At 39.1% G+C, this 144,179-nt stretch overlaps 1 protein-coding gene and 1 long non-coding RNA gene across 5 annotated transcripts; one reads left to right on the forward strand and one right to left on the reverse strand.

Annotated features, from left to right (window-relative positions):
* The first annotated feature begins 27,048 nt into the window (after window positions 1-27,048).
* Window positions 27,049-102,416, forward strand: LOC309692845 (BMP/retinoic acid-inducible neural-specific protein 3-like). 3 transcript variants are annotated; one of them, XM_082511675.1, is made up of 9 exons: window positions 27,049-27,147; window positions 53,876-54,244; window positions 74,487-74,677; window positions 77,148-77,338; window positions 83,200-83,305; window positions 83,482-83,718; window positions 88,185-88,407; window positions 99,221-99,563; window positions 101,138-102,416. In XM_082511675.1, the coding sequence occupies exons 2-9, from the start codon at window positions 54,024-54,026 to the stop codon at window positions 101,906-101,908; spliced, it is 2,283 nt and encodes a 760-aa protein (XP_082367801.1). In that variant the 5' UTR covers window positions 27,049-27,147; window positions 53,876-54,023; the 3' UTR covers window positions 101,909-102,416. The 3 variants fall into 3 exon arrangements, with proteins under 3 accessions (XP_082367801.1, XP_082367800.1, XP_082367802.1); XM_082511674.1 differs by lacking the exon at window positions 27,049-27,147 and adding an exon at window positions 38,594-39,391; XM_082511676.1 differs by lacking the exon at window positions 27,049-27,147 and adding an exon at window positions 38,594-38,905.
* Window positions 88,982-93,168, reverse strand: LOC309692861. Of its 2 annotated transcripts, XR_014272492.1 has the most exons (5): window positions 93,117-93,168; window positions 92,353-92,418; window positions 91,847-92,002; window positions 91,302-91,394; window positions 88,982-90,998 (listed from the first exon to the last, which is right to left on the reverse strand). It is a non-coding gene; the product is annotated as an uncharacterized lncRNA (long non-coding RNA). The 2 variants fall into 2 exon arrangements; XR_014272493.1 differs by lacking the exons at window positions 88,982-90,998; window positions 93,117-93,168 and adding an exon at window positions 92,961-93,110 and having other exon boundaries at window positions 91,009-91,394.
* Window positions 102,417-144,179: the final 41,763 nt, after the last annotated feature.

The following is a 144,179-nucleotide window of genomic DNA, read 5'->3' on the forward strand; positions in this document are numbered from 1 at the left end:
TATACTGCAGCCAGCGGCTACCACAGGACTACTGCTGGGTGATGAGGAGAAATGCGAGGACCTCTCCCGCTGTAGCGCTCCAGCCTCCTTTTATTGGGCGGGTCCTCCAGCTGGATCCAATCACGCCGGGGCAGTAAGTCCACGCACCAATCGGAACAGGGACCTGGCACAGCTAAATTAACATAGACAAAAACACAGCACTTGCACAAACAAACACACGGACATACAAGTTCGTAACAATATATATATATATATATATATATATATATATAGTTGAGCTCTAAGGTTGAGTAGGTGCTTCTTTCTTGGTCAACACTCTCTCAGTCAATGCCAATGCCAGTGTAAAATTTACCTCAGCGTAGGCTATTATACTAGTTTTCCAGCTGCTTGAGCCTTGGTGGTTCCTGGGTTTACCCTGAGTATCCTAACCAATTTCCTCTCATCTTAGGGTGACAGTTTAAGTCTTCTTCCAAACCTTGGCATTACGCTGACACATCTGTCACAGTGTTTACAGTTGCTTGAAATAAAGATCTTGGAATCTGCAGATCCTCCTTATTAAATCTTCACTGTGTTCCTTTGACTCTGAGTGCTAGTCAGTCTAATGAATGCTATCAAAGAAATCTTTTATATGCTGGCAAAGACAAACTACTAGTACCAGTAGTTTAGTCAAACACTAAGCTTATAGGCCTTTGGTTTGTCAAATTAAAAGACACCTTATTATATATTTGTACCAGTTGGAGGGGACCAAACCATAGTTGACCTTGCTCCTCCAAGGAATAAAGGATTTACCCTACTTGAACTATAAGACATAGGATTAACATGTTTATCTGATTAACTCACACCATCTGCTTGGAGATTTGAGCTACAAAAATTCTACACTTTGGCTTGTAATACACTGGGAGAAACTGATATGCTTACAGCAACAGATGAAAACATATGAAATTTGTTTTACTATTCTGTTACTTTTGCTACTGCATGTGTTTTATATATATTTAAAAAAAGTGATTTAATCTTTCAATCTGCAGTAAGCAGCAGTAGTGCTTCACCAAAATATGCAAACAGTTAACATCTGTCAATGTAGGGTATCTACCTACATTGACAGATGAATACTATTTGGTTAGGGTCATACCAAAGGTAAAACAGCACATACTTGACTTACATTTGTAAAATAACCATTACTACAAGTAAACGCTTGTGTGTGTTGGATGTTTGAAATATGGAACTTTATTACATTATTAGATGTTGTAGCCATGACTCAGAGCCCTCTTGCCCTATTGGAGCTTTTTGAAAGCTCATATTGCTTGAACATTTGCTTAACAAAGTAAAAGTGCATCGATGGCCACAAAAAAACTCCAGTGTCTAACTTAAAAACTATTTCATTTCTATCAAAGTATGATTTATGGGCATGGTTTTCACATTATCAAACAATGACAAGAAACAAACACGCACCAACACACAACACACTTCTCCCTGAGGATAATATTTTCACATCGATGATATTCTGACATCAGTAACCCCCAAACTAAAAGGCATTCATTTTTTTCTCTACCACACATGTTCACTGAAACAAAACTCAACTTTTTCACTCATGATGGTTTTAGCAGATTCTGACTTTGGTGAAAAACTCATAATGGTGTATTTATAACGATATATGCATGTTTTCACATTTACATGAAAAAAATCATTATTTTTTTGTAATGTTACATCTGTTCAGTTGAACCGTTCACTACCAACAACATTAGTAAGGGAACCAGACAAACTGAAAAAAAGTGTTCAGTGTCTCATTTGCAGGCTGGATTTCATCAATAGAGTGAAAGCTATGTCTATAGGGACTTCCTGTTCTTCTCTGCTAGTCAGAAAATCAGAAGAAATACATTTGATACAAAAATGTCTCAGAACCTAAGGGGCAAGTGGTAAATATGTAATTCCTGCCTCTGCACTGACACTGTAGGATAGAATACTGCTTTGAAAAACAAAGAGTGGCCTTTTTCCCCAGGCCTGCACATGCTGTGATATTAATAAATGTCCTTGATCATTTCCCACAGTGGGATCTTGTTAACCTATGCACCGCACTTAATCAATCTTTAGAAAAACAAACTATGCCACCATGTAAGTACTTTACCTTAAAATATACTGCAAGACTGTGCATTTTTTATCTTAACACACACGCACACATAGAATATAGTTGATAGAAGGATAATGTTAGATTTTCTTAATATACTATATATACATACAGTGTTGGGGAGTAACGGAATACATGTACCGCCGTTACGTATTTAAAATACAAAATATGAGTAACTGTATTCCGTTACAGTTACCATTTAAAAAGGTGGTATTCAGAATACAGTTACTTTGTTGAAATAAATGGATTACACTGCGGTACTTTCCCGTTTCATTTTGTCGCGGGTCAGGACTCGCTCTCTCTCTCTCTGCGACTGTGTGTTTCCTGGGTGAGAGAGCGCCTTTTCGTTGTTGTTGTTGTTGTTGTGCTAAGCTAACAGGCAGAATGCTACAAGCATAGCTCTAAAGAATGTAGCATCATGGCCAGTGTAGTCCGTATTGCAGGGAGAATGGACTGCCATACACGTTATGGGTCTGTGAGCGCGAGGAGGGAGAGAGAAAAAGGGGAGTGGAAAGGTACGAGTTGTCATCGAGCAAAAACGGGAGCTGGAAGCATGTAAATATAATAATAACCACTTCAGCCAAGAAGAGAGCCTGACGAGCCCAGTTGTAAGTAAGCTATTAAGACTCGACTGTACGCTGTGTTCGTGTTTTCCTCCGAAAACAATAAGTTCCGTTGGAGCAGCCTTTCAACGCCTCTCTCTGTCTCTCGCAAGAAAAGTTGACCCACACAACAAAGTAAAGCTAGTTTTCGGCTACGAGCCGACAGGGACCCCGCTGTATTAGCCAGAGGTCCCTTTACTACAGTTCGGAGACGCGGACCTTCAGTAATAGTAATAAATCACACAGCAATAGTACATTCACGTTGTTGTAAAAAGCATGATGATATATTAAGTAATCCAAAGTATTCAGAATGCGTTACTGTCATTGAGTAACGTAACGGAATACGTTACAGAATACATTTTGGGGCATGTATTCTGTATTCTGTAATGGAATACATTTTAAAAGTAACCTTCCCAACACTGTGTGTATATATATATATATATATATATATATATATATATATATATATATGTATGTATGTATGTATGTATGTATGTATGTATGTATGTATGTATGTGTGTGTGTGTGTGTGCGTAGCTAATACTAGCAGCTGTCTTCTCTAGATTAAACTCTACCTGGGTTTACTTGCTCAGGTGGGAGCTGAGAAGTTTTTATTTCTATTAAAAAATGAAAAAACTTTTGAGTAGGTTTACACTTTGTTTTTAGCTCATGCATTTTCTAGATGTCTATCAAGGAGATGTTCATCTAAGGGATGACAATGGGCACACTAATTAGTAAGGAAACCTTTGTCAACATTTAGAGTTGGTAAAATTAACAAAAAGTATTTTTTCAATTCATAAACTCATTACATTAATAAACATAAGTAATAACAAACTAAAACTATTTGTCAGCTACCAATAATTAGGCTTTTATTTATTGTTAACAATAGGTATATTTAATTATTGATGGATACACACATACACACACATACATTTGCTGTTAGAAACTATTTTTATGTACTGCACCACATGCATTGCCTACAACTTGATTACTGAGCTATTACAGCACTCATGACCTTAAGCAGATTAGATGGAATAAATGCATTTTTGTATAGAGAGCATTTCCATTTAACAGCACTCAGGTCTGCTTGTAAAAATGCAGCTTACTGTGGGTCATCGCACCCAGCTCCGTGGGAAGAAATCTAACCAAAGTGATGATTAAAAAAAAGAAAGAAAAGGAAAAGAAGAGGAGGAGGATTGGTTCCTTCTGACTGAACTCACAGTGATATATTCATCAATAGTGCTGAAACCATGCAAGCAAGGCCGCAGATAGTTTAGCTGTTCTATTCTTGGCAAGGCAGATAGTGCCCCTCTTGTTAAATTCATCTGTCAATGCTATTGGAGAAGAAGATAAGAAGTGGAGTGACCCCACATGGAATCAGTCAAACTCTTATCGATCACTCTTGCCTTCATTTCAGCTGGATGGTTAAAAATGATTAGAGTTCCGGAACTGAAGTTAATTCTCGGGGATTGGCTCTCTATAACAAGAATCTGACATAATCGTTGCAAATGATCTCGCACTCTCATGCTATCAAATCCAGCTCCCCTCACAGGCAGAAGTTTAATCAAGGACTATTTATCATTGTTTAAGATTTGCATTACCCCTGTCTGCTAAAGTCTGACACTGTGTGTCCAGGCAAGGATACTGCTATGACTTTTTTGTCCACCCACTGGAAGTAAAATGATTGATTAAAATGTGGTTTTAATGTCAAAGGCTCTGTCAGCAGCACGCTGCTAAGAAATGGGGGAAAAAGATTACTTTCTTGTGTAGAGTAAACTGCAAATGACTGTTGAAGATGACCCTCCACTGAATGAAAAAAATGTTAGTTGACAGTGTTACAGTGAAACATGGGTATCTGGAGCTGTTCAAATATTTTGCAGATCCCCTGACTAGAACTGAATGAAAGTCAATGAAAAACAAAAAAGCCCAATTATCTGTTCCAGTTCTGTTTCTTCCTCCAGTGTAGTACTCCACAGGTCTCGGCACTGGAGTTGTCATAGCTGCTCTTGGATGTTCACAAAAAAGGATGACTGCAATGATTCACCTCACTTAGTAGCAAAAACAAATGTGAGTCTCTTCAAATGTCATAGTGTGGAACTCAGCACTCACCACTACTGTCATGGTCCGCGGCCCGGTGTCCAAGGAGCTGATGGAATGCCCTCGCCCACGGGTGTGGCTGTCGACTCCACACCTGCATCCCATCCCAGGCAATCATCAGGTGAACTATTTAACCCAGCTCAGTGTTTTGAGCCCTCACCTGCCTGTCCTCCTGCCCGCCTGGAGTTCAGATCACCACCGGTCTTCATCTCCTCTGTTTTCCCTGGAGCTCTCCCGCGGACCCTCACCCCTCCCTCTGGTTCCTACGGCCCAGCCTTGATCGTAAGATTAACAACTCTACCCTGCTTATGCTGTTATTTCCCCGTTCCCCAGTAACTCTCTTCCTCTTTCTGTTGCAGCCTCCCTCAGTCCCGACTACGGTGTTCCTGAGTTTTTTATCTCCCGGCCCCTTGGTTTCCAGTTAATTGGCGTGTTTTCCTTTGACACTTCCGGGACACCCTTAGTTAAAAATATATTTTGCGCGCACATTGGCGTGTTGTCTTTGCTTCTGGGTCCAGCTTGTGTGCTGAACTACGGTTCGTGACAACTACAATTTGAATATATTCATGAAAAGCAAGGACCAATAACTTGCATCCATCCAAGCTCACAGCTGATGAGCAGTGTGTTTTGGTAATTGTGCTTCACTTCCATTTCTCTTTAGGATTAAAAAAAAAAAACATGTAGAAGTAAACATGAGACAAGTGGTTGCAGAGTGCAGAGTTGTGGGAACATAATGGAAAGAAGAGTTACATTCATTAGCAAGACAAACCTTTGAATATTTTGACTATTTTCATTCAAATCACATTCTACAAGTCATAGTTGTTTCACAACCACATCCATTGGAGCTCGCTGTTTCAGTGCCAAATACCACTGCAGTATTCTCCTGAATGATGTCCTGAATGGTGTCACCCATCAGGCAATTCCTCCACATCAGCACTGATATAGGAGGAGAAGAAGTCAAAACTGGAAGCGATGAAATTCCTGAGTTTTTTTCTCCAAAGCCTCATTTTTTTCAGCCTGTTGCAGCACCTCCCTCTTTATAATCTTTTATGCAGGTTGAAGGTGGACCAATGGGAAGCACTTAAATCTGTATTATAATGTCCCACCTACTGTCATGGAAGCCTGTTCACTTTGTAGATCTATCAGCTAATAGACCTCACAGGGGGGGGGGGGGTCCCATCTTACAAATTCTGGCATATTCTCTCCTATCACACAGGCACTCGCTCACTCTTGCTTTCTCACTGTCATCCCCTTAGGTCCACATTCATTTGTGATGCCACTTTCAGCAACACCACAGTAAAATTTTTCATGAATTTCTAAGATTCTAACTCATCTGTTGTTTCAGAGTAGCCACACCTCCTTGCCCTTATTACCACCACATAAATCAATATGCTGAAATTAACCCACTATATAGTGCACAACACTCACAGGAGACTTTATTAGGTACACATTGCTAGTTCCGGATTGGACCCCCTGTTGCCTTGAGAACTCCCCTAATTCTTCATGGCACAAATTTAACAAGGTGCTGGAAACATTCCTCTGAGATTCTGGTCTATATTGACATGATAGTATCACACAGTTGCTGCAGATTTCCATGATGTGATTCCCCCATTCCACCAAATCCCGAAGGTGCGCTAATGGATTGAGATAAGTGAGACTGAAAAGGTCATTTAAGTACAGTGAACTCATTGTCATTTTCAAAACACCACTTTCAGATGATTGGAGCTTTGTGACGTCCTGCTGGAAGCAGCCATTAGAAAATGGGCACACTGTGGTCATAAAGGGATGAAAATGGTCAGCGACAAAACTTAGGCAGTCTCTAACATTTAAATCATGTTTAGTTAGTAGTAAGGGGCCCAAAGTGTGCCAAGAACACACTACCACCAGCAGCCTGAACCTTTGATAGAAGCAAAATTCATGCCTTCATGTAATTTATGCTCAGTTTCAACTCTACCATCTGAATGTGGCAACAGAGATTGACACTCATCAGACCTAGGGATGGGTACCGGTTCTGACATAAACGGTAGTAACCAGACCGAAAAGCAGCGCACATTTCGGTGCTTCGTTTCTGTGCTTTTTTTTACTGAGACATCATACAATTTGGATTCCAGCCAATCATTTTACCTTTGCGAGCTTAGTAGGCGGGCCCAGGTACGTACGTTCTTTTAGAGCAGAGCGACAGATTAAAAATGCCCAAAGTGAAGCGGTCAAAAGTATGGCTGTACTTCACAGGAAAAGATGCAAACTCAGCAGCCTGCAACAAGTACTTGAAGGTGATACTGTGCAAAGGAGGTAACACCTCGAATCTGATGAAACACCTGGCGACGTACAGCATTTTGTTAAAAGCCGAGAAATGCGCCGTATTTGATTGCTTGCTGCAAGACCTCACACCGAGCACATCTACTGCGCGTGGGTTGCCTGTTATTTGACCCGGAGTTACATCCCCCAAAAACCCGAAGAGGAGAGTCCTGGCCCCTAGCCCTGCAAGTGTAGCAGAAATGATGACGGATGATGATGGCAGCAGCAGCCGTTCTTCTCTACGTGAGTAGCTTAATGTTGTTCGTGTGTAATTTACATTGAGTAGGCTAACCACGTTATTACATTAATGCATGTAAGGTGAACTAGCAAACACCGTCGTAATTACATGTGGCTGTCTTCTTGTTTGATGGCAGATGCTTCCTTCACTCTGGCCAAAAAGGCTAAAATGACCAAAGAAAAAGTGGAAAACAGCTAAACATGAGAGGTTTTTGGACAAAGTTTGTTTTTTCCATTGTTTAAGCACTGCTTCCAGCCAAGAGTGATGCCATAAATCCCCTATAGCTGCAGAAAAGGCTAACATTGTTTTCTTTTTACAAAAAAACAGCTGAACATGAGAGGTTTTTGGACAAAGTTTGTGTTCTCCATTGTTTAAGCACCGGTTCGAGCACCGTTTAAGCACCGGCACCGTTTCAAAAGTACAGGGTTGGTACTGGTGTCGGATAAAACCTAAACGATACCATCCCTAATCAGACCAGGCAATGTTTTTCCAATTTTCTATTGTCCAGTGTTGTTTCAGGTTCTTGGGTAACAGGAATGGCACGTAGTATGGTCTTCTGCTGTTGTAGCCCATCTGATTCATGATTAGAAGTCTTGTACAGAGATGCTCTTCTGCATACCTTGGTTGGAATGGACTGATTCTTATATTGCTCTTTTCTACTCTCCCGGAGTACTCAAAGCACTGTACACTACATGCCTCATTCACCCATTAACACCCACTCATACAAGCACTTCTAAACTCAAGTGCAAACTAACCAACAATTGCACACATTCACACTCCGATGAACGCATCAGAGTGTAACCCATAACCCCAAGATACAACTTAGGGTTAGTATATTGCCCACGGTGGCACGGTGGTTAGCACTGTTGCCGCACAGCAAGAAGGTCCTGAGTTCAATTCCACCATCAGGCCGGGGTCTTTCTGTGTGGAGTTTGCATGTTCTCCCCGTGTTTGCGTGGGTTCTCTCCGGGTACTCCGGCTTCCTCCCACCGTCCAAAGACATGCACTTAGTGGGGATAGGTTAATTGATTAATCCAAATTGTCACTAGGTGTGAATGTGCGAGTGAATGTGAGTGTGAATGGTTGTCTGTCCCTATGTGTTAGCCCTGCGACAGACTGGCGACCTGTCCAGGGTGTACCCCGCCTTTCGCCCTATGACAGCTGGGATAGGCTCCAGCGCCCCCTGCGACCCTGAAAAGGATAAGCGGAAGCGAATGGATAGATGGATGGATGGATATTGCCCAAAAATGTTTGGCATGTAGACTGGGGAAGCCAAGGATTGAACTACCAACATTCTAATCAGTAGCTGATCTGCTCCACCACCTGAGCCACAGGCACCCCAGTGAGTGGCTATTTGAGTTATCAGCTAGAAAAAACGCAGTCTATCCATTCTCCTTATACCTCTGACATCGACAAGGCCCAAGGATCATTCTCTGTTATTAATAATAAATAAAATGTATTATTATTATTATTATTATTATTATTATTATGTTAACCTTAGAGACTGTTGTGTCCGAACATCCCAGCAGTTTCTGAAATCCTTTTGGCACCAACAGCGGTGGTGCCAGTCACTTAAAATCACCTGTCTTTCAAACTTACACCCAGCATTTTGTCTTGACCATGTCTACATGTGTAAATTCATTTAGTTGCTGCATTGTAATTGGTTGATTAGATTTTTGTATTAATGAACAGTTGAACAGGTGTTGCCGTTTAATAGTGCTGTTCAAAACTATGCATTTCATCCAGTCTACAGTGTAATTAATTCAAAACTGTCAATAAAAAGCGGTCTACAGATATTTTACACTATATCCATCGATCAGAACCGTGTCTCTTCATTTGTCTGAGCAGCAGGTTTTTTAAAAATGCTATCAAACCTGACACCTAGTTGAGACTTTGCTTACTGATAAATACAGTGCACTGGCAACTAATTGAAGATTAGTACATGCAAGCACAACTGCTGCAGTTTTCATTGTGCTTTTATAGGGTGATATGGTACAATCAAAGTTTGTTGTAAGTTAATTAATAACTCTCTTTATTAATGTGGAGAGATATGGCTCAATGACTATGCTATTTTTGTCCAAGTACACAAAGTAGCTTAAATATGGTGCAGGTGTTTGGACATTAATTTAGCTTTATTATGTAGGAGTGATGCATCCCTGTAGTGTCTGAACTTTGCTAACAACTGTCTGCATTTTTTCTCTAGTTACTGCACTTTGTAGATGAGGGAATGAGTAAAGTAGTTGCCAGCTCAAAAAAGCCCTCATCTCCTTTATCTTCTACCTTATTCACCCGTATGTACTTCCATTATTCATTCCCTGAGTACCACCAGTCCAACATTGTTTCATCATCAGATTCTCTTTGTTATGTTTGAGCTTTCCAACCATTTGATTTTATCTGCTACCTTTGAATTTAACCTTGGCCTTTTTGCCTCCTGTGTCTGCTTTAGTTTAACCTACAGCTTTCCAGTGTGTGTATTTGTGTCTGCTTTCTGAGTAACCCCAAAAAGTTATCAATTGTGACTTTTTTTGTATCAGTACCTAATTGTGCCTTTACAGTGTGCAGAGACATATCTAATACAGGATGATCTGAAGAGCTTGGTTATCATAGGTGGAATGTATTGTGTGATGCACAATTTCTGTTCCTGAGTTATCATATGACTCATTTCTCCATGTAGTCAGCTACAAGGTCTGATTTCTAACCTGTACCTGAGGTATATGTCCAATATGAGCTATCTCAGAGGACAGCCAAGCCAGGCAATGGCTCTGGTTTCCAGTTCTGTCTTTCCCCAAATTAGCAATCCAGTGGGGTCACCTCTCAGCCTTTGCTGCCATCATCAGGCCCATACTCCAAAAGGATTCCTCTGTTGCCACTGAATGACCTTAAGCTATTGAAGGTCTTCTTCCTCATCCATTTGCTCCAGAGGGGCTCTGCCTTTGTCATCAGGTGTAGTGTTTCCAGTTAGCATGAGTAGTTTCACCTGTGTTTACCTAGTTTTTCATGTCCAGAAGTATGTTGTATTAAAAAAGACTGTCCCCTGCAGTGTTCTCGTATCCACTCAAGCCCTTGGGGTCTTTTTCTTCCTTGTTAGTCTCTTGTGTTAGATTCTGTATCTCCCCTGCAGTGCTTTTTGTTTATATACCCTACCTTTTTCCCTTTGGTAGATGGGTAGGCTGCAGGTCTCCGTGCCCCTGATAAAGATAAGCAGAAGAAAATTGATGGAAGGATAGTTGGATATTAGAAAGTAAAAAAACAAAATAAACCTGCTTGAATAATGCATGAATCATCTATAATGGATGGCTCTGAGAAAGTTAACACCTATGTTGTCAGTTTAAGTGATTTCACCACCCTCAACTGATTCCCAAAAAGTTTGAACATTAACTAAATCACAGGTTTGCTAAGGAAAAAGTCAAGTCTAAAATAAGGTCAAATTGACTGTGATTTTTTTTGTCAACTAATGTTACTTTTTCCATTTTTAGATTCTTTGTTAGTTTGTCATGGATGACCATGTAAGGTCTAATCTGATCATTTAAACGATTTTCATACCAAAATAGATTTCAAATCAATTACACTAAGCCAGTGATGTTTAAAATAAGTCTCTGTGTCAAGTCATGTGACTCAGGTAGCAGAGCGTTGAGGGGCCTTTTAAAGAAATTAAACACAAAAGCTTGGGGTTATTGAAAAGTAGAAACAACGGTGTTGATGATGTAACAGTACTTTACTATTCAATGTGTTTTTTGTCAGCTAGTTTCTAGCTTTCTCCCAGTTTTTTTCAATTTTGTGTAATTCTGACGTGTCAAGACGTATACCTTAAATAACACTGGTAAGGTGTTCCTCTTAACCAAATATAGCACAGCAATGAATGAGGGCACAGCTTCAGTACTTTATGGGATGATAAGGCAGGCAGCTGAGAAATAACTAAGAAAGGAAAGCACTGGGCTGGCTGTAGGAAAACACAATGGCAGAGGCAGGGGGTTCTATCTGGCACTTCTGTCCTGTTTTGCCCATCAGTTCAAAGGCTGCATCCTCTGGCAGTCCATATTTCAAAACCTAGTATATCAGACCAGGTTGACAGACCTGTCCTCTACTAAAGGCTTTAAAATGGGAGGAAATTGCTGTACCTTTTTGCAGCTCATTGTGCAATGGCCACTTGTTTAATGGTGCATTCAGAAGGTCCTTGTCAACATGAGGAAGTCAGGAAATAAGTTGCCAAGTAACATTTATCAGGTCTTTGCATCCAGGATTTTAATCATTTAGTAGTAAATACATCACCTGTACTGCAAAGTATCAAAGCAAATGTCACAAATAAATCACAGTTAATCCTCATCTATCTAACTCTCTCTCTCACACACACACACACACACAGACACAGATGCTCATAATTTAAACTTGTGATTTTGCACCAATCTTCTGCATGTTGTCAGGCTGTTACAGTACAATTTGCAAATACTTCGCCTTTTTAATGACCGTTGCTTTCACTAACATATTAAATGTACTTCCATCAAAATAACTCTATACCTGGGAGAAGTTTATGCAGGGGGGGGTGCTCAGTGTGAGGAAAAAAAAGAGAAAAAAATATACTTTCTCGTTATCCAATTCGATGTCCAGCTGGGCCACAAACCCACACTTTGCTCTTCTACTCAAAATAACAAAAGACAGCCTCTAAGCCTCCAGGCACCATTGGATGTGCTTTTTTTTTTTTTACATGTCCCAGTCCCTTTATCCTCACAGTATCTAAAAACCTAAAACTGCACTATGGAAAGATAAAGGTCGGGGACATTGGGTTTCAAATTCTTTGATGCTGCTATTAGAGTAGTTGTTCGAATACTTAATACTTAATGAATTTTCACATTTATTAAGTATGCTTAATAAATGTGAAAATTTAATGTTACACCAAACTGGGGAGAAAAAGAGATTTAAGCAAACTAAATTCTAGCCTGATCTTGTTCCAGAGGCATCACACACTTTAAATTTGGACAAAGCTGCTGGCATCACATACATGCACACAAGGTGTCCCATGGTCGATGTGCCATGACTCAGCAGCAACAGAGAAACAATTATTGGCGTCACCTTGGAACATAGTGCGGAGCTTTGCTTTTCAGTATGAAGGCTTAATGTTGCGATGTGGCATATTTTAATTGTAACTCTAATATTTTCATAAACTAAGTGCCTTTGGATTCCTTAACATAACTCCAATTAAAAGTAAAAGCAAGTAAAAATAAAGCAAAGCAGATTTCACCAACTTCCCAAACAAGACACAAATCCTGGTCTCCTGGCTGATAAACTCTTGATTTGCATAACAGCAGTGCTTGATGCCGTGGGATAAAGACATACTATCAGTTCTGGGTTTCTTTTTATTGTATTGTACACATAGTGAAGCACATGAAATGGTGACTTCTTTGAAATCCAGTGCTACTGATGGTTGTACCTTAATGGCATGTAATTGGTATCCCTACATTATTTCCAGTGGTTGTCATATTAAACAAATAAGGTGACAGGATGAGATGATTTGCTTTGACTCACCCAGGGCAAGAACAGCACAGTGTGAAGGGTGAACATAACATCACGAGTTGATATTCAGACAAAGTGATAGAGGCTGTACCCTAGCACCACCCCTGCGGGTCCTCTCAAGAGTCCCACTGACTTCTCTTGATAATAGTGTCAGCCGGTGATTGACATTTGCTAATTTCTCATTTTTGCTTTGCAAGTTTAAGGACAGATTAAAGCTTGAGGCTCTAAGCAGGAGTCCATGTTAATGACAGTCCCTACTGGGACAAAACCAGTTCATTTAGACCCCGTCTAAATCATGCCTCCTTGGCTCTGGTGAGTCTAATTGGGTAAGTAAATTTGACCGAAAATCATTGGAAAAAAGAATTTACTATGAGCATTAATGCTGAAACCCTCATGAGCTCTTTATGTCTACCATTTTTGCTACACAGGTAACAGTGAGTCGGTATATCATATTCTTTTATTACAGCTAAACGAAAAGAGAGCAACCATTTAAAATGAGCCATTGCCTCTGGTTATTTCACCAGTTTCAGTATTTGTAGCCATTTTCTCTAATTGTTGTAGTCAATTTAGGTACAGTACACCACTTAATTAGGATTAATTTGTTTTTGTTGCAAAAACCTTTTTCTGGCTTTAAATAACTGTCATTAAAGTTGTACCAAACCTGGCTAAACTCAGCTTTTAGCAAAGAAATAGATTCGATTCATTAGGACAAACATTCAAAAGAACTTCTTTATGAAAGAAAACTTTCCTTCAGGGGTGGGGTGCCCCCGGCCTCTCGGCCTGGGGCTCGGTCACTCAGGCACGGCTGGCTGCCGGCGGAGCTCACGGGCGCGTCACTGCAACTCCCCCTGGCTTCTGCTCCGCGGCTGCTGAGTGAGCCCTCATCTGGGACTCTCCTCAGCTCTTTCTGGGACAGTGGCACGGCTGCCCCTCTGTTGGTCTTCCTTGGTCTCTTGTGTTCTGGGGGCCTCTGGATGTCTGGAGTTTTGATCTCCTCCATACCTGCTTCACGCCCTGGAGGATGGGGCTGTGGCCCCCCCACACCCTCTAGCAGATCATTACATGAAGGAACCTTTTAAAAAAACAACCGCGTCCATGCTCACAGGTGTACACACGGGTGATCACACCCACAAACTACACCCTTTTTGGCTCCTACCTCAAAGCACACTGTGTTCTGTTGATCTTATGTGCTGCACAATAATGTTTAATATTTAGTATTTACTGTCATATTCCCATATATCATTGATGTTGTTTATTCTATTACTCTTGTTCTCTTCTGCTTGTTTTCTTTTTTCTTTCTCAGCAGGTGATCCAGGTGATCGATATATGCATTTTTTTTATTTTTCTTTTTTTTTCTGCTCATTCTGTTGGTTTTTGTCTTTTGCCCTTCTCCCCCGTCCCTCTTCTCAGCTGTTTCTCTTTCCCTCTTTCTTTCTCCCCTTCTTTCCCCCAGTCAAGTCTGTCCCGTATTCAGTAAGTGAAAATAAAAGAAACAATAAAAGGTGAATCAAATGGACCATTACGGCAAGGCTGGGATGGTCAATTTGGTAAAGTAAATCCGTTGGGCATCTTTCTTTGCCTTTAGACAACAATTCTGATGGCAAAAGAGCCAAACGGGACAGGCAAAAAGAAAGAAAAAAAATGAAAGAAAACTTTCATAATATATACTAAACTATATCCTACATGTAATGGATATATTATAAGCACTGATGTGGTTGTTTATTCTCAGTATTTTGAAGTCATATTGAAGCCTTTTATTGAGCTTCCATTCATACCATTGCACTCAACCTCTTTAAGTCGTTTGATTTCCCATTCTAGACTGTTTATACTGAGCAGAAGACATCAGTCATAAATGTTGACAGCTGTATTGTATGAAGTTGGTAGTTCACCTAGTGAGTGTGCTCTTTCCATAAACTTCACTGCTCACTAAAAAGCTGCCTTCGCTCTGCCTTCCTGTTGAAAAACCAATTTAGTCCAAGAAAGCCAATGTAAAACTGAAACTTGGCATGCAACTATACAACAGAAAAACTAGTTACTTACAGAATAAAATGGCTTTGATATTGTCAGGCTAATGAATTGTGGTTCAAATGTAAATACAAGTGCAGTCAAAAGAAGACTGTTACTCTAAACTGCAGGAATTTATGTTTGCAGACATGTCTCCATTCTGGAGAGCAATGGTAAGACCCAGTAAAGAACGGTGTATTAAATATTCTCATATTTGTGTTGTTCCTGGATTAAGATTGCATCTAACCAATCACGCTGTTATGATGTCATAGCTTTGCAGCTTGGAAAATTTTAAGGAAAGAGAACCTAAAACAGGAGGCAGATCATTTCAGGATGAGGGTTATATGTTAGGATGTGATGATTGTTACAGTTTATGGGATTAGAGCTACAGTGTTGGTGTATGGTGTGATGATGATTCATGTCACAAAACTATGACATCACTACAATGGGACTGTTCACTCGCACTGTTGAACTTGGATCAATATTAGTTTTGTTGACCCAGGAATAACACCATTGTGACGATATCAGATCACGTGTACAGAACGGAAAAAGCTGCTCCTTCGTCACTGCTGGCTCCCACGCCGTCACCTGCTGCTGCGCCGCCGCTAGCCATCTCCTAGTCCACGTTGGATTTGGCGAAAGTGGCCACCTTCCAGGCCACTGACTGGACTTCGTCGCCGGCGTGGTCGACTTCCGGACCTGCTCACTTGCCTCAGCCGCTGGCCATGCGGCCGCCCTCCTGGCCGGTTTCATTTTGAACAATCTCTGCCCAAAAAATCACTGACTTACAGATTAATTGTTAAAAAAATATTCCTTCTCTGCATCTGTCAGCTGTTCTATTTTCATTAGCCAGCCTTTATATGTCCTTCCAGTGAACTCATCAGTAGTCCTGCTTCAGATTACATCATGAGCCTTCCATTGTTCTTCACCCCTGCAGCATCATATGTTTATCAACTGATATTTCTGTGCACCAATGTCAAGACTACCTGCTCAAATTTTGAATTTATCTTTATTTAACCAAGATGTCCATTGAGGTTAGTAAATCTCTTTTACAAGGATGTCCTGACCAAGAAGCAGCAGTGCGCCAAGTGCAAAACAAGCATTTATATACAGATGCAACAATTTATAAAATTTTTCACAATTACCACAAAACATGAAACTGTAAAATATATAAAATTCATTTCAACATTTAAAAACAATTTCATATCCCCCATATTTAAATTTTACAGGTACAGTTGGTGACTAAAACCTCTCAGTTTTTGTTTGAAACTAGATAAAGGGATGAGAAATTCCAACATCAACCTGAGCTGCAGATCTTTCCAGGACCACAGGCTGAAAAAAGACAGACTTAACTTTCCTAACTCTGTGCTCACAAGGGGCACGTTAAACACTTTAGCACAGCCAACTACTGGCTCTGAGATTGCAGGTGTTCTGGAGGGCAATGAACTTGGTGTAGATATATGATGGTAATTTGCTTACAATAGCCTTGTATATAAAAATATACCAATGGTTCATCCTTTGATTCTTGAGTGCAGTAAATCCAGCAAGGGTATACAAAGTGCGATGATGAGTCAGGAAGTGTGAGGCTGTTATATACCTTAGGGCAGTTTGCTAAATGGGGTCTAATTTAGCTAAAGTAGTGGGACAGGCCCATCGGTAGACGGCATCACCATATTCCAACTGTCTGTAAAAGAAGTTTATTCGCAAAGGACTCCTCACATTTTTCCTCAACTTTTCCTTATGTGCACACCATGTCAAATCATTTAATTACTCTTTGAGCTGTCCTCTAATTTAAGTCTCTCCTGAATGAATTCAGCTCTCTTGAGCTCTGAGTGAAGTTGATGTGGCACTTGAATGAATATGGATGGCCCTTTGAAGGGAGTCAGGGAAGAAGTTCCCCTGACACATATAGTACGAAATGTCACACAAAACATAAAAAAAAAAAAAAACTATTTCCAGTATGAGCCAGCCAAATGAAGCAGAGCATAAGCTTACAGAAAACACACAAACCAGAAATCATATTTGAAAGGTGTTTAATTGAAATGGAGGGCAAAGCAGGCAGAGAGTGGGGTTAGCAGGTAAGTAAAGCTGGTGTGGAGGCGCAATGCCTGAGAACAGGTTGGCTTCGAGACCAATCTGTAGCACAGAGAAGAAACCCAGGTGTTTGTTCCAAGTACTTGGAACAAACACTGAGCGGCAAAACTAAACCTGAACTGGCCTGAGAATGTTCTCTACAACCTGAGCTGGTGGATCAATCTGGTGACATTTAATCATAAAAACTATATTGAAGCATGGTATACGATACAATTTCGCAGCTGCCAATAAGAACAGTAAAATTCACTCTATATTCACTGCTTCACTTTAGCCAAAGTAAATAGTTGTGATGGAATGTGTGCAAAAATGTTCACTTTGCAGGTCAAAATTCTGATTTATTTTCTTAGTTTCATGTTGATTTAATAAAACACTATTTCACTCTGTCACCTTTCCCATCTACTATTTCCATTTTTAGAGGTAACTGTTGCTTATACAACTGATTTTTACATGTATTTTTGGTCTGGTTGCCATTGCTGCAACAGCATACACCTACATCTAGACCAAACCCCAATGGAGAATACTTACCCTCAGTGGTGATGTTTACCACCAGTCAAAGCAGGCAACTGTTTGCAGCCCCAGGCCACTGGATGTCTCCGGGGACTGAAAAACATTCACCTGTGGCAGTGGCGATGTGCTGAGTTTGCAGACCAGCGTTCCCTGTGGTTCCCACCTGATTCTTGCAGGTGCATGCACGATCCTGATCAAAAACCAACAACAGTGCTGGACTTGAGCACACGGCTTTCAGAGACTGTTCATCAGGTGTAGATAGCTGACATCTTCATAAAACAAAGTTTCTCTCTTGTGCTCCAGTTTCCTCAAATTTTTTAAGGATGCACCACACACTTTGCTATGATGCCAATGTAAGCCAAGTTTCTGACTAATAGCATGCTGTGAATTGCTTTATTTTTCAAAAGAACTATTTCATGTTTTTCAAATGTTGTTTCTGTAGCTTTAACCCAATAACTGCCAACATTTGCAATAGCTGGCAAGTAATAAAATGCATAAAGATCTTTTTAAGTTGGGTAGTTGTTCAGTTTTCTGTGTAAACACAACAGTGGTTCATATCTATATTTAATTAGATTTGTGCTGAACATTTGATTGTGCTTTTTTTATGTATATCTGTTTTTATATTACTGTGCAGCACTTTGTGGTTTTTACCTGTGAAGAGTGCTATATAAATAAATTGAATTCTATTGAATTCATATCTTTAGTTGTGATGTGTAGCTTTGTGTTAAGTGGTTTTACAAACAAACAATAAAAGATTCCTTTGAAAATTGCCGGGTACAAGGACTGGACCGGAAAAGCAGCAAATGTCCAAAATGTCCAAAAGCCTGTAGAACTATTGCTCAGCTTTAAAAAAATGACAAAAAAAAAAGCCTGACTCCCTGGAAGCACAATATAAAAACATGAAGAATGACTCATGCTTTTACACAGTACTGTATATCAAACTTCATCTGAGGGATTGGTCTAATCAAAAACAACCAAAAACAAGCCCGTGGTCCCTTTCAGCATGAAGGCTTTGCGTAGGGGTTAAAACATGATGATGGTGATGATGATGATGATGATGTATCATCATGTTAAAAAAAGAAAAATCATTCATAACCACTCCACTGCAAACAACCCTCTGCTATGAATTCACAGAGAGCATTTCAAAACATGCCTAATGAATATTTTATGTAAGGAAAGCTTTGACATCAGAAAAGCAATCAGATAATGGCTACTTGTTAACTCATATCTGGCTGTAAGAAAGGAAAAGGCGACCAATCTGTTTTTGCATCCCAGTCCTTTTTTCCCCCTTTCTTTGAAGAATATTTAAATGCTGACTCTACACCCGAGCACCACCATTACTCCTTCCTTTCCTCAAACATACAGCCCATATGAGTGACATTTGTACAGGACTGCGAGCAAGGCATGGGTCAAAGACTACTTGCAAATCAATCTTGGTATTTTTAATCTTGGTGCAGTACATGATGGCAGAGATTTTCTGCACCAGCACAATTAAAACGGTGTCAGCAATGTCCACAGGGTGCCAGTCAAACAGAAACATAACAAATTAACTTTCAAAACATCCCTGTTACTGTCAAAAGACTAATTGCATTTATCTACATTAAACCCATATGTTGCACGACTTTAAAAAAAAACAAAAAAACAATGTATTTGAAATGTGGTTGACTGATACTGCGGAAAATCACGTTGGTATTATAAAATAGAAGTGAGTATTTTGTGGTGCAATTCAATATGATCTGAACCCCACTCCCTCCCCCAAAAAACACAAAAACAAACAAAAAAAAATTCTTGTATAATCAAGTATTGTTGCCCAGAATTGTGCTCTCATCAAAGTGGAAATACTCCAAGAACAATGTTCAAGCTATTACAGGACAAAAGCTCTCAGAAACTAGACTGATGCAATTCTTAGTGACACTGCAGGGTGACCCGTTCCTCCCAGGAGAGAAGAACTTGAAAGAAAAATCCACATGACATGAATATTTTTATAAAGATTGCATAATAAATGTTCACTACAAATGTATTTCAGCTCTATGTAGTAAGTTGGAGGGTCAATTCAAGGTCTGTATGTTATCAACAAAATTGTGGCTCAAAGCACAAATTTGCTAGACTAACAAATGGAAAATAAACTAAACAACTGGCAAATGTCACAGTGATTAAATCAAACGGGGTGTAACATTTATTTAGTTAAATTTGTCATAGGCTTTATAACTCAGATCATGAATTCAAAATAAACCTTTGAATATTTGAGCAGGTGGAATCACTGGCACTTTTCCCAGCTTTAGTGAGTCTGTAAATAATTTTCACAAACTTAAATCTGAAAATTCACACATCACTCAATTTGCAGTTATTAATTTTGGCATGTTTGAAAAACCTTGGTGTTTATAGCTCTTTATCTTCAAGGTAAGGAGAGCTGAACTGGTGAAGCAACAGATAAGACAGCCGCTAATTCATTCAGTGGCTAATTGTTCTGCTTACACAAAGAGCAGCATCACAGACACCTCTTAAATCAGGTTTGGACTTGCTGGTTGCCAGTTTGTTGCTGAAGATGGACTGAAGGGTTTTTAGTTTGTTTGGGTTTTTTTTATTGTTTTCTGTACATGTTAACTGTGTTTAGTAGGCAGTCTGGTAACCTGGGTTTCATTAGCCATACACAAAAAACTTTCGGATGCATGTATTAAAATTATTCTTGACACCAAAATAAATAAATAAACTGAAAAAAAACTATGTATACTAGAACTGTTTGCTTTTTTAAGGAATTATGCTTCTTAAAAAAAACAAAAAACACATGCATGGCTTAGTTTTCTGTTCTCTTTTGTTGTACCTTGGCTCAGCACAATAAGTTGATAAATCTGTTTCTTTGTGCCTTTTCTTTAGGAGAGTAACCTGCTTAGGTGCACATGGATGCCTGTAGATGTCAGTGATAAATTCATTCATTTTAAATGATCACCCCTGATTGTAGCTCACATGTTTTTCAGCAAGATTTCTGCTCCCATTGCAAACGTTCTGCAAATATAAAACTTTTTCATGTATTTCTGTGTAATTTGTGTATTTCTTCTTTTAAATCATCTTGTAGCTCACATGTTTTTTTTAGCAAAACATTCTGCAAATAGAACAGATATGCATGTATCTGTATTTCTCTTTTGGAATAATGGACTTCTTAATTATGTTACTGCACAGTTGAAATGTACTACTTTGACAGTTCAGAAAACACAAAAAGGACATGCAAGATTATTTTAAGATCAGCTAGCAGATCAATTCATGGTCTAGGGTTATCTATTGCCCAGTGGCAGTTGAGATCGACTCCAGCATCCCTGTGACTGTGAACTAGATAAATGAAAGAAAATGGATGGATGAAATGATAGCATTAAAGAAAATATATTCATTGATTTGTGGAACAGTTAGTTCAGAACAAGTTATGGAAAAAAACATTGTGAATGTAATTTGCCCTTTGATCTGCTTGCAGCTTTTCCTGAGTGTCCAGATTGACCAATGCCACTTCCATGTGCACTACTGTATAAATATATTCATGAATATGACCTCTGAAGTTACACAAGAGTTTTTGGATATGAGGTAATAATGGTGGAAATTTAACATACATTAATCTTGCACATTGGTTCTTAATAACACAACATAGTTGCTAATACCAACAACCCCCACACTTGAATAAAACTAAGTAGATAGATAGAGAGCTCATAGATTTCTGTCCCTTCCTGTGCTATCCTCTGTCAGCCTCTGGCCTGAACGATGGCTCTCAGTAACTTATGTGACGGTGGAGTTATCGCTGTGACTAATGGGCGCCCCAAAGGAATCAATAGCATGCATGCCTTGTGCTGAGGGAAAAATGCGTACATATTTCAGAGCCATTAAATGACCACAGTTACCATACAGAGGGCAATGTTTCTCAATTTGACCTGCCTTTTCATATCAGGAGGTAGGCTAGATATGAAAAATTAAAGAGTCAGATACAAATTGGAACGGTGTGTACTGCTGCTGCTCTCTGCTGAAAGCATCAGGGCGGAGCAGGGGGGCTGCTGGTCTGCTTCTCGGGTCAAAGGGGATTTGTTAACAGCATTTGCTAGATCTCTACCGTCCCTTTTTAAGTGATAGTGTTTACAGGCATGCCAGATGATTTACGACCTTGCCTCCTGCAATCACATATTGTCTCGATTCAAGAGATACCACATGTAAAGCAAAGTTAATTAAATGATTGGGTGACATGGTGTTTTATCACAGGGGGCCCCATCGTCACTACCTTAGTCGGCCATTTGACCTTTAATTATCTTCACTCAAAACTGGATTAGATAAAGCTTTGCACTCAATGGAAACATGGTGCTATCTATCCTTTCAATTACCCCTGTTCCTTGATGAAGAGGAGGGATTACTCATGTTATCTTAAATACAGTGATTATCTCCATGTTCTGTGTTTAACGGTTTTCTGTGTCCTTAAATATTTTGGGGTTTTTTGGGGCACTGGGTGTTGTATATCCATTAGTCCTTATCACCAAAGGATTTATCTCATGGACACCACGGATACCTGTTCAGAATATCATGGAAATCCATCATGTGCCATGCTCTTGCTCATGCTGTTTATATGGAAATGGGGACAAAAAATTGTTCGTTCCAAATTTTGTAGTGTGAAAATGAAAACTTGTGCGTGTCTCTGTGTCTTCATAAATGCATATGTAACATGTAACAAGTCTTTCCTGAACAAATTTCTTACCTAGTTGGATTTCCAGTTATCACAACCATCTCTTGTGTAGAAGCACAAGCTGCCTTTCAGATCTGACGGCATATGGAAGCCCACCAAGAGCCATGATACTGAAATTAATCACAACATTTTTTGGAAAGCAAAGGCTCTGTAAACAAAATTAACAAAGCAGATGAGCAGGCCAATAAGGGCATGTCCTGTTGACACTGGTGCAATATTGTCACTATGGACACGTAGAGAGCAGAAGATTTCCTCCTTGGCATAGTATGTCTTTCTGAGGCCCAAGCAGCTGGGGTTCTATTAATTAACTTGGCATTAGCAACATTTGGTTTTTTGTTCAGCATCGACTGCACAAGGGTGGTTTAGGACTGTTAAATTAGGGCTCGGGAACAGGGGAATGCTTGCACCAGATTCAGGGAAAATTACAGCCAGTCTAACCACGAGGGAAGAAGCCTCTTCTGGAACCGCTGTGTAATTTAACATGGCTGTCAATCACTCTTTCTAAAGCACCTCTAAATCCCCTGTCTGTAGTGGGGATAAAACAACAACGCCAGGGATTGGCAACAGCTCTGTTTCTCAGTAAATATTCTCTCAAACCCCCCAAAACAGATGTCTAACATTCAATGTCTAAATAAATGTTGATGGATGGAAATTTTCCTTGGAAGGAAGCCAAATAATTATTTGGCATCCCAATTATTTTCCGAGGCAGGTGGTTCTGTTACGAAACCGACTTAACAGCTCATGTCAGAAATACCTGCTTCTAGCAATGACCTTTCAGTGTTTTCAAGTCAATGATGATGCATTTTCTTTTGACATATATTATTTTTAATTCTATGAGTAATGTATTGATTTGAAAGCATGTTAATTTGGTTAATTTGATTAAACTTTTTGCCTAGCTGCTGATAAATATATGTCTCTTTCCATTGCAGGTGAGCTTACCGGTAGAAGAAAGCTATTTTCATGACTTTATCTGCACATTTATAGACACACATTGTTATTTGCTCTACTGCACTCTGGTTTTGTACTACTGAAAGCAGCCAATAGCTTACAAAAATTACTTACTTTTATTACTATAAAAAAAAACAAAAAACGACAAAGTGAAAGTGATTCTTCATGATGATTGATGGACTTACAGAGACGTTTAAGCTGAATCTACAGCAGCATTATGGAGGCCTATAGCATGTTTCAACCCAGTGTTTAGCAATTCAGCCCACAGCTTTTAATACGTTGGATCACTGTCACAACATAAATCTAAAAAGGCCCACTGTGTACAACCTTCTCAGCATCATACAGATGGTGCACATAATAGGTATACACATAATTTAGTAGCTACAGAAGCTATAGGATTTGGTCTAGGCTAAAACTGGAGTTAAATGAGACTTTTGGAAAGAATAGTAAATGTGTGGTAACGTCATCAGTTTCATATCTGTTTTCGTTCATGCCTGCTCTGTTCTGTTTTAGGATCTTAATTTCTTCTGGGAGAGTCGTGCGCTCCAAGAACAAAACAAACCTACTAAACATAAATTATGGAGATGCAATATTTACATATGGAAATGTAAATTTTGTTTGGTTTCGTTGTTTTGTAATGATCCTGAGTGACTTCAAGGTATTGTTTATAATTCCTGGATTCATAAATACAAAACTATTTGCAAGATCAACTGCTTTCTTTAAAGTTTGAAACTGCTACATCAAAGTCCCCCGAAACATTTTTTTTGTTTCATTGTGTTTGGATGTTGGTTGCTTTTTCATTTAATTTCAGCCCAGTCTGTGCACCTGATCATTTTCAGAGCAATGAGTATTGGAATCCAAATTTGAAATCTTTGCTTCAGATTTTTAGTATGTTAGGGGGGGATCTTATTAAAACTGATGCAATTATGAAAGCAGATGAGTCTGATTTTGAAGCACCCCAAAAAAAAAACCCCACAATGGCACACTATCAGTCATGGATTGGCCTCCTCAGAGCCCGGCCCTCGACATTATTGAAGCAGTCTGTGATCATCTTGATTAAAAAAATAGAAGAAAAATTGGCCAAAATCTAAATCTAAATAATTCAATTCAATTCTGTGTCAGTGCTGTGTCTGCGAATTCTTTAAAGTAAAGACATCTCAGTAGAGGAAGAGCTTTGGAATATCATTCAAGAAGCCTGAAGATTACTGAAAAAAATGACAAGAAAGCTGCCTAAGAGTGTTCAGGTTGTGTTGAAGAAAGCAGGTGATCGTACCAAATATTGATGTTTGACCTTATATAATAATACCTTGTATTTCCATGTATTTTTGTGCATGTTTAAGTAAGTTACTACAAGCAATTTTCCATTTCCAGGCAAAATATAATGAGGGGTGCTCTAGACTTTTGCACATTGCTATAGATGTTGTTTGCAGCATCATGGACATTCAGTCTGTGTGCTACTCTGGAGCCACAGGATGCTATACAGAGTTTTTTCCCCCACCATGCTTTCTGTGGTTTGGTTCTATTGAAATGAAAAACCTTAAAGTCTGATGTGAAATTTGTTTACAGTCAGAAATCAGAGCAAAAATGAAAGAAATTGGTGATGCAGAAAAACACCCTGAGCATGACTGCGATCGAGGAATATTGCACACAGCATTTTCTTTTATGATTTTTATTATTGGACAGCAAGGCGACAGAACGAGGGAAAAAATATGTGGTGAATGTTACGCCATGCATGATGTGATGTTGCTTTTAAATAAGGCGACAGGCTAATGGTTAGCCTGTCGCCTTATTGCATTATGAGAAGAACAGGAAAATCATTTGAAAAACACAAATGAGTGGCAGTTATTTAGATTGCAGATGCATTCATTTGTAAGTCTGATTTTTTTGTGTGTGTGCAGTATCAATGTGTAAATGATTGTCGAGTTGAAGTGATTGGCTTTTGCTCTCTGGCCAAAATGTTCTAATCCATTCTCCTAAGCTCCACTGTAATTGAAGTATTTAATTTGGGAAGATAGATAGGCCTATAAGGGTATTATGGTAATATAAAAAAATCGATTTCTCTGCATAAAGTTGGCAGTGCTGATTTTTGTAATATCGCCAGGGGGAAACGCCAGGTTATAGTTATTAATTTGTAATTTAATTTGTTTGTTTAATCAGGGGTCATAGACCACAGAAGAAAATTCATCAGTTCTACCCATGGTTTTGTGCACACTCTGTGATCGCAGAACCTCCTGTGAACACTTCTTTCTTTCTGCTTGCTGATTTTGGATACTTTTGTAGAATAACAATTGTTTTTCATTTAAAACACTGGAGTAGTTCAGCTCATATCAAGTGTCCATCCATCCATCTATCTATCCATCTATCTATCTATCTATCTATCCATCCATCCATCCATCCATCCATCCATCCCTTTGTCTATCCTTTAAACGGATAGACAAACATGCAGGAAAGCTTCCCCTTTGATTTTCCTGAAAACGTGCAAGCTGGAGATGGAGATTTTGAGATCTTTAATGACAGAGAGCTGGACAGACAGTACACCAGCCAGCTCAGCTCTGATGAATTAACTGTGGACAACCGAGTGCCAAACCCATCACTGCTCAGACAGTTTAAGTAGTGGTAGGTGTAAAATATGATTCAGAAGTCCCAAGAACTGGGGTGTCAATTTGTCCTCCAAACGCCCAACCAGCTCTCCCTACAGCCACCGAGCTTACAGATTTGTCTGAAACCAGCTGTAAATTTAATTTTAATGGTGCAACACCTTTCGCTGAGTCATGCACTTTCCCCTCCCCATCTCTCCTTTCCCCCACTCCTCTCTGCTTTTCCCAATGCTGTCACAAAACCGTCTTTCTCTCTGCCTTGTATTATCTCTGTCAGCAGAGAGCCCATGGATCTATCAGGGCAAGCTGGGAAATACAGATAGTGACAGGGGTAATGTGGACCAGGTCACTTCACATGCCTTAACTTGTCCCCTCTTTCAGTGCTCAATCTTCCGCAAACCACAGGTTGAGAATTTATCTGTATGACTTCCACTCAGCTTTGTGTCATTTGTTTACTCTTCTACCCAAAGCAAAAGGTGAGATTAGAAGAATGTACCATAAAAAAAAAGAGAACCACTTTATTTTCCAGCAGTCCTTTTTCTAACACCCAGAGCAGCCTTAAATCTCAAAGCAGAGCAGGGATAAGACGGTAGATTCATTCTGTCTGTCCAAATATACTGTACCTCAACAAGCCGGTTACAGTCAAAGGGAACCAAATATCTGCTCTCAGAAACTGATGAATCAAATACTTTTTTTCTTCTCATCTCTAAGACTGGCCCAAGGCATTCTGGTGGCATAACTAGACTCAATTCCCAACACCACATTAGGTATGTTATTACAGCGATGCAGGCCTAAGTATATGTCTTAAAAGAATGGAAACATTAAAAACTGAGATTTCTGGGAGTGTGAAAGTATTTCTGACACATTCACACATACCTCCTGACTATTTTAATGATTGCAATTTAACTATCTTTGTCTCTTATGCACCACTGTGGGTTTCAGTATCTTGCTGAAACACAAACAATAAACTGGATGGATGACCTAATCGACCTCCTCCATAGCCACCCACAAAGCTAAGCAGCTAATTGTAAAGAAGGACTCTGATATTTAGTGCAGGTTACGACCTATATATAATATCTGTAAACATATATCTGTATGTGAACATGAGTATCTGCAGATGTGAGAGCACAAGACTTTTGGCACTGGCAACTTTGAGATGCTGTGCACAAGGTAAATAATAACAAATTATAATGTTATGCAAATTCCTGCAGTTATCCAGCAGCAGCCCAAGTAACTGCTATCCCATGTTAGTCAGCGGTGTAACTATCGCTCAGTCTAGATCTTGTGTGAAAACTTACCTGCTTTTTCCTGTCTTCATAGTCGGCTCCTGGAGTGGGGTTCTCGCCTCAGTCGTCCCCATTCAGAGCAACATTCAGAAATGTGAACCCAGGAGTCAAATGGAAATCAGAGAACACATCCAACAGGTTTGGTATAACTTCTCAAATGGCATACAAGTTTCTTCTCTGTTACAGAAAGCCAGCGTCTTTTGGATCAATTGGCCTGAGTACACTTTTAGCAGTGGAGCTAGCTAACCTTGCTAAGCTGCTTGCACCAGCTGTTTCAAGCATACAACCATTGCAAAGTGCCCTTGCTAGCCCAGGCATGGAGCCATCAAATTCAGCCTTGATCCACATATCAGAGGCTCCTCCAGCAACCAGTGCAGAGACATGTTGTCTTTCTTTGTGTATTTGAAAATAGCACACGGCTTGACAACACCTTAATATAAAGGAGACGATGTTTTCAATTGCAAAGATCTAAAACAAGTTAAAAACAGAGAGAAATCCAAACTTTTCACCATTGCTCCTCCAGATACACCTTACAAAACTCAAACCTTTCCATGGTCTTCCATAGAAAGCAGTTGCATTGTTTGAAGGGCAGCTCAAAGGTCATTTATAGACAGAAGCCGAGTCAGCCTAGAACATCTGATCTCATCTGAGACTCTTGGCAGACCAATGAAGAAGTCCTCTTGCGATTCTTTACTTTCTTTGTACCCACTTTAAAACAATGAAGAATAAAAGCTTGCTCTCTTCCTTAACAAGGCTGGCTCTGTCAACTCCTGCCCTGTATCTGACAAGGGAGAGTAGATGATCTTTCTCTGCCCTTGTTTCTTCTCCAGGCCCCAAAAAATAAAGCGAGAGTGAACAAGAGCACCCTGTACTTTTGTGTCAGACTTTCTTCATTTTAAGGAGTTTAACATATCCTTGACTTCCTGTGGATTCACTCAATCGCTCAAGTTCCACAATATCAGACTCCAGATCTCCAACAGATCTGATGATGTTACGAGTAACAGTAAGCGTGTGCTGTTGACACAGGAGTTGACTGAACCTTCCTATGGTCACACCACTCACTCAAAGAAGAGAAGTCACTTTTTCTCTGTTTAAAACATGACCAATAAAACATAAAAGTCTCTCTAAAACATCTGTTAGCAGTCATAGTTGAATTAAAATGCCAGTAGGTACTTTTAGGTGAAATATTTGTAAAAGAAACATTGCATTCAACCAAAGAATGATCCGTAAAACCAGCAGGTAGGAACTTGATCTTGAATGTTTTAACAACATCAAAATGATGAGAAAAGAAAGAAATGCGATCAAGGTGAGCCAAAGAAATTCTACTGTCTTTATGTTGAGACCATGTGTACTGTCTGCAGCCTGCGAGCATCCTTCTCCATACATCCAGGCGCTCCAGAGCACACTGGCAAATTAAAAGAGGTTCTGCATGATGATCTAAAAGCTCACTCTCAGTATAGTTAAATTCTAAAAAAATAAATAAGCAGTAACACTGCAATCTTTCAGTTTTTCATTAGGAAACATGTCTGCTCTGCTCCACCATTAGGAGCATAGAGATTTAAAAAAACAAACAACAACAACAATAACAACAATCAAACAAAAAACATTAAAAAGCTCAAAAACAGCAGTGACTAATAAAGTTCTGTGTTGGGCCACTTTCTCCACTCTTACAGATACTGGGGCAAATGCCTTGGAAAATAAAATCCCCACTCCTACACTAAGTGTTGTACCATGTTTTAAAAAGACCTTCCCTGCCCACTCTCTATTTCAGTCCACTTCATTGTTCAAATCACTGTGGGTTTCCTATACAAACAGGACATCTGTTTAAGGTTTGCAGTTTTAAAGAACACTGCTCTCTTTTTCTGTTTCATAGCGCCATTTACATTCAAACTGCCCACTTTGAAAATATTTACAAAGCCTTAAATATTAAAAAAAAAAAAACAGAAACAGTCAATAAACTAAGAAACAAAAGCCTAACTAGAACGGTGTCCATCATTGTCAAATCTGTTTCTTTATTTTGGCCAAAGTTTCCTTAACCTGTAAACTTCCTGGCTTGTTAGACCAGACTGAACTTTAGACAACCTGTATATCCTGAAAAAATGACTCTGAGTTCATCCTCTTTATGTTTTTTGTTTCCTGTAATAACTTTTTAACAGCCACAGCAGGATACAACTTGTCTTTGGTTTCTGACCTCTGAGTACAAAACAAGTCACTCTGATCAGACAACATGCTCTCACTGTCACTGTCATCAGAAAGCCTGGTTCTTCTACCCAGCTGGCTGATTCTCTGTCTTCTAGTCTTAGCGCCAACTTCTGCACCAGCTTTATCCACATTTGTTTTCTTACTGTGCCGTTTTAATGGAGGTGCAGGATCCTCGTAGCATGGTCCACCTCACCAATCTGAACAACTCAAGCATCAATAATTTCATCATTTGGACTCACTTTTATCATATTTCCCTCTTCCTCACAGCCAAAGCACTTCATAACAGTGGACACTGCAAAAAAAATTTAATCATAATCTTCCAGTCTGACACGAAAGTGCAGCTTAAGCTCATCTGATTCATTGTGAAGAATCATAAACACCTGGTGTCTATAAGAGATGGAATGACTAAGTAAGGGTGATTTGCAACCAGACAAAACTTTCTTAATGGAAGACAAAACTTTCAACACAACACAAACGTCTTGAAAGCTCGCATCTCTGAAATTCATCGCTTATAAATGGGGGCACATTAGAAAGAGTGATCAAGTAGCAGGCTGTCCCAGCAGAACAACTGACACAAAAGCTCCCCCAACAGCGACCCCTTCCTCGACTAGCCTATTAATCCGATCTACCTTCTCAACAAACAGGACCACAGCTCTGTTCAGCGCCCACAGTCAAAGCAACCTCCTCCACCACACGCAGAAAACATTAACCCTGATGTCATGCTTTCGTGTCAGCATGGAAAAGCAACCTGTACTAACCATGGTGTTTAGACACCAAGTGGCCAAAAACTTTACTAAAAAACCCACAAAATAATGAAACAAAACCAACTGATGAGGAAAAAAAAAAACAAATAAAAAAACTAGGAAAGAAGGAAGTATGGAAAAATACAGCTACACAGATCAGACACCCTCTTGCAGGTCAGACCTTTCAAAGTCAAAGTCAAAGTCAGCTTTACTGTCAAAAACCATATATACAGATCATACACAGGAATCTGATATTCCAGTGCTCACATGGCCCTCAGTGTTACAGGCCATGAGATGTAAGATGTAAATAAGGTAGTCCAACAAGTGCCACTCTAGAAGTCTCCAGAAGTTTACTGGCTGGTCATAAAATGTTGGGGGAATGTCACAGTTGTAAATATGGTTCTATCACAACTTTTTTTGTTTTCCTGCAATCAAATTTAAAGTGACTTTACATTTTTTATATAAACTAAAGGTAGATTTTTTTCCCTTTTAATATTTGATGTGTTTTCTATGTTCAGTTGTGAATAAAACATTATTTTATGACATTTCCAGTTCATTGCATTCTGGTTTAATTATTTTACACAGCATCCCCGTTTTTTGGAATTGTGGTTGTATCAACCAATTCAGGCACCTGCAAGTAAACAGTCCTTGTGGATAATAAAAAGAGAGATTGAACTTTTTTGTAAATGCAATCTGGAATCTGCAGCTCTGCTGTTGATTGTGTTTTATTTATTTATTATTTATTTATTATATATTTATTATAAGCAACAACTGGGGAAAAGAACAAGACCACTTGGACCTAACTGTCACTTGCAGACTTGCTTCCATCCCATTCTTATAAAAGCGATCTCTGTGAGCAAATTTCCTAAAATCTGGCATAGTTCACTTAGAAGAAGAACCTATTAAAATTTGATGGTTGAAATTTAAAGTCACTGTGACCTCCAGAAAGCTGTTTTTCTCCCCCAAGGATAAGAAGCTCTAGATGACAAGATTTCAAACAAATATCTAATAGGATAAAACAATGATCTGATAACATTCTATATAATGTCAGTGGCTGACTTCACTGTGACATCATTACTCTCCACAGAAAGAAGAATCTGTGTCTGTTTTAATATTTTACATTTGATTGAATACTGGATTGGTGAGATTAATCTCTGATGCCAAGAGATCAAATTCCTTTAAAGTTTTCTTTAGGGTTGCCTGTGCTGACATGGATGCAGACTGCAACCCAAGGATTTGTTGGAGGCACACAACCCTAGGGAATAATTATTTAGTCAGACAACTGGTGTACAGAGTGGGGATACAATACCCAGGGCATATAAAGCAAATTTTGAAATAAACACACTGTGTCATCTATTTCAAAGGAAAGGGAAAAAGCTTTAGTTATGACAGGCAGATATTAAAGAGAAAAAAATAAAGTACAATTAACATTTGATTCATAACTTCAACAATGGATTTAATAACCTAATCTAGGAAATATTATTTCCCAGGAAACCATTTACACCCTATGTTTATTTGAAAATAGTACATAGAGAACATATCAAATCCTTTTGTTACCTAGCCTGCAACACAGTGCCAAACATGCCCCAATTTCAACCTCACACCTATAATTTCAAGATCAGATCATTTAAGCCAATAAATAAGGTGTTGATTGCAACTTAAGGCAACTAATGGAAACAAAATCATTGGATGACACAACAGCAGCCACAAATGAAAACTATAAAACTGTCTCTGTAGTTTGGAAGAAAAAAAAATAGGAGCTTTTTGATCAGCAAGTGAAATTTTCAAAGGCCAAAAATCACATAATCTATTCTATTGTATTCTATTCTATATCACTAAGAGTTAAGGTAAGGGTCACTTACAGCTCAGAGTAATCTATGTGGAATCTATGCGATCACCTACCACAGAAGAGCAAAATTAGTGTTGATCAAATGACACTTTCTGGGATGCCACTACAGTTCACTTGGCTGAGCAGGCAATCCATGTGCCCAAAGGCTGTAGGGCCCGAGTTCAAATCTGCCTTGGCCCATTTCCTTTGTGTCATTCCCTCCTGCTCTCTACTGCCCTTGTCTAAAACCAATAAAGGCTGAAATAATAACAAATAAAGCTCCAAAGAAGTGACATCTTCCACACAGGTGCCTAAAATTCTAACAAATGATAATTAATGATGATAAGCAAGATGAGAATGAGCAAATCCTGAAGCAGCTACAACAAATTCAGACTGATGCCACGCCCCCTGTCACAGGACACTTTGATTAGAAAATGCAAATATTTAAACATTTTAATGTGGGAATCTTGGAGTGCAGACACCATGCTGCTGTCCTACAGTATAACGGGAAATGTAAATATTAGGTCTGCCTCCTTCAGCACGCACTGTATTATGGCAGTGTGGGTTAAAAACGTAATTGGGGCATCGGTACTTCAGAGGGATCCGCTATTGCTGGGACATTAAGCAAAGTTTTTGCTGAGAGTCATGTTTTCCAGTGCGTTCTATTTCAAAAGACCAGCCACCTCTTGGAAAAGCCTTTTTCACCCACCGACTCGGCTTGACAATGCATCGCTTCATTGGTGCCACTGATTCCTGGATTTTTAAGTCCTCGAAATATGTCAAAAGATTTTACAAGACCTCGTGCTCATCGTTTATTTTCACTTAACTCAAAATACGGGCTCAGCTGCAGTCTGTTTACACGAGCCTGTGTGAAATAAAACCAGACGCTCTAGCGAAGATTCACCTCAGCGCTGTAGAGCGAGAACAGCCTTTTGACTTAACCTTCAAGCACTGATGTAGAGGCATGGGCCTTTCCATCCCAAGTGCGGAGACAAATTGTGAGTTTGTTCAGTTCTGTCAGTATACACACACCAACCCCCAACAAGTAATAGCGTTGATATGAATTCCCTTGTACAGAGACAAGCTCTGACTGTTGTATTGAAAAGAGGGGGCTGTGTACTCCGCGATGGCCATGGGGGAGTTTTTCGCTTTCATCAATGAGGTCAGCCTCTCAGCAAAAGCTTGTTGCTGCCTAGTAGTTTATCTGCAATACATCATAGGTGATGGATGGGTAATGGAGAAGCCATAGCTTTCTCATTCACAGCACTATATCATTTCAGATAAATCTTCAAGCTATCTGTTCATTGGGTTTCGGTGATATCCTCCACGGCACAGCCTAGTCCTGGTATAAAGGCACACTGATCTATCCATATCTCTCAATTTTTCCAGCTTTCTTTCTTGAAATCTCTTTATTGCTAAGAATAAATATGACTACACAGATGGATTTAGCTGTGCTGCGGATCATGATGATTATTTTTGAGTCTTTTAATATTTCACCCTTGTTATTAAGTTTATTAGAAAAGAAAACATTACAGCAAAATCAAAGAGAAGCAGTGGGAGTTCTTTGTCAAATGTTTATTACAGCTCTGCTTTGCTGGCTAATGATTAGCTTAGCAGGGGTAGTGATTCAGTTTTTAGCTAACCTAAGGGCACTCTGAGTGTGGATTGGTTTGTTTTTTGTTTTTTGACCTTGTAGAGGGTTTTTTTTTCATACAACTTTTCAAGTTTACGTCATTAACAGTGAACGGAAATACAATTTACATTTCATTTGCAATTTGTCTTTACTAAAGTCTCCAGTGTTTCTAGTAAGATGGCTGTCAGAAAAGAGCATTATCTGTATGAGATTATGAATGTGATCTGTGTTCACTAAAGGACAGAGAAAGCAGCTTACCTTAGTCCACAGCTTTATCAATCCCACAATCCAAATGAATTAGCAGCCACACAGTTGAGCACTGCCGCTGTCGTACAGTGATAAATATCTCCAATGCGAACACAGATCACTATCAGAGTGTTACTGTTCACAAGGTTATCTCACCTTTATTATACTACCTCTGGTGTCAGGTTAATTTCTCTCCTCACAGGGGTCAGCATTAACGCCTATGCCGGCCACTACACAGAGTGATGCTAATTGCACAATAAGTCCAACAGAGAGATTTCATTGTCGCGCACTAAAAGCTAAACAACAATGATTCCAACTTACCTCCTTAAAAAGTCAAGGGGAAAAGCAGCAGTTTTCCTTTTGCGGAGAGAAGAAATGTTAAATATTCTCTCTGAGCCGTTTTAAAAGTTCCTTCTGTTCACGAACCTTTTGTCCTGGGTATGCAAAGATAAGCACATACCATAATAAACAGGGTATGATACTGCTGCCACTGGCTTATATTCTAATACCAAATCTGTAGTGCAGCAATAGATAGAAGGTAACACAAGATAGCTTGGGGTAATCTGTATGAAGCATGAGGTATATTCATCCCCCCTGCACCAAATAATCCTAGCTGTTTTAAATATAGAATAGATAACTGCTGCTCTGGTGGTATTCTGGGGGAGATGATAGACGGTGAAATGGAGCCAAAATGAATGGGCCCTTAGTTGAACAGGCCTAAATTCATTTCACAGACCCAGTGGAATGGAGTTATCTGAAACAACTGTCCTCCATGGCTGCCTGAGGGATATTGGAGACTGCTAAGGTCAAATTACAAGCGAGGATTCGACTTGTGTGTGACTGTGGAGAAATTACCTTAAGAGTTTGCAGGAGCCTGACAGGAGCCTGACAGTCAGCGTGTCTGCTACACTAAGATCCACTAAAACAAAAAGAAAGAAAAAACAACCCTTCCTGTTGTGTATTGAAGTCCCTATTGACAAAAGATGTAAAATCAAACAAGCGTTCACGCAAATTTAAAGGTTACATCTCTGATTCAGGAATGACTAAGCACTGACATGGATGTGAACCCCTTTTCTGAAGCGATCGCTGGCATTAGAAGATGAAGAATGACAGCGAAAAAGGCCAAATATCACACTCCTCTTCCTGCTAGAGGGACATCATCCAGACAGCAGTGGAGCTCGGATGAAATGTGACGCTCTCCAGACACCTCCAGGTCCTCTAATGAGATTGTGCTTAAGGTGTAAATTAGTTACACAGTCTTGCTCATCACAGACACTGGAGCAGCAAATCCACTGGGTTGTACCAGTTCCACCAGCCATGATGGAGATCCATTTCATGAACATCGCTCATTAATATGGTAATGGCAGTCATTAATGCTTGATAGCGAAATTAATAGAATTATAGTACTTGGTGGGTCATAGCCAGGAACAGTGAAAAGGAAGGGGCTTTGTTTCCAGTAGGAGCCATTTGCAGGAAGAAACATGTTTCTAGTGAGAGTGTTTAAACATCCAAAAATCAGTGAATATGTTTTGTATTTAACACTCACAGATACGAAATGACTAATCCAGTGAAATGTGGACGTGGTTTGTGTTTCAGCACTGGTGAGTGAGCAGAAGCAGAGAATTTTGAGCATCAGCCTCCTGGTAGCAGTCACCTTTGACCACTGCAATCATCTGCTTCTCATACGCACATGCACGTTGTCACGGTGGTTTATATATGCATCTAGTGTGTGATTATTTGAAAACCGATGCCACCAAGGGAGTGTGCTCTGTCTTAAATCTTCAGTTGACCAGTCGGCACGCATTAGAGATGAATGCACCAAACTAAATACTGATACTATTGATACCAGCACTGGTATTGGCATTGGATCGATACTAGTGCGATAGGATCGATACTTTGTTTCTATCCTCCAAGTAGAGCATGTAGCCCACTGCTTTATTTTGGACATGTTGATACAGTTTCTGCGAACACTAAAAATGATGAGGGAAATTCATTTGCAATTATTTTAGCCATTTAGCTTTACCTTTTCATCGAGGACAACCTTGTGAGCTGGACTACTGAATTACAGCTATCTCCCATAAAATGGGTAGTATAAAATTGAAGATCGCCTCTGGCTGAGTCTTTAAGTCTAGAAATGAGTGAGTGACGTCATGGTGTATGCAACAATATTGACTTCAGCACACAACAAAACATTTGAACTTTTATATACTGTCTAGCCCAGTGGTTTTCAAACATTTTACACAATAGGCACAACCTTCACATATGCACCCTGGCTTCTCTGCCAAGTGAGCTGCCATTGGCCTTTCTTTTAACTGTCTTGTTAGTTAAACAGCATCATCTGCATATTTATAAATATTTCTTTATAATTTTCCCTTCATTACCTTGTCCAACCTTTTCACATAGTCTAACACATAACCCTACTGTTTCTTGCATTCTTCGGCATTCTTTTGAGTTAAGCTGAAGGCCATACAACCTTTTACAAAGCTTTCCTTTTCTTTTTCCTTTACTTTGTGTTTTAGTTTGACCAGATGGACTTGCCCGTCATACGAGATTTGTCAGAAGACAAATCAGGATTATCAGAGTCTTGGTTGGTAAATAAATACTAACAGTTGTGGGCAGTAAATATATTGCATCCATTGTTTTTTGTTTGTTTGTTTGTTTGTTTGTTTGTTTGTTTGTTTGATGCAGCTGTATAATGTAATAATTGACTCAAAGTGCAAACTGTGTCTGCCTTCCTTCGGGAACTACTTGTTTACCCAACCAAGCATTGAAAGTTTTTAGCTGATCAGGAAGTTTAACCTCCACGATCCCTGTCATGGTCCTGGGTCGTGCGACCCAGTGTTTTGTGTTTAGTCTATTTTGATGTTTATTGATTGTTTAGGTTCTTTAAGGTAGTCCAGTCCTTTTGTAGTTATGTTACCCTTGTATCAAGCCTCCCTTGCCCTTCGTGTGTTTATGTCTGTGTGTCTTGTATTGTCAAGTTCATGCTGTCGCGTCTGTCACCTCCCCCTGTACTACGTCTCCCCGGTTCATGTCCCATGTTTCCTGTTTTACTTTGAAGGCCTGCATTCACTGTCAGTGTATTCAGTTTCACTCCTCCTGTCCTGTCGTTAAGTTCATGTATATCAGCTGCGTTCCCATGTGTGGCCACTTCCCCTGATCATCCCTCATGTGTATTTAGTCTCTGTGTTTCTTACAGTCTGTGTCGCGTCGTCTGTGTTCCCACCCTCCATGTTTCCATGCCCGGTCTGTTGTATTCATAGCCTTACCTTGGTTCATTCCCAGTTTAGGTTTCTGTTTAGTTATTGCTTTTGAGCTGCCCTTATTCTTGTTTGTTTCTCTTGCGTTACCAGCCACAATAAAAGGCTCGCTTTTGTTTAAAGTTTACTCCCGTGTCACTCGTGTCCGCACCTGAGTCCTCCACGCACTCTCCACACGGTCTGTCACAGCGGACCGTGACAATCCCAGGAGCTCAAAAGATCGTGGTTATTCTGCCCAAGGTCGGCACCCCACCCACAAGCTTATCACCAGTAACAACTACGCAGCCAAAGGCCTTTAATATGAATGACAAATGAGCCTGATAGTGGGACAACGCTGTCATCTTTGTACTTGCAGCATACAGATGGATGCACGCACTTAAGGAAATGCTTACATTAGACGCATTTTTCTAACAAGTTGTCACATTTTGCAGCACCGGTCTGATCGGAATTGACAGTTGGGGATATAAAAAAAATCAGAGTCTGTGTCACGCTGAATCTGCCACAAATCTCTGCTGGGACGCGACATAAATCAACTTCAGAACCACGGACAGCTCCAGTACGGTACGGCATACTAAAAGGAGGCTGGAACGCACGGGGAAACTGGGTTAATTAGCACCACACCGAGGCTACTGTGCCCACAGAATTCCACACCCCGATTGCTCCCACGGATTAATTTCTGCTGTTTCTGGGTAGATTCGGGTGCCGACAGAATTATGAGATGAGGAACGGCCCGGGCACCCCCCGCTCCCCCAACACACACACACAAACACACACACAGAGACACACACAGAATTGTATATGTTGCAGTCTCATCATCAGCGTTTATCAGTGCATGCAATATGAAATCTCTGCAGTGAAGTATTTAGCATTCACTTTTTTTTGTTCTTGATGTTTTAGGAATTATGGGCTGCTCTCTGAGAGGATTCAAATTGCATTTCAGATGTAATTCGGGCACAGTGCGCACGCTTTCCCACCAGCCTGCATGTTAATTATTTCTGCAAAGTAGTAAGAGCCAATAAAAAGGAAACGGAATCCGCCTCCCTGACCAATTCACATCCTGCACGCTCTGGCGCCGCTTTTGATCAATGCAATCTGAAATGAAATCAGGTGCCCAGGCAGCATACAGTTGAACAGCGCTGATCCCTGTTGCTATAATGTGTGCTGTCACAGTCATTATGAAAATGCCAGCATCTATTCATTCACTCAGTTGCTGTATCTCTGCTGCATGGTGATTTTTATTTTTATTTTATTTTATTTTGAAGCAGAGCCGCCTTTGCAGTGCCATTTAATGACTCATGGTTCATGCATAGGCATGCTCCACAAGACAAAACCAAAGAGGATTAGGCATTATGCTCAACACCTTCTCCTCCTCTAACTAATGTGACAGCTCAGACACATAAGGACTTAAACACTGACGTCCTCGCTAGAGGGGCTTTTTTCTGGAGTTTGCAGCCAAGCAGTTATGAGGGATATTCAATGACTTCCGATGCTCGTGTCTTTAGAAATAGCTGCAGCATTAAAACAAGTATATTGGGGCATAAAGTTAATGGCAGGAATGCCATTTCGAGCATTTTGCGAAAAGGGCTTTTCATCTGAAGTGAGCGGGGGGAGAAAGTCACGCATTATTATTCTCGCCACGTCGGCTACCTTAGTCTACCCTCCTTTGGCAGCTATTACAGAGGGCTACTTGTGTCTTAAACATGTGACTAAGTGAGAGAGGGGCACAGGGGAGAGCCGAAGCGCCCATGCCTGTTATCTGCTGAGCGCCTATACCTTCAGTTTCCACAGGATCTGCGCTCCTCCACACAGCGCTGCGGAGTAGGCGGGTCAAGTAGGTGGAACAAAAAAAAAAAAAAAAAGAAAAAAGAAAAAAGAAAAACGGTGCCGGGGCGGAATTCACAACGGGATATTTAACAATCTTCGTGGGGTGGCAGGTAGCCGCATTCCGTCGCATCTGTCCGAGGCTGGACCCCGCCGCTTTCTGGTAACTGCGCTAAGACAGCTTTTAATCTCCTGAACGTTAGCTCCTCTGCGCTCCTGGAGTCTTTCTCCTCCTCCTCCTCCTCCTCCTGCTCGTTTCTCCGATTGACTACATCTCCTGCTGGATGATTTCATTTTGTAAAGTCATTATCCCCAGAAAGGTCAGAGCCTCTGCTTCCAGGAACGTTGAATTAACTGTGGGATAAGCCGGTTGTCAACCCCAAGCGCACCCCCGACTGCTTTTCTCAAAGTTTCTCACTGGTGTAGAACCGACCGTCGGATTTGTCCGGAGCAGCTTTACCTCTTTTTTTCTCGGAGTGTTTTTTTTTTTTTTTTTGAGTGGTGTTTTTTTTCCCTCCGTGGAGTTGCAGTTGAACCCTGACAAACTGTGAAATGAGTTTCTCCACAATCTGGGCAGCTGAGAGTCACCGGGATTCGGCGAGAGCATGGGACACACTGAGTTAAACTTTCTCTGTCGTCCTAAACCGCGGTGAGTTCTTGCAATTTAGCTTAATTTGTCGAATTTGTGCGAGTATAAAGTAAAAGAAAAACCCCACGCTACCTGTGGATGTTCACCCTCAGCACCGTGTTTGACCCGAATAGCTCTTTGCATCTGCTGTGACTGTGACATCAGTGAATTTCTTTGTTGCTTGACCACAGTACAATGTGAAACTCTCACGCACAGACGCATACACACAGTCTCACCCCTGCATACATGCACACAAACTCCCGAACTGTATCTGCTGGCACTTTCAGGAGAGCATACACAATATTACTTTTCATGCCTTGTCAGTTTATACATGAGCACAATCAGACTCATCTCCTCCTCCTCATTTCTCATTGCCTGTCTCCTCCACCCACACACCCCCCCTCCTTCACCCACACTGCCACTCTTTATCTGCCCTAACAACAAACATTTCTAATCTATATTCCTCAGGGGTGTATTGGCATTCGCTCCTGTGGAGGATCAGATCTCTTACACTGATGTGTGGACAGAGTACTGCTCGCCAAGCTCCCAGCTCTGCTCTCAGGCTGGAAGAGTGAAAAAAATAAATAGTCCCACTGATTTCATAATTATACATTGCACCCTCAAGCCTCACCCTCAAAAAAGGCACATGAGTCAAAGGCAGCCTTATGGGATCAGTGGAGGCTGCGATAATGAGCCAAATACCCTCCAAGAAAACAAATAACATTTAAAATGCTATCATAGTGGCCCGAGGGCATGCTGGCATAGGTGCTATTTGCAGTATTTTAAATGTAACTTCATGTGAAAACCCCCAACTGCAGTGGCAGGAAGGTTTGTTTTATTGCAAAGCTTCACGGTAGGAAAAAAAAAGTCAGTGAATCACTGCTGTAATTCTCATTGCCACTTGCCAGTGTTAGGCACAAGTGCCAAAGCCTCAGACTGTTTATAGGGCCACAACAGGGCCACTGTTCAGCAGTGTCCTCATCTATCCTGGGAGACTGGTGAACTCAACCGTGTCCAGGCCTGAAAGGCACACTGTCTCCTCCTATGAAAAGAGAGATTTCTCTCCTTGCATCGGTCATCTGAGCAACAAAAACGGAAGGAGCTCAAAACCTTGTCTGATTCTTTTTTTTCTCTACTTCACTGCTGCGATGCCAATCGAGGCTGTATATGGCATGTAAGTCTAATTTTCTGTGTTCGTGTCTGTTTGCTTGTCCGTCAGAGTGACGATGACAGGACCATCTGTCTGTGATTGACGTGTACTTGAGAGGAAACAAATCGAGCTTGAACAGAACTTTTACAGGGCAACTGTGACTGAGCAGGAAACCAGCTATAGGCTTTTTAGACTGAGGCTAACAGGAGGCACTACATGCCTGAGAGGGCTCCTTGTTCTTACAGTTTAGTGGTGGGCAGGAGGCAGCTTCATTTGAAGGTGTGATGGCTGAAGAAGGACGGATGTGGTGGGAGGAAGTGGGGAAAAAAAGAGCAGAAAGCACAGGAAAAAGGACGAGAAAAGCTCTGCGCAGAACATTAAGTTAATGCAACGTAAAGTAGTTTTCTGTTGCTGACTTCAGGAGGATCGGTGGATGAGGTTTAGAGGGTGGTACCAAGTGTTCAGCTTAAGAAACCCTGTAATTGATCATAATTGTTATTTTTAGGGGGCAAATTACAGTTGGCATGATGACACAATGACATAAGGAAGTAAAGTCATAAGCTAAAGAAGAAACGAGAAGAAGAAGAAAAACAAGAAGATCACCCCATCTTGGTTTAGGTGGTATTTCGAGGGTCGAGTTTTGCCGGGATCTGCTCAACATCTTCAGCCCATTAATTTATGATAATGAGCAAACTGACAAAGTTTCACTTCAGACAGAGAAGAGCCGCTGCAAGGAGAAGAGGGAAAAGTGGGCGAGATGAGAAGATGAGAGAAAAGCTAAAGAGGAGAAAATCAAAAAGTTTCATTGAGGGATTTGAGGCTGACTTTGGCGCTAAAGTAGAATCTCTCAGATTAAGACCGACGGGGGCATTAAGCCAAAAATCTCTCTCTGAGGCAACTGGTAATTGAATGTTGAGTCTGAGCATATTCTGTAGAGGCGCACAAACGGATGGACACAGGGCTGCTTTGAGAGCAAAATTGTACCATATTGCACATAATTCTTTACAGATCAAGGACAGACTTCCTGTCATTAAAACAGGCAGGTGTCACGCTGTCACCCTGCCCATAAATATGCACTGACAGAGGTGGCTGAGCATGTGACTGGATGACACATGAGGGGGGTTGCTTTTCAAATTTTAACTAGCTTACCTGATCAGTAGTGGAAGAATCGTGCAGTGAAACATGTATTTCCATTTACAGATATTCACAGAGTCAGAGTTGCAGCAGAATACCAGAAGAAAAAAGAGCCCAGAGTAAATAGTGAGGGAGGAATGTGTGCCTTTAATTTAAGAGCAACCTTTGAGTCTGTGTGTACAAGGCCACCAGCAGAAGAGGCCTATTTGTGTTCTCCAGTGATTTATAGAAGCTTCCTCTCTGTATGTTCTTGGCCACTCAGTGATATGCAGCCATATAAATGCTAGAAAGTGAGAAGTTTACAGTCTGAGGAGCAATCATTAAGACAGCTTTCCCCCTGTTTGCTTTCAGCTGAACTTTTACGCACGGCACCTTATAATGATTTACAATATTCTCGCGGATTAATCCTCACAGAGTTTTACTCGTTAAAACCTCCAACCTGCTTCACACGCCATCGATTGAGCTAAACGATTGATCTCACGTTGCCTCCACAGACAGCCACCGCAAGGAAAAGACGTATGCAGATACTGTACGCTGCCGGAGAAACACTCAGAATTTTTTCTGCCTGTGCTAACATAATTATATTGATAGTCAACACTCGGAAATCAAAGTTTGCTGTGGATTGATTTGGAGGAGCTTGAAGTGTTGCGAGCTAACTTTCTTTGCATAGTGATGTGAAATGTTGATGTCAGTGTGTGAGCTGACTGGGCGCGCCGCTATTCATCTTTCATAATGAATTGTCGCTGTAGTAAATGAATGGTGCTGGGGGGGTGCTGTTTTTTGTTATCAGTTTATTGCTTCCTCCAGCCAAATTTTCCGTCCTGCGTTTGCGAGGAGAAGGATTTGTCGGACTGATCTATTTCCATGTTGGCCTAGAAGACGTCTGCTGTCGAGTCTCTCCGCCTTAATAAGCTACTGTCTCATTTTGTAAATAGTCACAGAAAGATTAAATTGGATTTTTTTTAATACAAAGACATAGAGTCTTATGTGGCACATGCCTATGCCTGTTAAACAGAACTACACACTGTTTCACTGTAAAGTCCCACCGTGCATTTGTGACAATAACACGGGCTGGGTTATTGGGTTATATGCTGCCTGGCTCCACTGTTGCACAGCTGCATTCATTTCATATGGAGAACAAAGAGTTTTTGTTTTTGCTGTATGACAGTAGCATCCACACTGAGCAAATGCATCATTAGTACACAGTATATTGCCTTCGCCATACTTAACTCTAATGCATTGTTTTTGGGGTCTAGTTGCTCCAGACCCTCGTAGAGGTAGGAGATACCAACCAAACAAACAAAAAACATTGTCTTTCAAAAAAAATCATCTTAATGTTTGCTGAGTTTTAGACATGTTGTTACAATTGCTGTTTAGCGAGATTTGATTTGAATAAATTCACCTGATTTCTTGTGTGTCACAGATCCATGACTTGCACGGTTACATGATCTGTTTTTTAAAATATATAAATTGCTTACTCTAGTAGCACCATTCCAAAATAAGTAAATATTTCTGCTTAAACATGCTCGTAATATGTTTAATCTTCAGTTCGAGGATCTATCCATATCAAAAACAACAAATAATTATCAACATTTATAGGATATATTGTACTTTTTTGTCACCTCATTTATGAAACCAGCTGTATATTAAACTATATACTCTTATTCTTCTGCTATATTGTTTTTATTATCATATATATTATAAATTTTAATCATGAAAATGTTTCCTGAGTGTCATGAATCTACATAAAAGAAGCATGGAAGTAAGTAAGATTAAACATGAGCCTGACTATGATGCTATTGTGTTTTGTTGATGATTAAAGTATCACAGGGTCACAATTTTGTCTCTATTTTGGTCTTGAAATGATACTAGTGTGCTGTAATACACAATTCAATCAAACAAACAGAAGTTTTAACATGTATTTGTCCTTCTGTATTGTTGAAAAATAAATGTTTCGTAAGCCACAGAAAAAGATTGGCTGAGTAAATGTCATTTTGTTTGCATGATTTGTTTGTTGCACTCCTTTTTACGTAAAATGATTGGAAAACACAACTATTACGTTGGAGCATTTGTCATAAATAAAGAAAGCAGCCTAGGTATGATAATCAGAGCCATTAATAGAGTAATTTAAAATAGAATGGGGCCATAAATCATCCCACTCTGTCATTTTATTTGCTAAAATAGCTTGGTTGCTTTAGAGTTAAAAATACATGAATATACAGTAGTATATATGATTATAGCAGCACCAGCCAGTTTAAATAGGAAATGTAAATAAGTTTCCATTTTTTCTATGAGTAGACCGGAATGTATTTGCATACAAAGAGGATTAGTAAAGATAAAGAAAACTGCAGAAAATCACAAAGTCTGATAGCTTTACAGGGATAAAATGAGTTTAAAAGAGCAGTTTAATGTAAAACATGAAATTAGGGCTCGTTGTCTTCTCTTATTAATTCAGATTTTAGTATCCGAGAGCATCCTGGTGGGTGTTTTTTTTTTTTTAAACATTCCATCATTAAATTGGATCACCAGCATCTTCAGAAGTCTCAGAAGTAAATTTGAGAGTCCACAGAAAAACACCTACACAACAGTTTGTACAGGGAAAAAAAAAGCACTCAGTCACACACCCACACTGCCTACACACTTCCACTGACCTTCCCCGCAGCAGCTTAGCGTTGCTATTCATGTATTATTGTTTTGGGTTTTCATGTCTAAAGTTTTTAAATGCATGTTTGTAGATCTGTAAATATGTGTGTTCATGGCTGGGCATGTAAGCACTTTGATAGTGACATTTTTTTTTTTTTATTTATTTATTTTTTGGTCTTTGATGTCTTTTTCCCAGGACACCATGGGAGCTGATCCTTTTTATTTGTTTGTAAGACAGCCGGATGAGTGCAACTGGCAGTCATATTATAATTTCACAAAGGCTGTGTTTTACCCGTGGCACTGGTATGAGAGGCATTGTTGACAGTTGTAGCGGGGAAGATAACTAGGTTAATTAGGGCCAAAAACCTCATTAGTCAGCACGGAGGGGAAGATGTAAAGTTTATCAGTTCCTGTTTCCCTACTTTGAGGATGGTTTCAGGGTTGGCTTGCAGACAAGTTACAAAGTGGATCCTGTTGAAGAAATTCTAATGAAATGTTTTAATCAAATCCTCCCCCCTGCAAAGCGCATGCCTCCCCTCCATCTATTTTTCTACTATTGTTTTCCTTCAAATGTGTTCAAATTGTGAGATATCACAAAAAGAGACTTGTTTCAATTTGCATATTTGCTGTGCCAAGAAAGTAGATCTGCTGTGTGTGTGTGTTCCAGACATGGATATGGGGACACTTTGTGAGAACACACATACATACATTTACACTTAAACACACACATACACACACAGCTCAGGCAGGTGACCATTACAGCTCTGGCATTCTTCAATAAGTGAGCAGATGTTCGGGGGCTGGAAGCTCAGTTCTGTCCCAATCTCCGACTAGAACGGCTGCTGAAATTCTCAAGAAAGATTAGGCTTGGGAGTTCCCTCGTCTCATCAAGCTTACTGTATCCTCCAAAAGACGGGGTGAGAGTCAAGATCCAACACTGCAGTCGGTAGCCAGCCCTATATCTCTGGAGGAAACATGTAATTTTGGCTGTTACACAAAGTTACTGGAAGAGCTGCAGCGCAGCCTGAAAGAAAAAAAAAATTGTGCAGACAGATACATCTATTCATCACAAATGGAGCAGATTGGTAGGCAAGGCGAAATAAATGAGCTGTTTAGAATATTCTGTTTAACAAAATCAATTGAGATATTAACTCAAAGTGGAACACTGCTAATTTTGTTAATTTAGCTCAAGAAGCCTGTGAATCAATCACCCGCTTTCAAAACGAGCAACGAATAATGTCGAGGATATCGGCAATCACGGCTTCTATGAAATCATTTCTTTGACCGAATGAGGAATTTGCAAACATTTTATTTCATCCCAGGGCTGCTAATCTGTGAGATTTTACAGCTGTACCATCTGAGGGCATTACAAATAATGGTTTTTATTGAATCTTTCAGTGTTTTCTGGGAAAAACGGGAAAAACAAAACAAAGAGAGCTGTCGTTTTCACGCAGATGCTCCAAATAGCTGGAGGAAATGCTGGCTCCGCACTGTGCACGTCATACCTTTAATGTAACCACCAGTAGTTCTTGTGATGAAAAATGCTTTGACTCAGTGTCTCATCTTTTCATTGACTTTTTTGCCTCAGGGAAGAACATTTTGAGAGATGACTAAGTTATGGACATGTGTTTCATTTTTGCTTGACTGGTGTTCTCGCAAAAATAAAAATAAAACAGCCAACCCTGCTTTCCAATCTGAAGTTATGTTCCGAGAAAAAACGGTAATTCTTTCATTGTGAAATGACTGCACGTCCCGCAGCGTGTCATTATTGCAGTTGAGATATGGCACTTAATAGTCCGATAAATGTAATATCTAACAGAAGTCCACAGTAATACACATGCAATTTAGAATGGATGATACACCTGCATTAGAAGTGTTAGGGACTGAAATCACTGATTTGAATCTGAAAATTCATTCAAAAGATTAAATGGCTCTACTTGTGTTGGGCTCTCAATATTTGTAAGTCACTAATTTATAGGAGCTCAAATTCTTGACCCACATTAAGGAAATAAAAATATCTAAACAGCAAATTAAATATTTGCTTTTTTGGGTATTTTAAAGAAAACCCTACGGCAATACTGGATGAGACCTGCAAGGGATTTTGTAGAGCTTTTTTTTCTGCCATCCAACTGCTATCAACTTAATGGCTAATAACGTCGTGGCTCAGACACGGCTGTATATGTGGAGACAGGAAGAGAGATTGAGAGACAGTTAGGGAGGAACAGAGAGAGAGACTGGGGAGTTTATTTCTCAATTCCACCATTAAGCAAAAGTAATGCATTAACATTATACACATTCCAGAGCACACAGAATCATATTTAGCCTCAGCAAGCCTGTCTTGGTTGATGGTATCAAATCATAAAAGTCTTCAGGTTCTTCCCTTTGTCATATTTCTTTTTTCCAAATTACCTTTAATACGCTTGATGAGATACAGCAGCAAACCCAACGGTTGTATCTTTAGCCTGAAAAGAAGAAAATAGTGTGGTCTTTTATATCACCGCCATATGCTGAAGGTTAAGGATTCTGATCATAAAATTGCATTTTTGTTCATTTATAGGACACAAGGTTTTCTTTAGTGCTGCACATACAAGCACTTTTATAGATGTTGGCAGTCAATGTCAATAAGTACAATCTGTACCTTAGTGTGACTACCTGGATTTTAAGATTAAGAAAGAAAAAACTAGAAGGAAACCTGAGTTTTGAGATGATATTTTACAAATCCAGATGAGAAAATGTTGTCTGAAAGTATACTGCAGAAACTCTTTGCTCCTTTCAGACTTTATTGAGCACACACCATGTTGTCTGTGTTTTTATGTTCCTTCTACCTGCGTACTCCTCAACCGGTCGCAGCAGATGCCGACCCTTCCCTGAGCTTGCTTCTGCCAGATGCCCTTCCTTCCTGTTAAAAGGGAGTTCCTCCTCCCCCTTGTTGCCAGGTGCTTTCTCAGAGGGGATTATTGCAACATTGGGGTTCTCTGTGCAGCAGTGTAGGGTCTTTATCTTAGATTATCAAGTGCCTTAGAATGAATGTTTGAATGTTGTTGTGATCTAACTCTATATAAATGAAAATGAGGCGAAGGGAATTTTCTGTGATTGCAGAGAATGGTTTAAACCCCAAGAGATGAAATGTATTTGGAAATAACTTGACAAATGTTTTATTCAGAATTTGAATAAGATGAGAAAGATGTATCACAGAGTTACGCATCACTTTTTTCTTTTTTTTTTTTGCTGTGCCATCGACGTACGTGGCCTTTAGGTCACGTAATGACAAGAAATTAAACCTTGCATATGATGAGAGTCATCAAAGATGCCTTGTTAAGTATTTTTTCAGCTGAAATATTTGATGTTCAGCGGTGCTTACTGAATATAGCCTGCCATTATGATGAGCAGTGGGCGTAAAAATGTTGTAGTTTGATCCACTGTTGGCTGTGCTTCAGTGGAATGGCCATTTGTTTAACACCCTCCTCTCTCTATTGAAGTAGCAGGACAAAAAAAGGAAAGCATTTCCAAATGGATATTTCTTCCCCACAGAAATAAACAGGACCTTGTCATAGGTGTCATTTCAAAGATAAATTGCAATCTCTGAGTGTTCCCGCTGCTCAAAGAAACATTATGTTTCCTCTGCAAATGTCTTGGACAATTTTTTTTCTTTTACATGAAAAACAATCATGTGTCACATGACAAGGCTGAAGTGATTGTGCATGGGGGCACGTGCTGACTGTCCATTTCGTCAGAGAGCTGCTGGAAACCTTGAGAGCACAATGACAGGTGTTTACAAATCTAGGAAAAAAGGTTTATGGAATATTATGTTTTACTTTTTTCAGATTGTAAATTGAAATTATAATTACCTCAGTCCTCATAGAATAAGCCCAGCAGCCTTTTTTGAGACTTACAAAAAGATTATGAAAAGAGTGGAAAAACAATAGTCACTTGATTGTTCACATAAACATGGATTTGCTATATGATGCCACATCTCGCCTCCTTCCAATATTGTTCTTGGTATTTGCCAATCCGGAGGACGCAACTCTTCATTAAATTCATGTGTGGGAAAATCTGGTCCCCCATCATTTGCACTCCCGTCACAATTCCATTGAGAGGACCTCACATGAACAAACAGTGCTTTTATTTTATACAGAGGTTCCAAACAGCCTCGAGCTAACTGCTGGCCCACGTCGTGCAAAATCATATTGGAGTGGATCTGCTGGAGCTCCGGTTGCTTCCTTACTGCTTCACATGAAAATTCCTTCCATCTTCTATCTCCCGACATTTGTTTTGTTGTTTCTAGATTATACAGGGGACTCAAGGACGAGTGCTTTTAACACGGCTTCATGAAATGCACTGAGTGCACAAGTTGAATATTATAGCATAATCTAGAGGTAAAGTAAGAAAAAAAAAAGAGAAAAGCATTTGTCTGAAAATAGCAAATGTCCGTATGTCATTAGCGATTTGATGCAAAGTTGGCTTTTAGAGGTAATTGAGGCAGATGAGGATGAGAGTGGGTTGTGTGAGGAAGGTGAGACAAAAGAAGTATGGTGGGGTGAAAAAGAGAGAAAGCGAGGCGAAGAGATTCGAGAGAGGCCCATGTTCTCCTGCATCAGCGTTTTGGACAGCTGCCTGTTAGATGATAGGATTAAAGAGTCTTTAAATGTGACCTCTGAGCTGTATTTTGATATTAACATGCCAGAAACTGCCCTCTGAGCAAGGTCACTTTATACACAACATGCACAATGTAAAGTAGAAAAAAACAAAGCATTTCATCTGTGTTATGAGAGGCTGGAGGTAGGTGTGGATTCATCTAACGGAGCTGCACTAGCAGCTTATTTTTGGGGCCATTTTACTGCAGCAGAGGCACACTGTCAGTACAAAGCAACTTGTTCTCAAACTTCACACTATAGGATAGTAACCCGTAACTTTGGTGTCAGATTTTTGACAAAACACACACAAAGCATAACTGCTCACTGTGTGGCAGCGTCTCTGCTGAAGGAATAGGGACGGAGAAAGAAAAGTGAAGCGCTCAAGCTCAAACGGAGAGCGTGGCAGACGATAACAGAAATGCTGGGAAGACAGAGGTCTCTCTGTCACAGTCCAATAAACTATTCAGCGCTGCTGGAATGTGAGGAGAAATTGCTGAAGGAAACACTCACAGTTTAACTGCATCAACAACAAAGAAGTTGAAAGAGATACGGGGGAGGATTTGCCCTGTTTCGGCACCGGGTAACACCGTTCTCGGCCCCGTTTCATTAAAATTGTACCACGTTTCTGCCTACTGCATGTTATACAAGACCTTAAGGTAATGTGTACTTATCAAAACTGCAGACTTGTGGGTGTAGTCTTTGACCTGACCTGATCAGTTAGTTTTTCCGTTTGATCAAGTCTTTCCCAGTTAGATTATCATAAAGATGATTTTTCAACAATCGGCAAAAAAAATAAAAAATAAAAATGTTATGCAAATGATAAAGCAGTGGGCTGCTATGAGAGCAAATAATTTTTCTGATCCAGTTCATCAGGTTTCAGTGCAGGGTCACAGCTGGGCAAAGTTCACCTCAGTCTCATAAAGCGCTGTCTCCATCGGCTGTCCCTGCAGAGTTCTTCCCCTCCCACATCCAGCTTTTCATCGCCTCATCCAAGTCTGGCTTTCCCCTTTTTGTCTGTGGCTCTACAATGTAAAGCTGTAACATACATTAGCAGTACATCTTTTTCTTTCTGTTTGTCTGTGTCTTTTTTTGTAAAAGGCGGGATTTCAGGGGCTGGATGCATCCCAACTCCAGTCACTGAGTCAGATGTCCCACCCTTCAGCTGTTAACACCGAGGAACCCTGGCATGTTAGGAGGAGTCTAACAGACAGGGAGTCTGCTCTTTGCAGGTTTTAATAAACTTAAGGTCTATTCCCAGCGGTAGAATCAAAGACTTGACTGCTCCGGACTGCTCTGAAATGTGACTTTTTGACTCACCTCCCTGAAGTCTTGAGCTCACAGAAGATTTGAAAGTAAAAAATCTCAAGACCCAAGTCAGGCTAGAGACTAATTTCTTCAATTTTGGCAATGTACTTTAAGCACCATGCAGCAGCTGTGAAAGAAAAATGTTCCACAAAATACTCGAACAGCTTGGATTATGACTCAGTTTAATACTTATAACCCAACTTGGACATTTGAGTTTAGATTTGAGACCTGCATTGGTGCAATTGAGACTTAACTGCCTGTTGGAGATCTGAATATACATGTCTTTTTAAAAAAAAAACACATTTTGCATAGTTCAATGATGTCATGCAAAAACCAAATTGCATGTACAGGCATTAGCATGTGCTTTCTGTTAATTAAAAGCACACTAAACCATAAAGCTGGTTATACAGATGTTTACATAAACACAAGTGAGAATGGACACACACACCAGGGCTTGACAAACTGAGTCTGGGGAGTGCTGACAGCGATGTCAGACTGAAATCAATTTCCAAATTGCCAGCTCATCTCATCTCATTAAAATGACTAAATGAAAGTCCTCCTGCATGTTTAACTTTCAATAATTAACCCTGTAGATGAATATATCATCGTATTTGATAGCAATTTTGTTCTTTTTCTTTCTTCCCTTTACCCACCTCAAGCTGTGGTGTGTTCTTCCAGTGCTGTCGCCTGCATTGTCTGAGAGCAGTGTTTTTTTTTTTTAAACCTTCACACCCCTGGTCATATGGCTGACTTAACTTGACAGATTGTCATCACAATACTGTAATGGGACTGACCCCCCCACCCCCAATACCCCAACACACATACATGCACACACACTGCAGGGGAGATGATTGACAGAACTCAAAATGGTGATAGAGACTAATGCGAGCTCTGGACAACAGTCTGAACAGCAGGTAGTCTGATAAATCACAGCAGCCAAGACTTTTTATCTTAAAGTGTGTCTGTGCGTGTGGGAGTGTGTTCTTCCTTCCATTGATTTGCATGAAACTGCAGCTCTTAATAGATGTGTTGCGGTGTGACAGTAAAGTGTTCGAGTATGACGGGGATAGTTTTAAAAACAGCAGCAAAGCAATTATTCACCAAGTTAAAGAGATGAATTTATAATTAGAATCATGCCAGTTTAGACTTTTTTCTTCCTGGTGGAACTTCTACATCCGAATATTTCTGCAAATCACAGCACCAGGCTGCAGTAGAAGTGTGTAAAATTAGTAATCAAGTCTTTTCAGTTCAAATTATTTTCTTTTGGATGGAAATCCCAGCTCACATGGAGCAGTGAATGCGGCGAATTGTAACAAAAGTTAAATACACTTTTTTTGGGTGGGGGGCTAAATGGTTTTGTGTCTCTCTAAAGTAAGATGGATTCACAGCACTTTATTGCTAGAGATGGCACGATACCACTTTTTTATGTCCGATACCAATACTGATATCATAAATTTGGATATTTGCAGATACCGATATGAATATGAATATGTATTTTTTAATGAATAAAACTGTTTTTTTTTAAAATACATCTTGCTGCATTTTGTATAAGTTCACACTCGAGTTTTAAAACACAAAACACCAAAGATATTCTGTTATACCTGTAGGCAAAAAATACACTGCACCCAAAATATTACATAGTTCAGCAATACTGATCTATCTAATTTACTCAAACCTACACCATCCTCCCTATTCCGGTATTTTAAAGAGTACTTAGCAGAAATATTAAGCAACCTAAATAATAGGGCTGCCAACTCCCAGCAAAAAAAAAAAAAGGCAACCACCCCCCACCCTGTGATGCTTGATCAACGCAATCAACTTAAATTCAATGCATGTGTAAAAAAATTAATTATTTTTCTACAATAATTAAATAGATTCAACATCTTTCTTCAACAGAATTGCAGACTGCACAGATGGTACCTTCCCAAAGGAAAAAGTACTATAGCTTACTAGGGTATATTAGACTTAATAGTTACTATATACAGTAATGGATTTCTATACATTTTACATCCGATTAAAACTTTGGGTGTAAGATTAAGATAATTATTTATGAAAATCTAGACATTTTAAATGAGAATAAGAAAGAAAAGTATGTCTTTGTGCCCCCTTTTCCCTGTTAATGCCTGTTATAGCCCCCTGGCTAAACTTTGCTAGATCCGGCCCTGCACAGTTACCAGCTGTCAGCTACGTAGAAAAGGATCCTGGTGTAGAAAGTAATATTGAATAAATTTTAATTGTTGTTTCTGTTGTTTAGCTGCTGATTTCCTCTTTCTGGTGCAAAGTGGGCCAAAAACAACGTGCTAAGGTTGTGAGCCGAGTTACGCCATGTCGCAAGTTTTGGGAGATGCTGTCGTGATATTTAATGGATCGGATTACATTTTTTATTTCCCTCCGATATCTGATCCAGTAATTTAGTTCAGTATCAGACCGATGCGGATACATAATATCGGATCGGTCCATCCCTAATTATTGCTGGGTCTTTTTGCTTTCAAATACTGCAATTAAACTATGTTACTGCTCTCTCATCATGCTCCAGAAAAATTATTTTTCTTTATTTGTGTAAAGTAGGGTTATAATTAATGATTGGGTGTGTTTAATTATTGGCAATCTCTTTTTTTTGTGTGCATTTGCATTATCAAAGTAATCATGTCTGAAAAAACCTGTAAAACACAGAATGGATATTTTGTAGCTGCTTTTGATTTTAGTTTTAGTTTGTTGACCATTTTATTTATTTATTTAAAATAGCATGACATTTTGAAGTCCCTTGTTTTGTACAGTTTTTTATAGTCTGATGTTTTCAGTATTTTCAGATATATTGCAGACATTTTAACAGTTTGCTGTAAAATGCATAATAATTATACAGTAACGTTCATTTTTTTCACTTTAAGACAGCAAACTACTGTTACATTTAAATTCAGATTTCATTTAGAGATGCTGTAATGGTTCCTTTGGATTAGGCTTTGGTTGCTGTGGATCAGTGATGTGTTTTCCTGTGCTTCTGGGAGTGAGAAGGTTTGAACTAGAACTGGGACACCACGATAGAGGCTTTAGTGGCTACTTCCATTAGGCCAGGTTTCATAATGTTCCATATCTGTGTGATAAAAGAAGAATGGAAACTTGGAGGAAAAAGAAAATGCTTAAATAGGGCACAGGTGTAGACATTTTACAGTAAAACAATGAAGCAACAGTATAATGGCAACCAAACAGTTGACAGTATTCTACTGCAGATCTTATATTCTATACATTACAGTGCATCATTTCTTTTACAGTAAGAAACTGTTTTTATAGATTACAGTAAACACACTGTAAAATGACTTGTCATTATTTTACAGTAAAGTAACATGAAATTTTACTGAAGCAGCACCATTAAAGCAACAGGCACTCACAAGCTGAAATTAGCAGGTGTCATTTTTACATTTATTAATTCAAGTTCCACATAATGAACCTGATTCAAACAGCATTCCCACACCGTACTTATTACTCTGCGTTATCACAGAATCCCTGGAGAGGCTTCTGTCAGCTGCAACATATTCTGAGGATTTTTTTTTGTTTATTTCTGTCTTTGTAGCCAAGTTTCTTCCTTGCTGGTTGTGGGTGTTTGTTTGTTTGCTGAACTGTGTGTTTGTGCTTTTGCCTTAGGTGTTCGGGGGGCATTGAGGCGATGCAGGTCCCTCGGTCATCCCAGTGGAGGAGCCAGCTAATGACAAGTATCTTTGGCTGCTGAACGCCCCCCACCACCACCACCATCACCACCACCCTCATCCCTCCTACCCTCCATCCATCTCTGATGGCTCTATGGGGCATTCTCAGCCTCAGCCTTCACTGCTGGGTGTGTTTATGGTCCAGTGTAACAGCAACAGCAACATCAGCCAGCCTCCCAAATGACAAACCCGGGGGACCCCTGGACTGGCTCCTGTCTGATAAGGGGCCCTTCCACCACTCCCCAGAGTACATCGACTTTGTGGAAAAGAACCGACAAGGTTTCTCCACCAGATACAAGATATACAGGTGAGTTGTGACTGCAGCACGAGGAGATGCTTTTACACTGTATTTACTACTGCCAAATCGCTACCCTATTATATGCATGACAGATCTCACAGCAGTCGCATCAAATAGTCTCTGTGGTTGTCCTTTGAAAGATCAGCTGTGTGTAAATAAGGCCACATGATATCGATGTTAATGTGTTTACATTTTGAGGTTAGTCACAGTCTCAGCATTTTGTTAACTCCAGGCTTCTGTGTACAGTCAGTATGCACATGCTAAACACTTTAACCGCTAACAGAGAAAGGCTGACACCAAACTTATTTAGCTTGTGAATATATTGCACCTATTATTACAATTTAAAAGTCTTAAAATATATTAAAAAATCAGCTTATTTTGATTCAATGCAGTTAGCAACCAACAATCTAGCAAAAGACACAGTTACAGTAGGCAATACATTCATTGTGTGGCCTATGCACTGATTTTGGGACTGTTCAAAGAAAGAGACATTGACAGTGACTATTTCCTGTAGGTACCACCGGGCGATTATCAGTCTGCTGTTGCGTATTTTGTGGTGTGTAATAAGAAAGATTTACACATGTACTCTTCATAATTAATGTGAAATGTGAATTTCGGCAACCTGAGAGCTAAATAAAAGTCCTTTACTGACCCACATAAAGCACTGTAGTGAAAATGATAATGCTTGCAATGAAATGAAGCCGCTTCATGTAAATGAAATGATGGAGATGAGGAAGGAAAGGAGTAAACATTTATCTGCCATGGTTGGAAAAGCTTTTAAAAGCATGCTCATACATCTGTTGTAGAATGCACGTAAGGGACAAGTCAAAGTTAAAGAGAAAGATATTGCAGGGGGATTTTATTCTGAAAATACACGTTTCAGGGTACCAAGGGTTTTTAGGGCATCTTCCATTCCTTGTTTTCTATTTTTACAACGTGTATGGGAGGAGAGAGAATTTAACATAACTGTAGAGCATTTGGTGGGCAGTATGCTTTATGAAATCCCTGTTCATGGCTCTTTAATACACAGACTGTATTATTTGGCTTGCATTGTCATGCATTAAAGCATCCTCACAGCACAGTGCTCACAGGATAATTGACACGCCTAGACAGAATCATGATGTATTACATGCACGCACACTGCTATCAGCTGGTTCTATATCACATTCTGCTGCTCTCCAAACCCTCGGGGAGTCACCTGATCAGGTGGTCAAATGAGATCTGTTGATTAGCACTGTAAAAGAAGAAAGATTTGTCATGACAGCACAGTCAGAGGTATCGCCACGCGACCAAATTAGTGGAGATTGTGTCATGAATCATATCCGTCGTCGTTTAGGAGGATGTTGTCCAGGCTTCTGGAAATGGACAGACGGGATTCCTGTCATCTACGGATCGTTGTAAGGATGCTTTATGGCTTCTGTGATCGGTTGCTGCGTTCGAGCTTTTTAATATTTCCTTCCCCGGCAAAAGGCAGTGGTCTGCTGGAGCTGAGCTGCATGGGCGGCAAGATTAATAGTCTTATCATGTGGCCAAGTGATTAGTGAGCTCTTAGTACTTATTACTCTGCATTATCACAGAATCCCTGGAGAGGCTTCTGTCAGCTGCAAGGTTGTGTTTGAGGCCCTCTAGATTACTACAATGCGGCATTGATTAATAGTGATTATATTAAAAGGAAAAACCAACCTAAAAAGTAAATAGCCTGTAAATCTTCCCAAATTGAATTCACTTGGATTCAGTCCCATTTGATTTCAGTAACCGACACAGACATTGGCGGATACAGCTGCGTGTTTTTGTTCTAGCAAAAAAAACCCAAAAAAACAACAACTTCCTTTTCAGTCCCAGTGTTGGGGGGTGAAGTGTAGTGATGAGTTTGGGCACACACACCTGGACATAGCTCATAAAAAATTCAGGGAGGATTGTTTTATTAAAGAAATGTGGGCCCGCTGCAGTTTTCTCCCAAGGGGGTCAAACCACATGGTTATGCCCCTGTTGTGTTACAAATGTCCTTAAATTTCCAGTCAGGCTATTTCTGTACTACAAGAACAGATCGCTATGCACTGTTAAGGTAGTCACTGACCCTTTTTTGGCCTGCGAAAGATTAAATGAATCCTACTTACTACTCCTCAAAACCAAAAGATAGCGAGCACATCTTCAAAGACTGATGTTTGCATTTATTTAAATAAAAGGGACCTAATAGGTGTGGTGTTGATTGGTTGATTGGTTTTGATTCAGCTTTTTTATTAGTAATTGAGCTGGGTATTTCCTCAAAAGTTACAATCCTGTCTAAACTTTAAATTGCATTTAAACAGAATACAATTATTGAAATTTCATGAACCCATATTTTATTCATAATAGAACATTGAAAATTTATTAAGTGCTTTCACTGAGAAAATGTACCATTTAAGAAATAATAAGCTTGTTTTGAATTCAGCATCTCAGAAAGGTTCGGTTATGGCAACAAAAAAATTGAGAAAAGTCAATGGTATAGGTCAGTAACATGATTGGGGGTAAAAGGAGCATCTTAGTGAGACAGTTTCTCAGATGTAAAGATGGGCAGAGGTTCACCAATGTGCAAAAATCTCCCTAAAGACTTGTTTAAAAAAAGAGGGGATGCTACACAGTGGTAAACATGGTCCTGTTCCAATCTTTTGAGACATGTTCCTGCCATCACGTTCATGATCGTATTTTCTTTTTCAGTTCTTATTTTTTTGCACTATGTCACTAAAACATGTTTTTATTTACATTTTACACAATGTTTTTGGAACTGTGGCTGTATAATAGTAATTTACTTTATTTCTTATATCCATAATGCAATGTTGGAATATTGTCCACTAGCAGCTACACAAGGTAATGTTTAATTTGTATGGCAACATAGTTTTGTGATTTAGAAAAATCTGACCACATTATATATACAATCAATCTAATAAAAATTTACTGAGGAATTACAGATTTCTTTATTTTATTTTTAAATTAGACTGTATTTAAAAGTTGGAACTACCACCCTGCGGTTAGAGATTTACCACTGTGTAGCCTAGAGTATTAAACTTTTTGTTATTGTGACTCGTAGGAGGGAAAACCTGACTATTAAATTGCTTACTGGCTGTAGAAGTATAACTGGCCAATCCTTAGTATTTTCATTATGACTTTAAGTGATAATTGAACCAGTAACCAGTATAAATTTGGTCAGCTGGTCATTCCTTCTTCTATATGAAGTCATTTTGTAACCTGAAGAGTCATCATTGCTGACAATTAAATATAATACAAGTTTAAGCACATGGTTTCACTCTTCAGACACACCACCACCAAGCAGTTACATATTTTGCCAGTATACATTGGTGTTTTCTGGTTCAGTATATATATATATATTTCGGAACTGCTCAGCATTATTTTGCTACCCCATTAGTGTTTGTTCTGGAAGTTGCTGAGCTGAAGCTCTGGTCATCCTACACCGCCTTGTCACTTGAATACATTTAAATGACTTTTGTGTGGAGATAAATATTCCTGGCTTATCTAACACAAACCTTGCAGTACCTCTCACGATGAGACAAGCCCAAAGGTGCTTTTACTGTAATATTTGTCACTACAAGCAAATTGCCTTTCTGCTGCCTATTATCATTATTATTAGTAGCATTAGCAGATAAAACCAATGGATTCCTTATAGCATATTATATTATAGCTGTGTTTATTCAATGCTCATTGTTTTAAGAATTGCACTAAATTCCAGATAAAATCCTTTTTGCTGTATGAAGGGATTTGGGAGCTATTAAAACTGTTTTGCACTAAGTTTGCCATCGACATGCAAAAACATTTTTTTTAATATTCTGTAATATGCTCAGTGATATGTGAAGTGATCTTGGTGATCCCATAGTGTGCAGATTAAATAATATTGTTGTTCCTCCTTTTATTTGGTGCGAGATTTTGTAGATGTGTCTTGGTAGTAGGATGCTTCATTTTGATGAACGTTTTTATTTTATTAAATGTCACATGTAACTCATCTGTCTGCCTATGCAGAGAGCAGTTCTGCATAAGCCCTTTAAATTGGGTTGTGGTGGGTTACCAGATTTTGTGACAGATGAGTTCAAAGTATGCGTATTATGTGGAGTGTGTTAGATTAGAAAGATTAGCTGGCAATTACACACACACACAAAATAGAATTCGACTTAAGTTGTGAAAGTAATAACAGATAGTTTTGAAATAATAGAGAACCTCTGGAAACACAGAGGTGTTGGCAAGTATTACCAGAACATTATGTATGCTGTGATTTCTGATTGAATCCCAGTATTAAAAGATCCATTCCTTAGTCTCTTCCTCAAAATGAGGACTTTATGCATAAATTAATAAGCTAGAGTAACATCAAACCTACCATAAACATCTCTCTCTTACTCCGTAAAATAAAATGTAGCTAATAAACACATCCAAGAATATAATCTGCTCCCAGTTTGAGTGCATCTCTCTCACATACACAAACATGCCACATGTGGAAGTTAGCTGAACAAAAGACAGGTGGAGTAAAATAGGAGCATCAACATCACCGACTTACTGACATGTTATGTTACAGTAAGCAATAGACCGAACACCAAGAGCTGGAGTGTGAGAGAGAGAGAGAGAGAGAGAGAGAGAGAGAGAGAGAGAGAAATGCATTGTCATCATAGGATGATTTTAGGCGTGTCAACTCACTTGACTTGAAATTTGCTGTTAAATGAAAAACTTTTGCAACATACAAAATAAAGTTGCTGGTGTAGCCTGAATATCCTGACTGCTGACTAATAATAGGTGCAATATATTCACTTTCTGTTCTTCTAGTATGTTGCAAGCTACTGCTAACATGTAGGGGCCCTTAGATTGATTTGCTCATGAGTCCGGATTGGACCAACATTTGATCCAAAGATGTGTGTCCATATTACGCATAGGTTTCCTGTACATGTCGAGGACCAAGATGTTTGACAAAAGCGGAAGAAGAAAATTAATGGACAGGATTTTTGTTCCTAATAACAACAGTAGAAAAAGGTTTTAGTTAACCATTTTAACAGTGATAAGTATGAGGCTGCTTAGTTTTCAGTTAAGTTAACAGTGCTCACCAGGTGGTTGCCAATTTATAGTTACATACCCAGCTTATTATACCAGCTGGGTGTCTGATGACCAGTAGAGTGTATGTATTCTATTTTATTTTATTATTATTATTATTTTATTCTATTCTTACTACTGAGCTGGGTGACCTTCCTGCATCCTCATTTTCTAGCATTTGTCCCCCTTCAGTGTGGGTTATTCCTTTCTTTTTTCATTCAACTACATTTATTCACTCCAACACATCCCGATTCCCTTGCTGTGGATCCTGGTGATGTGGATCAGTGAGTAAATTTTTTTAGTCACTCTTGACTTAACTTGATGTCTCCAATGTGCAGGTGGTGGCTGATCATCATTCCACTTGTAATTATATCCACTCTTTGTGATGAGCTGGTTTAGAGGATTAAGGCCTATGCAGAACAGCAGTGGGAACAGTGCATCACTTTGATCTTTTTTGCACTTGGTGATCACTGACTTGGAGTTGGTCTACAGCTCCTCTCCTTTCCCACTGAGTTGCTGATGAAGGTAATGGTCATCTGTGACACTCCCCATGTGCATTAATAAGCCTTGGTCGCCCGTGACCCCGTCACTGGTCACTGTTCCTTCTTTGGATCACGTTTGATAGATACTGACCACTGCAGACCAGGCATGCACCACAAGAGCTGCCATTTTGGAGAATCTCTGAGCCAGTCGTCTGGCCATCATGCTTTTGCTTTTGTCAAAGTTGCCCAAATTCGTATGATTGCCCAGTTTTCCTGCTTCTAAGACATCAACTTTCTCATATTTCAGCTGTGATAGACTTATGACTCTATGGGTCTGTTTCTGTGCTGCCACAATCAGAGCCTCTCTGCTGTCATTTAAGTGGGCCTTTTCTAGCCACTGGCAAGATTTCTTGATGTCAGCCCCTTCCTCTATTTGTTGATCGTACATCCCAGGTGCATCGGTCACTCAGTCTGTCTTCAGCTAGCTTGGGCATTCTTGAAGCAGCTCATCTCAGGGTAGGGGGCATCTTCCTGATCTATTTTTTCGGATTGTTGATTGTCACGCTGACACTCACTAAACCTTGCACTCCCTCTTTCTGTTGCTCATAGAGCCTCAGGGTCCTGGACTTTCTGTGGCCTGCTTGTTATTCCAACAAGGTATCCGATGACTGGTACACTGCAAAACATCAAAATCTTACCAAGTATATTTGTCTTATTTCTAGTCAAAATGATCTCATTACACTTAAAATAAGACACAGTCAGCTACAGGGCAACATTTCAGTAAGCTAAAGGAATTTGTTTCAAGACAGTGAATCTTGAAACTAGAGAAAATTAGAGATTTTTCACTTGTTCCACTGGCAGATTTTTTTCACTTATTTCAAGCTAAAATACCTCGTATTAAGTAAAAAAAAATCTGCCAGTGGAACAAGTGAAAAATCTCTAGTTTTAAGATTCACTGTCTTGAAACAAGTTCCTTTAGTTTACTGAAATGTTGCCCTGTAGCTCACTGTCTTATTTTAAGTGTAATGAGATAATTCTGACTAGAAATAAGACAAATATACTGGGTAAGATTTTGAGTTTTTGCAGTGTAGGGTGTATGTATTGATGGCTTGGATCTTATTCTTATTGTTGAGATGGCTTACCTTTTTAGAGGTGTTTTGCTGGCTGACCTTCTTGTGTCTTTATCATGGTTCCCATTGGCCTGTGGGATATCAGGTACTTTCCTGTTTGTCTCCTATTCTGCCATCTGGCAACTCCAACTCAATCCCAGTCCGGATCACCTTCCCTCTCTTTCGTCTGTCTTTCTGTCTGCTGCTCTCTCTTTATATGTATGTGTGTGTTTATGTGTTTTTGTTTTATATCAGAGATTAGATGTAACAGGACTCAAACCTTCCAAAAACCTCAACTCTTGAGTGATCAATCCACAGACAATTTTCCCAAATGTCTCATGGATCATCAAGACATTTTTGGCTAATGCGAAATTAACCTTTGTTGTTCATATAGGCTCAGACAGATTTAGAAAGCTTTTTTTCTTTTCTGTAATAAGTGAATCATCATTTAAAAATTTCATTTTTGGTTATTATGGGTATCTTTGTCTAATAAAAAAGTAGGCAATCTGAAACATGTAAATGTGACATGTTAAAAGATCAAACCTTTAAAAATAAACTCCAGTCTTTCAACATGCTGAAGTCAATTTAGTCTACCACTCCTAAAGCTGCTGTCAACATAGATATTGAAGTCATCAACAACACATAATTGCTTCACACTTTAAATTAAGGACACATAATTAAACTACTACAACAGTTTTCAGTGGAATTAATTAGAGCACAGATAGCATCAATGTGTCTTTGAGCGCCACTGTATATTAACGAATAGTAGACTAAAACAATGGGATTCTTCTAATTATTCCTAATTTATTTATTCAACATGCCAGAGTACTTATGATGCACCCATTCTTTGTGTTCAACTTGATCACAACAAAGCGGCTTACGGTTTGATATAAGAGGCACTTCAGCTACAATGAACAACAGCAGAGTTCCTAAACCACAAGGGAGACTGCAGGTGCTCTGAAGAGGGTTGAGGTGAGTGTTTTAGAGCAAACTCCCTCAGCGCTGCTTCTCAACATCCCACTGCTACATTCTAACTGATGTTCTCTGTCTTATCTCCTCTCCTGAAATCCCCTTAGAGGTTTTGACAACTCCAAGTTCTCCCATGAGGTAAATAATCTGGTAAAAGAACCATAATAAATAGTAGGCCTTTAAAGACTCTTCCCTTTGATTGTCTTGGAAAAAGTGTTGCTCTCTTGGCACTTGGTTGTTTTGGAAGTGAAATAAAAAACATTTCACAATTATATAAATCAGTAGAAATCGTAAAAGTATTAAAGAGACAATGATCCCACTGTAAATGGACAAAATACAGGCTCATTTGCTTTAATTCTTTTTCTCATTGTCATTGTCATTCCTTTAGTGCCATCATGACTTTGACGTTTACAGTTTCGAGTGAAATATCTCTGTGACTTACAGCTGGCTTGTCAGATATTTTATTCAGATTGCTTGGTTCCAGCCGCAGTTTGTTTTAGGCTAATTTGCAATGAACACACAGCACTGTGGCACTTGACATGCGTTACACCTGCTAAATAGAAACGTAGGTTATTAGCATCAGCGCTGACATTACCATTTAGCTCAAAGCAGTGTGAGAACAGCACAGCCTCACCCAACCATTGCAGTCACAGCATCAGACTATAAGTCCTGTTGAAATAAATTCACCCTGATTGTGTTGCTATGTCACATTAAAGTTATGTTTTCTTGGATGCATTTAAAAAATTATAGAAGATAGTGAAGAGCCACAGTATGTTCTAATGTATTGATACATTAATCACAATACAACACTGTCTCACCTGTTTCTCTTTTGAATATTGGAAACTGTCCTCTATCATGTGAGAAGCTTTCACCAGTAAGTGTTTTTCACCATCGTGCTACATTCGTAAGTAAATGTGGCTTTCGCTTGTGTTTGTTGCCAGTGATAATTTTTGACAGTCCTTTTTTAGTTGAAAGACACGCTGCTTAGCGCCGACTGCTGGGCAGAGGTGATTGAAAGTGACAATATTATTTTCTGGTCTGCTCTTCCACATGTGTAGTTCAGATTTCTGCTAAATCCTAATAAATGCTCAATGACAGGAGAAGATGAATTACCAGAATCGGTGGCTCGAGTTACAGTGTTTGAGCTGGCTCAGCAGTGATGGAGTAATGAATTCACACCACGTTATGCCTCTACTCAATTTCCCACTTTTCTTACTGATTGAATTTGAAAGATTTTTTAACAAGTTCTGCAAAGGAAATGAAAGAGGCTTTGTGTTTTTGTGGGTGTGCAAGTGTGTGTGATTGTTTGCTTTGGGGATTCACTGGAGAGCATCCCCACTGCTTCCAATGCAAACACAATGTGGGCCTTCTGCCTTAGCCACCTGTTCATGGCGAACACTGCCAAGAGGAAAGCTGCCAAATTCACCAGGGTGAAGGTAGGAGTGCTGACATGCATTTGGCCTTACTCTGAACCTCTTGCGTCTAGAAAATCCATGCGGTTATTTTTTGTGTTTTAAGATTTCAATAAAATTACAATTTAACTGTGAATTGATTGAATTGATTATGCTGATTAAAGGTTGTAAAACCACTTACACTCATGAAAAAAGCCCACCTTTCTTAAATCCTAAAGGTTTATGTTTCAGGACAATAAAAACAGTCTGGTCCTTTCGGCAGCTTCCTGGGGCCTGTTCTTCGTACCGCGCTAAGTGAGTTAGCTGGATGAGATTGTTGACGATTTCGCGTGATCCTGGATCGTTCGGTTCCCCGAAGCCCATCCGGGACTTGCTGTCATAGCAACAGAGCCGTAAGCGTAAACCTGCTGGGGAGCAGGTTTACTTTATGTAAACAGGATTAGATCGCGGCCACGCAGGTATGTCCGCGTCATTCATACGAAAGCAACAGCGATATTCCACCACTGTTTCACCATAAATAAATAACATCAATGTAACTAAAGATAATGCAGCACTTGATCCTTTTATTGATGTCACACAGATACATACAGGTCATTCCCTAAAAAAGGGAAATGTACTATTAACATTCTATTACATGTATGTGATTATTACAGATGTAATTCATATTTCAGAGTAGTAATTGTAAATTACTTCGTGTAATCAAGATGAGAGACCACGGCTATAAAAGCGAAGGTGGATTTGGGAAGTCTGTCGCAGTCATATCCTGTCCGTTTACGCGAGCAACCCATTGCGGAAGGTGCAAGATTGATAAGGAGAGTCCTCAGAATTCAGCGTATATTGCGGGACAGACAGGATCCTTTAGCTCAGCGCGACAGTGTGCTCATAGAGAGATATCGATTTTCCCGTGAGGGTATTATTCACTTAACCAACTTGTTGACGAGGGGGTGCAGGACCACCACCTGTCTTTTTTTTTGCTCTGCCCTTTTCTTGGTTGCTGTTATGAACAAACAAACAGAGAACCGGAATAGCGAGCTCAGAGTTAGCGCGATGATTTGGTCTTGGATGTTTCATTTGATCTTGGATGTAGTAAGCGACGTACGAAGCACAGGGCCCTGTTCATTCTAATTCCGTTGTTTTCATTCAAATGCTTTTGTTTTCATTCAAACTCTGTTCTGTTTATTCAAATTCTATTCATTTCATTCTAATTCTGTTCTTTTCATTGAAATTCCGTTGTTTTCATTCAAATGCTTTTGGTTTCATTCAAACTCTGTTCTGTACATTCTAATTCCGTTGTTTTCATTCAAATTCTTTTGTTTTCATTCAAACTCTGTTCTGTTTATTCAAATTCTATTCATTTCATTCTAATTCCGTTCTTTTCATTCTAATTCCGTTGTTTTCATTCAAATGCTTTTGTTTTCATTCTAATTCTACTCTTTTTATTCAAATTCCATTGTTTGTTCTCAAATTCTGTTGTTTACATTAAAATTTCGTCTTTTTCATGTTAATTCCGTTGTTTTCATTCTAAATCTGTTGTTTGTTTTAAACTTCCATTGTTTTGATTGAAATTCCATTGTTTTCTTTCAAATTCTATTCATTTCATTCAAATTCCATTGTTTGTTCTCAAATTCTGTTCTTTTTATTCAAATTCTATTCATTTCATTCAAATTCCATTGTTTGTTCTCAAATTCTGTTCTTTTTATTCAAATTCTATTCATTTCATTCTAATTCCGTTCTTTTCATTGAAATTCCGTTGCTTTCATTCAAATGCTGTTGTTTTCATTCAAATTCTGTTGTTTTCATTCAAATGCTTTTGTTTTCATTCTAATTCTACTCTTTTTATTCAAATTCCATTGTTTGATCCCAAATTCTGTTGTTTTTATTGTAATTCTGTTGTTTGTTTTAAACTTCCATTGTTTTGATTCAAATTCTGTTGTGTTTTGATTCAAATTCTGTTCTGTCCATTCAAATTCTATTCATTTCATTCTAATTCTGTTCTTTTCATTGAAATTCCATTGTTTTCATTCAATTTCTGTTTTCATTCTAATTCTACTCTTTTTATTCAAATTCCATTGTTTGTTCCCAAATTCTGTTGTTTTCATTCTAATTCTGTTTTTTGTTTTAAACTTCCATTGTTTTGATTCAAATACTTTTGTTTTGATTCAAATTCCATTGTTTTGATTCAAATTCTGTTCTGTTCATTCAAATTCCATTGTTTTCATTCAAATTCTATTCTTTTCATTCTAATTCTGTTCTTTTCACTGAAAATCCATTGTTTTCATTCAAATGCTTTTGTTTTCATTCTAATTCTACTCTTTTTTTTTCACGCGCCCGTGCAGGACCACCACCTGTCTTTTTTTTTGCTCTGCCCTTTTCTTGGTTGCTGTTATGAACAAACAAACAGAGTATTCCAGGGTCTCTTTCCAAGAGACGACAAGCAATATAAGTGATAAATATTACCATTCTGTAGAATATTCTTATATTTCACTTTTACTTGTTCCCATGTTCTAGTGGGTCCTGTTGTGGCTCTAATGTGAAAGGGGATATAATATAACATATTATAATATAATATAATGTAATATAATATTGGATAATATGGTGTGATATGATAAATCTACCCTACCGCCTACTGGTGTTGGCCAGAGGGGCCGATGGCGCAATATGGCAGCCTGGCTTCTGTCAGTCTGCCCCAGGGCAGCTGTGGCTACAACCGTAGCTGCCTCCACCAGTGTGTGAATGTGAGAGTGAATGAATAGTGGCATTGTAAAGCGCTTTGGGTGCCTTGAAAAGCGCTATATAAATCCACTCCATTATTATTGTTATTATTGAATTACTTACGAGTTTGATTTGTCAGCAACTTTCTGCCAGCCCTCTCTCCTTGCTTTTGCAGCCTTTGCAGTGTTCCCTTGCGTTTTAATTAAACTCTGAAACTCCTGAAATCCCTCACTCAAGAGTTCTTGCTCTGCTGCCGAAAAATACCGAGCGCGCTCCTTCGACATTTTCGCCGACCAATCAAAGGGTTGCCGATCAATGTTTCTACTATCGATGCGTAGCCCCTGTTGGGCCACCCAGTGATCTCACATTACTTCATCCAGCTATACTAATCGTCAACAACAGGTGTGTTCGGGGAACCGGAATAGCGAGCTCAGAGTTAGCGCGATGATTTGGTCTTGGATGTTTCATTTGATCTTGGATGTAGTAAGCGACGTACGAAGAACGGGCCCTGGTCTGGAGTATTCAGGTGTTTGTTAGCTCAATGCCACAGACAAAAGCAATTGTCGCCGGCCATCAAGGCGAGGGATATAGGATCATTTTCAAACAGTTGGAAGTCCATTATTCTATAGAGAGGAAGATTATCCAGAAGTGGAAAACTTTCAAAACAGTTGGCAATCTTCCCAGAAGTGAACATTCTAACAAATTCACCCCAAGGTCAGACTTTATAATGCTGAGAGAAACTGCAAAAACCCAAGAGCTACAGCTCAGACTCTGCAGACCTCAGTTAGCATGTTTATGACAGTGATATTAGAACAAGACTGAACAAATATGGCTTGTTTGGAAGGGTTGCAGGAGAAAGCCTCTTCTTACTAAAAAGCCTCTTCTTACTGGCAGCACAGCTTATGTTAAGTTGTTAACAAACCACAAGGCTTCTAGAACAATGTCCTCCGAAAAGATGAGACAAAAGTGGAGCTGTTTTGCTAAAATGCACAGTATAACATTTGACAAAAACCAAACACCACATGATCTTGGCACCTTTCAGTCATTGGGGCAACAGTGTAAACCAAAATATTCAGTAGTCTAATGTAATACAAGGTCAACTCTCTAAAAGCTAAAGCTTGGTCAAAAAAAAAGCAAACCTACAATAGAATGACCGAAAAAGAAAATATTCAAGGTGCTGCAATGGTCAAAGTAAAGACCTGAAACTGATTGAAATGCTGTGGCTGTTTCTTAAGAGAGCTGTGCATAAATGAATGCTTGCACACCTCAAAGAACCTAACACTGAAAGATGAGTGGCCCAAAATTACTCCACACTACTGTGAGAAACTGATAAATTCATATGGGAACGTTATTGCAGTTATTAGTTATTATTACTAGACCTATTGCTGCTGAAGGTGCCTCTATAAACTATTAAATGATGGGGTATATTAAGCTTCACACAATGCTTCTGGATTTTGGCTTAGGGGTTTTTTTTTTGTGTGTGTGAAGTAATGACATGGTGTGATATGTCATGTTAGGCTGTTCGTCTCAGGTTGTATTTACCTAATTGTAAGACCTGGTAGGGATGTTACTGAACTGCAGTTTTGTGTAGCTGATATTTGACATTTTTGTGTTCTTTTTAAGTCTGGGGTGGTTTAGAAGTTGGAGTGCAATCATCCCTCTAATTTGTAGTTGAGCAGTACAAAATTAACAACACATGGAAGTATTTTAGTTTAGTAAGAGTGTATCAGTTGTTGAGTCCTTTATATTTATCCAGGACTTCAGAGTAGACTGAATGTTTATGAACTCAAAATATCATTTTGGATTGCCTCATCAAATATCCTCACACGAAGACAACAAAAAAAAGAAAATATCAACAAAAACAGAAATGTACACATGCCCTGAGAAAAAACACACTTTAATTATTCCACTTACCCACTCAGTGGAGATAAAAGAGAGAATAATATTCATATGAAGGCAGAGTAATAATGATTCTTCTAGTTTAAACAGCTAATAGCTGAAGGGACAAAATATCTCAAGTATTGGTTAACTGTAGGCATGCATATCCTGCATGCTGATTAAAGTAAAAGAAATATCATGTGCAAAGGCAGTAGCGGCTTGTATAAAGTTATCTTAGTGGCTTTTACCCTAAAACGATGGTCAGGAACATTCAGATTACTGCCAGTGATCTTCTGACAGACTCACTGTCCATTTTGTTAACCATACTAAGGCTATCGAGGCAACAGACGAGCACAAAGGAATGTAGCACAATGGTCAAAAACACTTAGTGGTGAAAGCTCCTGACATGATAGAGGACAGTTTCCAATATTCAAAAGAGAAACAGGTGAGACAGTGTTGTATTGTGATTATTGTATCAATACATTAGAACATACTGTGGCTCTTCACTATCTTCTATAATTTTTTAAATGCATCCAAGAAAACATAACTTTAATGTGACATAGCAACACAATCAGGGTGAATTTATTTCAACAGGACTTATAGTCTGATGCTGTGACTGCAATGGTTGGGTGAGGCTGTGCTGTTCTCACACTGCTTTGAGCTAAATGGTAATGTCAGCGCTGATGCTAATAACCTACGTTTCTATTTAGCAGGTGTAACGCATGTCAAGTGCCACAGTGCTGTGTGTTCATTGCAAATTAGCCTAAAACAAACTGCGGCTGGAACCAAGCAATCTGAATAAAATATCTGATAAGCCAGCTGTAAGTCACAGAGATATTTCACTCGAAACTGTAAACGTCAAAGTCATGATGGCACTAAAGGAATGACAATGAGAAAAAAATTAAAGCAACACTTAACTCACAGCCTTTCCACAGCAGCTAACAATATCATCTACAACCGGACAATGTTTCATCGCCATATCACTGAAGATCTACGGTATCCATACGAACATCAGAATGCAGAGATGGTCCAGCTGAAACAGGACCTTTTGGCGTTTGAAAGGAGGAAAAAAAAATCAACAACTTGGCAGTAATGGTGTTAAGAGAGTTGAAACTGATGAAACTGATGTACCCCTGCAAAAAGAAGAAATGAAATTGATAATAATAATGACTTAGCTGGGTGTAGAGAGGACTGCAGCCCCTAAAATCAACTCTGTAGTGAAACCCATTTCATTTTATCCTTTCCCTGCAGGATGAACCATTTGGCCTATTGGGGGTTTAAGATAAGACAGGCCTAGCTTATCACAGTCAACGATAACTGAAGAAACGAATAACAGCGGGGGATTTTCGAATACTCTTCCTGTACCTGTAACTCCCCCCGCCTCCCCCCTTTCTATTTCTCTTTTTTTTGGTCCCACAGAACGTGCTGTGGCTTTGAAGTAGTGCTTTCACACTGCAAAGTGGAACTCAAGAGACATAGTGTCCCATTTGAAGAGGTCATTTATTTGTACGGCATGAAATGAGGTGAAGATTAATAGCTACACTAGATATATCTGAGCAAGAGATTAGTCAAAGCCTTTGTCTGAATACTACAGTGTCAGCAAAAAGGTCAACTGGTACCACATATCCATTTAACATCATTATGTTTACTTCGCACACTGCCCTCAATTTCTGCTTAATTTTGTGCGAATCAGTCTCGCTTTATAGTTCTATAACAGAAAAGGAAAATGATATGAGTTGTTTATAATCTGTGTCACCAGCTTGCTCTAACTTTTGTATGCAGCAGCCTGAGTTCTTGGCGATTTACTCTTTGTATCATTTAAACATCTGTGTGTTGGAGCTTTCCTCATTACTCCTGGTTTAATGTGATATATACCCTTTCAAAAGGCCACACTCCCTCCATCCATCATCTGCAGCCAAGGTTGTTCAACCCATTCTGATTACAGCAGTCAAGCTTTTACTCAGAAGACAGAAAAGTGCAACATTTGACTGATTGGACAATGCAGCTCACAAACATTTACTAAATGTTTGTTATTTCCTGCCACACAGTGAAGTCTGACAAAAATAATCCATCACTCGGGACAGTCGCATTCATTTCTGCATGGCTCATTTGTGCTTTTGATGCTCACACTGCATCAGGATGTAACCCATCATAAAAAAGTTTTAAATGAATAGAGTGCTCTCCAAAACAGGCAGAAGGGTTTTTTTGAAGAACATTTTTCCCGTTACTTTCTTCTCACATGAGCGTGATTATGTGAGTAAATTGGGAGCAGCGCCAAGCAGAAATTGGCACCACACTCTGGTACCCTCCAAGAGAAATTTCAAAGTAATCATAGTCTATCTGTTATAATTACAGCTGTGATATCTGTCTGTGACTTCATAAATGTCTCTTTAGAAATTCATTGCAATGTAGATTTGCAAGGAAAGAGCGAAAAAAATCTATCTTCAGCAGTTCTTGGCTTAATAACTAAGTTTTACATTTTTTTTAAACATCAAAAACATTGAACGGCTTTAAAAAGGAAACAGCCTTAATTTAGCAAAATGGCAAACTAGGTTATTTCTCTGTAGGCGGGATGTCTTTTTTCATGTTTATCTGTTCTTTTTTTATCTATGTCATGATAATATTAATACAAGTCCAATCATAAATTAAATATCTGTGTTTTATACTTAATCTAACTGTCAGGAAAACTGTAACAGAAAAAAGTTTTTGTTTTTTTTAAAAAGCCTTCAAATTGAAAATGTCAAAATGCTGCTCTGCTTCCTGACGCTGATTTGTTTGTCATAAACAGAAAGTAAAAGATAAAGTAAATTAAAGTAATATTGATTTTGTGAAGTTATGGAAAAATATATTAATGTGGGGTGGACAGCAATTGAACAAGAAAAAGCATCCATCCATCCATTTTCTTCCGCTTATCCGGGGCTGGGTCACAGTTGCAGCAGCCTAAGCAGCCTCCTCCAGCTTGTTTTGGGGACCACCAAGGCGTTCCCAGGCCAGCCGAGAGATATAATCTCTTCAGCGTGTCCTGGGTCTGCTCTGGTGCCTCCTCCAGGTAGGACATGCCCAGAACACCTGACCCAGGAGGCGCCCAGGAGGTATCCTTGTCAGATGCCTTGACCATCTCAATTGGCTCCTTTCGATGTGAAGGAGCAGCGGCTCTACTCTGAGCCCTTCCCGGATGGCCATACTTCTCACCCTATCTCTAAGGGAGAGGCCAGCCACCCTTCGGAGGAAGCCCATTTCCGCCGCTGGTATCCGCGATTTCGTTCTTTCGGTCACTATAGGTGAGGGTAGGGACGTAGATCGACTGGTAAATTCATTCAAAAAGTCATGCATGTTGCTGTTGATGTTAACCCCACAACTGCCACTGCTTTTAAAGAAAACAATGAAGGAGCATCCACTGCAGTTTAATCTCTCTGATTAGACAGTTTCCACAATAAAAGAAGAACAACATAACAGCAAAATCAAATCAACAACAGCTAACAAAACAGCTGTCAGGTATTGTTGGATAGATTTTATAGTAACACCTTTTTCAACATTTAGCTTGTTGAGTTGTCAGTGGATTTTATAAGCAGTTCTCTTAAAAAATCCCAACACAAAATGAAAGGTAACTAAGATTATCATCTAAATTTTACAAAATCTGATTGGTAGGTGGAAAGAAATAATAATAATTTTCATGAAGTCCCAGAACATTTAATGTGAGCAGCACCAGCATAGATACTGAAGTTGGTTGAAGTAACTGTTGCCACCCTCGTGTTATATCTTTTGGGCCTTTAAACATCGATACAGATTAGGAATCCCTGAGCTCAGCACTCACTTCTAAGCGCTTCTTTCCTGTATAGTGACCCTGTGTTTTGATCTTCGGCTACCTTAGTCGCATGGAGTTAGGCCACGGGTTCTCTTATCCTGTTTGTTATGACAGCAGGGTAGCAATGGTCAGAGTACAACTTGAAGCCTTGCCTGAAAGTCTGCAAGTAGCAGTGCTTTTATCAAAGTTAGCAGACTTTTTTCTCCCTGTTGGAGATACTGAAATAAAAAACCTTCCACCTGAGCTCAGTGGGTACACAGCATATGTTGCAACAGTACCCTATAGGTTTGAGAGCGTGAACCCGCAGACACACTTTTCTATTGATACTTTGAACAAAAGACCGAGTCAATATATGGTGAATGAGTGCGTATAAGCAAAGTTTTTTATTTGTTGTTCACCCATGTGTGCAGTCAGCTTTTCAGTCATTTCCTGTGCCATGCTTTAGTTTACGAGCCGTGAATGTTGTGTATTGTAGGCTTTGGGCTTTTTATGTCAGAGCACAAGCCTGTGAGGAGCCTCAGAAGTTATTTAGTTTTATCTCTTTGGTTTCTTTGGTGATTAACTTCACATTTGTGAGGCTTTTTCAAAGCAGTAAATAGTGTCTTGGGTCAAAACCACACTGATAAGAAAAACTTTGTGCTATCAGTTAGACTGATATTGGCAGCCGACATTTGTATTTCAGTTTTGGCAGTTGCCATCATGTTGATGAGGGGGAAAAAAAGAAATAGTGGATTACAAATTTTACATACTGCATTTGTATGTGCTTTAGTGACTTGATTGATACATTTCTTTATTCTTACTGCTTTTTACACTTCTATACAAGGTGACCGTGAGTACTTTGAAAGGTGCCTAAAATAAAATGCATGATTATTATCACTTTATGTTTTGTTATGACTTGGTTCTTAATCAAAACAAATATATTGGGTAGCAAAATTAAAATGCATTATAGCAAAACTCCAAGGAGATCTTTTTACACGAAGGATACCATGCGAAGTTCTCTTCTCACAACACAGTGTTCTCAGCCAGTACTTTTTTGCCACATGCTAGACAAACAAAGCACACAAGAGGCTACATTTGATTCACTGAGGCTCACTCTGTTGAGAAAAGTGTGTAAGTGCAACTAACGTAAACAGTACTATGTGTGAAGGACGCTTCATGTGGAAATTTATCATCCTTGAACTTTATGGTAACAGAATAACTTTGTGTGAAGTCAAAGCACTGCCAAATGGAATCCCAGTACAAAGAGCTGTGCCTCGGGCAAATGTTGCACACAAATACTTGGAAAATGCATGCAGGGTGCAAGGTTGGTCTTTATTGATTGAACATCTGTATCCTTTAGTTGGTTGCGTCTCACTCCGCTTCAGTTTATCGTGCTGTCTTTGACATACGGTATCTATTTTTCCTCTCGTGATGTCCTTGCTGTGTTTTCACATGGAAGTCGATGAAGTCTCTGCAGCATATAGGCTGTATGGAGGAGAGAGGTGGTAAGATGGTTCTGCTTTATAGTATTATTCATTTTTCTTTCTTGAATTATTATCGTCTGTCAAGTGCAATCCTACACGAATATGTTCATACATATTCTAGTAAATAACAAGTATTAATGTACAGTAAATGCATCACATAAGCTACACTTGACGTGAAAATAATTTGAAGGAAATGACAGAGAGGAAGAATCTGAAGACGTAACAAAGGCTCAGAGTCTTTTCTTTAGGCTCATCTCACTTTGTTTTCTTTTTCAATATAGAAAACATCCATTATTGTTTCTTTTACTGCCTTGTACCTTGTCCATTTTGATGTATATCTCTGTAATGATAGGGTTATTAAAGAAAACAGCTGGAAGCTGCGTAGTTGGAGCACATTTTTATCCCATGTGGCAGTCGTGGTTTCAGTTGAAAGCAGATTTTTCTCTGGATGTTATTTCTAAAGAAATTCTTGTGAATTCATTCATTCTTTTGTTTCTCACTCTTTCTCTGAGCTGCACCTTAATTCAGGCTGCGTCAGCATGGTCGAGAGGTTTTGAACACTGTCATAGCACACAACATAATAACGTAAATGCAATGCACTACTCTTTCTTTCACTATTTCTCTGTCTTTGCTGTTTCTGTCTCTTCGTGTAATTTATTCAGCTCAGTTTTAGGCAGAAGATCTATCTGTATGATGTCACTGTATCTCTAATATGCAAACGTGGTCAACTCTTTTACCTTAGAAGAAGTGATGCCATAATGACTACTTTAAGCCATGTTTTTCCACTCCTAATTGTTTATTCTATAATGTTGCTGTGACGTTTTGGATCAACTGAAGGCTTTTCAAGGAGTTTTATAGCATGAAGTTTCCATATATCACATTGCTAAGTGTAGCAACAGTTCAAATCAAAGCAATTCAATTTGCCATTATGTAAAAAGGCCAGAATACAGAGAAAATACTAAAGAACCTGTAATAAGTGATTATGACATATTTTAGCTGCATAAATGATTGAAAGTCACGTGAACTTTTCTTTTAAATGAAGATTACTTTTACATGTAGTGTTAATCAACAAAATATAATCTGTCTATACTCTTCTATATGTGCTTTTTTCTTTCTCTTTGCTAAGCTGCTGTCTTCTTCTTTGCTGGTGCATTTCTGCATATCTTGGCACATTATTTTCATCTGTTAATCGGTGTGAACCAGTGAGCACGTCTGCTTCAGAACTACAAGCTGTTTGCTATAAGTCTAAAGTTGCGCAAATCTTGTTTTCATTTGTTTTCAGGTAATCTTATTTTCTCTTATCACTTAGAAACCCTAATCTAGTGGATATTAATAATAATCACTTCTCATTTTCCAGGGAGTTTGGAAGATGGAAGGTGAACAACTTGGCGGTGGAAAGGAGAGATTTTCTGGAGTCTCCGTTACCTCTTACTCCTGAGTTCATCAGGAACATCCGACTCTTGGGCCGCAGGCCCACCACCCAGATGATCACTGACAGCCTGATCAGGAAGTATGGGACTCACTTCCTGTTGTCAGCTACCCTGGGAGGTAACAATTATTAACCATCCTCTATCGATTGTTTTACGATTCACTGTTGTTTCCTTGGGCAGTTCAGGACCACCATGTAGCTGCTGTTTTTAGATTAGATCACACTTTGGAAGAACTGTTGAAACTATGTGTATGTGCACATTTCCATTTTTGCCATGAACTTCAGACAAAATAAGAAATAAAATTGAAGTTGAAGGGTCAAAATGACACACTGGAGCAAAACAGATTTAACAGATGAAATTACAGTTTTTGGTAAGCGTTCTTCTATGAAATCTGTTGCTGGCAGATCTTATCAGCAGTAACTACCTATTTAGATATTCAGCTAGGCAGTTTTGCTCAACTCACAGCTCTGATCCTGATTTTCATATCTCTGACATGCTTTCAGAGCTAAATAATGAATGATGCAAAAAGACTTTGGTCCCAGGTCAGCACCTGCAAATGACTAACAGAAATAAAAGAGCAATGTTGCTACTCCAGCGTAGAACTACTTAGCCCATATATTACAGCTTAGAATAAACAGGGAAATGTGCTTTAAGGAACTAGTTCTCACTCAGGTGATCTGGGGTTAAATAAAGTATGCAATTTGTGGTAAAAGCTTTTAAAATTTGGTTTTCCAGGTGGTCTGTATGGAAAACAGATGGACGGGACATAATAATGCAATACACTCAGAGTAACCGAAAAACACATCACAGTGGAATTATATGCCACTAGCAGCTCAGAAAATTGGTCTCCAGAGATGTATGAATACATGTAAAAGCCTGTGTATCGTGAACCTGCCACTCCCACTCCCAGTCACAGCCACGGTACTTTTGATTTTCTACCGGCTGATGAATGGATAAGCACTAATAGTTCTCTGACTCAAGAGACGAAAAAAAAAAAAAGTCATTTAAGATGCTGGAGAGTCCCGGGCAAGTCTTGAAAAGCACATTTGCTTTTTACAAAACAACACATGTCAATTACTTTAGACGCAACTCCTGGCTTTGAAAAGGTCGCTGTTGTGAGTAGATGCATAAAATGCAACCCTCCCAGCTACCAGAGCTGATGCAGCCCTGCACTCTGGCTCTCAGCCAGGACTGAGTGGTATGAAGAGAGGAGAATGAGGAGTTTGCCTTGGATCTTTGCCAGTGATATGCCTCTGTGGTTCTGAATGGATAGCCTCTGTGTTCGGAAACATATGGACTTAATGAAATTAATAAATAGATTGCAATATTAAGAGCTTGCCCTTCAGCAGCTGAGTAAGAAAGGCAGTGGGCAGAAAATGGCCCTGAAGCATTAGCACTGCATTATGATGAGAAATATGATGTGCAGTGTCTTGGGAACTCTCAGAGCTCCAAGTGTGCTGCATCACAGCTCCTAGACTTATGAAGTCCTGATTGCAGTGATCAGTGCCGTCTGATTCGGGGTGACGTGACTTATCCTAATTATGGTCAAGTGTCTTTATGCTTCAGAGGCGCCTGCTGTCGCTGTGCTCACAACCACCTGGAGTTTGGTGCATGTATCTCTCAGCAGGTTTTAAAGTACCCTATCAATTGAAAGACCATTTGCATCAATGCTAGCTAATAAAGCAATCATGAAAGGATTAGCTGAGGTACAAGATCAGCTCCTAAAGTTTGAATGAAGTAGTTGACCTCAGTGACACTTAATGCATTTAGCTACATATGTGGAAGAGCTTGCACATGATCTTCATCTGTATTTGCAGGCATGCTTGCTTTAGCTTACATGCGCTTGAAGAAAGGCAGCACTGGGTGGATTTTATTCAAACAATCATTTATTCTTGGTGTTTTTGATAATATTTGTCCAGAGTTCTTTACACAGAGGTTATTAGAGGCAACAGAGAGGTTTGGGGAAGGTCTCATTTTGAAGCTCTGCTGCAAAATATTGTGACACTAGAAATAAATGCCTTCGGGAAAAGTTGAATCCTAGAATGCATTTATTTATTTCATGTTCTAAGTGTCTTTTAAAGACCACCTATGTAACATTATGCGGGAAAACATCTATAACATTCTAGTTCTATATGCTTCAAATGCTGCTGACATTTTCCCCTTTTCAAAATTTCAAATAATGTCAACTTTAGGTTGTTTAGTGGTGCTGGTTTAGCTCACCTGGTGGATGTGTGTTCTTTCTGTCTACCGAGCCTGTCCTGTCCTAATGAAGGCTAAAAATCCCTCAAAATACTTTATGGGAAATTTTCTTTTTTCAGTTAATTAAAAAAAATCTATTAACATGCATAATGAGCTTTGGTCAGGTATGACAAAATGCAAGTGAAAAGATCTGAGCTCCACGATAAAGAAAAGCAACTAAAAAAAAAAACCCAAACAAGTAAGGGTCAGAGCTACTGACCCTGACTTTATGTTAAAAAAAAAAATTGAAGGGCCTTAATTTCAATAAGCAATGTGAACTCTCTATTCCCTTTTCTAAAACTCCGAGCACCATTTGAAAACAATTAAATTTGATTATCTTTTAATTGCAGGAGAAGAGGCCTTAACCATATTTGTGGATAAGCGAAAACTGAGTAAGAAAGCAGAGGTGAGCGATTACTCGGGCAACTCTTCCACTGTGACTCTGGAAGCTCTGCACCAGCTGGCTGCCTCCTACTTCATCGACAGGGAGAGCACTCTGCGCAAGCTGCACCACATCCAGATCGCCTCCACTGCAATCAAGGTATCTTTGTGTGCTTGTTATGAGTTATATAGGGACATATTTAACTTTACACATTATTAAAGCTTCTATCTAGTTCAGTTTTTATCCATCAGTCAAATCACAATGACAGTAAACTGACATGGTTATACTATAATCTAAGGCTAGAACACTTGTGCTCTCAGTAGATCACTCTCTCTCCTTCTCAACTTGGAACATTATTTCACTTCTGCTGCATACTTGGAGCTAAATCAGACTCCTCTTATATATAGTGCCTAAAAATGTATTAGAGCCCCACCCAATGTAAGATTTATGCCAAAGCTGCACTAAAATAACACACTTGGTAATTACCAAAATAATATTTCTCGTGTCTGTAATGGTTCATCCATTAGCATGAGTAAGTTCTTTAATCAAAATAATATTTCTGATGCTAAACTACAATTAGTGTTGTTATTCATGAATTTTCAAGTTTTGCAAACAATGAGAAACAATACTAAAGTACATCATCATTTTGTGATAAACCTGTCAAATTACAGTTATTTACTTTCAACAGATAAAAAAAAATCACCAGTTGAATGATTTCATTTTTTATATCAAATTTGGGTATAAAAATATGAATTCAGTTCAGTGAATTGAGTAATTTTTGTGTTAATACTACGACAGACAGACAGACAGACAGACAAGGATTGTTTTCTCATTGCAAACATCAAACTATGTCCAACAAACCTTCCTTTGTATTGCTTCTGCATTACAAGGTTCATTTTCATGAAAACACAGGTAGAAGTGGGTGGGAATACTGTTGCCATTTAGCACTAGAACCCACTGGAACCACCATGGGGGTCATTTTAACCACCTGCCGCAGCAGTGTCAAAACTGGACATAAAAGGAATTTAAGATTCATTTCATGTGATTGAATTATGTTGCAGTTGCTTTAGACTTTCATGAGGAATGGGAAATGCAGAAATTCAAAACTTCTACTTCAACAAACAAGATAATTAACACATACCAGTCTTTTAATTGTTGTAACTGATGAGTGTGTAAAACTTTAAAATGAAAATGGGTTTTTAGCAATGAGTGCTAGCTTTTTACTGAATAGACGGAACATGACACACATCAAGAAAGTAACTAATGCTTTCTAATTGTTTGAAGAAGAACACTAAGAGTTGCACCACTGCCACACACTTTCCCATCCACAGCTTCCAGCTCTTCAGCTTTGCTCCTCATGGCTATGATTCCCACACAAATCAACTACACTGTATGTTTCCACCCTCTGGGAACTATGCTTGGGTCAGCTATAGCTTTGCCCTGAAACTTGACACTGATTCAAAACTCACCAGCAAGACTATCTCTGAATGGCTCAAAAAAAAAAAAAAAAAAAACTAGCCTAATCAAATACCAGAAATAAATCTGAGATGTTTTGACATAAACTTAACCACACTCAACAGCCCTCCAATGCAGCTGAATTAAAACAAACACTTTTTCATAGCTCCGTATTATCTATTAATCAAATCAAGCTCTTTTTGGCTCATAGTTTTAAATTGTGTCTAAACAACTACAGTTGCTAGGCAACAAGACAAGACAATTGTTAACATAGGAAATGATTATACATGATAATACATCTAATATGCGCGATAGCAAAAAGTAGGTTTATTCCTGCAATTCTCAAAAAGATAAACATAAAAACATCTCGTAAATTTTAAAGACCAGTACTAAATGAAAAGCATTAAAAATATATTGCCTAGTTGCATATAACTGTTATTATTCTATAAATGATGAATAAAAGTTTTCCTCTTATGAGCTATCAGAGATCTATAATTTTTAATTTCAACCTTTTAGCTTTTGAAAACTGGTAAAAATGGTTGTGGGTGCAGTACTGTTTCCTTTGTTAACGCTTTCCCTTGTTAAAACACGGCGATAACGCCAATGAAAATAAAGCAGAAGATTATACTTTCTATCCTCCCGCTTGTGATGAGATACGATCTTCAGCTGCAAGCACATCCGAGTCTGGAGGAAGCTCCGTGATGAGCACATATGGTGAGGGAAAGATAAATGAGCCTTGTGAAACACGCCTCACGACAGTTTTCTGCCTCCAGTTGTCACCTTCAGGTAGCATGGGGTTAATAGGGTGACAGAGGGAGGGATGACCCTTCTTTTCTACCTTTTTCATTTCTCGGTACACAGCGGCGGTGGTCCTGTGAAGTGACGCTTTCTTTGCTGTAGCAGAACATGAATCAGATCCCCCCTACTTATATCAAAGCTCTGTCCTCTCGCTACATTGTGTTCAGGGAGGATTGGATATTTCTTTCTGCAGATCAGGCAGGCACATGTGAGGTGGAGAGGCAGAAACTTTTGTCTGTTTCATTTCTTGGGAATCAGGGCTTTTTTCAGTTTTTTTTTTTCTTCTGAAGCTACAGACGCGAAGAGAAGACGAGAGAGTGTTGCTTTCATGCTCCAAAGGCAGTCATCTGGTGTAACTGACAGGTGGGAAGTAGTATGAGGAGACATTCACCTCCAACGCTGGTGGGAAGAGAGTCAAAGGAGCGACAGATTCCTCCACACTTGCGCATCATTTCCACAGGGTGTTGACCCGTACAGTAGCAGAACAGACCTGCATGAATTGAACTTGAGGAATGAATGAGAGGGTTGCAGGTGAGGCAAAGGCCCCCTCCGGCGGTCTCCATGCAAAGAGAAATTTGAAGCTCATTTCGAAGAAAAAGCACTTTGCTGTGGTTTGCCGGGGGGGACGACTTTGGAAATCTGGGCTTTATTCAAGAAGTCACAGTGCAGAGGAGAGTCTGATTGGACCAGCTTGTTTGTACAATGAGTAATGACTGCAGTTGTTAGAGAACAGAGGGGAGCAGTTTTGCTACAATTTGAGAATTTCCTAGACTGAATCAATGGTCAGTTCCCCACCTGACTCACACCATATTTGCCAGCCCATCTAAACACAGTGTGCCGGTCACGAAGTAGAAAACAGCAGGATCGTCTGGTTTTGATATTTCCTTCTTGTGGACAGTCAATTTATTGGGCTTTGTGGCTCACATTTGAGTGCGCCCAGTCTTGTGACTCGATCGATTGGTGGCTGAACTATCACAGAGCAGATAGGCAGCTGCTGTGGTCATTTATGATTTCCTTCAAACTAGTTTTTTCTCACAGGATATGTCTAGCATGAAGATACCAAGGAGAAAAATAATAAATCAGTCATAGACATACTGCACACACAGAGCCACAAATTGACACACTCATAAGGGCAGTTGGAGGCAATTGAGAAGGCTGGTTTTTGTTGTTTTTTAGCCCGCACATTTCTGCTGTCTGCAGCGCAGCGGTCACTTCTCTCTCTCTCTCTCTCTTGTTAGGAAAATTTGCATGTATCTCTATTCCTGTTAGGGAATGGATAAATTTATGAAGAGTAGCTTTAGAAAACAGAATTTCTGAGATAAAGTTTGTAATTTTTTAGGATTTGTCAAAAACTAAACAGGAAGTGAGAATGGACCTGAAATCCATCAGGTTAACAGAAACAGCAACTATGAAACAGAGACATCATTTCATAACAGCCAGTCACTAATGCTAACTTAGTCAGATATTAGCTCAGGTTCATGTCATATGTGTGAGTCAGAGTTTTCACACTTTTATTATAATTATTGCCAATAATTATGTGGTAACTGTCATTTTACATCTTAATCAAAAATAATAATTTGCTTTATTATTTTTCTGCTTTTTTTTTTTAAATAAAACTGACATTTGAAAAATGATGAATAACACCAATAATTATATTTTATGAAAAAGTATGCTTGCGTTTACTAATGGATTAACAATGACAGAAACATACGAAATGATTTTGATTATTACTAATGCCGTTCATTTAGGACAGCTTTGGCACAAACCTTGATCTAAGAAATGTGTTAAGCACTGTGTGTGAGGCGGTCCGTCACCGGTCCACGCTGAGAACACTGAAAATTGGCCAATTCAGTTTCCCGGCTGGTCGATCTCCACCATAAATAGCCCTTAAGTGAGCTAAAAACTGGGAAGTCACAGAGATCGGTTCGATGAAATGACAACACTACAGATTAGATCATGCACGGTTAGTGTTTGTGGCCCATGTCACGGAAAATACATAAAACAAATATCAGGATTTGAAAAGGATACCGCAAAAGCAGCATTTTTTAATGCATCCTGCACAGCCGTGTGCAGCTATGTGGCAGAATGTAAGTAGCTACTAGAGGAATCTGAATGCACATGTATTGTTTCCGTTATATTGTTCTGTTTTTCTGGCACACGCCCAAACTCCCACACTCCCTCACTCCTCCACAGACACCTTGCATAAAAGATAAAAAACAAAAATGGAAGGCCTGTTCCTTTTTTACGTTTGCAGAGACGGTGTCTGCAGCATGCTCACACAACACACACACGCTTATCATTACCTCTCGCGTCTCATGTATCTATTGTAATTGACTTTAGTGGAAGCATTCGTGTACCTGTGGGGTGTCAATTTTCCTCATCTTTAAAAGCGTGTGCCAGCCTGGTCAGCCAGACCACTGCACTAAGGTTATAATTTTAGTTCCTCGCTCCCCCAAAGACGTTTTTGTCAATCACTCCTAAGCTCACACTTCTTGCTGGACGCTTTAAGGCTAAATGAACAGTTTTCTGGGAGGGTTTTGCAGAATGTTTGTGAATACTGCCACTGGACTATAATTTGAGATGGTAAAGAAAATGGCCAGACAAAGACACACATTTTCCACTTTCATCTTCCACATTTGCTTCCATCCCTCATGTAGTCTTGCGCTGAGGTACAGGTGGCCAATAATGTCCTATTAAGTATTTTTAATATACCAGAATGTATCTACAGTGAATAGCAGCTGCTAAGCAAAGCGGAAATTGAATGCTCTGCTCATCACTCAGTGTTTTGCCATATGGCATATCATATGGCATATCAAATAATTCCTTATATGGATTCAATATTCATGGGGTCTGAAAGCCAGCATTGTATCTCATTTCCTCACAGTCATATCGGCATTAAAATCCCTCATAAGGGAAACAAGGGATTTATAATGTGATATAAATATTATAGTCAGAGAATTGCACTCAAATTATCTTCCATTTTCCTTTTCCCATTCACAGAGGATATTTATTCTTCCTTCCGAATCTTTCTTCTGGATTAGGCTTTTGATTAAAGAGCCCTGTACTGAGTTTTCACTTCTCTCCAGCACCGGCCTGATATTAGTTCCCAAGCCCTTCAGCCCTCTGTGATGGCGCTACCGATCGTCTGACCCTTATTGTCTTGCCTCATCCATCTGTCACTTTACACCAACTGTCCTCTGACAAGCCTGACCAGGACAAATCACTGAACAAAATATGGTGTCCCGCAACCACAAAGAGAGAAAAATGAGAAAGTGTTAGGTGCTCCTCACTATGTCATGGAAAGAAAAAAGGAGAGAGCTGAAATAGGATCTTGTCTTGCAAATGAAGTGAAAACAGAGTCTCTGTTGGAGAGGCTTTGTGACAAAGGTCAATCGAAACATCTTCAATCAGTGGCTGGGGTTGGGGAAAAAAAGGAAAAGTCGACTTCTTGCATAGAAATAAGTGCAACAAAGCACTCTTACAGCAATTTAGAGGAATCAAAATGAGCTTAACATCGTTTCCATTCCTTTCACATTCACTAGTGCAATCGATTATGGAGGAACTACTTTATTTAATCAGAGGCGAGACAGCCATTTATGTTGCATAAGGTACATTTTCTGTGACCTACTATGCCCCATTTGTGCCTGAAATGTAGAAGTACCTTTAAGCATATTTTTCTATAAAGAAATCTAACTTAATCATGCACTTGTCCTAAAATGGATGCAGTTGGGAATTTATAAATGAGCCTTTTATTTGTTGTTGCCCAGGTGACAGAGACCCGCACAGGTCCTCTTGGATGCAGTAACTATGACAACCTTGATTCTGTGAGCTCGGTGCTGGTTCAGAGCCCTGAAAATAAAGTCCAGCTGCAAGGTTTGTTGAATTTCTACCACTTTTATTGTGACTGTCATGACATTATATATTTTATCTGAAAAGACAGAAGTATGGGGATTTCTAGATTGCATTAAGTGTGTTACACACTCTGGCAGCAGACTGACTCTCCAAGGTCTCAGTTTGATGACAAAACTAAACCCAGCTTTGTTTTACAGGCTTGCAAGTGATCCTTCCAGACTACTTGAGAGAGAGTTTTGTACAGGCGGCTCTCAGCTACATAGCCTGCAATGGAGAGGGTGAGTTTGTCTGCAAGGACAGTGACTGCTGGTGCAGCTGTGACCCCAAGTTCCCAGAGTGCAACTGCCCCTACATGGACATTCAAGCCATGGAGGAGAGCCTGGAAAGAGTCACCGAGACATGGGGCATGCTGTATAAGGAATTTGAAGAATCAGGTGAGGAGGGCCTCTTGATAAAAATGCATTATTGGAGCCTTTCACGTCGCAATCCTCATTTAAATTCAGGAAAATCAGACAGTTTGAATATAAATCATTTATACGAGTGAAAGTAGGGATGATTTCAGCTGTTTTATCTGCACCATTAAATCTGAGTGAGAATTCTCTATGTATGTCCCTCCCTATTCTATGATTTATAGGTAAACTATTATAGTTGACTGAGCACTGGGGATCCTGGCATCCTGTCTGGATATAGCAAATTAACAACGCAACATGACCAGATTAGAAAAAAAAAAAAATCAACAGCTTTCGGCTCAGGTAGTTTACAATATGTCTGGAGCAGATTAAGCAGCTATAAAACCCATTTATTCTCCGTCCAGCTTTTCATATCACCAGTGAAACAGAGTTTGAATGGAACCTCTAAGCATAATGTTTGGTTATTATTGCTGTGCTCGGTCACCAAGCCTTGGTGATTATTACTCAGATGAAATCAAAATTGATGGGTTTTTTTTTTCTTCCAGTCTTGAGATTTGCCTGAAATATCCCTAAGTGCAATTACTTTCAAACTTTATGTTCTAGTAGCTGGCTGTGAAGCTAGGGCAGGAGCGTGCCCAGAATATAGACACCCACAGGTGTCATAAATGTGTCCTTTAGCAGGGGAAAGTGCCGATTTTTAGCTCGCTGCTTTATCAGCAGAAGCAGAAGTCATAAAGGCTGGCTGTGGCACAGGTGGAAGAGCGGGTTGTCCAATAATTGCAGGTTTGGCAGATTGATCCCCAGCCTCTTCATTTGCTGAAGTGTCCTTCAAAAAGACTGAATGCCAAGAGGAGCACGTTGCATGGCAGCTGAGTATATGAAGCGTAACTGACAGGCATTGTAACGAGCTTTAGAACATGCCTAAATAACTATATAAGTGCAGAACATTTACCATCTAAATCCAACCAAGAATAAAGACTCCTAATTCTGAAACAACAGGTGATAAAAGGATACATTATATATCTATTCTTCTATAACTGCTGGCCTCAGATGATCTTAATTCACATAGTATATGTGCAATTTTGCTGATAACGAGACATTTCTTAACACCAATAAGGCTGTTTACATCATAATTGTTTAATTACAATGCTTTCAGCATCAAATAAAAACTGTTTTTGTCGCAATGCTTTTTCAGATTTTGCTTTCTCAAATTTGAGCCATGATCCACAGAGAGAGAAATATATCTTTCTGCTCCAAAGTGCACCCAATTTTTTTTTGGGCTTTACTGAAAATGATGAAAGGGTGAGAAGTGACTCTGCATAGCACCAGCTGCCAGATGCCGTCCCTATTCAGGTACTCCAAAGTCTACATTTGTAGTCAAAACAGACAAGGCCGCCAAAATGTGTCGACATTAAAAGGCTCCTTGTTTGTTTGCCTCAAACTGCGGAACCAATAGATAAATATCCTACACGAACTAGCCGCTGCAGGAAGTCAATTATGGCAGGAAGCCATAAAGGTTTTCCTTGTTAGCATCCTACACATTATGGACAGAAAACTCACAGTAAGGTCATGCAGAATTTTTTTCATCCAAGCTGTTAATCTGTGTGAAAGTAAAATCCCACAGCTGATACCATACAGTTTTTAGACTTCTCCCACTTAATGGCAACATATCCTTATATTACAGTTTAGGTAAGGCTAACATACAGCCCTGTTTAATACATAGAACCTATATCCATTTAATATAGTCATGATTCTCTAGTAGAAGTCAGTGAATATACTTAGAAGTACTTCCAAAAGTAGCTGTTAGCAAACACGGTTTGCAGCATCTACAAATGCAAGTTTAAAAAAAACAAACAGACAAAACTAGCATAGAAGATAAATATACACACATTCCAGAAATTCTGCTAGCAAGATCTCACTCACAGAGTCTGAAGAAAATTACTGCAGTCTGATCAATACAAGTATGAAATTACTTTTGGAAATCATGGATGTAATTGTGGATGTGTATTCATTACACAAAAGAGGACAGAGGAAACTAACTTTAAGCATATGCTTTAAATTTCAGTATCCATGATGGCATAGGGATGCATTATAAATGGTAACTGGAACGGTACTAGTTTTTTTCTCTTTTAAACATGTTTTGGCCAACAAATTATATATCTCTAAAATAAACAAAACAAAACAAAAAAACAATAAAATGTCAAAGGTAAAGACAATATGCACCATCTCATTTTTTTCCCCATTTTTCACAGTTGTAATAGATGCACGACAGACCGGACCACGTTTCCATGCTCTTCAGCATACTTTTATTCACCAGTTGCTGTTGTCACACACACACACACACACATACACACACACACACACACGCACACACACACACACACACACAGACAGAGCAGCAGGTTTTCAGCTCTCAGCTGAACTCTTCCACAACAACAACAACAACAGTACAGGATCTAGTTCAGCCTTTAAGCCGACGAGGCATGAGTGCGGATGCCACTCAGGTGCGTCCGCCTCCCCTGCAGCGGCACCGCAGACCACACCCCGCCACAACAGTCTTGACACAATTTTTTGAAAAGAAGAGTGTAAATGAAAAGTTACTTTCAAATACATAATGATTTGATCTACTACTGACCATCTTAGTACAATAAAATATAAATCAGATATCTAGCAGTGTAGCAATGAACTTAGTAAAATGTGTTTTAATGGGTGGCTGTAGCTCAGGTGGCAGAGCAGGTCAGCCACTAATCAGAAGGTCGGTGGTTCGATCCCAGGTCGATGGTTTGATCCCATGCCATATATCCTTGGGCAAGATACTAACCCCATGTTTGCCTACTGGTGGTGGTCAGAGGGCCCGTTGGCGCCAGTGTCCGGCAGCCTCGCCTCTGTCAGTGCGCCCCAGGGCAGCTGTGGCTACAATGTAGCTTGCCATCACCAGTGTGTGTGAATGACTGAATGTAGTGTGAAGCACTTTGGGGTCCTTAGGGACTAGAAAAGCACTATACAAATACAGGCCATTTAATGTGACTGGTTTTGTCTTTCGCTTTATCTCTTGATTTGTTTTTGTACGACACTTTGGGCAAACTTAAAAATTAAATGCACTAAAAATTGAATTCAATTCATTTTTAGTTATCTAGCCCTAATTCACAACAACAGTCATCTCAAGGCACTTTATATATTGTAAAAAAAACAAAAAAAAAAACAGCATACAATATTAGTGAGAAAACCCCAACAATCAGACAAACCCCTGTGAACAAGCACTTGAGCAGCACAGTGGGAAGGAAAAACTCCCTTTTAACAGGAAGAAACCTCCTGCAGAACCAGGCTCAGGGAGGGGTGGCCATCTGCTGCATTCGGGTGGGGGGTGAGGACACAGAGAACAAGTGAGGGAGACAGGAGAAAATACAAACGATGGTAGAGCGAAGACACAGTTTAATGACATGCATTAATTGTCAAGGAACCAAACCAGATCTGGACTCGTGAGACCATGACAGTAATGGTGTATAATCACATGGGGATGGAAGAGACGGGAGTGTAGCACAAGCAAGCCTGCAGTCTGAGAGCAAGATGCTCTGTTGGGATGATAATAATGCTCAATGTCTTAAAGATATGATGCGGCCTGATGTTTTCTGAAATAAAATTAAATATTAATTTGCATGTATAAGGTTTAATTTTATTATATTTTCCACATTCTCCTTTTATTTCAGTGTATTGCTTGTAATGTGCAATTTATTTATGTTTTGATTTTGGGAGAAAAGTCTCATGAAGTCTCACGAATACGATACTCTTGGAGTTACAGGGTCACCAAAGGTATTGCAGGATTGTTTCAAAGATCTTTTTAATACATTTTGACTAAAATAACTTAAATACATGGATGGTTTTACTTTTCCCAACAGTGGTGCCTCCTAAATAAATAATTGCACTACATAGGGTACAGTTAACACCTTTATTATGGACTGCTGTGAACACTGGCTAGGTCTTTGATTTTCTGATTTGGCCCATTTCTTTTGTCTGTACACTTGACTAAAATCTTCAATATATACTGAAATAACTTGGTCATGTTTCATGTTGAAGTAGCAGCTTTTGTTGTTCTTTTCATTTTGCTGTCTTTGTCCTTAATAGTTGAGCTGCATGGCTTAAAAAAAAAGGGAGGGGCCTGTCAACCACTAGTGTGGGTCTGTTATCATAACCAAAATATTGTGATCATGTGCTGTCCAACAGTCAATGATTGGTTGTGGATGAAATGAGGATTGAGAGATTTAAATTTTGTGTGTTAAGATAAGCCAGCTTCATAGCGGGCTGACTGCATAATTCAGTCATGACAGTTTTGCTCATTGACCTGAACAAAACTGGTTATTATTTCAGTTATATTTTCATATCCCAGTCCTATTGCCAAGATAAATTCTTAATATTTCTACTTACTTAGTAAGACTGCAATAGTGGTGATGAGTTGTGCCTTTTACCTCTTTCTCCTATGTCTGTTGTTGCAGATGAATTCAAGGCCTTCTATGCAAGGCTGCCCCAAAACTATTTCCTGAACATGTCAACCATACAGCACATGTGGTCCCTGGATAGCCTGTTCCAGTGGCGATATGAGCAGCTGGAGAACAGCATGCGGGTCCTCTCCAGACGTGCTGAGAGAGTCATCTTCAAACTCTTCAGTCTCAGTAAAAGATGTCACAGACAGCCCCAAGTACGCATACCAAGAGAACGGTGAGCACAACCACAGTAACATGCATTCTCATGCTCACCATTATTATGTTCACATTAAATCTCAATAATTCTGCACAGCTTCAAAATGTTCTCATAACACAACTCTATATACTGTGGCCTTTTACATTAAAGCGGTGTCTTTTGGTGCAGTGTTCTTGTTTGAGGTTTTCCTCATAGAGGTTGCACATCACAAGTTTACCCTATACACTCAAAAAAATGAAACGTTGACTTTAATTAAAATTATTTTGTCAACAGGTTCCACGAAATTGAATTATGTTAGTTTAAAGCAAAAATCTTTAGTTCATCTAATTTAAAAAAACTACTTAAGATTAACAAGACATATTTAAGACTAACTAAATCAAGTTATGTTGTATGAACATAGATGATATATTTTCAGGTTAGATAGTTTAGATTAGTTACTTCAACACATTTCTTATTTGTGGCAGTAAAATGTTAAATTTAAGTTAGATTAATTCAAATATTATATTTTCAGCCACCTTGTGCTTTATTAATTAGTTTTACATAAATCTATTTTGTCAACAGGTTCCACACAAATGAATTAAGTACATCCAACTTATTTTTTAAAATTTATTTTATTGCCAACACATTCAGTGAGCATTTGTGTAAACCCAGTCCAAAATAAAACACAACAGCTCATTAGGGTTAGTAATTAACAGTATGTAGACAGATGCAACATCAAGACTTTAAATTAAATGTCTGTATCTACCAGAAATAGAAGAAAAAAAAACGCATTGAAGATCACATAACACATTGATAAGATGACACTTGAGTTATGCACATGTGATGCTAGTAAGGTCTGTGAGTGTTTTTTTCTTTTAGTGTCTAAAATGGATAGCAAAGTTGCTATTTGCAATGATTGCTTAGGGTCAGTCCAGTAACACAATGCCAATGAAGTGCTTTCCTTTAACAATGCAAAGTGAAGTGTCCACCTCAACAGCCACAATTAAAAAAAAAAAAAAAAGTAACAACAACAACAACAACAACAACAATAATAATAATAATAATAATAATAAATAGTCCACTGATATTAGCAATCAAAGAAAATTACATCACCATCCCAAATAAAACTTTAACAAAACATGCCAACATTATGGTCTAACAATAAAACAGCTTGTCAGCGTTCAGTTTTTTTTGCAACAGCACAGCAGTAACCATTTAACACTCGCCACTGTCAACATTTATTTTACCAGTGTTTGGGCAAAAAACTTCAGATGGAAACATTTTAACATGGAAACAATTGTTCGTCTTTAAAAGTCCACAAAATATACATTCATCCTGCATTCCCAACTTGGATGATCTGATATCCTCGTGTTGGTGTTGTTCCCAGACCATCATGAAAATGTTGTTCCAGGTTCAACATTGCAAGTGACCAATCACATTGTTGTGACGTTATTCTATTCCAAGCCATTCGTGCATTTATGAAATTCCAATGTTGCAAGGACAATATCAATTCTGCTTACTGTTTATTAAAGGGTTACGGTTAGGGTTAGGGTCAGTTGATCGGCGGACAGAGGCGGTTTCACGCAGCTTAAGTACAGTTTTTTGTTTTACGCCGGTTTTTCCCGAAGTCGCAAAAGTATGACGTCACAACATTCTGATTGGTCACTTGCAATGTTGATCCTGGAACAACATTTAGTATGATGATCTGGGAACAACACCAACACGAGGATATCAGATCAACCTCCTAACTTACCCTTAATTTTAGTATGTATTGCAATTACCTTTACAATGCACACAATGTAACACAAACTGAATATGAACATATTTCCACCTCATAACAATATGCCTTGAACGCTAATATACACACCACCCATCAACATTTCTGGTGCAGTATCATCTCTCAATTAAATCCTTTAAATCTCAATACTTTTGATTGTCTCTTAGCTTTCAGTCTTGAGGTTAACTGAGATTCAGTGCATATATCCCACCCATTAAGAGTGCACATGCAGAGGCCAGGTCTTCCAGGTCATGCAGGACACACTAGATGGTTATACCCACTGTAGGGTAATTTCCAATAAACCAAGTTCAAAAAAGAAGAGTCTATGGCTGACGCGTGTTCCTGGTTTCCAAAAGAAATGCTTCCAGTTGCATTATGATTTGAAGACTGTTTATTTATTACAAACGGAAGATGTAACAATGAACTCCTTCCTAAAAAGCATGAAAGTTCCAAAAAATAGCAGTTATCCAGAACTAGCTGTGCACACGGTCAGAAAACCGTGAGACTCCTAACCTCTCTGTCCATGCTCCTCCCCTTCCCTCTCACACAGGGTTTCATGCTACTATTGCACTTACATAATTAAAGTGAGAGGTACCCCCTTTTAGGTTCCAATCCCAAAACAGTGACTTAAAATTACTTTATGTAAACACATATATTTTCACATTTATTAATCCTGAAAAGATGACTTATGTAATGAATCTATGAATTATAAAACAAACATGAACTCAATCGTAAATAAAAATATAAAGCAGACGTCTGGCGCTTACACCCACATCGGCTGGAGGAGTGCTGGCATCAGCTCTTTCGATGGTAAAGATAGCAAGGGTAATTTGTTCCAGCTCCCTCTGAACAGCTGAAGCTTAGACACAAAAACATAGAAAAATGGCATCCAGTTTTAAAAAAAGAAAGAAAAAGGGCCAAAGCTACCCTTTAATGACGTAAACACAATATTAGGAACATGCACCCCAGTGCGCCACTATTTTAGACTACAGATTCAACGATAAATATAAATAGTTTGGGTATACAAGAAGATTTCCCAAAACATTTAAACAGGTTCCATGCAAATTACAACAACAACAACATTACAACATGCAACAACATTAGTTATTCAAAATTTGGTTTAATACAGATAAAAAACTAAACTAAAATTACCAACCAATTATTCTTTGAAGAGGATGCTTGGGTCTTCATTCAGGTAAAAAGGTAGTGCCCTGAGGACACACTCCCTCCCCTTTTCAATGGTTTCCTTCTGTAGAGAGTGGCAGAGATACAGGAAGAGAAAACAGATATACTTTAGGATGACAGAAACTCACATTATACGCAAAATGAATGACATATCCACTGCACAGATAGACATGTACACAAGACCAACTAATCATCACATGGACATGAATAGTTAACCTGTTGGGCAGGGTTTCCACCACATTATATATGTCCATAATGGAGGTAAAGACAAACTAATACATCATCTTTTTTGCATTCAAAACATAACATAAAAACATTCACTTCTGGTTTAACCTAAATCAAGGGATCAGATTTTACATATGTTTAGGTAATTTAAATTTTCCAACGTTTTGAGTACCAAACTTTGTCTTGCTTAATATAAATGTAAGTGCACTGTGCAGCTACCATACACTAGCTGTTTAAATTTGAAAATGATCTTATTAGCCATAATATTTTGCTACCAACAGAATAACGCACCTGTGTGGCTGGGGCCAAAGTTTGTCTAATTTTCTTCCCTGCAACGCCTCCTTTTTTCTTGAAGACTTTTATGAGCTGGTCAGTGTATTGGTCAAGTTGTGTAAAAAGCCTTGGAACATGTGCAGCAGTAGTAATCCTCACATATTCTGCTTCCACCTGAAAATATGTCAACAAACACAACATACTGTACTGTAAATATACATACTATATGTACACATATACAAACTAAAACTAATGTAGTAAGACCTCATTAAAGCTATAATTTTAACACAAACATTTACACAAAATGCTAATGGAGCCATTACAGCTTTTATTGTTATTTATCAAGTTCCAAAAAATATTGATCACAGCTGATCTGAAAAGAATTTCATGCCTCAGGCCCTTGAACTGCAACCTTTACCATGGTTCAGATGTGGAGAAGAAATAACAGGGGCATGGGATGGGTCACAAAAGAAAACTTAACTTATAAAACAGTTTTGTTTTTAAAAGTATAACAGTTCACATACCACATACAAGCTCAGCAATACCACATACACCACATCAGTATAGGAGGGAGCAGGTAAAGGCAGGATCTGAGATTTATAAAGAAAAAAAATAATTAATTCCTTAATTTCAAGAAGCAAATTATTGTTTGAATTACAACTAAATAAAATACTACTCAGAAGAAAAGCAAGAGATTGACACTGCCATGTGCTAACTTTCTATAGAAGCAATTATCACCAGGTCTGTCGACCTCCATTGTCTGTCCACTCATATGTCTTGAATAATTTTATTAAAAAAATTAAGTGTGTACTTTCACAAACTGTAATTTATAACTACATTGATATGTATAACTCCGCTAGGAAACATGCTGTATTTACAGACCATTTTTACATAATACAGATTACTGATAGAGCAGAACAATGGTGTCACAGTGGCTTTCGCCCTTGACTTTTTGGATTTTAAATGTCACTTTATGCTATCCTTGCTATCCTATTCGATATTTCCGACTCTCGGATTACAGAAAAGGAATCCCAAGAAAGCAAATGGAAAAATAACCCCTTGAAAGAATAACCCCATGAACCCCTGTAGCTAATCCCTTAATAAAACAAAAAACAATAAAAATGTTTCTTACACAGTCCACAAAATAAGCATGTCCAGGACCCAGTAAAACTAATGTAAAACAAGCGCACGCAAACGATATAACATGTCTTGTAAGACAAACGCAAAATATAACCATGCTGGACATATAGATACTACACAACATAGTCAAAGAAAAAAGTGGTCTTACCTCTCAAAGAAACAGCAGCTTGGCGCCAAAACAGCCCTTTTCAGTTAAATTTGAAGTCTTGCCAGGCACAAGCCGTGAAACCTTCTTGTTCTGCGCGGTTTCATTACAACTGTTTTTGCATTACTGCCACCTTGTGGATATACAAGGTATATCGATCCTAATTGACTTAACTTAAATGTTATGCGATCAAGTAACACATTAGTATTATGTACGTTGAATAATAGACACAATTACGTAGACTTGATTAGAAAAACATATGTTAACTTAACAAAAACATATATTTTAAGTAAAATGAAAATAAATAATTAATATACACTGAACAATCCACCTCATTCATTTTTTTGAGTGTAGACTAATCCAGACACATTGATTAAAGTAAACAAGTTGCCATTGTAGTTCTGGCATTTAGCCTGCGTACCCTTGCAATTACTTTTTGAATAGGGGGAGATTATGGAATAGATTTTTCTGTGGAATCACTCTTGCACCTGCATTTGCTAAGAATTTTTGTACATCTTGTTGCAGTCATTGAAATGTTGTTAAAACAGATCAGGCATTTTTAAATAGCTTTAATTTTTTATCCAAGGTTTTTACAGCTGCATTTCAAAAGAAAGGAGTTCACATAGCATACATTACTGTAGCATTAAGCTCCTAACTCTGAATCCCCCTGCAATGTTTTTGAAACCAGAGTTTCTTGACTTGTTTCATGTCTGAATGTTGAAAATCTTCATAAAAAATGAATAAAAATCCCTAATTTGTCTAAATACAAAGACAGAATTATGAGGTATAAAGCCTTTTGTTAATTAAAACTTAATTAATGAATTGATTAATTAGCAAGTTAAGCTAATTAAGTGACAACATTACACTTACACATCAGTGTTAAATTTGGTTTTAGGCAAATTAAGTAACACATTCCAAGACTTATTAACGCATTTATTATACATAAATGCTTGTGTGGCAATATTTCGTTAAAAATATAACTATCACTACATTTGTTCCAGAATGTTTTCTGATGTGTGACTTCTGTGGTTCAGTTTAACCTACTTGAATTATTGAGTGATGTGCAAAAGGCACCTGCATTTTTTGAAACAATTACAGACACACACACATAGGTGGATAGCTATGACAACCTAGCATCCACCATCTATGTAGAGATGGGCAAGTAAATGTATATTCCTGTATCCACTATTTGCTTTCAGAGTTGTTTGAGAGTTGTCTTATTTTTGGAGGGAAGCACTTTTTTTTAATTACGTAATATTTTAATGTTTTAATTGTCCAGATTTAGTCACCTAGCTCAGAAGAATGCTATAATGTGTGTTGATTTGACTGTCACTAGCTAATATTTGCTGCGGAGATGCTGTTTTTTGTCTCCTTAATATGAGTTACTTTATAGTTGAAGACTTGGAAGGACAAGCACAGTACACACATAATATATATGTACTTTTGTAGCACAAATACCAAAGTCCCTTTATTCCCTTTAGTTTTTTGAAGCTATGAAGATTTCCCACTCACACAACCACATATTCATTCATTTAATAGCATGTTTTTCCAAGCAGTTTGTAAAAATCTAAAAGTTTGTTAAAAAATTAATCCTTTAATTTAAAAAAATAACGCATTGGCAAACCCTAACATCATGCACCTTAACCATTTGCTGCTGAGAGAGGAAGGTTTTTATTTCTATGGCTTGAGTGTGACAGTCACGGGGGACGAGGCACCAAGCGCAGGACACACAGAGGTAGGATAAGATCCAAAATCTAGTCTTCAGTTCAGACAGCTAGTGAAGGCAGGCAAAAGGTCTCTACAGAGAAAAGTAACAGCAAACACAATTTAATACAAAAGGAAAAAGTACACAGGAAAATATAGATCCACCCAGCGAACACCAGAAGGCTAGAGTACAAGTCATAATGAGGCAGTACCAAGCCACTCAACACTTTTCAAAAAATACAGAGGTGTGTGATTGGCTAATTGGAAACAGGTGTGAGAGATATCACAGGGGAGACCAATTAGGGCAGGGCATATAGTCACAGAGGAGGGAAAACTAACACAGGCTGGAAGTTAAACTGATAATGGTGTAAACAGACCAAAAATTACAAAAGGAAACAGGAAGTTACTCAACAGAAACCCAAAATGAGAATAAAAAGGTAATTTGTCAGTAAAACGTACAGATCTGCCCTTGTAAGTGTTTGAGCTTTTTCTTGGAGGAGACAAATCACACACTAGTCTTTTAAGATTGAAAGAAATCCACATTTGTAATGGGTACCTTTTACCTGCCAGAAGAGGCAATTGGAGAAGGTGACGAATCTAGCAATCACTGTCAGTCACACTACGCTCACCTCGATTCAACCGCCACGGTAATGCTGCAGAAATGGCGACATAAATCAACACATAAATCAACTTTCAGATTAATCTATTAGAGTTTGCTCTGTTTAATGTCCAGCCCATGTCTCTGTTGTTCTTTCTTTTCTGTTTCTCAGTGCACCCTCTTCTTAATCAATGTTATTCTCTTCACCACATTGCCAAAACACACATTAATCACTGATCTATGCAGCTGATATTCCCACAAGTTTGCCAGGAAGTGTCATCGCACTCGTCCAGGCACTGTTTATCTACGTTATTATTGGCACATCAACTGTGAAGCCTTCCCTTTCTTTTCTGTCTTCATAGAAATCTCCATACTTAGTAGAAAGAGACTTGGAAAGGGGTGTGCGTCAGCTGGCTTTGGAGAGAAAGGGAAGCTCTTGAAAACCACCCTTAGTCTCTCTTTAACATCCTGTTCGTAGGACTTGCGATAGAAGGGAGATGTGTGATTGATTTTGCTTCCTGCGGGCTAGTTTTCCACTGCGCTGACAATTATGAGCAAATAAGCCAGTGGAAGCAGCAGTCGGCTCAGCTTTTGTTCAGCAGCTAATGATGAGACAGCACAGTACTCTTTGTGCTGAAACTTTGGCCATTATGCATAATGCTCCACATTGCCATTCAAGTGATGCTTTTAGTACTTATGCTTTAATCAGGTTAGAAAATACCTTTCTTATGCATAGATCTCTCCCATATAAAGGTGCTGATTTTTCCTTTTCTATGTACACTTTTGAATGTTTCTCTGGTGGAGTCCTCTCCTCTTTGACTTCTTCCAGAGTGTAATTAAGATTTGACTTGAAAAGTGTTGAATAGCTTTTTAATGACCCTTTCAAGGCATTTGGTAGATTTGACAACTTTGTCTTTAAAATCATAGTGTTTAATGGACATTCATTTGTACAGATAAAAAAAATGGCCCAAGTGCAATTATTGCACTTCATGACTCTGGTGACTTCTTTATGTTCTTCATATTGATTGTTCTTGATGGCTTGGTCTGTTACTGGCTGACTAATAATATACAGTGCCTCTAGCAGAAGATAAATATGATGAAATGTTCTGAAAATAAGTAGCACAGTGCTCCTCTGAGGAGCCTGTACTGCAAATCCAACAATAGAACATTAGCAGTAGAAATAGTATTTCAAGCGCAGTGTTATTATTGTAAAATACCACAGTGATAATAATGATTTGATTCAGTCTTGGGGTACCTGCAGAACCCAGAGGTTTTTTTTGTTTTTTTTATAAATCCGTTTTATGCTACTATTACAATTCACCATTATTTTGTTCTTATGTTTGTTCCCTAAAGACTCAATATATAATTTCCTCCTGCTTTTGTTTTCAGTGCATTTTAAAAAATTTCACTGTACACAACCCAATGTACAGGGATGATCAGTGACATCAGCTAAATCCGCCAAATCCCATGTGTACATCTTGTGCAAATACATACACGGTTTACTGATTTCTTGCTTGCACAAAGTTCTGACCTCAGCTCCATCCAACACCTTTGAGATAAATTGGAACTGAGCCGGTCCTTATCGTCTAAAATCATTATTGAATCTCACTAATGCTCTTATGACTGAAAGGTAGCAAATCCCTGCACCCATGTTCCAAAACCTTCCTTCCTTCCCAGAAGACTAGAAATCTGATTAATGGCAATGGAATCAGAATAATAAGTTCAATTATCACATTTGTATATAATGTGCAAGTCACCATATGTTGCACAGTATTTTACTTGAAGCTTGACTATAATATTTTATGTACTTTATCTATAGAATTAAATGACTCACACAGCTCTGCATTTGCTTGATTGTATTATCAAAGCTCAGTGTTGCTGGCTCCTCGCAGCGCAAAACTCTGTGATTTACAGCAGCGGTTTGGAGAAAGAGTTGTGGGGAGCACAAAGCCTGTACATAATCACAACCGCAGTCTTCTATTGGTGACTGCTTTGCTGTGCTGAAGCTGTCAGAGGTGAAATGCCTTACCCACAGGTAGCGGTTGGTGGAAAGGAAGAGTCCTTTCGGTTCATTTCCCATGACCGCATTTTCCATTAGAGGGTTTTGATATTCAAATCAGTGATTTTCCGAGCTCCGGCTTGCTTGCCACTGTCAAGCACACAATAACAGCAGAGTACAGAGGAAAATACCCTAAATGTAATCCAGCAAACATTTTCAGATTAGCATAAAGTTTCCTTCAATGCATCCTCATCAAAGAAGCCTTTTTTCTACAAGTGAAGCCAGCGGTATAGAGTGAGCATTGCATTCATAAAGCAAAGAGGATAAAAGCCATAAAGTCCTACAGAAGGGAATCAAACTCAAGTGCTCATGGGGGAATTATATGTATGTCTGAGATTAAACTCCCCCTACAACTGCTGTGCACTTCCAATATTTATGTCACTAACTCATCAAAGACAGTTTCTCTTGCTCTCTATTCAGGTTCTCACGCTTTACCTTCCAGAACTGCTTGTACCCGCAGTCTCCGCATGCATAACCTACATCATAAAATATTAAAGTGTAGTAAAGCAAACTAATACGAGCGACTCAGGTACTTCTATAAGTATTTTGTTTAAGTGTTAACATGTCTACATATCTACACATTACCAAAGAAAATATAAAAATATCATTATTTTGTGTGCTTTATACTAGAAAACATAGAACAACAAATCTTTTCAGTATAAAGCACAAAAATATCAAACTATTGGGACATGGAGATTTTATAACTAGCCGAGATATTTATTTTGATTCAGTCAACACAGGTAAAGTTTCACAGTTTTGCTGGCTACTGACCAAATGGCATTATGTAAGAATGCTCAGAATGATAATCTCTCTCTGGAACAATGATGGGTTGTAAACTCACGGGCATGTGATTATTGCCTTATTGGTGAATTTTATGCTTTTAAGAGCTTTTATCTACATGCCAAAAAAGTTAAAAGAGTTAATGGTCGTTATACGCCTACTATAAGTGTTAACCTATTGTTAGATCCAGTAGTGTTTGGTCTAACAGTTCGGGATTCTGTACCCTTCAGTACAAAATACCAGTTCTTAGTGTTGTTTGCTCAGGAATGAATTCATTTTCATATTTGTCTTTTTATGTACCATATTTGTGTTACGAAAATTCTTTGTCATCCTCAGGCTGTCAAACAAGCTGGAACTTTCATATTGACCTTAAGAAACCCTTATGAATTGTTCTGTTTTAGTTTACCATCCCATTGGGGAAAATAATGAAAAGGACTGACAAAGAACCGACAGTCCTTTGGTGACACTGGGACGACTGTGTTGTACTCATTTTAGTCAAACAGTAGTTGGTTCCACTTGATCTAGGTTAGAACAAAGTTAAATCAAAATATTCCACAACTTTCAGCCATCTCTTGTGAACCTTTCTTTTGGCTGATGGAGTTTGATCATTTGTCACTATCGCATAACCTAATTAATGAAAAAAAAAGTCTTTGGACGTTTTGCTTTTCTAAGTAGTAAATACAAAGTCAGTGACAACAAAGTGTCAAAACCTCTTGAAATAAAGATTTCGTAAAAAAATAAACTTTTTGCACAAGTCTTTTGACCTGTAAATGACCTAAATGATCACTAAAATGATGTCAGGTCTTTCTTTCTTTTATTTTTTAACAAGCAAGCTGTCTGCAGACCCAGACAAGTGTCCTGGGCTTAACAAAACACTTCCCTATTAAAATGGCTCATCCTTAAAGCTAGTTCAATAACCAGTCCCTCTTTGCCTTTATCTCTTTGTCTTCTTTTTTTCCCCACCAGGCCTCAGTCCTACTGGCTGAGTCATTTCCAGTCACTCCTATATTGCTCAGAGAACAACCAGCTTGGTGCATTCTCAGAGGAGCTCCACAGCTGCAGCTGCCGATATGAACACAGCTCCTGTCAGCTGCCTCCACCCTGCTCTGTTGGAGAAGGCTTGGCCTGTGCGGCCTGTGCATCAGACAACCAAACCCGCTGTGGGAGCTGCAACCCAGGCTTTGCCCTGACACAAGGGACCTGCAGGCCTATGGTGGCAGACTCTACAGAGAACTATCTGGGGTTCGAGACAGACCTTCAGGATTTGGAGCTGGGCTACCTACTGCAGAGAGCTGACCGCAGGCTTGAGGTAGTTTTCTTTTGGCCTTTGTGTAATCATGTCAGGCTCAGTGAGAGCTGAGCTGTCTTTTCCCAGCAGTAGTCTTGGAAAGACACATGTAAAAAATCTCACCCTCTTGGTGACTGAAACCCTTTAGTTTCACCACTTTTTCTTTTATACCATTTATTGTCCTACCACACAGAAAGTTTGTGGTTTCTTTTTATTTTACTTACTTTTGCTAGAAATGGGAATGAAAAAGTGACCTGGAGGAGTCACTCTAGAACAGGGTCTCAAACTTAAATGAGCTGTGGGCCACTGCTGGCACTGTCATCTCATGTGAGGGCCGCTTTAGCGTTCAAGTAGTACAAAAATCAAACAAGAAAACACCCACAAATATTTCTGAAAATGTAATGTTTTGTTTGTTTTTTAAAACAAGATATTGTATAACAAGTCAAAACTGCAAACATGAACACATTTTTTTCTTCTCACTCTTAACTAACTGAAGCCTTTCATTGAACTACCACATAAACAAATTGGTGCTCTCTTTCTGGCCAGACATGTGGCAGCACTCCTGCTATAATTTTGTTCATATTTAACAAAATATAAATGCAGACATAAGTGTACACATTAGTTTTTGGCTGCTAGTGAAAATTGTTTTCTTTACAAATAACTCTCTGACTGAACTAACACAGCCAATCCCTCAACATGTTTGTACTCTCTGCTTCCTACTCTTGCCATCCTATTAATGTTATATTAAACTTAATTTAACATTGCACTCAACAACAAACACATCCTCCATCCCCGAGAAAAAAAAAGTAACTTCAAGGGCCAAATTGCATTATATTCCCTCATGTCAATATAGGAAGTGGCGTGGGCTGCAGATGGCCCCCGGACCACAAGTTTGAGACCCCTGCTCTAGAAACTACAGTATGATGCCCTTCACGGCCTTCCTTTGTGATGTTGATGTTGTCAAAAAGGATTGCAGACTGACTCTATCCAAAGGCCACGGTATAGTTTTAACCCATCCTTTATGCCCTAATCGGGTTCATTCAGCTCTATTAAATGACAGTGGACAGTGGATTAAATGACAGATTTTGGCATGTGGATGCGTAAAAAACAAACAAACAACATTTTCCAAGATGGTTTCCATAGTGCCAAAAAAAGTCCATGAAGGATCTTACATTTTGGTCTTAAGATACAGTGAAAACAGAGGACAATTTTCCATCTGAGCATGTCACAATTTCTAATATCTTAATATCATGTGTAAACCATAAATACATTGTGCCTTCTTCAATTCAAACCAGGCTCTTTTGCCTTGTAATATGCCTTTTATAAAGTTGCCTAAAAAGGCAGCTCATAGTTTTTAGAATACTCCACACCTTATTTGGCTATCACTTTAAAAGTAATGCACATAAAGTCATGTTGTTCTCCAATAAATATAGAATTTCTCCAGTAGACATGGAGGTGAAGTGAAAGCCTCGCCTCCACAGATTACCAGAACGTATGAGTAACATTAGTACCATCAAAAATCTGTTTTAATCGAATTTTTATTTTTAGCACTGCATCTTATTTTACTGAAAGTATGTATTTACTTTGTCTGACAGGTCCATGCAATCTTCATCAGCAATGACATGCGACTCAACAGCTGGTTTGATCCATCATGGAGGAAGAGGATGCTGCTGACGCTTAAGAGCAACAAGTATAAGACCAACATGGTCCACATGCTGCTGGGAATATCCCTTCAGATCTGCCTTACAAAGAATAGCACCCTGGAGCCTGCCCTTACACTCTATATCAATCCTTTTGGCGGGAGCCACTCAGAGAGCTGGTACATCACTGTCAACGAGAATAATTTTCCAGACTGGCAGGCCACCAAACTGGACCTGCCCTTTGACTGCTACAACTGGACTCTGACATTGGGCAACAAGTGGAAGACATTCTTTGAAACCATCCACATCTACCTTCGTAGCAGGATAAAGACTCAGGATGGACTGAATGACAGCATTTATTATGAGCCTTTAGAAATGGCAGATCCTGCTCGGAACCTGGGCTACATGAAGATAAACAGTATCCAGGTCTTTGGCTACAGCATGCATTTTGACCCGGAGGCAATCCGTGACTTGATTCTGCAACTGGACTACCCATACACTCAAGGGTCCCAGGACACAGCTATGCTCCAGCTCTTGGAAATACGAGACCGGGTCAACCGGCTGTCCCCTCCCGGTCAACAGAGATTGGACCTGTTTGCCTGCCTTCTCCGGCACAGACTCAAACTGACTGCCAGCGAGGTGGTTCGCATCCATGCTTCCTTACAGGCCTTCAGCTCACGTCTGCCCAATTCAGTGGATTACGAGACCACCAAGCTGTGCAGTTAACAGCTGCTTGAAAGGAAATACAGTCTGTAAATGGCTAGAAGGAGAACTCATGGACATAGGATTTGTGCCCATTGTGATACAGATGCTTATATTTGTGCTCATTGTCTATGGATTACCAGACTCTACAATTAATCAGGAGTTGATTGGCTGTGGACAGCTGAAGAATGTACTGTACTGGTTGTTCTGGGTTTTTTTTGTGGCAACTACCTTCAGTGCTATAGTATAATGAATGGGAAGGATCAGTAAGGAAATACACAACTCTCCAGAACAAAAACTCTTTACAAAAGATGTCTACAGTAGAAATTCAGATATCGCTTCATAAAGTTGAACCATCCTGTTTCGAAATGACTCTGCTCATTTATACTGTAAGTACCAATGACAAATGATTTATGTTAAAAATGGTACAGTCTGTTTGTTTGTAATTTTTATATGTTCCTTTGCTTTAGTGACAGTGCACTTTCCATGGAAACCAGAATACAGTGGTGTCAGTCAAGATTTTGTAGATAAATTGATATTAAAACATCACGTTATAACACATTCCAGCTGTCAGAAGAATTCTTGGGTCCCTTTCGTATTAAGGAATTGCATCACAGACTTTTTGTAAGCATGGTTCAAATTTTCGGGGGGTGATCAGGATGACAGTCAAGAGTACAGAGTACCATGTATTTAGGGATTTGTACAACCAGTTTGACCAGACAGTTGTTAGTCTGCACCAAGAACCTTAGTCAGTTAAATTAATCATTACTTTTTTCATAATGCACAACACCAGTTAAATGTTGATTTCTATGATATTACAGACAACAGTCGCCATCCATTTAGGCAAATTGTAAGTAAGCAGGTTAAAAAGTACAGCTAATGACAGGTGCACTAACCAGCGCAACTCTGCAGTACTTGGATTACAAAATTAAGTGTTGTTTAGGCTGTTACTTGATATTAAGGAGAATGGAAGAATACATTACAGCAGGTCCTGTCTGAAGTTCAAATCTTACACTGGGCTTCATAAATGACTTTCTATGTCAGCTTTCCAGATAAGGAAACACAGCATGTCTGTGCCATATCTACAAGCAGGTGGGCTGTCCTTGTGGTCCACTGTACAAACCATTCAGCAGTCTCAGTAGACTTACCTTTGTTCAGGCTGTTTCTCAGGTGAGTGAGACCTCATTAAACAGAGCGGTTAACCCCAAGAACTCGATTACAGTGCATAACGTCGTCCTACACAAGATGTTAATTTGTAAGGACACAAGGTGGTACTAGCACTGGATATGTCAGTAACACTCAGCAAATTAATTTGACATTGTGTGCAATGTTATGCATGGTGCAATGTGCCACACCTGTGATATGTTTATATTAGAATGTTATTTACTCTTTCAAGGGGCTCTTAAATATACTTGTAAAAATGTTCCATTTGTCTCAGATATTCTTTCCTCTTTAAAAATAATTCATGCAGGGCATGCTGTGGGGATAACGTTATGTGAATTAAGGGTAGCCCCCTTAGCACCCACAGCTGTGTATTTGGTATAGCCTGTAAAAATAATTTTATAATTCTTTCACCTATATTGTGACCTATAACCTGTAAAATTCAATTGAAAAACAGATTAAAACCTTGAGAGTGTATCAACATGGAGCAATTTGGATTAGGGCAGTGTTATTTATAAAAACATCCCAAATATCTCAAATTTGGGTCATCTTGGTACAGTCCTCAGGTCACCTCAACCCTGGATTCAGGTCTGTGCAATTGCCAAGTTATTCCAAAACTTGTTCTGGTGGAGCCTTTGGGTTTTTTGGTTAGTTGATGTGCTGATAGGTGAAACATCTCTTTGTCTTAAGTTTTTCAGCAGATTTTGTCTCAGAACTAACTATGACTTGGAACTGTCAGCAAATGTCAGAAAAATCTAACTAATTAAACTAGAACATCTGAAATATATTTGATTTAAATCTGTAACTTTGACTGATTGGTTACATGTCGTAACTAGTGGATTTGAATGGGACTGGTTAATTTTGACAAACACTGACATATCTGCAGTAAGAGGGATATGCAAACATTATTCAACACCATAAAAGATGATTATAAAACTGAATTATACAAGTTATAGGTAAGATGAAAGAAGTTCTGAAAAGTGTGCAGAAGTGTTATGTCCATTGTAGTAGTTTAAAAAGTAATAATGTAAGAACATATACAGAAAATACAATCTACACACAAACAAAAGAGCTGGCCAGTGGCTCACAGGAAACAACATTTATGCATTAAATTATCTGTTACCTCTGAAAAATTCCCTTTGTGTTTGCTTGTTTGCAAATCATATCTAGTGGATGTTATTGCTACAAAGTACATGCATATTATATAAATACAGTATTACACAACAGCAGCTCTTTACTTTTTTGCCAGCGGCTGTGGGTTGAGACGTTGATTCTGATGATGCACTGATTTTGCTATCTGTGAATTAAATGAGAAACTTAATAATCACCTTTGGCATTTCTAGTACACTTAAGTGCCTGCTTACAACTGAGGACACTTTGGTCAGGGACGTTACTTGAACTAAACAACCCATGATCCACCATTAAAGAATAAAGACTCACTCACTTATAATTAAATAAATACATGCAATATATCCATCCATTTTCTCCCACTTATCCAATTCAGAGTCATGGGAAGGGGCTGGAGCCTATCCCAGCTGCCATAGGTCAAGTGGCAGACTGACAACCGGGACTGGTCGCCAGTCTGTTGCAGGGCTAACACTGAAAGATAGATAGCGATTCACACCTAAGGCCAATTTAGAATCAACACTTAATCTAACCCCACTAACTGCGTGTCTTTGGACTGTGAGAGGAAGCTGCAGTACCAGGAGAGAACCCACAAAGACATGGAAAAAAAATGCAAACGCCACATAGACAGGCAAGATGGCGGATTCGAATCCAGGCCCTTCTTGCTAAAACACAACTGAAAATGTAAAAAGAGAGAAAAAAAACTGCAATTTTTCTTTCAGCTGTCAATTAGTAGAGATGCAGGCCCTCAATAATTCCCCCAGAGTGTGCTGCATGGACTTCAGCACCTGTGATTCCCACGGTTTTGGGTTTAAATGTCTAGGAACACTTGTTAAGCCTTCAATTGTGATTAGAACACCCAAGCTACTTGCCAAGGTGGTTTGTAAATGCTAATGTATTTTTGCCAAAATGAAAGTAGTCAATAATAATAATAATAATAATACATTTTATTTATAGACGCCTTTCAGACCCTCAAGGTCACCTTACAGTAGCATGTAAACATACCATAAAAAACATAAGAAAAATGACAGAGCATGAGCAGAGAGTGACAAGAGCATTGACAAGTATGGCGGTACTGTGTGGTGTGAGTGAGGGATGAAGATGGTTAATATTACGGAGATGAAAGTAGGAAGACCGAGTGATATTATTTATATGTGCTGTGAAGGACAGAGTGCTATCGAGAATGACACCAAGAGTCTTAACCTGAGGGGAGGGTGTGACAACAGAGTTATCAATGGATAACGAAAGACTGGTTGGAATTGTAGTCAGTTTTGATCTGGTGCCTATTAAAATGAATTATGTTTTATTGCCACTAAGTTTAAGAAAGTTATGAGTAAACCAGAGCTTGATTTCACTTAAACAGTCAGAAATGGATGTGGGTGGGAGAGTAGCTGTGGGTTTGGAGGAGAGCTGGGTGTCATCTGCGTAGCAGTGAAACTGGATGTTATGCTTCCTAAAAATATTACATAGGGGTAGGAGATAGATGATAAAAAGTAAAGGACCCAGGACAGAGCCTTGGGGTACACCGGAATTAACTGGAGTAGATACTGATCTGTGAGGGAGTAATTGAACAAACTGTGAGCGGCCAGAGAGATGACCATCACCCGGGAACCTTAGCGTGACGCATAGTAGCAGGGCTGAACGGTGACATGTGACTTGAGCACCAGAACACAAGAAAGAAAGTAGAAAGCCAAGAGTGTGCCACACATTTATGTCTGTTTATTTATTTCAAGGTTTTGAAACCACTTCATTTAACAGAAAACTAAAGCTCAGAGACATGAGAAATGCGCTCCACATCTGATTACATCTGCTGCATTTACTAGCATTATAGTATTATTTCAAACAAATAAGTTAAAAGGTGATACATATAGTTACTTTGTTTTTTAGATTGCTTGCTGTCACTTGTCTAGTAGGGTTTTCCAAGACCATGCTGGATGTGTTCCCTTTTATTTTATTTGTGTAGGTAAATCTGCAGAAGTTAAACAGTACATTTTCTCTGAACAATATTTGGTTGGTTTGGAAGAAAATCCCTTATTTACTTTCTCTTTAAACAACAGCGTGTGTTAAAAAAACACAAAACAAGGGGGAACAGTGTGAAATTGAAATGAAGAGGTTCAAGTTGCAGAAAGGAATTGTGTGTTTAGTCACTCGCAATTTTGTGCACGTAGACCTGCTGAGCTGATTTCCTGAAAAACAGGAGTGGTAGATGCAGAGACGCACAATCAACACTGGAACTCACAGGTGAGTCAAGGGCAGAGGGCCACTGCAGTATTTGACTAAAGCCCGAGGGCCAGATATATAAACAATGCATGTGCCTTTCCATGTGCATAAACTGCTATTTACAAGTGTGATAAAAATGTGTCGGCCGCACATATATTTCAGTACACATATACGCTCGTTAACATAAACAGAAGTTAAAACAGAACAAATGATTTATACTGAGACAGTTATTACTGTGATATTATCCCTATTTTCCTGCTTTTCAACCTACAATTTTTTTACCAGGTCGTGTTGTATCAATTCTTATAAGGTGACTAATTATGGGTCTATATTTTATCTGTATTTTCTGCTGAAATGGAAATGATGATCATTTTTTGGCTAAAGGGAAGAGTAGCAATGATGTGCATATGTGTAAAACAATGACTAAGCTTTATAAAGAGTGGATTCGTAGCTTTGTTTAATCATCCAGTGTCAGGTGCCGGGTTTAGGAACATAAATATTTCAGTGTGTTTGGTTTTTCAGAAATATGTCAATCTCTCTCTCGCCTGTAGAAGATAACATCCCATCAGCAATGGATGTGTGAGTTTAACGTTCCAGTCTCTCCTCCTGTCTCTGTGATTGATATGGATGGATGGGTGGATGGATGGGATGTGAGGTACACTATACCTATGCAGCTGGCTACACCAGCTGTGTAGTGGCCTCCCTCCTGCTTTACACATTTAACTGCAAGCTGAAGCCTTTGTCAACACTTTCAGGCCTCTTAAACAAACAGATATGCTTGTGTGTTGGGCTTTGAGCTCTGTCAAATAAGTCTTGAGTGCACAGCGGTGCACTGTTGTCGAACAGATCCAGTGTAGACCCTAACAGAGGATAGCAGATGCTGCTATTGTGATGTTGACATGCTGCTTCCGCTGTGTGGCCGCTTTAGACAAGGTGATGGGACGAAATACCAATTAGCTCAGGCAGCAGACAGCACTTTCTGTTCAACTAAAGTGCATAGCAAAACCATCATTAAAATGGTGCCTGCAAGAAATGCCTGTGTGGGGTTGTGTCAGTGTGTCAGGGCAAAGGGGGAGAAAACAAGAGCTTTACTTTTAACATCAGGGGCCATTTTGTACAGACAGCGCTCAAAAATATTTAAGTACAACCTCAATCTTTTCATGACCTTTAGTGAATTAGAGGTACACTCGTCAAAGTGAAATGTACTCATCATCATCTGCTCTTTTCAGTTCAAAAGAGAATTGCAGAATCCCAGTGCTGCCTGATGAGACAAAGCAAACCACTATGCTGGGTACATTCTGGTCTAAGCAACTAATAGCTGGAATTAAAGGGGTGGCCGCTCTGATGCAAAATTAGAACCTGTCTATTTAAACACCGAATGCAATCTTGCTAGTGAGCAAGTGAACTATCCGGCTGGCAGTTTACTGTTGCTCAATGAGAGACTGTCTCTTTAGAGCATGTGTAAAATGATGGTAGGAGGCTGTCAACACGACAGCAGCAGGTAGCCATTTGTGTTTTAATCAACAAAAGTTCAGTTAAGCTGGGAACACTCTACCGGAAACAGTCTAAGATTTCACACATTTACTACAACATGTTTTTTTCTACATGGTCTTTGCTAGTATTTTCTCCTCTGTGAGAGAGGAGGACAAACTTATAATAAATCACACCTAAAACGACTGTTAGCAATGACCTGATGTTAAAAAACAAAAAGAAAGAAGATTCTATTCAGATCAGTTCATAGATAGATAGATAGATAGATAGATAGATAGATAGATAGATAGATAGTGCCAGCCACCAACAGCCAAGGCAAAATTTTGTGTTATATTTTTGCCACACGCTCAGTGTTGGAGGGCCTTCAGTCTGGGCATCTTTGTTTTTCAATACCAGACATCACAGATGTGGGGGAAGATTTGACTATGAAACAGTGGACACTGCACGCTGAATGACAAGTAGCTAAGTGACCATGCCATTTATTTCTCTCTATTTTGACACTAATTGGGGATTATAATTCGCAAAATTAGTATGAATATGAAACTACCTATTGAGTGCACATATAAATATGCCATAGAAGCGTTTCCCATAAACCTTTCACAACTCCCTTCAACAGTTTTCCAACCAGGAATCTGCATCATTTATATGCGCTGCACACAAAACTAACTGGACCCAGAGGCACTGAACATTAATCCTGGAATAATGCACAAATAGTAAAACTCTTCTGGCTTTTAAAAAACCGAGGCCATAATTTGCAGACACTATATAGTGCATGACCTCATTTGGTTCAGTCAACCGTCACCTGTCAGGTTAATAGTAAATGCTGAACTACACCTGCTTCTGAAAAAATGCGTACATGCAGACAGTGAGCATGAAAAAAAACTACAGAGTTAAGAAAGTCAAATATCACTTGATGTGTGATGAAAGCATGCTGTAAATTTAATGTTACATTAGCTATGAGTTTAAACTTTAATTGTAGGCAGCCAAGCTTCACTGTGTAGGTTGTGTTTCACACATGAGTGGACTCGGGCTTTTTACTTTTCCTCACATTAATTAATTACTAATGTCTCCCGTTTAGGTGGGATTAAATAATGCTAAAGAGATAAATAAACATATGGGCTTTACGTTTAGCTGCTGATTAAATCCTGTTATGCGTCTGTAGTCTAGGTCAAAGATCCTGCCTGCATTATTAATCTCAGGTGCAAGATGTCATCTCTGATCTGTTCAAATGTACGTGCGTCAGTGACACCGCACACCAAAGGGAAGTCAAGCACCTGTGAAGGTTAACAGTCATCACCTCAATTTGTCTGCTCCTCCCATCAACTCCAACTCGTGTCAAAAGCTACGGTGGATGAGGACTACATGGATGAGTAGCGTTTGATGAGATGTGAGTGGTGGAATGTATTACCAAATGTCAGCATGTCTTTTCCTGGATACAGCCGTGTCAATTACACACAGGAAATGAGCGCTTACCACTGCACGGAATATGCAGCTCGGAAAGATTGAAAGACATCACCTCTGGTTATGACATAGTTTCAACTTTGAGGTCGTTGAATGTCCAAAAACCGACTCAACTGAGTAGGCAATCCTGAAGTTGTTAAATAGGTTGTAACCCAGTGTACAGGAGGGAAAGGCATTACAACATTTCCCCCATCTTCACCAAACTAAAGAAAAAGAAATACATAAAATAGCAACAAGATATTCACACAGCCTGAGTAATTAGGGATTTGGAGGGTGATTTTCAAAGAAAAATGGAAATGGAGGAGTGAAAATAATTCTGCCCTACGGTACATATTCCTCCTCCAGCAAAATGAAAAGATCCCAAGGTAGTACGCCCATAATTATGATGTTTAACAGCACTCTGCTCATTGTGCAATTACTACACTCGGTTCTAAAAACTCATCCAGCAGAGGCAGCTATAGCCATAATTCATTACCTCAAGCTTGTAAATAGCTCTCTCTCTCTCTTTTTTTTCATTCCACAGATGACTCTAACCTCCCATGTGACAGTGTGAGTGGGTGGCAAGAAGAGCGCTTTGATTAGAGAAGCTTTGACCTTTAGTAATCTGTCAGTCAGAGGCATCAGAGGCTAGAAAAGCGTGTCTAATTCACTGTAAAGCGTCTTGATTAAAGCCTCCATCTGAAGTTTCCTGAAGATGTTTGCTTCACCTTTATTTATGCATTCATTTTCTGTTTTGAATTTGAAGAGAAATTTGCCCAAAGGCAGAACAGTTATGCAGATGATGACCTTGGACATTTAAAATAAACCTTTAAAAAAATAAATCACTCAAAACAAGAAACCAGACAAGACGGGTAAGGTAATTTGTACAGGCTTTCAGTTGACTAAAAGCAATTGCAAACACATTTTGAGCATACTGAATGGATAAAAGAGAACTTTTTTTCTTACCATATGTGTTGCTGTACTTCTCTGGACACCTGACAGATCTCTGCTATCTATCCTCAGAGGTCTGGTGGGTCAATATCCCTGTGCAATGTCTGATTTGTATTTCCTTGCCTAAACCACTTAGAGTAGTGATTTATAAGGAGTGGTTTTATTTTAAAATCAATTTTTGACAGAATGAACCCCAGAGCAAATATTTGAGAACTGGAGCGATGAGAACTTTATTAGAGACACGGTGCTCTTATTGAGCTACATCTGAGGTGTCTGAGTTGATTTTCACAAAGATGTGAGAAAATCTCATTACTATAGATAAAAGTTTTTAGTATATTTCAGTAGTTTTTCTACAAAATCTACTTCTACAAAATTGCTTGATTCTGGCTATAAACTGAAGTGGTTATTTGTGAGGTGAATTTTAGGTATGAAGTCAGGACTACACTAAATCTCAGATTCTATCAACGTGATGAGCAAACATTGTTAAATAATTTTTCTAGGCTGAAAAATGAAAAATCAGAACTCTAAAAAGTTCTGATCAACATCATTATTTTTGTGTTTTTGCTACTATTAAAATAAACTCTAGCAGCAGTGGCACAATAAAATTAACTACAAGGGAAGATCATGGTCTCGGTTAAGGGTACCTTGTTGAGTTTTGTTGTAAACAAACCAAATTTATGCTAGCATTCAGGGTTCTTTGGTAAACATCCTTGAGCTTTAACAAACACATTGAATAGATTTCCATCTATTCATCTAAAGGTTTTTACAAAAACACAGTTAAGCCTTGTTACGTCTGGTTCAGTTTGGGTAAGAAGGAAAAACAGCCGAGTCCGTGTAGGTGTCAAAAATAGTGATTTTATTTACACACTTCTGTGTAGAAGTGCGGGGAAAACAGTCTTGCATCAACAATCTCCGCCGGGCGGAGGCTTTTCATCCTTATAATACCGTGATGACGTCACACAGTCAGACCTTACTGGAAATGATAACAGTTTGGGCCTGTTCAGAGAGTTTACCTAATATGGACATCAACTGCTAGTTTTTAGAGAAAAACAAGTGTGTATTACATTCGTGCCTTTTGTGAAAGTATATCTATCAGAAAACTGTCCTCAGACGACCCTCCTATTCTTACTAAGTGTGTGTGTACACATGCATGTGTTATATAAGAGCGTGCATGTACTTTAAAGGCCTGTGTACGTGCAGAACTGAACATAGAACTAAGGCAGGGTCCAGCAGGACCCACAGGCTTCTGAGTGGTTACAGAACTGTGAAACAGCTTTAAGCAAATAACATGAATAGTACAGAACAACAATAGACTGATTAAAGTACTGATAATCTGTGTAGATTAATGTTAACATAGATGTGGTTCAAAGATTATTCTGTCAACTGGTTCAACAATGGTAAATGATTAATGATTGATACTTCTGATTATAACTGTGATCATAAGAATACAAAATAAAATATCTCCTGGTCACAGCCTTTTTTGTTTGCATGCTTGTTTACTCCAAAGAGCAACCTCTGGTTAATGTGAAACACAGTTCCTCTAATGGCCACTTGAGGCTGACTTCAAAATCAAGTCAGGCCCCACTGGCGTTTTACATGCCCATTCAAGTTTCAAATCCCAACTTCTGACTTATTCAGGGGTGCACATTATATTCCAGAAAAAGTGATAGGAATATTGCTTAATACTTATAGACAGAGCTCTCCGTATGACTTAATGAGTCAATAGTGGAAGTATAGATTAAAGGTTTACAGTTTTACTGCTGCTTACTTTTGGTATGTTGGACTTTCCGAGCGGAAAATCCGACTTGAGGGAGCGGTCCCTAAAAAAAATCTGATAGGGAACTTGAAATTTCCGACTCCCACTGTATTTACAAACCCACCATAAGATGGCTAACTACAGAGGTGCAAAAACCAGTTTGTTTCCTCCCTTCATAACAACTACATGATGGCTGTGGGAAATGCAAATACCCATTCTGGAGTTATACTAGAATGAATTTAAGTTATTGTGTTGTGTGGTAGTGACCATCCAAGAAATAGTTTCAGCTTTTGAGAGTGAATGTCATGTACTGAGCTGGTTATACAGTACTAATATATGTATGTGTCCACAGTTAGATCCGTACGTTTTTTTCCTTGAGTTTTACTGTACACCAGTTTTGTTCTGTACACCAGCACAGATGATTTAAAATATTTTTTATACACCCATTATTAAGACAAAACCTATAGATGGGAAGTTGTGACACTATAGTTTTATTAATGATTAAGACATGCATATTGTAATATAATGTTCCCTTTCTCATCTACAAATTCAAATAAACCTTTAAAAAGTAAAAAGTTGTGCAACTAATTGACGTATTATCCCCCCCCCCCCCCCTTTTTTTTTAATCCCTGCTAGAGCAGATCACCTGAATAGAGAATCCTATGGTATGTGATTTATCATTTGAGAGACTCAGAATCAACAAACATATTTGTACACTTCTGTCTAACACCTTTTCCAGAAAAATCTACTTGTTCAAATCAATATCCCTTCCATTGTATTTTTGCAGACTTTAAATCTCAATGTCAGTGTGGATGTGCATTTACTGTAGCATAGTGTAAGACTTCAGCTTCTGTAAAGACCAAACTTTTCCTCCCTGGAGATCCGACACTGGAATGAAACAGAGAACAGGAGGAGAAGGCAAAAGGTAACTGTCGCCCGCCAATAAATCAATACGCTGCTTTATTACTTCAGAGAACAAAAGGCTCTGCACTGAGATCGATTGCACCTCTGAGGAGCCTCCGATAAGAAAAAATAAATAAATAAATAAAACTCTCCTGGCATTTGGCTGCTCCGTCCCTACGACCAGATCAGCATCAATTTATTACTGATGTGATGGTTTCCGCCTGATGTGTTTTTGTATAAGCACAAATCAATCCCGAGTTTATTAGCCACTATGATGCATTGTAAAATGACATTACTCAGGGTGCTAGATGAATGCCATTCATTAGGAGGTGAGGCTGCATCGACCGTGGATGTGCAGAGAATGAGAGCGAGTGAGTGAAAGACATAGGCAAGTGGAAGAAAACACTTCTGGAGTTTGGGCTGAATTTATCTGTACTGGGGATGAAATAAGTGTTAAGCTAGATTACAAGGCGTAGAAGAGGACAATATTAGTTTGAAGATTAACCCCTTAACTGGTATTTGATCAGTTTTTTAGACTTTTACATTATCATTGCAATTCTCCCCTAATTATATGCAAATTAATTAAAAAAAATACTCCAGTTTCGAAAATCAGAATTTTTCATGATTCAGGCTTTTAAGTTTAACATTTAAGCTGGACAGAAGAAAATCAATGTAGTGTAACATACCGGTATATGTTTCAAAGAAAGATTGTCATAACGCATTCTGCAGGGTTTATGCAGCAGGAGGGAAATAACTTATTTATGACTATTCATGTAGGCTTATTAAAAGTCAATCAGGTGCTTTCATTTTAGAATTTGAGCCTTTGAGCAGTACTACTTTACTACACTGGGTTATGTAAAAAAGCTACATTCAAAATTTCACTAAAAAGTGTTTAATCCAATATGTAATTCATGTATATGATTAAAATACTGTACTTAGGGATCACGCGTAAAAGCACTGGGCGGCACAACACACGATATGAGAAGAACGACTTGGCTGGTTATTGGAATCATTAACAGCAGTCCAAGAAGACGGAGCTCAAGGAGTCAGACACAGCTGTAGGAATGGCCTATTCAAAATGTTATGGCATTATATGCACCCTACACAGTATATATTGTACTACAGCACTATTTCTGACACATTAATAATAAATTGAATTGGCATAGTCACACTGCAAACAAGGCAGAAACAGTCCACAACTGCAAAAAAATGCTGTTAATTATTCAGCTCGGCTCAAAATCAATTATTTATTTATTTATTTATTTTTTGGTCCAGTATATTAACACATTTCTTTTCCCAAAGTAAGCTGGATACTGTGTGTACTCGAGAAATCACCAGAATGATGTGTCCTTGTCACATCACACAGAGTGGAGAAAACAGCATGAAATCGTCAGCATGGAGGATGAGAGACAGGGCCGGACGTTGCTTCTACTTTTATTATGGAAATATTCTTTCAAACGTCACACGCAGCACCACAGCAACTGTGCAGATGCACCCAACAGAACACAAATGTACTATGCTTGAATAGAAATGCTGCTCGCACGGCACCAAAAGCACATTGTGAACTCATTTTAGGGTGTTATCATAATTGTCAGATTGTTGCAGCATATGTTGCATAGTGCTGCTTGTAAGGACCACTGGTTTTAGTGCTGTATTCATACAGGCTTTATCATAATCTCTATTTTTTGCACAGTAAGCTAATATTAGGCATGTGGTGGCTGCAACGCCCGTGCAGAATGCAGCCACATGTTTCGCAGGATTATACGTCTGCGTATACAAACAAATATACGTTTGCTTGTTTCTCCGCATCTGTTGAGATGAAGGGGAATCAACAGAGCACGCATCTGATTAGGCTTGATGAACCCTGTTGGATTGAAGAGAAAGTGGAACACCAGTCCCCAGAGTCTGCATGGCATCGAATGCAAAAAAATAAAATAAAACAACAGAGATGAGACGGAAAGCCGAAGATAAAAAGAGACAAAAAGAAGGACTGCTCTCACCAATACCCTAATACGCTCCCATAAATTCCAGCAACTTGTTTGTGTTTGTTTTCACTGCTGTTCATTATTCCAGGTGATCAGACTTCAGAATGAACACGCGTATCGTTCTGGTCAGCAAAGCGCACATTTACAGATGAGATGAAAGAAACACTGCGGGACACACAAGAATGCGATCGGCTTTAATGGGATAATTGGATGTGAAACTGTCATTCCACCTGGTGAGGGACTGCTTGTGTGAGGCAAGCGGCTAGACGGCAACAAAAAACCAACCTAATCAGCCAGGCCCACTGAGAGCCATTTTATGCTGCAACATCAATTACAAAAGAATTGCTTTAGGGATACTCTGTCCAGGCTTTCCAATGCATCACTTATTAGACAATCCTTTGCTCTGACATGTACTCATCAGAGGATTGAGGCACCAGTGCTAGACAAGGTCATTTATGAATTATTTGGATTTGTGTCACTGTTTTTTCTTGTGTATGTGTGGTTTGTTTTTTACAAATAGACTGCTCCACAGTCAATGTCTGAGTCTGTCTGTGTGTAAAGGGACCAGGGTGTGTAATCAGTACTATTTCTTCCCTGGATAACTGAGACACTGTAGTCTGACAGTTAAAATATTTCTTACTTATTTCTTTAACGTTAGACTGGCCCTTATAATTATGTCTAATTGGGGTCATTTAAATTGGGATTCATTTTGTAGTTTTTCCTGGAGGTACTGCAAATGGATAGAAGTACCATAAGAGAAAATCAGCTGTGAAGAAAGCTTTGGTGAAAATGAAAAGGGTTTTTTTGTGATACCTCTACATTAGCTATAGCTCCTACAGAGTGCTTCACTGCCATTGATAATTGGATGTCTTTAAATTTCTTCCATCTCAATCCAGGCAAAAAGGGGGTTCATGTCTTCAGGTCCCATTAACTTCTCTAAGGAGGTCAGTCATTACACAGGCAACTCTTCCTTCTCCTCCCCAAAGTCAAAACACCTGCTAAGAATCTTGGCATTATTTCTCACCAACATTTACATTTTGAAACTCGCATCCCTAAAGCTCATCCATCGCAAAACTTTTATTGGCTCCCGATAACTTTAACTTTCTCCAGTCTTGATTGTTGTAGCTCACTTTTCACATCTATCTCCCAGTCCTCCATAGTCTGTCTTCAGATGGTTAAGAATGTAGCAGCTAGGCTGTTCACACATCGCCCTTATTCCTGATGCCCTTCACTGGCTTTCAATGAAATTCAAAATACATTAAAAAAAAAGATTAATGGCATATAAAGCCCTCTATGGCTGGCCTTCTGTATATATGGCAGACCTGCTCAGACCTGATTTCAGCAGTTGGAGTCTCTGATCACCTGACTGGTGTGGTCCATGTGGTTATTTTGAAACAACTGCTGAGTTTTTTTTTTTCTTTAATTTTTTTGACTTCTTGTATACAGAAGTGTGCATGCAGGAATGAATGTAAAACTGTATGTATGTGTTTATATATTTTGACATGTACACTTATCTTTAACGTGTGGTTTTATGCAAACTGTAACAGTGTGTTTGGAACATGTTATACAAATAAAGTTATCGTTCATGAAAAAGGTGCTTTTTATATGGAATGGCCCAATGTGGGTAGTCAGTTGATACATTATATTGAAAAAGTCATGAAAGTTGTAAGACAATTATTTGTCCAGTGGATTGTTAGCATGGGTCGGGGTCCCATTAATTGTGGAGTACTTCAGAAGTGCTCACTTTGAGATGAGAAGTTCAGAGAATGGAGGACAAAGGAGCTTGGAAAGAAAACGACTGGACATCTTTAAGTTTCGTGAAGATCTTTCAGTTCTCATCCAAGAGGCTTTGTCAGTTCCAAGTATGATAATTTACCTAATTAAGAATTTTCAGGTGTTACCCACATGCTAGCATTCATGCTTTCTTGTGTATAAAAATCACTACTGTGATAGCTACTGTATCTAGGAAACAATTGGTATTATGATTCTTATAGAGATGCTGCTTTGCTTATGAACTATGACGGCTAATGCTGTATGTGATTACAACATTAGAAGAGTTATCTCTCCTATGCTCTTCATTTGGCACTGATTTAATTGAAGACCTACAAAAATCAGTAGCATAAGTTCCAAGAATAAATAAGATGACTGTATCATTGCATTAGGTTTTGTTTTCCTTGCATCATAAATCTAATGAAGTAAAATAATATCAGCCACTATTTTTGTTTTAGTGAGTGTATTATATCTCTCAGTTGCTGTATATTTGACATGTAAATGGCCTGTATTTGTATAGTGCTTTACTTAGTCCCTAAGGACCCCAAAGCGCTTTACACAGGTAAGGTTTTGTTTATTACTTCACAACATAATGTAAATAAAAAACGGGTAATTCAATCACTTCACACTCAAAAAAGGAGCTCATCATCTTTAAGAATAATGATTCAAGAAAAGGCGCGTTCAAGAAACTGCGTGACTTGTGTTCGTTAAAAAAGAAAAGAAGCTTCCATTACACACAGACACACACACAGACACACACACACTCCAAATCAAATTCTGAGCAGCCTGAAGTGCTGGGAAATGATCATTAGGAGCCTCAGTGGCACTTGAGACGTTGCAGTTGACGTGCGGAGGATGCTGCTCCCCGCAACCTCATGGTGATATGCGTCAGCAATCAGAGGGAGAAGATGTGTACCAAACAGCCGGGATAATTAAGGTTGAGCCAACAAACATAATCAACGCCGAATCAGGCTGCATTGTGGCAAGCTACGTTGCCTGAAGAAGCCCATGTTAATTTTCTGCTTCTACATAAAGTGGCTGCTGGTGAGAACATAAGATATCTCTGTTTGAATAGGCATTTATTACCAGAGAAAAAAACAAGTTTAAAGGTTTTACCATGAAATTTACTAAATGAAGCAATTTTCTTATTGCATACCTGGTGCTGTGTATGTTGTGGCGTTTGCATGTTCTCTTTGTTCCTGTGTCAGTTACTACCATCTAAAGACATCCACGTAAGGTTAACTGGTGATTCTAATGTTTGTATGTGTTTGCCAAATCACAAGTTGGTTTCTGTTGTGACATTACACTTACTGTAATGCAAGGAGACCATTTCCTACTTTACAGAAGTTTACTTTTACTATAAATCGTCTGATTAGCAGTTGTTACACCTACAGCGACTGTCACTGGGTCTGTTACAAGCCTGTGTGGGCAGCCAAGGTTGTATGCCTGCATATGGCCCACAGCGGTTTTTGCCTTTTTGAGTGAATGTTTTATTGTGGGCTACTTTAACCCCATAGTAATTTTAACAATTTTCTGTGGGCAAGTTATATTGAGTTTACCAAATGAAGTTAACAGGCTTGGCGGAAAAAAAAAGTAAACTTTTTGTTTAGTTGTTACTGAAGTTTACATCAGCACAGAGTACTCTGTAGTTAAAGCAAAGAACAAATACTGGTGATCTTAAATTTCTAAATTAAATGAAATTAAAAAGACTTTACATGTCTGTGATAATACTTAGATAAATTATTATTTATAGATAAATAATCAGTGGTAGCTGAAGCCTCTAGTTTGTCCAGAGAAATGTGCACTATAACTATACCAGCTTTCCTCACTTAAGAAAATGAGTTAAGTGGCTGTTAATTTTTAGAAGTTCACTGATTTTTTTTGAAGTGATGTTAAAAGAATAAACACGAAAGAAAGCAATGACATCATTCTATCAGTAGGAGAAAGCAATGCACTAAACCATGCCTAGGCTGCCAAAGAGAGGAAGAACAACAGCCACTTGTGTGTGAACATGAACGTTTCAACTATTTGTGCTCTGCTTTTTTTATGGCTGAACATTGTTATGCAGTCAGTGTAGCATACTGGTTAAAGATCATCAGACTGCTTGGATTTTAGACACTTTTTAGAGACTCGTTTTCTCTTTTGAAGAATAAGAAGGTCGGTACCATATAATATAAATATAAACTATTACTCCTGTAAGACCTAAATTGCTATTTTGAAGTAATGTTTGAAATTAACTGTTTTGTCAGAAGCCCATTAATGTTGATGCCTATGGATTTTCCCTACAACAGATAGTAACTGTTGGCTGTCCTGTCAAATATGGTGGTGTTTTTATTGTTTTTGAGAGTTTGTTTGTGTTATTTTGAAGATAAGATAAGATAAGATAAAATAAAATAAGACTTTATTGATCCCACGACGGGGAAATTTTTGCGTTGCCTCAGCTCAGGTACAGATATTAGAAGGAAAATACAAATAAAATACAAACAAAAAAATAATAATAAGTAAGATAATACACTATATACAAGGTTTCACAATTTTCTCTTTTTTCATTGTTCTTGATTGTCAGAACAGAAAGAAGAATTCTGGAGTAAGTTGGATGAAGTGTTAGAGAGTGTCCTTAGGAGCTTCCTGGAAAGTGGTTATTGGAGCAGATTTCAGTGCACAGTGGGTGAAGGGAAGAGAGGTGATGAGGAAGTGCTGGCCAGGTAAGGTCTCAAGGAGAGAATTGTATAAGGACAGATGGTAATGGGCATATTAGAAAAGGGATGATGAATATGGAATTGGCACGCTGGAGGAAAAGAGGATGCAGCGAAGGAGGACATGTGGTTTGCTGTGACAGAGAAGGATGCTAGGGATAGGATGAGATGAAGGCAGACTATGCACTGTGGCGACTCCTAAAGACAGTCTTTTTTTGTTGTTCAGTACTACTTTGTACTGCAAGGCCTCCTATCCAGCAAGGCCACAGAGGGCTCAAGTTAGCAGGCCTGCCACATCAGATGGTGGTCCCAACGCTCACAGGTGGCTTCCTATTTGGGACCCACAGTGCATTGCTCCACTAGGCTCCCAAATGGGCTCCACAATGAAGGGCCGAGGGGCTTTACCTTATTTATAATCAAGTTTACAACAAATTTTAATTTTATTAATTAATCCTAAATTACCATATTAATGCTACTTGTAACTCATTTTTGTTAAAAAAGTACTACTTTAGTTATTATAATTACTTACTGTAGAAAGTAATTCATTACATTACTTTTTACATTTTGGTCTTAGCTACATTGTCAGTTAATTACTAGATATTACTTTCTTAATGAGTACAAACAAAAGGCTTTCTTTTTAAATTATAACACAAGACTGACAACAAAGTTGAAAACCATCTGTAGCAAGTCTCCCAGTATAGCCCAGGCTCACCAAACAGGAACCAGTCGTGATAAAGCGATGTGAATATCTGAAACAAATACACTGATCTCATTATTTCAAACTTTGGCAATGTTTAGTTTGAGCATTCAACACTATAACTAATATAAACACAGATTCACATTAGTTTATAGAATTCTGATGTTCAGACTCTTCTTTGTGCACTTTGCCTCACTGTTATTTGAGTGAGATTATTCTTGTTCCCTATTTCAGTTTACTTCTAGCATGAATTCAAAGGTTAGATCCTTTTGTATCATTCTGTTTTTGTTTTGCTTTATTTCCCGCACTTCTGTTTCTTTTTCTGCCCTTTCTGTTGTCTTGGGTTTATCTGTTCCTTTTCATCGCTCTAACTGATGTTTGTATTTTGTTTGCCCTTTTGTCATCTAATCTTGCCCCTGTTCTTCAAGCTTTACTTTTTGTTTTAATCATTTTTTCCTCACTATTTATTTTTTTACTATAACTTAAAATATAACATACTTACTATCACTGCATCCTTCAGTCTTGTGTTGGGTTGTCAGCTGTTGGGTTCATGCATAAACGTCCCCTGAATTTTGACACCCACACATGGATGTAATTTTCATCAGTATGTGACATCAGGGAAAGGACTTTAAAAAGCCTAGCATTTGAATTTTTATTAAAATGTGGTTAGGACAGCAGCAGCAAACTCCCCCCCCCCCTGCTTTCACTTGAAATGAATCAAACTGTAAATTAGGTACAAACACATTTGCATTGTGAGTTCACACAAGGACATTTCTCCAACTCCTACTGTTTCTTTTAGCTTTAATGACTTTTTTTTCCTCTAATAGAGGCATGAAATTCTCCAAAATAATGACGAGACAGGGAAGCTGTGGCTTTAATTAAGGAATGCTATCATTGTGATCATTTTTATTCATAAACACGAGTTAAAAGCGGCAAAAAATGCTGTGGAGAGAGGGATATATTATTGATTGAAGGGAAAGATTAGAAATTAATGACCCATATGTCCCAGATTGAATAATCAATTTCAATTAATATCAATTTCACACTGCAGCTGCTTGGTAACAGTTCTGAGATCTGCTTTGGTGCCGTTCATTTTTCAGCCTCGTGGGGAGAGTGTGCCAATGGCGTGAGAGTGGGGACCGTGCAGGGTGGAACAATGGGCAGAAGGCATGGTCATATACGTCTTTTATGCTGTTCCTTCACAGGAAGTTAATGTGATTCCCACTGACCCCCTAGAGCTACCATCTCTTGCATTTTTCTTTATATGAGGAAAACATCAACAGTACATATTGATGTTGCATTTTTGCTCCTCTACCTGGCAAAGCAGAGAGCAAAAAATTGGAAAACTGGTTGGGAGAGCACAGTGTTCCCGTTTGGCCTTGAATACAATACAAAACCATCCATCATTCAAGTCTTATTTGAGGTGACAGTGATGAGGTGCTTGAGTGTGTGTGCATGCATTGCATCTGCGCATGTACCTACATGCTGTGGAGAGGTAACAATCTCCCCCGAGGAGTGCAAGTGATATTTTGAATCCAAATTGAATGGATGGGGTGATTGCTCCAGGAGAACATAATAGTGACATCTCAATAGGCATGCCCTTATCAGGGAAATAATAAGACTATTTTCATGACCAAAATTAGGCATGCAGACTGTCAGAAAGAAAAAAAAAGAAAGGGAGGGAGAGCGAGAGGGAAAAAAGAAAGGTCTGAACCAAATGAACCAAAGAAGATGCTTATTAGAGAAGTTCAATTTGCATATATTGTATGTCAGACATATTGGCAAAAATGTCAAAAACTAAATCAAAAAAAGCCCTTCTAGTGTATCTGCTGAAATTGCTCCTTGATCAGAGTGAATGGATTTGACAGAATGGTGACGTTGTGGCTATCTTGCGGAAATAAATCATTGCTGAGACATTTATGAGACATAGCAGGAGTGCAAGCTTCCCCCTCAGTGTTGTTAGATCAGAAAGAAGAAAAAAAAACCTCCCTCCCCACCCATTTCCATGCATTGCAAACCATTTCTTTTTTTCCTAAAACCAATGTGGATACAGAGGTCCTTAGGGACATTTATTGTTTTTTGCGTTTTTAATTTTAAACCATTTTCACTGTGTTGAGTGGAATATAGCCAAATTTGTCAAAGAATTTTCTTTTTAATTATATTTTATAATTGTGGTGTAAATTCATTGAATTAGCCTAAAATGGCTAAGCTACAGAAATGCATCCACCTTAGTCCCTTTGGACAAAAATGTCCACATTGAAACCCATTATAAACGCTATTTTTCACGCCAGAAAAATTACGGTCAAAGGGATCGTCAGGTTTCCAGCTTAGGTTTCGTTTTGGACTACAGGCCTTAGAGTTGTAATTTTTTTTATTTGTCCACCGGGTGGCGCCCTTGCTTCACATTTGACCTCTGCTGGAAAACAGCGGGCTGCTTGGACAGACCTGCCGGAAATGACGCCTCTTTTCCGGCGTGCAGCAGCGGCTTCGCCCGCTGATCGGGCGGGACCATTTTTTGGTCCCTAGGACCATGAGAGGGTGCATTTTTTTTTAGTCAACAGGAAATGACGTATTTGTTGTCACGTGGTATCGCACGTGTCTGCTGGAGAAAGGAGTCCCACGCAACATGCCCCGGTTCTTCGTCGCGACTTACCCTGGGAAGAAGCATTATTTTCGGCCTAGAAGAGCAGCATTGACCGCCTGGAGACCGTTTTGGGCTCCGGAAAAAAAAATTAAAAGTAGATCGAAATTAATTTTGGTGCCAATCTTTGGACCATCTAAAGGCCTAATTATAATAACAATCAAATATTACTTCAAATGTTTTTTTGGGAAAATATTTAGTTTTTTAGTTTTTTTTTTAGTTTTTTTGTAATTTAAAGGGTTAAAACAACGAAAATATAATTAAAACTTTATATGAATATTTCAGGGAGAAGTAGTTTTAAAAGACTGACCAATTTAAAGTGAAAAAAAAATTAATATTTAATATTTTTATTGCACTTTTTGGGGAATTGTCCTTAGGCATGCATTTTTTTAATGTGCTCCTGCAAATGTTTTTTTTGGAAAATATTTAGTTTTTTTGTTTTTTGGGGCTAAAAAAACAGGGCGCTCATGTAATACAACTGGGATTTAAAGGGTTAAAACAACGAAAATATAATTAAAACTTTATATGAATATTTCAGGGAGAAGTAGTTTTAAAAGACTGACCAATTTAAAGTGGAAAAAAATATTAATACATAATATTTTTATTGCACTTTTTGGGGAATGGACATTTATGTCCATTAGGGACCAAGGTGGATGCATTTTTTAAGGATCTCCAAGGGTTAAATTCTGGAATTTTTTCAGTGCAAAAATGCCCTTCAAATCATTTTTTCGTTCTTTGAGGCGAGAGCGGGACTGCAGACTGATGCAGTCCTGTCACCACAGCAGATTTCTGGAGGTATCTGAGTGAACTGTTATGCAGCAACCTGCATAAATATAACACACACACAAAAATGTGGAGGAAAAAAAAATCATATGACTCATAAAAACAGTTTTACACAGAATGAGTTTAAAGGCCTCTGTGCCTCTTACTATCCTCCATCCCACCACTTAACGAGCTTTGGTTAAATTGCAAAATGGCCTAAAGCCCATCATGCTGCAGTAGTCAGTGTATAATCTAGTCATTTTCTCTTGCATCATGCTGCACCCTAGCAAATGGTGTCCCTCTACTACTGTAGTTTCAAACCTGAGAGCTGAATTTCCAGAAGTCATACTGTGTTACATTGTATGTCCATCAATGTTATTTTCTGCAAGAAAAAGAAGATCATCCACTTATTGATGTTTACCCACTGAAATTTTCTGTTGAAGAGAGGTCTAAAAGATGTCTAAAAGGTGCACACCCATTGCAAAAGGCCAAAGCATCACACTGCTTCCACTGGCTTACGTTCTTCCAATGCATCCGGCTATCAACGTGATGTAAAAGAAAACAGAAGAAAACAGATTCATCAGATTAGGCCACCTTCTTCTATTGTGCTGTGGTCCTGTTCTGATGCTCATGATGCTCTTGTAACCATTGTTGGTACTTTTCAGCAGTATGGATCTTGTATACAAAACACAAGATCCATAGAGGCTGGGGTCTATCACACCAGGCAAGATCCCAGGTGCAGGCTGTGTAAAGATGCCCCTGAGACATAACTGCAGGGTGCAAGATGCAAGCATGCAGGACATACATGGAACGCCATAACCAAGTGGCCGGCATAGTATGTAGGAACATCTGTGCATCTGTGCATCTGTACATCCCGAGAGGGGAGAGGTTTCTGGTGGATTTCCTCTGTGCTGGTCAGAGTGTGCTACTGGCTTAGGTGTGGAACAGCCTGCTGCGTATGACCAGCCTTCTGGTGTGTGGCTCTGGTATGTGAGTAGTGATTAACTGAGCAGTGATTGCCCATGAGTGACGGCGGCCTTCATTGGTTTGTGTGGCCTGCCTGGATATTGTTTGTTAGCAGCGTTGCTGTCTCTTTCTGTTGAAGCCTTGTTGTTGCTTTCTTTGTTGAGTGGTCATTACCATTGTGGGTTGACCTCCCTGATTTCTCGTTAAAGCAGCGGTGCTGTCTCCTTTTGTTGTTGCCATTTATAATTATTGAGGTGTTTTCTTATAATAAATATACATATATATATATATATATATATATATATATATATATATATATATACATATATATACATACACACTTCGTATGTGCCATGGGTCATGGGTCTGTTCACCTCTCAACTACATGTAGACATTAAGGGAGGTCTTTTCAACAGGCTTGAAGAACACATTTTCACCTTTCACTTTTCAACCAAGTCTCTGTGTTTAAACATCTTGCAAAGTTGTCTTTGATGTCTTTTCACCAGGTTTTTACTGGGTGAGTGCACGAAGAGGGCATTTCTGACAGTCGAGCCCTGTCTTATATGGTCCCAAATCGCCTGGCAAGATCCCTGTCAGCCTGTCTCTGAGAAGTGAGCCTGAGGGCCTGTAAAGTCAAGTGGCTTTGACACTCAAGACAAATGTCCTCAGCTTACGTTTGTGAATAGTGGATCACTACCCATGGCTGTATGGCACACTCATCTATGCACAGGCGCAGAGGAAACTAATTACTTATGTTATCATCACCATCATTATCATCAAGTTCACATGCGCTGTTTCCAAAAAGCAAATGTAGGGCAGTCAGCGAGCCTTATCGTTTGTGCAGGCACCGGCACCTTTCAAAACTTACAGGCATTAATTAAGAATCCATTATGTGCCTAAATCCATCAGAAACATGGACATTATGCAGAGTGGCATCACATTAGTCTAGCCTATGTTGTGTTTTGTATGCAAGTGTTGTAACAACTTCTTGTGGGTTTTTGTAAAAAGAGCAGCGAAGCCATCTGTTTCTTAGCGGTTCAGGATGCAGAGTGAATATTGATAAGGACACCAATGTTCTTGCTAATATGTCAGCTCACAGCTCTATCAGATAAACCAGAGCAGCGGGATAACATGTAACTTATGTCATAACTATCAATCTGACACAAACAGGAACAGCATTTGTATTTTCGCTGGTGCACCTGCAGATACCGACTTGACAAATCGAGCCAAATTACAGCCGATTTACCACAAAAAAATATTTTTTTTCAGAGGCTTTTGTTGCCTTTAAGCCCTGGAATTTCCATGTAAGGGTTTACAATGCAAAATTCACAAATGATATTGATTTTTCAATGCCTGGGTGAGCATACAGTTCATATTCTTGTCTCATTCTGGCAGTGAGATACGTATGTAAGTAAGTCAAAGTGTGAACCCAGGCCTCAGATATACATTTGGAGACCAATGAATCTTGTCCAGCTTTGACCTTTTATTGGAATGACATCCACTTTTTTTTTTAGGAAACTTTTTCATTTGAGCATTTAGACAATTTGTAATTTATTCAGGTTTTCATGATTCAAAGCTTTCCTTTCAAGCTGGACACACTAAAGGAAGCCACCAGGATAACGCCAAATAAAGGACCACCCAGACATGCTACAAGGCACCAGCGTCAGGCCTTGATAGAATTTTATTCCTCAAGGACAAGATAATTTGGAGTGATTACAGATACATCACCTTTTAATCTGAATATTTACAGCATCAGATTGAGTCATACATAAATCAGCCAAGAGGTCACATGAAAGGCGCGTGCCTCTGAGATAGTCCCAACACATTCTTTGAAGGTCGCACAGCTCTAATCGTTATCTTCAGCCCTCGTACTAAAATCAAAGAGGGAACAGAAAACGACAGAGAAACAAGATTCATCTTAAATCCCTGTAAGCCTTTATTGAATAAACGCTCACTCACAATGAACCCAGCATACTGGAACAAATGTAAACAAGGAACTGACACACATTCATGCACAAATACACACTCTCAAACCTGAGATACAAAGGAAAACAAAATGAAAGTCCATCCATCCATCCATCTTCATCCGCTTTATCCGGGGCCGGGTCGCGGGGGCAGCAGCCTAAGCAAAGAGGCCCACACCTCCCTCTCCCCAGCCACCTCCTCCAGCTTATCCAGGGGAACACCAAGGTGTTCCCAGGCCAGCCGAGAGATATAATCTCCTGGGTCTGCCCCAGGGCCTCCTCCCGGTGGGACATGCCTGGAACACCTCACCCAGGAGGCGCCCAGGGGGCATCCTTGTCAGATGCCCGAACCACCTCAACTGGCTCCTTTCGATGTGGAGCAGCAGCTGCTCTACTCTGAGCCCCTCCCGGATGGCCGAACTTCTCACCCTATCTCTAAGGGAGAGGCCAGCCACCCTTCGGAGGAAGCTCATTTCTGCCGCTTGTATCCGCGATCTCGTTCTTTCGGTCACTACCCACAGCTCGTGGCCATAGGTGAGGGTAGGGACGTAGATCGACCGGTAAATTGAGTAAAATGAAAGTAAAAAAGAAAACACTACTGTAGCCGGCCAGAGCTACATAGACTATTGCAGTTCACTGCAGGGCTGCAAATCAAGGAAGTCACTAGTTCTGGATAACACTGAAGTTTTGCTTGTACACTTCTGATGGGCAAGCAATTTGTGTTTGTGTTTCCAGGATTTTTAAATTCAGTGACACCTAGGAGGACCAGAAATGAGCCAGCAAGGGTTCATGGGAAAAAAATCCCCATATTTTGTTTGAAATAAATTCTGTTGCAAACCACATGAAAATGGACTGACTTGTAATAGATAATATTATGATATAAGACCTCCTGCCTTAACAATACAAAAGCTGTAATAAAGAAAACGATTGAACCATGGTGGTAATGAAGATAACAAAAGTCTGGTTGCAGCCACATGAAGGCTATTTGAGTACTAGTGTTCATTGTCATATTTAGGAAACCAGTTTGAGATGGTCTGAGCTTTGTGATATGATGCTCTACCCTGCAGGAAGCAGACATAAGAAGATGTGTACACTGGTCATAAAAGGATGGACACAGTCAGCAACAAGATGCCACATAGGCCGTGGCGTTTAAATGATGCTCAGTTGGTACAAAGGGGCTCAAAGTACATCAAGAAAATATCCCTGACATCATTACACCACCACTAGCCTGAACCTTTGATAGCAGGCAGAATGGATCCTGGCTTTTATAAGTGTTGTTTATACTGTTGTTTCTACCATTGAAATGGCACAACAGAAATTGAGACTCTTTTGAACAGGCAAAACATTTTCCAATCCTTAGAATTGAATAGAATTGTAGGCCCAGTTTCCTGTTAATTGTTGACAGTAGTTGCACTTGGCATGGTCAACCTCTGTAGACCATTTGCTTCAAGGTTTATGTTGTAAGTTCAGAGATGCTCTTCTGCATACCTTGGTTGCAATGAGTGGTTATTCTGTTATTATTGCCTTTCTATAAACTCAAAGCAGTCTAGCTATTCTCTGTCATCAGCAAGGCTTTTTTGCCGCTCACTGGATATGTTCTCTTTTTTTTGTCATTCTCTGTAAACGCTGTGGGAAGTAAATTATCAGTTTCTGAAATATTCAGAACAATCCGTCTGGTACCAAAAACCATAACATGTCCAAAGTCACTGAAATTACCTTCTTCCCCATATTGATGCACAGTTTTAACTACAACAAGTCATCTTCACCATATCTACAGTAGATGCCTAAATGAGTTGCAAGTGTTCAGTGAGTGCAATTAATTAAAATGATGAATTAGAGAGGAAACACTCCTTTTTTCTCAGACCCCCCCTCTGTATTTTTTATATGACACCTCTGTCTGAGAATAGGTGATATTGCCAACGCTATGATCTGCCATTCTTTTCAGCTACACCCCAGGCTTATTCACAGCACTCTAGTAAGTAACATCCAATTTTTTCAATGCATGTGTTCACGGTGGGTAGGATTACCTCAGTCTGCTGCCACAGCTCACAAAGACCACCCTACTTCAATCCTCTTCACCAAATGCAACCTTAGAACCATTTACATTACTTCAAAGCAGTTCTTCTGTTTGTAGCTACAAGTCCTATATGATAGTCAGCTTTTGAAGCTTGACCTGTACTAGTGATTAAAAGTTTAAAAATTAATCCCTATCGTCAGACAAGGACATGAATATTGAATAGGGTATTATGTCCAGTTCTTACTACAGCATATGTTTTATGTAAGTACTTTGTAGTTATGATAAGGTAGGGTCAGACAACTGAAGCAAAGGGTATGCTGGCAAAAGAGTAATTACAGGTCAAAGACTCCACGTCAAGTAAAGCCAAACAACAGCATCAGCATGCTTTACCATCCTATTCACAAGACAGAAAACCTCTATTTCAATAATTTGCAAAATTTTTTAATCTTACCTCAACTTTATGTGGTCCTATTTTAGTAACTAAAAAGATATTCGTTTAGTTTTCAAATCAGTTTTGTCTTTCAGTTGTCTCTAAACTGGTATTTGAAATGATTTTAAAGTCAAATGAATGTTAGCAAATAAAGCCTCTGTGGACACTTTGATCGGATGAAACAAGCTTGGTGACAAGTCTACAGGGAGTGCAGAATTATTAGGCACAAGTTGTATTTTTGAGGAATAATTTTATTATTGAACAACAACCATGTTCTCAATGAACCCAAAAAACTCATTAATATCAAAGCTGAATGTTTTTGGAAGTAGTTTTTAGTTTGTTTTTAGTTTTAGCTATTTTAGGGGGATATCTGTGTGTGCAGGTGACTATTACTGTGCATAATTATTAGGCAACTTAACAAAAAACAAATATATACCCATTTCAATTATTTATTTTTACCAGTGAAACCAATATAACATCTCCACATTCACAAATATACATTTCTGACATTCAAAAACAAAACAAAAACAAATCAGCGACCAATATAGCCACCTTTCTTTGCAAGGACACTCAAAAGCCTGCCATCCATGGATTCTGTCAGTGTTTTGATCTGTTCACCATCAACATTGCGTGCAGCAGCAACCACAGCCTCCCAGACACTGTTCAGAGAGGTGTACTGTTTTCCCTCCTTGTAAATCTCACATTTGATGATGGACCACAGGTTCTCAATGGGGTTCAGATCAGGTGAACAAGGAGGCCATGTCATTAGTTTTTCTTCTTTTATACCCTTTCTTGCCAGCCACGCTGTGGAGTACTTGGACGCGTGTGATGGAGCATTGTCCTGCATGAAAATCATGTTTTTCTTAAAGGATGCAGACTTCTTCCTGTACCACTGCTTGAAGAAGGTGTCTTCCAGAAACTGGCAGTAGGACTGGGAGTTGAGCTTGACTCCATCCTCAACCCGAAAAGGCCCCACAAGCTCATCTTTGATGATACCAGCCCAAACCAGTACTCCACCTCCACCTTGCTGGCGTCTGAGTCGGACTGGAGCTCTCTGCCCTTTACCAATCCAGCCACGGGCCCATCCATCTGGCCCATCAAGACTCACTCTCATTTCATCAGTCCATAAAACCTTAGAAAAATCAGTCTTGAGATATTTCTTGGCCCAGTCTTGACGTTTCAGCTTGTGTGTCTTGTTCAGTGGTGGTCGTCTTTCAGCCTTTCTTACCTTGTCCATGTCTCTGAGTATTGCACACCTTGTGCTTTTGGGCACTCCAGTGATGTTGCAGCTCTGAAATATGGCCAAACTGGTGGCAAGTGGCATCTTGGCAGCTGCATGCTTGACTTTTCTCAGTTCATGGGCAGTTATTTTGCGCCTTGGTTTTTCCACACGCTTCTTGCGACCCTGTTGACTATTTTGAATGAAACGCTTGATTGTTCGATGATCACGCTTCAGAAGCTTTGCAATTTTGAGACTGCTGCATCCCTCTGCAAGATATCTCACTATTTTTGACTTTTCTGAGCCTGTCAAGTCCTTCTTTTGACCCATTTTGCCAAAGGAAAGGACGTTGCCTAATAATTATGCACACCTGATATAGTGTGTTGATGTCATTAGACCACACCCCTTCTCATTACAGAGATGCACATCACCTAATATGCTTAATTGGTAGTAGGCTTTCGAGCCTATACAGCTTGGAGTAAGACAACATGCATGAAGAGGATGATGTGGACAAAATACTCATTTTCCTAATAATTCTGCACTCCCTGTACATCTAACGTCAAGATGTCTGGAGAATTGTCATTACGATAGGAATTACTGACCCAGCCGAAGCCTGATTAAAGTTAATTGCTCCCCAGTGTGCTATGACCAAGCGTGACAGATTGCACGGCCATGTACATCCACATTTACGCCCACACGACCGAGCTCGAATGAATACCTCTGTGGGTGCTGCCAAGTGGGACTGCAGTTGAGGGCTAATGTGAAAGCTATCCATCATGTTTTTGATCACTATATTCTCGAAAGGTACTCAGATGGAACTGATGATAAACTGCTCAAAATACGCATAATAACTCATTGAGCCTGGAGGCATTCCAGTTCTCGTCTTTCTTAAGATGAGAAAAATTCTTTAAAGTTTAATTACTGACCCAAGAACATGGTACAGTAGAAGCTGGAGAAGGCATCTTTTAAGTCACACTCATCTCTCCAGCCCCTCCTGAGATGACGGAAAACATTCGCAGGTTCTGAAGAATGTCACACGCATTTCTCTTGCATAACATTTGTACATTATGCATAAACTGTGGGAATAAAAAAAAAAACAAGTACAAATTTGACTATTTGATAAGAATGTGACAGTCGTTAAATATTCAAAAACTCTGCCCTCTGTTCTCAGCTCTGAATTCATGTGAATGTTCTCACTGCAGTAATATGTGTCTCATATCACTCTTAATTACCTCCCACGGTTCAAGATTGGAGCTGATGACCCATTTATTCATTTATTTTTCTTGAGACAATCTGTGCAATCTGTGATAACTGCTCCAGGGTTAATAGCAGAAAACAAAGTTTAAAAAAACAGGACAAAGACATTGTCAAAACATACAATTAAAATGTTTACAGAGAATTAGTCAAAAGACCAGAGTATGAAAGTGAGAGGATACACTGTAAGTTATTTTTTCATCCATTTATTGTGGTTGTTTTGTTTTGTTCTTGTTAATGCAAACTGTTTTTTTCTCTTTAATTGTACAACTTTCTCTGACATAGCATTCATGCGCAACAAAAACAACACCTTCCTCAACTTGCAAACAATCAGGGTAAACGAAGAAATGCAGTTAGAGGTAAACAGTTTCTCAAGGGGAACAAAACCAGCTCCAGCGTGGCTTTGCTGGCTTAAAAAAGATAATGAAGAAGAATACCGCTAAAATGCTCATAAGCTACTCTGAGATTTATTTAATTGGTCTTTTCTTATACTTCATTGTCCTCCAATTTTATATCCAGGAAGTTGCTACTACGTTTTAGACAGGGTGTTGAAATGAATGGGATGAAGCACAGGCAGCTTAAGTTAATATGACTTTTAATTAAACCTTTCTGAAACACGTTATAGGCTGAACAATATCATATTGAGTCTTTTTTATGCACAGTCAGAGCTGACATTGTTGTACTGTCGTAACTGAACAAAGACAAATGTCTGCAATTAACAGTTATGAGGCTGCAACAGAAGTGTGTCATACCATAGTCCCATCTCTCCACTGCTGCTCTGACTTTTTCTTTCGTTCCTTGGCCTCCATCCCACGCTCAACATTTATTGTTTTGCTTTTCTGTTAAAACAAATCTCAAGTTCTAACAGCTTTCCCCCGATCCTCCTCATATGACAAGCAGCTCACCGCGTGCTTCATTCTGCAAGCCTTCCAATCCCATTCACCTGCCTACCTGTCTACTCCTCACTGGTAATTCCTCCCCTCATATGTGCTGCTTCACCAGCTCAAGACCTTCTCATCTGCCAATGTCATTCACACAGCCAAAGCTTTTTGACAATAAACCTTTTAAATAGACCCACATTGTGCATTTGTGTCTGCCAGCGTTTCTTACCTTTCTTGATACTCGTAGTATAGTAACACAATATAAAACTAGCTTTTAATCATGTGTTTCTTATGGCAAACTACATAGTAACACAGACCAAGGGCAGGAAAAAAAATTATATTTTCTGATGCAAGGACTAAATCTTCAGACAATGACAGGCTTCTCTTGCCTTTAACATCCCTCCAAGTCCCTTTCTTTGGATGAATCCTGACAGCTGACTTGGAACTCATGAATCATCAAGAGAGAATTAATAATTCCAGCATATAAACGTCGACTCTGTGTGGAACAGCTGTCTTGTCAGATGTGTAAAAGAAAACAGAACAGTATTTATAGTCAGATACATTTTATGAAGTTACTGTTGCAGTGTGTTAAGGTGCACATCAGACACAGTTTAGATGTGATGCTGCAGGTATTTATTAAATCAAAGAAATGACACTGCAGCGTGTTATATATTAGATCTGATACTAGAGACAAGTAAAGGAAGCAAAAAGAAAAGAAACCCAAAAAACATGGAAGCTTATTTGTGATCTTTTTGCTTTCTATCTATACTGCTTACTACAGACACAAGCTGAGGCATTTTTGGCTTTCATTATGCAGAAATGTGAAGAAAAACTGAAACACTAAAAGAACAACCACTTTCCTCTCTTAAAAGAACTTTCATGGCTTGCAAAACAACAATTGTCTTTAATATGTAATAAGATTGCGTGCAAAAAATCCTGTATCAACAATTCTTAATTAACTAGCTTGCCACTGTGGCCCCTTACTGAATCCCATTAGTAGTTTTTTTTTTTAATGTAACAAATAACTAAAACACACACAAAGGTTGCTGTGTTAGGAAACTGACAATAATAAAAAAGCAAGACATAGAATTTAAAGAGGAGTAGTTTTATATCTCTCGGCTGGCCTGGGAACGCCTTGGTGTTCCCCCGGATAAGCTGGAGGAGGTGGCTGGGGAGAGGGAGGTCTGGGCCTCTTTGCTTAGGCTGCTGCCCCCGCGACCCGGCCTCGGATAAAGCGGATGAGGATGGATGGATGGATGGATGGATAGTTTTAAGACATAAGAACATGCATAATGGTATCATGAGTTGAAAGTTGTTGTATTTTTTTTTTTCTTTTTGCCTGTCCCGTTTGGCTCTTTTGCCATCAGAATTGTTGTCTAAAGGCAAAGAAAGATGCCCAACGGATTTACTTTACCAAATTGACCATCCCAGCCTTGCCATAATGGTCCATTTGATTCACCTTTTATTGTTTATTTTATTTTCACTTACTGAACATGGGACAGACTTGACTGGGGGAAAGAAGGGGAGAAAGAAAGAGGGAAAGAGAAACAGCTGAGAAGAGGGACGGGGGAGAAGGGCAAAAACCAATAACCAACAGAATGAGCAGAAAAAGAAAAAAAAAGAAGAAAAAAGAAAAAAAAAATGCATATATCAATCACCTGGGTCACCTGCTGAGAAAGAAAAAAGAAAACAAGGAGAAGAGAACAAGAGTAATAGAATAAACAACATCACAATGATATATGGGAATATGACAGTAAATACTAAATATTAAACATTATTGTGCAGCACATAAGATCAACAGAACACAGTGTGCTTTGAGGTAGGAGCCAAAAAGGGTGTAGTTTGTGGGTGTGATCACCCGTGTGTACACCTGTGAGCATGGACGCGCTTGTTTTTTGTTTTTTAAAAGGTTCCTTCATGTAATGATCTGCTAGAGGGTGTGGGGGGGCCACAGCCCCATCCTCCAGGGCATGAAGCAGGTATGGAGGAGATCAAAACTCCAGACATCCAGAGGCCCCCAGAACACAAGAGACCAAGGAAGACCAACAGAGGGGCAGCCGCGCCACTGTCCCAGAAAGAGCTGAGGAGAGTCCCAGATGAGGGCTCACTCAGCAGCCGCGGAGCAGAAGCCAGGGGGAGTTGCAGTGACGCGCCCGTGAGCTCCGCCGGCAGCCAGCCGTGCCTGAGTGACCGAGCCCCAGGCCGAGAGGCCGGGGGCACCCCACCTCCGAAGTGGCCCGAGCGAGCCCCAGGCTCCAGGCTCCGATAAGCGGCCACCAAGGAGTGAGCCGGTGTGTACCTGGACGCCCATCCCCGGACACAAAGAACCACCAACGCACCGACGTCTGAGGGAGTCCGCCACTGGCAGGGGAAGTGGTGGTAGGGGGAGATAGGCCTCCATACCTTGGAGGGCCTAAGATGTCCCCAGAGAGGTGGCGCCTGACACCCAACCTGACACATAGACACAGACATACAGGCACACACATATACAAACATCCATTCCCACCCTCATGCTCTCATATACACTTACTCCACACTCAACCAACGTGGAGACAGACATAAAGAGACGCTGTACACACGATCACACTCCCCAAGTGTACTCTAAGCCCCGGGTCTAGGTACCCTTGCCCCTGGAGGGGGGGGAACTGCACCCAGACCCAGGTGGTGTTACCCTTTTCCCTGCGGTGGGGGGAGGCAGACCGCCCCGACTCCGCAGCAGCAGGGAGGCCCCACACTCCAGACCGCAGACGGACGGCCAACTCCTCCTCCTAGCCCCCCCGCTCCAGCAGGTCGCAGAGAATGGGGGTGAGAGAAGACTCCAAACCTCCCTCCACCCGCTCATTGTAGTGTTGATGCATGTGTGTTCTGAGGTGCATTTAAAACCCAGGAGGGCATGGAGCTACCTGCCAGAGAGCAGCAGGTAAGCGCATGGTCCCTCCTGCTGGCCCTCAATGTCTACGTGTATTTAACATTGAGAGGTGGGCAACGACGCCAGGGGTGGGGTGTACACCCTGATGGTACTTTGGATTCCGTGTATCGTGCCCTACCCCCACACCAATCACAACAGTGAAGGCGGGACCAAACTATGACCCCCCACCCCCACTAGGTGATGGAGCTGATCAAAGGAGCCCAGAGCAATTGATCTGATGTGGTGGCAGAGGCTGTATCAAGACTAATGTAATCTAATAGATAATTTCTATATTGGTTAGAATTAAGATTATTTTTATTTTTCCAGTTCATGAGGACTGTTTTCTTGGCTATGCATAGGGCAGTGAAAACCATATGGGCGATATTCTTTTCTGAAGTGACATTATCTAAGCTGCCCAACAAACACACTAAGGGGGAAGTTGGAATGTTACATTTCAGACACTTCGATAAGTCTTCACATATCTCGCGCCAAAACTTCTGAACTGGTGGACAGAACCAAAGAGCGTGGATATAATTGTCCGGTGAATTGGTTTGGCAGTGTGAGCAGTTGTTGGTAGACGTAAAGCCCATCTTGAACATCCGTTGACCTGTATAGTGCACTCTATGTAATATTTTGTATTGAATTAATTGAAGACTGGGATTTCTAATTAGATGAAAGGTTTTTAAGCAAATCTGAGACCAGAAGTTTAGGTCTAAGTTAACTGATAAATCCGCTTCCCATTTTGCAATAGGAAGTGATATTGATTCATCTGTTTTAGAAAGCATTCTGTATATTTTGGATAGTAATTTGGGGGTTTTAAGAGTAAGAAATTGAACCACACTTGGTGGTGTTTGTAGTTCAACTTGACCCGGTTTAAATTTCTTTTTTACTATGGATTTAATTTGTTGATATTCTAAAAATCTTTTCTTGTTGATCCCATATTGTGTAACTAGTCTGTCAAATGTAAATAAATTCTGTTCCTTCTAGTATATGTTCTAAATATTTGATTCCTTTACCACTCCAATCTGAAAAGTTAATCATATCATTGTTTTGTAATATGTCAGGGTTGTTCCAGATAGGTGTACATTTGCATGGGATTAATGAAGACGCTGTCAATTTTAGAAACTCCCACCATGCTGTCAGAGAAGCGCTGATGTTGATGCTTTTAAAGCATTCATGTCGTTGGATGTTTGAGCTGATCTCTAGATTATTGCAAAGTGCTTGTTCTACATCTAGCCAAGGTTCATCTAAGAGGGTATGTTTTAGCCATCCTGAGATAAACTGAAGCCTGTTGGCTAAGAAGTAGTGCTGAAAGTTAGGCAGTTCTAGTCCTCCTTTATCCTTGGTCTTTTGTAGTGTTTTTAAGCTTATACGTGGGGGTTTATTTTTCCAAAGGAATTTGGACATACATGAATCTAGAGATCTGAACCAATCTTGTGGCGGTTTAGTTGGGATCATTGAGAATAAATAATTTATTTTTGGTAAGACCATCATTTTTATAGCGGCAACCCTTCCCATGAGTGATATGGGTAGACATTTCCATCTAGCCAGATCATCTTCTACCTTCTTTAACCCTTTAGAGCCGATCGGAGCGGGAACGCTCTGGTATGCGTAACTATTTTTAAATCCCGGTAGCACTGCAACCACGTAAGCTAGCGCAAAAATTTTTTTTGCATATGAAACCGGAGGAGTTGTACTTACATCTGATGCCATCAGCTTGTCCTAGGTCACGGTTTCCTTCCACATAAAGCTTTGCAAAAACTGCATAAAAAGCGCTTGCAGGAACAAAAACATAATATTCCAGAAACACGCTTTACCGATCTGATCAGCTGTTCAAAACACTTCCTACGTTGGAATAGACGTCAGCGCGAACTTTTGCATTTCCGCCATTACCTGCCCGAAACCGGAAGTGACGTCATTTTCGCGGAAATGTAGTCTTTTTTGCGATCAGGGCCTCAGGGCATATACTGCTCTTTTTAAAAGTTATCTTTGACTTTATGACTTTCTGTGTCGTTTCTGGGATGCTTAGGACTCATATTGCACTGCTGGAAATAGTTTATTTTGATGCATATGCTGCTTTTTTGCAAATTTGCAGTATAATATTTATTTTCGTTTTTCCTGCAGTGTATAAAAATTGGTGTATTTCAAAAATAAAACTATGAAGACACTCAAAATAAATTTCCTGTGGTAGGAAACTATTTTGTGCAACTTTTTTGTATTTACAGTTTTGAGGGATAAGACTCTTAAATTTCTCTAACTACAAATATATGTTAAAAAATCAAAAACGATTTTCAATTTTTTTGTAGTTTATTGCACTTTTTTGCAATTTATGTAATTACTATGCACTTAATGAATACATATTATTAAAATCTGGGCTATAATGGTTGTATTGATGTATAGCAACTTGAAATGCTCCCAAAAATGGCTCCACAGCATGTAAAAATATAATATAAGCTCTGGCGGACTTGGTTCTATGGTAGGTCTTAAAGGGTTAAAAGTGGGATATGGTTTAATTTAGTTAGATCTGCAAGCTTGGGAGAAACATTAATACCTAAATATTTTATATTTCCCGATTGCAGTGGTGTAGAAGAGGAATTATGGAGGGAGCAATTAATCGGTAGAACTGTAGATTTTGACCAGTTAATTGAGTAATCTGATATTCTTGCAAAAGAGTTTATCAATTCAATCACCCCAGAGATATTGGTTTGTGAATTTTGGAGAAAGAGTAACACATCATCCGCATAAAGGCTGATTTTATGTTCCACGTTCTTGCATTTTATGCCCTTAATTACCAGAGGTGTGGACTCGAGTCACATGACTTGGACTCGAGTCAGACTCGAGTCATTAATTTTATGACTTTAGACTTGACTTGAAAAAATGTTCTAAGACTTGTGACTTGACTTGGACTTTTACACCAATGACTTGGGACTTGAATTGGACTTGAACCGGTTTACTTGAAAAGACTTGATATTTCACCCCAAATATAAAATTTAACATGCATATTATATAGAGATTGAAAATGTGACGTCATTCACGGGTAGAACCGCAAAGGATTCTGGGAACTCGTGGCAAGCGGTACTAGCGCACGCAGGCTTTCAATTAAAATCAGTCACACAGCGATAAAAAGAAACACAAAAATGTCAAGAAGCCGTTGTATTATTAACTGCAATAGCCGGTCGCATGACAGCCACGGGAAGCCGACGGGTAAAGAGATCGGTTGTTATCGGATTACGTCGTGGAAGAGAAATTGTTCGAGCCATGTTTCCGAAGTAACAAAGAGGCGACTGGATTGCAGCCATTCAAAGATCAAATATAACGTCCTAGAACACTCCAGCTCACAGGTTAGTCTGCTCCAAGCATTTACACAAAGGTCAGTCTGCTGTTGTAGTTAATGCGTCATTTTTCTTAACATAATTGGTGATATAGGTTACAAGCAAGTCTGGCGCTGAACAGAAATTGTCGCGCTATGCTCCTTTATTTATTGTGCATAAATAGTAAATTATCCTGACACAATATTGCGTTTCGCTTCTGTTATTATGGTACACTGACAAAAACACATACTTTTATTCACAGGATAAAACAGTTGTTTTGTATCACTAATTGCCCAGTACGATTACAGCATACAATATTATTGTCACTGCTACATTTCTGTGATGCTACCAGAAATTATTTCCACTACTAATTAATTACCGTTGAGCTCAAAGGTTATATTAATAAACGGTTAACGAATGTGTATTTATGAAGACGATTTGTGAGACTGGTAAACTTATGATACGTACGATGGTCTTTCGTTCTACACGGTGCATTTCAAGGTCCTGCACCCATCCGTCGGTAAACTGTACCTGGGCTTGTTGCAGTGACCGGAAGTTACTAAACTTCATGAGTGTATGCACTCACTCCAAGAACCGTATGATTATAAATATGCATATAAATATGCTACGATGAGATAGCTGACTTCATCTAACTAGCAAATGTTTTCCAGGCTACGTTGGTGATACAGTTTTTTTTAATGTGTATGATATTTTTGTCATGCGATTTTAAAGCCGGTCCTACAACCGCATCCAAGAATAACATGCAGCGTATCTCAGAACTGTTGGTGAAAATTATTCTTGGAGCTAGGTTTAATTGAGCTGCATTTTAAAGAGGTGCAATTTCACAATTTGTGTATATTTTCTAAGTTCACTATTTTGTATGTGTTGAGAAAAACACAGATTTTAAAATTACATGGTCTAATATTTACATTTAGCATATAACTGCAACATTATTTTTTCGTTTGTTTTTTTTAAAGACTCGAAAGGACTTGAAATTCAAAGTTTCAGACTTGTGACTTGACTCGGACTTTTACACCAGTGACTTGAGACTCGACTCTGACTTGCCTGACATTACTTGAGACTTGACTTGAGACTTGAGGATAAAGACTTGAGACTTACTTGAGACTTGCAAAACAATGACTTGGTCCCACCTCTGTTAATTACTGAATTCTGTCTAATTGCTGCTGCTAGTGGTTCAATAAAAATTGCAAACAGTGAAGGGGAGAGTGGGCATCCCTGCCTGGTGCCCCTCAAGAGACAGAAGCTGGAGGATGTCTGGTCATTTGTTCTAACACAAGCTGTTGGGGAATTATATAATATTTTTAACCAGTTTATGAAAGAGGATCCAAAACCAAATTTGTGTAAAGTTGCAAATAGAAATTTCCAGTTAACTCTGTCGAATGCTTTTTCTGCGTCTAAAGAGAATATTGTAGTTTCTAGGTTTTTACTGTATGAGTAGTCTATCAAATTAAGTAATCTACGTGTATTTGTTGATGAGTGCCTACCTTTTATGAAACCAGTTTGGTCAGGATGAATTAAGAGGGGGGTTATTTTCTCCAGTCTCTTTGAGAGAGCTTTGCAGATTATTTTAAGGTCTACGTTTATAAGGGATATTGGACGATAGCTTGAGGGATATACATGGTCTTTGCCTGGTTTTAGCAGGAGATTAATGTTTGCAGAATTCATATTTGATGGAAGTCTGCCCTTTTCTTTAATTTCCAACAACGTTCTGTAGAAAACTGGTGCTAGAATCAACCAGAATTCTTTGTAGAATTCTGCAGGAAAGCCGTCTGGACCTGGAGCCTTATTATTGGGCATACTTATCAGAGCTTCCTGGAGTTCACCTGGTGTCAATGGTGAATCCAGTGCCATTGCTTGAGTGTCCAATAATTTTGGAAGAGTTATGTTGTCCAAAAACTGATCAATTTCTTTTTTAGATGGGTTTATTTGTGGTGAATACAACGTTTTATAGAAATCCCTGAAAATGTTGTTTATTTGTATCGGATCATATATTGTGTTCCCAGATGAATCTTGAACAGCACATATAGTTGTTTTTTCTTTATTTATTTTTAGCTGGTTTGCTAGAAATTGACCGGATTTATTACCATGTTCATAATTTTGTAGGCGTAGTCTTTGTACTAAGAATTTTGTTTTTTTTATCAATTATCTCATTTAATTCTAGTTTTGTTTTGCGTATTTTGTTCAATGTTTCCTGATCTTGGTGGGACGCGTAGGCTTCTTCTAGTGAATTGATGTTTTTTTCTAATTCCTGAATATTTTTGTTTTCATTTTTCTTTTTATGTGATGAGAAAGAAATTATTTTACCTCTCATCACAGCTTTCCCTGCTTCCCATAGAACAGAAGCTGATGTTTCGGGAGTGTCATTATAGTCCAAATATGAAGTCCACTCTTTTTTAAAATATTTAATAAAGTCTTCATCTTTAAGTAGTGATATATTAAATCTCCAGTTTTTTCTTGGCGTAGTATTATTCTTGTGCATTAGTGTTAAAGATACAGGAGCATGATCGCTGACAGCTATAGGATGAATCTCAGTGTCTGAAATGTCGTTCAGCAGTGAGCTGCTGACCAAAAAATAATCCAGACGAGAGTAGGAGTGATGGACATGTGAGAAAAAAGTATATTCCTTACTGGTGGGGTGAAGGGAACGCCATGCATCGCAAAGACCAAAGTCGCTCATATACTGTTTGATTATATTTGTGGACTGCCAATTACGCTGAGTTCCCGCTGTATTGAGCCTATCCATGTCTTCATTTAGTCCAAGGTTGAGGTCGCCTCCAAGAACAAGTGTGCCATCTAAGTGTTCAGAGAGTGCACTGAAAAAACCGTGAAAGAATGAGGGATCATCAACATTTGGACCATATACACTTACAATACATAGTTGTTGTTGAAAGTTGTTGTAGAATATTTTGTAACCCAGTTTGTCCTCTCTTCAAAGTCAAAAGATTCTCCACACACTCAAACTTATCCAATTAATATTTTCTGTTCTGATTATTTTCTTGCAGACTGAACGATGGGTCTAACAAATGTAAATTGCATCAGTGCCCTCATTGTGAGTGACTGTCACAATGATTCCAGTGCACCTAGTCTCTCCTGAGTCTCAGTTGGAAGTGCTCCATTCTTTAATTAGACATGAGAAAGAGAAAAGGGCTGAATATATGTTGGCGATGGACTCTTCAGTAATTCAGTTTCACTAAACAATGCCACTGCACTTTGATTATTAATGACAAAGTCATTTCATTTTCCTCTCCCTAACCTTGTTAATGGTATTTGAGTCTTGTGGTGAGCAAGGATGCAGCGGAGTGTCCTCAGCAAAAGCACGAATGCCTATCCAGCTCAGGGATGTCTTTTTAATCATTGCTTTCATCTCATACAGCTTCTTTGTCCATTCAATTCAGTTCAGTTGTATTTATATAGTACCAGATCAGAACAACAGTTGCCTCATGGTGCTTGATATTGTAAGGTAAAGACCAATAGTAGAGAGAAATCCCCCGAGCCAGAGCTTGGTGACAGTGGGAAGGAAAAACTCCTTTTAACAGGAATAAAACTACAGCAGAACCAGGCTCAGGGAGGGGTGTCTATTGTATTATTGCAGGGTCTTTCTTTCAATAGAAAGTGGCTTAGGGCTGCTGTTGTTGTGATTTGGAGCTATATGAATAAAACTGAACTGAACTGAATCTGCCACAACTGGTACAACAAATTGGGGATATAAAGTGATATAAGGATATTACCTTCTCTCTACTTGAAATCAACAAGCTATAAAAATAGAAGTTATATATATGACTGAGTGAGAAAACTAGGTAATGCTAAAGGAGGGGAAAAAATACAAGTAAATCTATTTCTTGTTTAGCCAGCAAAATGTCCCCCCTCCCCAAAAAAACCCCTCCCTTTTTTTTTCTTTTTTTTTTAAGTAGACTGTGCAAAGCAAGAGCTTGCAAATGTTAACATTTTTGCTGTCTGTAGCTATTTATTATCTGGAGATCTAAAAATAAATAAATAAATAAATAAATAAAAGTAATAAGATGGTTCATGTTATGTGATATAGCAATAACAGTCCTATTAAAAGGTACTGCACAAGAATTAAGTTTCAGACCTCCAATACAGAAGCTCTAGCTCCATCAAATGAAAAGACGCCCTGAGGAAACACAACTCTAATGAAAGCCAAGATTAATTGATCCAAAGTATAAAATACAGATGCCACGGATGCTGAACACAAATTGGATGGTGAATTTTTCCTTTTTGTCCCCAGTAGTAATCTGTGCCAGCATCCTTAATCCAAAAGAGAATACCCTGAATTGCAAAAACCTTCTCACATTTGGCCAAGTAATTTGACTGTGGTAGAGGCATTCTGCGAGGGTTGTTATAAAGTATAACATCACTTGGATTTCTAACTAACATCATTCAGCATTTCAGGTCAGTGCAAATTTGGAAAATTCTGTAATTTCACTCTGGGTATTCAGTTTCCTCCCACTGTCTAACTGACACTGGGCGTGAATGTAAGCATAAATGGTTGTCGATCTTTGTTTGTTAGACTTGCCATAGACTGGCGAACTGCCCAGGATGTACCCCCCGATGTCCCATGATAGCTGGGATATCCAGTTCAAGGTTGTCCGTATGTAACCTCGAACTGGTTATGCTGGGACAGATCTAAAATGAATGAGAAAACCATATAGCAACCCTAAAGGGCTAAAGATAATCATGTAGAAAAACAATATTTCAGTCGGATTTAGTCTCTTTAGTCAGCTCTCCTCTTCATAAAAACTGTTCAATAGGTGTTTTTTTTTAATAACTCATCCTGAAAATTGAAGTTGGACACTTGGTAGCTGTGATAATGTGTGGTCAGAATAATCTCTGCTAACAGGACTGAATCACTAAATTAGATCTCTCTGCAGCTGCTGGTGCCCTTTGGAGATTTCTAACAGAATTACCAGTGTTAGTCTCTTACCTTGCACTAATTAAAGGATATTCGCTGTATGTGTCACATACAGCTTCCTAATCAAACCTATACTAGTGTTAACCGACAACTAACACCACCCTTTCTCCCACATATGTAACTTTATCCCAAGAAATGAACACGGCAGCAGCCCGAACTCAAACACTGACACTTAAAAACAGAGTCCAAAATCAGTGAAGGGCAACACCTTTTACAGTCTTTGGTCCACCTTGAAGAAACCACAAACCAAATGTTAATCAGGTAAGGTTTGTGCTTTTTTATGGTTAACGATTTTAACTAGTAATATTGTCATACCACAAAATAATTATATAATAATCATAATAATTAACTATTTGCTTGTTAAATTGTTTTCAAGCGTGAGACAGATTCATGGAGAGCAAATGACAACCTGAGAAGATGAACCTTGCCGCAATTTTTATTTTAGCTGCAGTCGATGTGAAATCAATTTCAAGTAGCTGCCATAGCTGTAGAGAGATACTCTAGTATAGGCCAAATAAGGCCACTCTACAGTATGTCTCACTATTCCATTTATTTATTTTTTATTGATATGACTGATAGCTGAACAACAAGGAAGATCAAATTTGAAAATGAGGAAAATGATATGATATAATGGTTCATAGATTTAAAAAAGTGGCCAAAAAAAGAAACGAGTGAAAGCAATGGAAATGGTGCCACCTATTATCCCTCCTTGTGTACTTTTTCCTTTTTTGTTTTGTGGAAAAACTTATTATTACTGCTCATAAAAGCAGCATGACCACCAATAATCGCAGTGAGT

The sequence above is a fragment of the Aulonocara stuartgranti genome (assembly GCF_965226115.1).
Source record: "Aulonocara stuartgranti genome assembly, chromosome: 17".
NCBI lineage: Eukaryota > Metazoa > Chordata > Actinopteri > Cichliformes > Cichlidae > Aulonocara > Aulonocara stuartgranti.

What these genes read in the sequence shown, in the direction of transcription:
- LOC309692845 (XM_082511675.1), top strand. Translation starts at nt 54,024, where the DNA reads ATGGCTCTATGGGGCATTCTCAGCCTCAGCCTTCACTGCTGGGTGTGT. An exon ending in ACCAGATACAAGATATACAG is followed by an intron (nt 54,245 to 74,486) that starts GTGAGTTGTGAC and finishes CTCATTTTCCAG; the next exon opens with GGAGTTTGGAAGATGGAAGG. An exon ending in TCGCCTCCACTGCAATCAAG is followed by an intron (nt 77,339 to 83,199) that starts GTATCTTTGTGT and finishes GTTGTTGCCCAG; the next exon opens with GTGACAGAGACCCGCACAGG.